This window comes from Ambystoma mexicanum, chromosome 10 (genome assembly GCF_040938575.1).
Source record: "Ambystoma mexicanum isolate Mex_15411 chromosome 10, UKY_AmexF1_1, whole genome shotgun sequence".
NCBI lineage: Eukaryota > Metazoa > Chordata > Amphibia > Caudata > Ambystomatidae > Ambystoma > Ambystoma mexicanum.
Window position 1 is genome coordinate 1664048234 of NC_090932.1, and position 144179 is coordinate 1664192412.

Sequence of the window (144179 nt, forward strand, 5' to 3'; positions counted from 1 at the left end):
GGGGAGGCAGCGAATATTTGGTATGCACCACAGCCAAAGTGGCTAAATGAGATAGAATATCCTGTGCTCAGCGTTTACTGCAATCTTTTAATTCAGAAATTGCGTTTGATTCATCAGCAGGTGCAGGAGGCTCTACCCATCAGGTACATTGGTCCGGGGCATTCACTGGAACCCAGAGAGTGGGTTCTAGTGAAGAATTACGAGAGGAAGTCATCACTTGCACCCAGATGGCTTGGACCCTACCAGATACTTTTAGCAACACAGACTGCAATCCGCGTGGATGGGAGAAAGGCGTGGATACATGCAACGCATGCAAAGAAGGTCCCATCACCGTCTGAAAAGCTGCCTGATCGAGACGATCAAAAAGAGACAGCGGCCCCAGAGACGAAAAAAATTGTTACCAGTTCTTTGCCACAAAATCTGTATGATCCTGAAAAAAAGCCTGAAACGAAGCCTGAAAAAAATTGCTATAAAGGAGAAAGGGCAAAGAGTGCCCCAGCGATGTCCAGCAGAACCTGCATCACTGCTGGCTGACACAAAACGTGTACCACTTTCGCCCGCCATCTGCCCGCCATCTGCCCGCCATCTGCCATTGAGCCGCAAGCTGACTCGGAGCCTGAGTCTGGAAGTGCACCTGCACTATTCATTGATCACACGATACCAGGAGCAAGGTGGTATAATTTACGGCCTCGGAAGAAGGAGTGATCAAATCTTCATTTCTTTCTAACTTTTGTTGCCTCTGTTTTCTATCACGGATGAAGTAGGAACCGGATGCCTAGGGGAGAGTGGCGTAAGGGTTGTGCAAATCGGACAGCCCAAAAGCGCGGCTCCTCGGTGCTAAAAAATCCATGTGCAGATCACCCCTTACCGACAAGAAGGGCTCACATGGTAGGAAGGCAATAGATGAATAGTCTGGAGTTCTTTGAGCAATGTGCAGATGCACAGAAATCTTGCCCAATGTATAGCAATCCAGGCTGCTGAGAACTGGCAGAACAAACTGTTGACATTTTCCGAACCTATTGATATTTGAACGAGTGCAACGAGAAGAGATATTCACGACGAACATTGAATTGGAGAAGAAGGACAGCGAGAGAAGAATGCCGGGACCAGCTTTTGCCTCCTCCTGCACAACTGCTGATAATGAGTTAACTATAGAGACTGGAAGGTTACAAAAAAGGAATTGCCGAAAAAATTGTATGCTGATTGAAAGCAAGCGTCCCCAAACAGCACGATCCTCCCCGCAATGAGAGACAATGAAGGACTCTCCCAAAATGGGAATAAGGCCAAGACAGAGTGCGGGTGAGCGTAAATGGGAGTTTATCAATCAGAATAGGGCATGCAAAGAACTCTGCAAACTCCGAGAGCGCTCTGTCTGACAATAGCAAAGACAGGCGTATATATTTACAAAAGACGTCATAAAAACCTACACACTATAGGGGGCACAAGTTCAATGGGATTGGGTGGCGACGACTAACTATAGGTGCTGCTGCGATGTGGTTGGCTTTGGCTGGAAGGCGTCACTGGTCAGCCTCGTGGGTTGGGCTGGGCCTGGCAGGGTGGCGGAGTTCATCCAGGCGGTGTTGTGGGGCCATCGCGGCCTGTGGCAGAGACGAATGTCTTTTCCTGACTTATTAGCCCTAGGCCATGCACACCGCAGTCACTCAGGCATTTTGATATTATCTTCTTTAGTAAATCTTTCAATAGGTTATACAACAGGTTAATGCAACACAGGAGGAATGCACCTTGTGAGGGGACTGGAGGTAATACGTCAGGGCACGGTTACCAGTGTCCTGTTGACCGGGGCCATAGGTTGAGGGGCTAAGCTTCAGGGCCTGGGACGGGCGGTGCATGTCTTTCTGCCTTGTTAGAAGTTGTTATGGATGTTCCGCTGTGTGTTGTCAAAGTGTTGGGTGTCTGGATTGCACAGGGCCATAAGTCTGAGATGGTCCGGTGGGTTGTGAGGTTTACGAGGGGGCGCGTGTGTTCAGGCAGAGGTTTACTGCTGTGCTGTAAATAATGCATGTGGCAGGTGGTGGCCTTGGGTGCTACAGAGGGGGTTACAAATCTTTGAAGCGACTCCAGTCTGGTTGGGGGAGGTAACGCAGCGCGGCGCGGTCTCTGTTCTCATGCCTTGGCAGCCTTCGTAGGGTGGGAGGGGGAATGGCCTTGCACGTATTTCACAAAGGTATTTCCCTCGTGTGTTGCCGATTTAGGTAAAGACATCACGAACATTTGAATACTCTATAATACTTATTCAAAACATTACAAAACATGCGTTTAAACTTTGCTGGATGTGTCTTGATTATACCCAGTCTGAGCACCTTCTTCATACATTATGTTTTAATAAGTACAGTATTTAGTTATATGCATATATATTTGCAGTAAGTGAGGTAGAGTTTAGGATTGGTGGAGAACATAGAAAGTAACCCGCCCCTTGTTCGTGGCGGTGGTGGCGCATGTGGGGCCTAGACCTGCACACATGACATGCGCCTTCTCGTGCATTCTTCACATGGGCCCTTTGTATGGTTACATTCGTTTTCTTGTGTCCTCTAGCAGCATTAGTTCAGTTATGGCGCGAGCCCATGGGGTGTACGTTTTCCAGTCATACATGTAACAAACAGATTCCTGGTGCGTTCCTTTATTATTAGCACCCAACTGCAATGGTATAGGCTCACCATCGCTTATATCATGGGAGCATGATCTCTTGTAATTATACGTCTTACAGGCTTTTGTAATATAAGGGATTTTATGGAAGAAAAGCATCCTTTGCAAGTAGTCTCAACATTAATATACAAAAATTGTCTGTCATCTAACGACCTTTTCATTTGCCTAGGCCTGCTGGCCGGGTCATGCTGGGAGCGATGATCCACTGCGGGAGGTGAACTGTTACAATGTTAGTGTATCACACTAGCTCATGTCCGTCTTGTTCGTGGGAACGTGCTCGCAGCGGATCTGCCAGGGTGCTGCGGCAACAAGGATGACTGAAACCCTCCAAGGGTGGGGGCCGCGCTACAGTGCGCTGAGCTCACACCATCTTTACCAGACAAAATGGTTTCTAGGCCTAGCTAAATTTTAATACATGTGGGCAATTAATACGTGCCGGCAATGTCTCCAGTGGGTGAACCCTCCACCACCTGGGCCCGGGTGGCATGAGGGGACGCCCAAGAGAGCCATAGTCCTCACTTGGGGAGAAAGCGTAGGCGAGGGGGGGGTCTTCTTGGACCAGTCCTCCCCTACATTTCCCCCCTTTCGTTACTAAGGTAACGAATTCTTTAAATCTTCTATCCTCCTACATTCTGCCTCGTTCATCACCGCCTCATCCCATGCAGGAGTTCCTTTGATGGGCATCCATGCTCTGCACACCCCCCTTAAGCTCTCGCCTCTCCGGGCGTATTCATCTGGGGTACACATTAGATATATGCACCCACCATCTCCTTCTAAATCTACCCAAACTTCCTCATACCATTCTAGTATACGGGGCTCTTTGATGGTGGTGTGCCACAACTTATCTACAATATCTTTATCGTGGTATATAGGCACCAGTTGGTACCTGGGCGAGTTATCTATCCCTGTTTGTACTTGTGCTTCTTGCATCGTTTTTATTGTACCGTGTGAGTTGCCCATTGTCACCATCATCATTGCACCATTTGGTACTGCGTTAGCACAAACTCGAAGACCCACCTGGCACAGGCAAAAAAGTAGAAGGAGGAGCGCAACAGCTGGTATTAAAAATTTCACAGTTGTTCCAAGCCATGAGGGAACCCAGGAGAAGATGTTGTCGAACCATGTACTCGCTTCTGCTCCACCTTCCATTTTCATTTTTTCTCCTAGGTTGTGGACTGCTTCGATCACATGGGACAGGGAGCCATTCTCTGCGTCTTCAGAAGGTACGAAAGTGCAGCAGGCACTTCCTATTTTTCGGCAAACACCACCGTCCATCGCCGTCAACAGGTCCAGGACATACCTGTTTTGCATGGTCATTAGTCGTAAAGCTCTTAGTTCCACTTTGATTATATTGAATCCTTCTTCAGTGTCGTTTGCCAGCTGAATTAATTCCCAGCGTGTTATCTGGAGCCATTTTGCGTTTGCCCTTGCTTGGACACTTGAGACGAGTGAGGCAAAAAATGTTTCTGCTGAGCTGAATAATCGATACTTGTCTGGGATCTGAGCCAATAGTTCTGATGATGCCTTTGATATGTAATTTGATGCTCGTCTGTTACGGGTCAGCACTTCTCCCTTACTTCCAGAAGACAGGACATATATTTGTGTCTCTGCAGTTGGTTGAGCCGCACTCTGCATGCGTTCCTGTGTCCCATCGATGTGGCTTTCTGGTATCACCATTAGGGCTGAGTGCAGAGTGGCCATTGAGCAGCTGCCACTCCATGACTGGGGGAGGTGTAGGTATGCCTGTTTGCCGCACACCCAGTACATGTCCATCAGGGCCGCTGTTCCTTTCCTTAGGTCTGGGATGGTGAGGGTTTTGTTGCAGTTCTTGTTTGTTCCCATGGGGGTTCTCCCTTCTCCTTTAAAGCACAGTTTATAGTCCATTTCGCTCTGCAGTTTGAACGGCTTTTCAATGGCAGTTACCCAAGTTAGTTTTGAAATGTGTTCTCTCCATACTGGTGTACATGTTTCCTCTATCCACTGCAATTTATCCGGTGCCACACCTCTTAGTGCTTCCGCTTTGCACAGTACTTCTTCATCCTTCCGCTTGTTGTCAGAAAAAAGTGTCCCTTCTATCACAAAAAATGGTTCTTTCAAACATACCACTCCTGTCGTTTTTGGGTAACACGTTTTCTCGTTCTGCAGCATTTGAAAAGTCACTTCGTGTGCCTGGAAGGTGTTCTTAATCTTGCACAGCGTGAGATGAAGGAGACATTGGGCATCCACAATAGGCAACTCTTTGGGTAACAACACTTTGGGTGTACCTGATGCATGGGGGATGAGGGAACAGACATAACAGCTCTCGTTTGTTGTCTGCTTAGCTGTGGCACTCATGTCTGCATACCACTTATTTGTTTGATGGGGGTGTCGTGGGTCTTCCATTTTATCAAGACCTAGCCCATAGTACTCATCATACTTCCTTCTCCCTGCTTCTCTCTTTCGTCTGTTGTTCTTGTTACTCATGTACTTCCCAACCCCCTGGGCAGTGGACAAACTAGACCCCCCTTTCTCATTCCCGCCCCCCTTGGCCCATTCATCATATAATATTTCATGCATTGCTAGTAGCTTTTCGTCTTCTTTCCTGACGTTATCTGGCAGATTGTTTTTTGGGATGGGGGCAAGCTGGCTGGTGGGGGTGTTATACAACCATGATATGGCAGACGGGTTTCGGTCATTGAGACTATGGGCATTGTAATTGGGTACCCCTGGTGGAGACACTGTGTTGCTCTGCATTCCACCTTGTGGCTTTTCTCTTTGTGAGGTCACAACACTGGATGGTGTGGTATGATACCCCCACACAAGTTTAGTTCCGTCCCATATCAAAAAATCACCTTCCCTGGTATTGACATCTGCAGTTGCATTGGGCCCGGTGGTACTGTTAATTGGTCCAGTAGTGTTGTTACTCCCTCCCCCCTCGTACATCTCGATAGAGATGAACGCTATAAACCAATATGTAACCAAGCCAAACATTATCATAAAAAACAATGTGATACATACTGATAATCCACACTCATACGAATATCTACATCTCTCATATACTAATTCTCTCATTCTACTAATTCTATCCGTTGCAGGCTGCCCGTTAGATGCCATGGAAGCTCCTGTTTGAGATATAAAAGTGCATTAAGTGCATGCATGTAAACGTTTTGCTGGCACCATCTGTGCCAATACATTTGACGGGGAATGGAAGCGGGTGGGGATGCGGGGGAGGGGTATTCACAGACAAGGGTATAAACAAGCTATAATATTATTATTTCATTAATTACATACCACTCAACAAGATAAAAAAAGAAAGCATACACAACATTTTTTTTTTTTGGAATATCCTTGTCAGTCATTATTCCATTCTAGTCCAGTGCTGATACACACACACACACACGCAAGTTGATATTTAGACATCCTACTCATTTGCATCGTTTGCTGTTGTCTGTGCCTCCTCATCTATCTCCTCTTGTACATTGCTGTATGCTTTTCGTACGTCGGTCAAGTGCACCCAGTACCGCAAGCCCTTTACCTTCACTGCTGTGGGCGTGCAAAATATTACCTCGTATGGACCATGGAATCGTGGTGCATTCCACCGACGTACAAAGCTTCTGACATAAATTGAGTCCCCTGGCATCAGCTGTAGCTGTTGCTCTGGCTCCGTGACAGGTCCTGTTATGTTTCCCTCTTCTCTAGTGAAGGGTGGGGAGAGTTGCTTTGATATTGCGCGCGCTGCCCTTGTTAATTTTCTTAGATAGTCTGTGCACTCATTTCCCAATATTGCGGCGCTTCTGTGAGCATCTGAGTGTTCGCGCAGTGGAGAGTGTGCTGTGTTCATTCGTCTCCCAGTCACGATCTCGTGCGGGGACAAATGGTGGTCTTTGCTTGGCTGATTTCTTAATTCAAATAGCGCTAGGGGTAGACAGTAAATCCAACTTTTCTTCAATGAGAAGCATAGTTTTGATAACCTGCCCTTCAACAGTCCGTTCATCTTTTCCACTACGCCATTACTTTGGGGATGATAAATCGAACACAATTTATGTTTTATACCCAATAACGTGGTAACTTCCTTGAAAAGTTCATTCACAAAATGAGTGCCGTTGTCTGAGCGAATTACGTCACAAATTCCCCAGCGCGGGAACACTTCCCTTACTAGGAACTTGGCGGCGCTTTTGGCATCAGGTCGCGCACAGGGTCCTGCTTCCACCCACCTTGAAAACGGGCACACAACCACGATCATGTACCGTGCGCCATTACACCTTTCCCCCATGTCTGCATAATCTATATGCAGTTCTCTGAAGGGGCCAATGGGTTTAGGAATTGTTCCCCGGAGTGTGCGTAATGTCATTCCTGAGTTGTATATTTGGCATGTTGTACATTCCATTGCCAATCGAGACACATGCTCCTGGAGACAGGGCACAAACCATTCTTCCTGTATTTCTGCTGCAATGTGCTGTTTAGTGTTATGTGCGGGGAAGTGTAGCTGTTGAAATGCAACTTCTAGTAACTGCAGTGGCATTACCACTTTCCCTGAGTTATTTTGCCGCCATAGTAGGTCTGTTCCTGATTGGCTGCATCCCCGTTTTGTCCACGTCAATTTTTCTTCTGCACTCGCTCCTTGCTGTAATTCTAGTATTTGTGATAAGGACATCATGTTGTACCCTTCTGACAGTTCTTCGGTTGTTGTGGTCTTGATCATAAACTCACCTGTGTCGTATTTCTGAAAATAGGAAGCCTCCTTGGCGGCAGCGTCCGCTGCCGCGTTTCCTAAAGATACAACATCTGTATTGGATGTATGGGCTTGGCATTTCACTATTGCTACTACAGTAGGGTTTTGAAGGGCTTCAATTAACTCTTTTAACAATTCTGCATGTTGTACTGGTGTTCCGTCTGCCCTTCTGAATCCCCTACGCCCCCATCTTGCTAGACCTCCATGTACTGTCGTCGTCATGTAAGCTGAGTCTGTATATATCGTTACTGCACAACCCTTTGCGGCGTGTAGTGCTTCTATGAGCGCAATCAGTTCTGCTGCCTGTGCAGAGTAATGTGACGGGAGGCGGTACTGTACTAGTGTTTCAAACTCACCTTCTTCCAATCTCACTACCGCCATGCCAACGTGTTTTTCTCCCGTGTCCATATCAATTGATGCGGATCCATCCACAAAGTACACTTCCCCCTCGTTGAGAGGGTTTTCACACACCACTGTGTCCTCCCCTCCTTCTCCTGTGTGGGTTGCGCAGTCGTGATTTTGCATATCCTCTAATGTGCACGCTTCTGTAATGAATGTGGCGGGGTTTACTGTTTTACATCTCACTATATGGATGTTGGCACTGGACAATATAATCTCGTATGCTGTTGCCCGCTGTGTGGTCAGTGTGCTTTTTGATCTTTCAAGTATTGCAAATAATGAGTGTTCCACAAACAATGTCACAGGGCACCCCATTACTATTGTGGCACTTTTCTCAATCGCGAATGCGGCTGCTGCGAGCGATTGTTCGCACGCGAAATGACCCTGCATCACGGCATCCAAAGTACCACTATAGTAAGCCAGGGGCTTGTGTCCTAAGGATGTTTTTTGTGTCAGTACTGCTGTCATAAGTGTTCCTTTGCAATGTGAAAATAGGTAAAATTCGCATCCATAATCAGGGTTTGCTAGTACTGGAGCGCTTGAAATTAGCTCTTTCAGTGATTGGAACGATATGCTCATTTCTTCTGACCATTTTATTTTTACATTCTCCTGTTGTGCTTCCCTGAGTGCTTGTAGGAGGGGCCTGGTGTATGCTGCATAATCTAGTATCCATGCTCGGCAATAATTGCACATCCCCAAAAATTTCTGCATATCTTTCACTGTCGCGGGCTCTCCTACTGACCTTATTGCCTCCACCCTGTCAGGGATTATTCTCTTTCCGTCTTTTGATATGAGCTGTCCCAGGTATAGGACCTCAGTCAGGCAATACTGTAGCTTCTCCTTGTCTACCTTGTATCCTTTGTTGGCTAGTAAAGTCAGGAGCGTTGTTGAATCTTTTCTACATGTTGCTTCGTCTTGTGCACACACCAATAAATCATCCACGTACTGAATAATCGTACTCTCTATTGATAGGTTTCCCAAGTCTTCATGCAATATGCGGTTGAATATGCTCGGGCTCTCACAGTATCCCTGTGGCAGTCTGCAGTGTTCATATCTTTTTCCCCCCAGTGTGAACGCTGTAAGGTATCTACTCTCTTCAGCCAGGGGTATTGAGAAAAATGCGTTTTTCAAGTCCACTACTGTAAAATGTGATGCTGCTTTTGGGATACTGCATAGTATTGATGCCGGGTTCGGGACTAGAGGGAACTCTTTCTGGATTACATCATTGAGGGGGCGTAAGTCCTGTATCATCCTCCAAGATCCCCCTTTCGCTTTTTTGATTGGATAAATACATGTGTTACATGGGGAGTTTGAGGGCACTATTATCCCTTGTACTAGTAGTGCATTTATCGTTTCTTTTATCCCTTCTTCAGCCTCACGGGACAATGGGTACTGTTTGACTCGGGGTAAGATAGCTCCTTGTTTTAGTTTTATTATCACAGGTTGTACTCCGTGCAACAGCCCTACATCATGGGGGCCTGTTGTCCATAAATTGTCTGGTACTAGCCTCATGTCGTCATCAAAAAATGACGGTGGTGTTCCTACCACTGCCATCAATTGGACGGGGATCTCTCTGGCTTGGATCAAGATATAACAGGGCATCGCTATTTCCATTACTATCTCACCATCTGCTTCTGTGTCTGAAAAGAGATCCTCATCTGTTACCTCGCGTAAGGCGAGGTTGGCGTTTGTACACAGCACTGTGCGCCACTCACATCCTTCTCTGTCCATTCCAATCACAGCGATCCGTTTCGTTGATACCTGCACAGCGTGCAAATCCAACAACACCACTGATCCTGGTGCTGCGTTTGGACACACTATGGGGCGGAAGAGGAACTCTGCTGGAATCCTCCAATCCATGCTTTTTAGCTCTGGAACTATAAGGGCCAAAGTCTTTAGCCCTTCAATAAACATGTCTTCATTCTGTGGCAGCCCTCGTATTTCCTGTGTGGTTGTGTAGGCTTGCACTACCAACATTGCACGCAAGGGGCATATCCCGGGTGTAGAACACACTATTCTTCCTTCGGTAAATGACATGGTCATGTTAAGTTTACTCATAAGGTCCCTCCCCAGCAAATTTATCGGGGACTGTTCATAATACAGTAAGGGTGCCTTTACAGTCTTGCCCCCTACTGTTACATCCAATACTTCTGTGTAAGGAACTTCAATTACAGCCCCAGAGAACCCCTGCGTCTCTAACTTCCTGTTAGATAACGGGAACCGGCCCTCCCTGACACATGATTTCTCAGCTCCCGAATCAACCATGAATACAAATTGCCTGTCTCCTATCTGCGCCCCTACCAATGGTTCCTCTGCTGCACTGTGGGTGGTAGATAGAACTGGACACGCAAGTGTTCTCTGTGGGCTGTCCTATGCGGGGTGTCTCATCGCCCCCCCTTCATTGAATACGTTACCTGAGACCACTGACATGCCGTTGTAAGGTGCTGGTGCGGGGGCCCCGTTTGCTGCTGTCGCGAAAGGGTTGCCTGGTTATATTGCATACTGTCGTTGTTTTGCATGTTTTGTGGGTGGTTCTGTGTTCTATACTGGGGTCCCTGTTGCTGGCCGGCAATACCTTGGCTTGGGTTTCTTAGTTGTTGTTGTCGCATTGGGAGGCCATATGGGCTTCCCGGGTGGGGATGGCCATATTGTTCTACCTCTTGGAACCCGTTATTGGGTCTACTTCTGCACTCTCTAGAATAGTGCCCCCATCGCCCGCAGTTCCAGCAACTTCCTTGTGCACCTCTAGGGCCCTGCCATCCATTTCCTCCCATTCCCCCATACCCCGTTCCACCTCCTCTTCGGCCCCTGTACCCACCTCGTCCCCCTCGAGGGGTCCACTCTTGCCACTGCGGACCTCCACCTTGCTCTTGCTCATTCCACTGCCGCTGTCCTGTTCCCGCCCAATTAGCTGCCATCCTTTCTTGTATTGCTATCAGCCCCTCCTCCTCATCGTCTCCCTCCCTGCTGTGTGGGAGCGCAGCTACTGCTGCTGCGACCTTCACCAATTTTGTCTGTACTAACTTTGCTTCGTCTGCCAATCTTTTCTGAGCTACCTCCCTCTCCCTTTCCTTTATTCGTTTACAATGGTGTACTATTATGCTCTGAATTTCTGGCCATCCCTTTGCTTCAATACCTGCTATTTTGTCGAGCGCTTTCTGCACTTCCTTTGGGAGCCCTCTTTTTATAATGAAGTAAAATAAAGAGGTCGATTGATACCAAGGCGTGCCCGTCTCCGCTCTCCACATCTCTTGGACCCGAAAAATGTAATCCATAGCCTCCTCCCCGTCATTCATTGTGCACTGCATCACTGACTGTAAGTCAGGTGTGTCTGGAAATGTTTCGCGTAAGGCGTCCCATACCCTAGCCCGCACTGTATTAAAGGAGGCCCCATCATGGCGGTCACAATCTAACGTTACTCCTGGGAAACCGGCTTTAACCCACACTCTTTCGGCCTGATCGCCCACTGCTGATACGAGCAAACTTTTCACATCTCCTACAGCTAGGGGTACCCCAGCAGTATGTTTTTCAAAGGCGTATATCCACTTACTTGCCCCTCCTGATAACGGGGGCAATAGCTTTAATAAGTTGGCTTTGTCCATTTGTGCCCATGGGATATAGTTAGGTCTCCCTCCTCCTCTGTGTATCAACGGGAGCTGTAGCTTTCCTTTCGTTATGGCACCCGGACCCGATGTGGTTGCTGATGTCTCTAGTGATGCCATTTTCCCCACTCTGTTCCTTAGTCGTCCCGACCACTCATCGTCCAGTGTTCTCACTGAACATGTGCCATCCCCCCCTTCGCTTCCCCCTCCCATAGCCACGCCTGTCACTTTCTTCTAACTCGTCCCTTATATCGCATAGTAATTCCTCTCTATCCCCCATAGGCCTTTCATCATTGTCAGGATCTCCCTCACGTGTCTCTATTTCAATTATTCGGGTTGGTTCTTCCTCAATTCTGAACAGTATCTCACCTTTCTTCCACCCCTCTTCAGGTCTTCTTGTCTCGCCTGGCGCTCTAGACGTGCGCCCTGATCTAGTCGCATTAAGTGCTGTTTGTCCGCACATGTCTTTTATCCTTGAGAGCTCATCTTTTGCTATTGAGAGTCTTGACTGTAAGTCATCTGTGAGTTTCTCTATGTCCACCCTTTGTGTACTCGCCTGGCCTCGCTCCCTTGTACTTTCATATGGTGGGGGTGCAGTGGGCCGGTGGGGTGTAGTAGTTGTCGGGGGAGGTACATACGTTGGATCACTGTATCCTTCTGCGGGTACGGGCTTTTTTAATATCGGGTACAAACTTATTACCTCTACTGGTGGCGCTACACTTGACAATTCTTTGATATCTTTCTGTATCATCAGTGGATTGTCTGTAGTGGATGGGAGATCAGGATTTAATGCTGGTGCTTTAGGCGGTGGTATCTCTTCAAACAACCTCCAGAGATCTATTATTTCCCTCCTATTTTGCAACTGTTTTCCTTTATACTTCAAGAAAATGCATGTGACCACCATATCCAGAACGCTTTTATCAAATGACCCTCCCTCTGGCCATATCTGGGGTAGCCCCTCTCCCTTCAACTCAGTTACCCATTGGTCGTGATATTTCGTAATCCGCTCCGCGTACCCTGGAAGACTTTTACAAATATGTGATAGGGGTGTTTCGGCCCCCATCTCTGTGCCCTCCTAGTGCTTGTGTGTCTCTGTGTGTCTGCTATTACACTGTGAATGTAGTGTCAATATTATTTTTCTTATGCTACTCCACGTTCACGATTGGGCTCGTTTGTACTCTCCCCCCGTCCCCTTATTGCACAATACAAAACTGGCTATAGACAGTGTCTATTCTGTTCTCTTGGGGGGGCACATACAAGAGCAACCCATCCTTTATTTTGACAATATTAATCCGGAAATCGAAAATGGTATACACTCACTTCACCGTATCAACTTTGCCTTCGAAAAAGTTTTATCCGGTCACACTTACCATGACCATTCAACTATTATACATTTATAATCGTTATGCACATTCACAACATCAAATTGTACCCTGACACATACGAGGTGCACACACCTCTTGGTAACACTCAATTCACCATTCAAGCTTCCCTCCCTTTCCTCCCTAGCCGGCTGTCCCTGTCCGTCTCACTTAGATAGATGGATGCGCATATGCATATATTTATATATTTAACCTGCTCTCCCCCCCTTCTCGTAGGACCTGTTTCTCTTTTACTTTCTTCCCAGGTTCGTGTTTTTTTTTTATTTTTTTTATTCTCCCCCTACCCCTAAAGAAAAAGAAAAGAAAGAAATAATAGCGAGCACTAATATATTCTCAGTGTCCCCTTTTGCTGAACACTTGTATCTTGTATTTCACTTCGTCATATATTCCCAGTACTAGTCAATATAGCACTATGCGGCGCCGCCTTCCACCCCCTTTCGAAGCTAGGTTCCCGTCACTTTTATCTCTTATTCACCTCTTGATCCTAATGGCCATATGCAGAGAAAAAGAAAGGAAATTTTAGAATAATCTTTAATATATCTTCGTACCCCCTTCTCGTTCCCTGTCCTACACTTCTCTCCCCGCTCCCTTTACAATCGCTCACACTCAGTACTCACGTGCCCGTCTTGAACCGATAGTCTCCGAAACTGGGTCCGTCCAGGCAGTGTCGCCGTCAGCTCAACAGTCAGCCCCGACTCCGGCGAGCGGTACTCAAAGGGGATTTTTCAACCGGGATCCCGTACCCTTTCTCTATTTGAGTGCGCACTTCTTAGTGTACCGTTCGCCATTGGCGGGCAGCCTCCCGGAGCCGGCTCACCGTGCGTATCCCTTTTCGACCGGAGATTCTCGTGCCAAAAGGGGACGGTGATAATGAGTTAGGAAGAGAAATAAATCACGCTATCGGGGTCACCACTGAAAGCAAGCGTCCCCAAACAGCACGATCCTCCCCGCAATGAGAGACAATGAAGGACTCTCCCAAAATGGGAATAAGGCCAAGACAGAGTGCGGGTGAGCGTAAATGGGAGTTTATCAATCAGAATAGGGCATGCAAAGAACTCTGCAAACTCCGAGAGCGCTCTGTCTGACAATAGCAAAGACAGGCGTATATATTTACAAAAGACGTCATAAAAACCTACACACTATAGGGGGCACAAGTTCAATGGGATTGGGTGGCGACGACTAACTATAGGTGCTGCTGCGATGTGGTTGGCTTTGGCTGGAAGGCGTCACTGGTCAGCCTCGTGGGTTGGGCTGGGCCTGGCAGGGTGGCGGAGTTAATCCAGGCGGTGTTGTGGGGCCATCGCGGCCTGTGGCAGAGACGAATGTCTTTTCCTGACTTATTAGCCCTAGGCCATGCACACCGCAGTCACTCAGGCATTTTGATATTATCTTCTTTAGTAAATCTTTCAATAGGTTATACAACAGGTTAACACAGGAGGAATGCACCTTGTGAGGGGACTGGAGGTAATACGTCAGGGCACGGTTACCAGTGTCCTGTTGACCGGGGCCATAGGTTGAGGGGCTAAGCTTCAGGGCCTGGGACGGGCGGTGCATGTCTTTCTGCCTTGTTAGAAGTTGTTATGGATGTTCCGCTGTGTGTTGTCAAAGTGTTGGGTGTCTGGATTGCACGGGGCCATAAGTCTGAGATGGTCCGGTGGGTTGTGAGGTTTACGAGGGGGCGCGTGTGTTCAGGCAGAGGTTTACTGCTGTGCTGTAAATAATGCATGTGGCAGGTGGTGGCCTTGGGTGCTACAGAGGGGGTTACAAATCTTTGAAGCGACTCCAGTCTGGTTGGGGGAGGTAACGCAGCGCGGCGCGGTCTCTGTTCTCATGCCTTGGCAGCCTTCGTAGGGTGGGAGGGGGAATGGCCTTGCACGTATTTCACAAAGGTATTTCCCTCGTGTGTTGCCGATTTAGGTAAAGACATCACGAACATTTGAATACTCTATAATACTTATTCAAAACATTACAAAACATGCGTTTAAACTTTGCTGGATGTGTCTTGATTATACCCAGTCTGAGCACCTTCTTCATACATTATGTTTTAATAAGTACAGTATTTAGTTATATGCATATATATTTGCAGTAAGTGAGGTAGAGTTAGGATTGGTGGAGAACATAGAAAGTAACCCGCCCCTTGTTCGTGGCGGTGGTGGCGCATGTGGGGCCTAGACCTGCACACATGACATGCGCCTTCTCGTGCATTCTTCACATGGGCCCTTTGTATGGTTACATTCGTTTTCTTGTGTCCTCTAGCAGCATTAGTTCAGTTATGGCGCGAGCCCATGGGGTGTACGTTTTCCAGTCATACATGTAACAAACAGATTCCTGGTGCGTTCCTTTATTATTAGCACCCAACTGCAATGGTATAGGCTCACCATCGCTTATATCATGGGAGCATGATCTCTTGTAATTATACGTCTTACAGGCTTTTGTAATATAAGGGATTTTATGGAAGAAAAGCATCCTTTGCAAGTAGTCTCAACATTAATATACAAAAATTGTCTGTCATCTAACGACCTTTTCATTTGCCTAGGCCTGCTGGCCGGGTCATGCTGGGAGCGATGATCCACTGCGGGAGGTGAACTGTTACAATGTTAGTGTATTACACTAGCTCATGTCCGTCGTGTTCGTGGGAACGGGCTCGCAGCGGATCTACCACGGTGCTGCGGCAACAAGGATGACTGAAACCCTCCAAGGGTGGGGGCCGCGCTACAGTGCGCTGAGCTCACACCATCTTTACCAGACAAAATGGTTTCTAGGCCTAGCTAAATTTTAATACATGTGGGCAATTAATACGTGCCGGCAATGTCTCCAGTGGGTGAACCCTCCACCACCTGGGCCCGGGTGGCATGAGGGGACGCCCAAGAGAGCCATAGTCCTCACTTGGGGAGAAAGCGTAGGCGAGGGGGGGGTCTTCTTGGACCAGTCCTCCCCTACATGATCTTAACAATAGTCATGTGTGTGATAAGTATATTAGCCCGAATAATAACAGTACTGGTATTATGGTACTTAGAAGAAATACACCCAGTAGAAGTGCTCTTGCCAGTTAGAAACATCTCCACTACTGAAAGCCCGGTCCATGTGATTACTTACACTTTGTCCCTAATGGACGAAAGACACAGGGAAGATTATGGAAACAACACATTATTGTTGATAATGAATATGACTCACTCAATATTAAGAAAAAATAATTGTTGGGTATGTGCCCACTTGCCACATCATGGTGGTAAGGGAATTGGTTGGTATGTGCAGCTACTGCCATTGAGTTCTGCATGCTACGCGTCCTTGAGTGCATTGTATTATGGGAAATGGAACAAAAGTGAATCTGGTCAATTAGATAGAACAAATATGAATGAATTCGAGAAGATTGTTATGAAACCTGTAAGTTGTTCTATATTTCACAAAGCACGACTGATCACACCAGTAGTGATGCCACAAGACAGATTATTTGTGACCTATAAATCATCTGTAATCACGTTTCATATGAACCCAGAAGGAAATAAAGCACAGTGCCCCCCTCCTATACAGTAAATTACAGTCCACGCTCTGTCCCCTTTTCCCTAAGAAAAAAAGGCTCCTATTCAGTGGGGACATTCACTAGATGTATGAATATAGCTTTCCTTGATAAAGAGGTAGAACCAGTTTATGTAGCTGACCCTGTTTATTTCATATGTGGAGAAAATGCGTATCCTTGGTTGCCTAGAAATTGGGGAGGTACTTGTTACCTGGGACTTTTGTTCCCAGGGGTATTCCTTTCAAGAACAGCAGATATAGCCAAATTGTCCAGGTGAAGACAACGGCGAAATGAGGAAGGAGGTTTGATCGCGAAAGACATAGCAAAATCATTCATATAATTATGGGGCCAAGCAATAAACTCCTTTAATATAAGATAACTGTCTAGAATATTAGAAAAAACAATAAATGGGACAACGGATATATTATACATTAGTACCCCGGCGAGAGACAATCAGAATGCAACAAGCATTCTGATTGGCTCTCGCCAGGTCCCTACCCGGCCGGGAATCCCTCCGTCGGGATTCCACGGCCTTTGTCCCCGGCGGGGGGCATGGCAGCCCCTCAGCCAATGAGGAGGCTCGAAGCAGGGCCATCCCCGCTCCGAGCCTCCCCGCGGCTGAGAGGCTGCCTTCGCCCCCCGCCTGGGACTCGGGTACATCTTTTATTTATTTATTTTGTTTTCCCTTCCCTTCCCTCCCCTCCCTCCCACCCGCCTCCCCCCAACTTACCTTCTTGATCCTGCGTCCCCGGCGGGGGACGAGGGAAGCCTCCAGCCATGTGGAGACTCGGAGCGGGGCCATCCCTGCTCTGCGCCTCCACACGGCTGGGGGCTGCACTCGTCCCCTATGATTTTCGAAGCAATAAGAAAGTTGCACGTTTTGAGCTCTGACCTGCACAAATTGAACATAAGCTCCTGGTTCTGGGAAGTATTACGCTCATGGGGATGGAAATTAGTTGCAATCCTAGTAGCAGTACTAGGAATATTTATGACATGTTGTTGTTGTATACACTGCTTACCTATAATTTGTACTGAAATAAGTGAGGAGTGTATACAGATAGTAACAAAAAAGAGCACCACTAAAACAGATACTCAAATAAATGATGAAATAAAGACAGTGAAACAATTCATATCAATTAATATTGATGACAATGATAATGAGGAGGAAACTAGCAGTATGCAAAGTTCAGAATCAGATACTTGGTCAGAAGAGAATGCAATGTATGGATGAGGCGATTGGCATACGGCCAAAAGGAGGGTTTGTCAGTCTAGAAAAAGTAGGTACCCCCCAATTATGGAGGCAATGTATTTTGTTGGCCGAAGACCAACCACCTAATGTGTCGGTATTAGAAACACGCATCTATCAGCTTGACTAAAGTGCGGCCATTTTGAAGTGATTGAAATCTCCATTTTGTTTTTAACTTTCGCCTCTTGCTTTTCTGTCAAAACTGCTTTGCTGAAAGCTTATTCTGCTCCACTATTATTTTATTGTTCATGCATAGAGAAAGGCCGCGAGATACTTGCTGAAACATAACGCAGGTGACCCAGACAGAAATGCCCGGTCTCTTCCCTCACAAGTTCTTGAAAGTAAGCAGCAGGCATTTAATCATTACACAGGTGCCAGCCAGTATCGCTCATGTGGTAGGAACAGTAGAAACAATTAATGGCTTGAATTATGCTCTTCTTTGCGGCCCCCCTTTCTGAGCCCTGTAGAGCCCTGTAGAGCCCTGGAGAGCCAGTTGACCCCTAGCACACGAATAGAAACTAGGAGATAGCGAGGCCTAGAATGTGTCTCCCCCTTGCACGCATCTTACTTGCAAAAACAGAAGCAATATGTTCTCTTAAACATTTTTCTGCAGGCTCACAAAATTGCAAACTGTTGCTAAAATGAATGTCTGAAGGTGTCATACTCGTCACAATTGTCAGTCATTGAACACAGTTCAAAGTAAATGCATTATGGGCGGTATTGAATGTGTCATCACTGATTGTAAGATGCTCATTTTGTATATTTGTTTGTTTTATTCGTATTTAAATAGCGCACAACAGCCCAAGGACATCGTGGCACTTGTTACAGTACAAAGCTTAGTTACTTAGTTACATGGTCATTAGCAATATATATATACAGGTTGCAATATAGTTACATAGTCATTAGCAGTATATATACAGGTTACAATACAGTTATATTACATTTGTGTTATATTACAATATACATGGCAGACGTAGAGGAGGCAGTCCTCCACTTGCTTGTTGAGGAGAGTGGCCTTGAGGTTGTTGCGGAAGACAGAGATGGAAGTTTCAGCTCTAAGGGTGGCAGGGAGTTAGTTCCAGAGTTTCGGTGCAATATAGGAGAAGCCTAGACCTCCCGCTGTGGCTCTCTTTATGCATGGTATGTGTAGCTGGTTGGTTTACTGAGCTCTGGTGGGGCGAGTGGATGTGGTCCTTGATATTGTTTCAGATAGGTATGCTGGAGCGGTTTTGTTGATGCACCTGTGAGTGATGGTGAGGATTTTCAGAGTAATACTGTCTTTGACCTGGAGCCACCGTGCTTCACGTCTGGCGTTGGATATATGGTCTCTTCTAGGGATGCTCATGGTGGCTCTGAGGGCATTGTTTTGTCTGGTTTGCAGTCTGTGAATGTTTTTGGCGGAGGTGCCACTTAGAAGGGCATTGCAATAATCGAGTTTGGCTCCTATAGTTGCTCTAGCTATGGCCAAGCGTTTGGGGGTCGATAAGTAGGGTTTAATGACATTGATGAGTTTGGTGCTTCACGCTGATGCAGAGGCTATGGCTCTGACTTGTGTGTTCATCAATAGATTTGCATCAATGTGAACACCTAGAGTTTTGACAGAGTATGATACAGAGATGGCTGAGTTGTCTATGTTGATGCTGTTGTATTGGGGGCTTAGTTTCGATAATGTGTTTGTCTGGCCCAGGATGAGAATTTCAGTCTTCTCCCCGTTAAGACAGAGGCCATTGATTGCCATCCAAGCTTGGATAGTGGCATAGATGTTGTGAAGGGCCGTGGCGTCTTGGTGATAGTGTCCAGGTATTTGTAACTGTTGTAGAATGATTCACTCTCTTGCGTCCCTCAGGGTCTGGAACACACGTCGCGGGGCGTGACACCCATTTTTGCTTTGCAATAAACCCTAGCCTTTGGGAATACAACCTCGTGTCTGGCGTATCAGTTTGTGTGTGGTGATTGTGCCTTGTTTCCATACGCGAGGGTCCCCTCGGGGCCCCTTCAATAGGGGTGGACCCCAAGCCTTTTGAAACCCTAAATGTCACGCCTCAAGGTCAGGCAGGAGACTTTCCCACAATCTATACATAGACTCTGTTATGATCTCCCAGACAATTGTGACAGGTGTTCATCCGCCATCCCATATCCTGACTGACTGAAATAGTGAAGGCAAGGTTGCCCTAGCATAACACATCATCATACTAGTATCAACATTTCCTCAGAAATTGTGATGCCAGTATCAGCAATGGCATGCAAATACTCTTCGAGTATAATACCTAATGAAACTGACATCTACAATGGCCCGCAGGAATTCTAATACCAGTCTCCACAAAGGGATTCACCCGATTTGCATTCTTGCACCCAAAACCTACTAGGCATTCCCCACTTGCAAATGATTTGACAGTGTGCACTTGAATTTCTCCGAGATTTCCCTCATGACACATGACATACCCAGCGGATTTGCCCCATGGCACTGAGGATTTCCACAGCACTGTCACATTCCACATCTCTTTTCTACATGATTTGACCCATGACACTCAGATCGTTGTCAGAACTATCCCAGGCCATGTCACTTTACCTCAAATTGCATTTGCATTGCCTGACAGTGGGTCCCAGAACACATGTCCCATTTGTGACAAAATGGCTATTGCTCTGCAGGAGTACAGGGATGACTAGTTGCTAAAGTGACAACACATTCTCACACCACTGCTAAACCAGCAATGATCCCAGTCATAAAGGTAAAACAGACACAGGCTGACGGGTATAACTCCTTCAGCTTTTGTGTCTAAAATAAAACAATGTCCAATTAGGTTCTGTAAACACGTTTATTTAAGCAAGAAAGATGCAAAAAAAAAATAACTAACTAAAAATACAAGCAAAACCCCCACACCAGTAAAGAAACACAGATAATGCAAGCAGTTGGAGATTAGCACTCTGGAGAGATGGGTTGGGGTGTACAGGCATTTAATTAATTCAATGTCAGTGTTCAAGGAAATATCTTATGATAAAAAGACAGACAAAGGGGCTTAAAAGACACTATGGTCTGTGAAAAAACAGAGGGTGTTTCACAACCTAGTCCCGGGGGCTCTCGTACTTAGGTGACCATGGATAGGCCATCAATTTTGGATCCTGACCCTGGGAGTGGACAAGCGAGGGAGGATCCCATGGGTAGGGGTCCTCAGGGAGTGGTGGAGAAGCAGCTAATGGTGATATATGGGGCCTCATTATGAGTCCAGCGGTAACCCTGCAGGTGCTACCGGTGGGTTGCCGCCAGACTTGTAACATTTTACCGGCACCTGACTTCCCAGTGTCACCGGGACATTACAAGTCCGGCGGCCTGGTAAGTCAGGCACTGGTAAAATGTTTGTCCCCTTCCCATAGAGTCACAGGACTCTATGGGAGTGGGGACCCGGAAGCGCTGGCACCGTTGCTAATGGTGCCAACGCATCCGTGAAGACTCTACCTACCGTGCCCGCTGCACCTGGCTGGGTCAGACCTGTCGGGCTCAGCGTCCCCCGGCAGGAAAACTCGTAGCTTAATGGCGCCCTTGTTTCCAGACCGGCAAACCTGTAATGGGGCCCATGGTATCCCCCCTTTTCCTCAACCCATCTAACCCCAATCCCTGACTATTGTATGTGAAACTACAGCTCCCATAATTACTCCCCACTTCACATTGACAACACTACTGGGCTGAGGAAGATGTGAAATGAAGCCAGGAAGATTACCCCTACTGACTTGCAATGGCCCTGTCCCTTTAATGAGAACAGACAGAGTCAGGCACGTAATCCTAACTATACACATCTGCCACTTGTTAACACTGTCTGTCAGGATAAAAGGTGTAGCGCACAGGCACACTCTGAGCGAGTCTGGGTACGATAAGGAGCAGCTCTTTCTGGGCTGATGAGAACCTATGGAAGTTGGAAGGCCAAGGGGCTGATCAGCAGTTGCAGAGAATGAGAGAGAGCCAGGTAAGAATTCCACACTTTCAGGAAGCCGTAAGCGTTGCAAGACTGAAACCGAGTGAGTGGAAAGGAGAAAGCTTCAACATGCTTCAAAGTGGCCTGCTACCCTCCCTTGTGAACGACAGAGTTTAGAAGGAGCAGGGGAGGCATTGGTATGACTGCTAGATTAAAGGCATTGAAGAAAGAAGCCCAATTAACACGGCCAGTGAGTTATCAAAGGCAACAACAGCCTGGTTTGTCTTAAAGGCAAAAGTAACAGTAACCAAAAGTTGAAGGTTGTGCATGTGCCGATAAAACACGTAATGGAAAGGACACTTGCTGTATGTTGATGAAAGTATACAAAGTAGCAGAGTGGTTCTGCAAGGCAGAATCAAACATTTGAAAATATCTGTGAAATGTTCTGAGTTGAAGTGTTTTGAAAGGAGAACCAAAGGCAAGAAAGTAACGCGATCCTGAAAAGAAGTTGAATAAGTGAAACGCAAAGCATATGAATTTTGAAAGATGTCAAGAGGTAAAGGTTTTGAGAATAAGAATCCACAAGTACCAAGAAGCATTGGTGTTGCAAGATGAGGAAGATTGTTGGTTATTGAATGGTTTAAATATACCAAGAAGTATTGGTGTTACTTTTGAACTTTGAAAGAGGCCAAAGTGAAGAGAATAAGAAACTACAAGTAACAAGAAGCATTGAGAGATTGTTGGTTGGGGAATTGTTTAAAGAAAGGTCGAAGTGATCATGCAGAGGTCTACGTAAAATCCTTGCATTGTGAAGGAACATAGGCAAGGAAATACCCCACAAAGAGAAAGACAGGCTCGTGCCCGCTAGAGGGAAGCCTGTGCTGAACTGTGGCAGAGTGAAAGTTAAGTGTGAAGGAACATGGGGAAGGGAACCCCTCACAGAGAAAGACAGGCTTGTGCCCTGCAGAGGGAAGTCTGTACTCAACTGTGCTAAGGAGAAAAGGTGAATGTGAAAAGAGAGGCATGCTCGAGACAGGTGAAGGGACGTCTGTGTTGAATTGTGGCAAAGTAAAAATCAATAGTAAGAGCTGTATATTTATGAGAAGGCAGACGAAACCTATCAAAGTGATTGAACTTCCAAGAGCTTGAAGCCCAAGTCTGAACTGTTGAATTGTACCAGTAAGCGAAAGTGTGCAAGACTAATAGAACTGTGCCATCTACCTATCCTTTTTAAGAAACTCTCCAGGCCACGTGCTGCTAATCATGCGGAAGGGAGTTGTTACCTAAGCCATTCTGGGATTTCTTTCAAGACACTTTTTTTTTCCTTTTGTATTCCCTTAAGACAGGTGTCTTTTGAGGCAGAGGGCAAGGTTTTTTTTTTTTTTTCTTTAGTATAGGCCTTTTTATTTTGACTAGACTGACTTGAACTTGTTTATTGTTTGTTTAATGGTCAAGACAACTCCCATTCTAGAGTTGGGGCCAGTTCGGAATTCTACCAACCCAATCAAAACATCAAAATAAAGGTTTTTGGAACTTGCATGTATTGCGTCTCTGTCTACTATTGATACAATGCCTTCCTTGCAGGTCCCAAAAGTGGACTAGGAGGACAGGACCTTCACAATACCTTATTTCTTTGTCTGAGGTGCTTGACAGCATTGAGCCATGCTTCTAGGCTTAGGCACTTTCCTGTGGTCAATCTGGTGTCAAGGCGAGGTTGATGCGAGCTCAGGCTCAGTCAGGTATGTAGGATCGTGAGGCACTGACAGCAAACGGGCATCGAGCAGGGTCAAATGCAGTGGCTCTGTCTGGTCAAATGCAGCGGTTCAAGTACTGCAGGTCAGGTGTTCCCAAGAATGCTTCAACATTGGCCAGGCCGAGTCAGGCTTCAGCCCCTGGCAGAGTTCGGTGAGTGACGCTACAGCGGGTTAAGTCGGCGGGCTGCAGTCGTGAAAGGGTGATCACTGGGGCATCGAGGTGCAAGCAATGAGGCAGCAGTTCTCAGGGTAGCTGGGCTAAGCCATGTGGTAACCTCCGGGTAGGATTGACCAGTAACCGAACACAGATTAGTTTCAGTTTATGGAGTTGAGCAGATGCTTCAGGCCTGGCAGTTGATGGTCTCTGCTAGGACATGATTCTGTGTCAAGCTTAGGGAGATGCAGTGCAATCAATCAGCGGGTTTGAAGAGCGCAGATACCAGCACGAGCGCCTTCCTTCTGGTGTGGGATGCGGGGAACACAGAGTGACTCGTTCGGTGCAGGGCTCCAGGTTGCTGTGAGGCATTCGCAAGGGCTCCAGGACAGGATATTCCACTTCAGGGTGTGCTCTTCTGGCACGAAAGAACGTTGCAGATTGGTTGGTCCCGGTCCACAGAATTGGTCACTCCCGAGAGTCCCTGGGAGTAATTAGGAGACAGCTCTTCCTTCTGTCTTGGACACCTCCTTCTTCAATTCCAGCTCTTCGGAGAGTGCAACTGTGCCAAAGGAAGTCCAGGTGAGAGTCTCCAGCAAGTCTCTTTGGCCTTAGAGGCTCCTCGAGGAACTGAAGGTATTCGGTTGAAGGGATGCATGACTCCTTCTTTTAAGGGCATAAGTCCTCAAGTGATTGGTCTAAAGCTAGCCTGCTATAGTGGACCAATCCCTGCTCCTTGCTGGATTGGGCTTTACCCTCTTCATCTGTAACGCAAAGTGGTTTGTTCCAGGGGAAGCGGAGGAGACCAGAAAGTAAAAGAGAGATAGCAAGACACAAGATGGTGGAAGGCATCTTCCATTGTCCAGGGCACTCTTGTCTATCCTGCTCCTGCTCCTGTTACCTCTTACTGACAACATAAAACCTTGAGACATGAACCACCCTGTTTTGAGGCTACTCCTTCTGAATGGGTGTGCTCCTTTGATACCTGTGGTCAGGGATGCTGCCTGCTTTGCGGTGGCCTCTGGGAAAGGGGGTTAATGGCCCTCACAAATAGAATCAAGGAAAGGCTGGATCCTCTCGGTCTTCTGGGTTTCTGTCCTGCCGGGTGACAGTATCGACCTATCTGACCCTAATACACATTCCTTTCCACAGCAGAGTTGATTCACAAGAGCTGACACAAGTGCAATGTCAATTGGTTTGTGGTGGCCACAATCATGAATATCGCCATGCACTATGCCTAACCTCAGGCATAGCTTATTCTTAGAGATAACCCTGCCACCAGCTAATTAGTTTGGATATGGGGGGCATATCTTATATGTTGCCCTTGTACTGCAGTGACTTTGCTGTCCGTGTGGCGGTTGAGTGGACATCTTGTGGCTTTTTAACCTGCTCTGTGCCACGAACAACACAGGTACTGTGGATCAGACTACTGATGCAGCCAGGCACAAGTGCGCTGTACTTTTAGCATGGATCTGTAATTAAGTGGGGACCTGGTTAGCAGATTACCTCTTTGGAGAAGGAATGACCTGCATAATTGTATATACTAAAAATCAAAAGGCCAGGGTTCTTCACCCTCAAGCTGATGTGCTGTCAATCCCAGGTGCTTTGGGTGGCACCTACAGATGTTCACTCACCTCCAGTGACATGGTCCTCGTTCCAGTGCAGCCACAGTGAGGCCTTGGACCAACAACATTTCACCCCCAATGTGCTCTAGGGATGGTTGGGGAGCAGAGATTTCCTCTGCCTTGTATGCCTTCTTTCTTCTCCTCCCTGACAGATGTATTTGCAATGGCTGCACACCCAACAGAAGTCCAAAGGTGTATTCTTATTGTTCTTCTTAGAGTTCAGGAATGAATCAAAGAATGTGGCGGTTACCCTCTCCATTTATAGGCAACATTGAAAAGGGGATTGGTCCAAAGCAGGCCTGCTCTCAGAGTCCCAATCACTGTTGTTTAAACACGTGCCCTTTGCCTTATGACATCACACCCAGGGTGCTTTGCTTGATGGAAATGGGGATGACTGAAAAGCCAGGAGAACCCTAACAGAAAGATGGTGGGACCCTTTGCCATGTCAATCTTCCCTCTCAGGATACTCTACCCCCACCCCAGTCAAATGCCTGCTGGCTTCAGTGAATAGGACCCAAGTGTGAGGTTGATTTGTCATGTCAGTTCTGCCTTTGAAGCACTATTCCCGGGAGATCTCGTAGGGCATGTTCCTTTGCTCTGGGGAAGCTGCACACTCCATACTGGAGAATCAAAGGTCCAGCATCCTGGCTATTGTTTCACACGGCAGCTGCCTAGGCATTCAGCCTAGATGCCAATGAAGCTATGTCGTGATATGTAAGCCCTTATAAGAGATTTTGCAATGATGTGCTATCAAATGGATGTGGCTTCATCATTGTCTACTCTTTATCAGCCATCATGCCACAACCTAGCATTTCCTATTTGTAGAGATGTACCTCCCGCAAGATTGATTAAGGCAAACAAATATTATAATTTTGATTAGAGTTACAGAAGTTAAATACCCATGTCTACCTGGAGTGACTTTGTGTCCACACAGCTGTCAGGGATGCACAGGTGAACCTGAGCCTGCCCAGTGTCATAGCAGAGCTGGTGCTGTCATGTCAGTAGGCTAGTTACAGGAAGGTACCTGTGTGCATTATAAATTTGGGATGGAGCATTTTCAAAGTGGAGTTTGAATAACATACCTCCCTTTCAGATACCGAATTACCTGCATTTTTTTAAATTAATGATACAAAACACTAGGGCTTTCAAACCCACAGCAGATGGCATTCTGTCACATAATTTCCCCAGGAATTACCCATGTCATTAACACTGTTCCCTAATTTCTCCCTCTCCCTCACATAGCTATCAGATTTGCCCTATTCTACATAGACTGTCCCTCTTAGTTGCTGAATGACACCAGCATAGCCCCCAAAACTGCCCATGCCCTTCCCATTGTCTCCTCTGACCTTCTGCGGCAAAGACCTCGCAGGACAAGGCTGAGGTGTTGAGCGGCGCAGGTGCGCAGGAGATGCTACCAGACAATATGTAGCATGCAACGCAACTTCCAAGCTCCCGAGCCTTTAAGAAGCGAGGATCGGACACTCTGAGGCAAAGCCCGCACAGGACAGACCACAGTTTTGTCCGACGCAGGTGTGCAGGAGACGCTGCCCGATGACACGTAGCATACACCGCTACTTCCAAGTTCCCAAGCCATTAAGAACCGAGGAATGTACCCTCTGCAGCAAAGCCCTCGCAGGACCAGACAACGGTGTTGTGTGATGCACATTTTAGGAAGCAAAGGGTTAAGAAGGGTAGATTGCTTGCGCAACGCTATCTCTGTCCATCAGCATCCATAAGGAAAGAAGGCGCAGGGAGGGAGAGTAGCACTTCTGCACTCCACACAACTCCCCAACCTTGTGCGTCTGTCCCCATCTGACCATCTCCATGTGCGCTTTTATGTGCTACAAGATCCTCTCCAAACCCAAAACCAACCGGTCAGGAGGTGGAGTAGCCCAAATCTTCCCGGAGTGGATCCCGGCTTCTGTCATTCCTATGCAGGCATACTCCTCCCTTGAATTTCCTGGGCTGCAGGCTTTCTGTCTCTCCTGGACTCTCCCTTATTGTGGCCACCATCTAACATGCCTCCTGCCCAGGTCTCCTTCTGCCTCTCTGAGTTTGCCGACCTCTCCTCCTCCCTCCTTGGCTCTACCTCTTGACTTCTCCTCCTCAGAGAACTCAACATCCAATTGGATGCTCTAGACCCTCCTCTGGGATATTTTGCAATGTCTGTGACTCTTTCTCTCTCTCTATTCTTCCCTCTGATCCGACACACTCTGCCGGGCACACTCTGGATGTTCTCATCTCATCAGACATCCCCCTCTCCTCTCACCACTCCTCTCTCCTGGACTGACCACTTTCTTTTCTCCTCTCACCTGTCGCTCTCTGTCCCCAAGGTAAAGACAACCCCAGCACTGCCACGCACCTTATTGGTCATCCGGCCAATGAAGCGTGTGTCAGTGGAGGCTTGTGCTGCTACTTTATTTCCTCCTCCGACTGCTGAGGATGACTCACACTCTGACACAGCCCTCTCCCACCTCGATCTCTCAATCACTAACACTCTTGATGTCCTTTCTCCCGTCATGAGGATATGTCTGAAGGCCACATCCAATTGCAACTCTTGGTATGAGTCTGACCTTGCCACTCTAAACGCAAGTGGAGGGTGGCTGAGAGGAAGTGGGGGCATCAGGCTAATCCTATGAACAACCTGGCCTGCCTCTAGCTAAAAAGCGATTATGACTCATTGTCCTGTCCAAGGAGAGAGCTTACATCCAAGCCCGCGTCTCTGCTGCCTCTAACAATTCAGCTGAACCTTTCAAAATCTGCAAAGAGCTGGCCAATCCTGCTTAAGTCTCCACTACTCCCGTTCCCTCCAAGGCTCTTTGCACGCCACTGGCTTCTCACATCACAATAAATCTCAAGACATCCTGTCCACTCTCTCCTCTTCCTCTACCTCAACCACTCCCGGCACCTCTCTGTCCGTCTCTCCTACTCCTTTCTCCTCCTTTCCGTGTTCCCTCCCAACGATGTTTCTACACAAGTCCGATCTATGAAAGTCTTGTCAAAGCAGGTGCTCAACCGGCTCCTTCATAACATTCAAGGACCACTTCAACACACTTGCTACAGCCTTGGCCAATTTCTGCAATCACTTTTCCGCCACTGGAACCTTCCCTTCCCCCAAACTATTCCCTTGATCACCCCCTCCTTATGAAGCCTGAAGCCAATCCTTCCTCTCCGGCAAACAAACGCCCGATCTCTATTACTCCTTCCATGGGCAAACTCCTGGAAAATCTGGCCATCTCTCAGCTTACTCTCCATACTGAATCTGTTGTTTGTCTCCATGATCACCTGTCTGGCATTAGAGCAGCCAGAAGCATAGAAACTGCTCTCCTTGATACCAGTGAAGACTTACTCTAATCTCAACGCTAACCTTTATTGTGTCATCATTCTCTTTAATCTATCCTCTGCTTTCGGTACAGCCAATCCTGATCAATCGTCTCTGTGACAGCCTGGGCATCATGGGACAGGCCCTAGACTGGTTGAACCCCTTTCTCCCCGATCAACCCGCCCAGGTCCAACTTGGGTCCTTTCTCTCTACCACCTCTCTCTCTACATGTGGTGTTCCCCAGGGTTCTAACCTCTCACCCTGGATCTTCAACCATTACTTGGCCCCTCTGGCCCACCTCATCTCTACCTTCTGTTCTAACTTTCAGTGTTATGCAGATGGCATTCAGCTCTCCTTCAGGCTCCCCTCAGCCTCCTCTGCTCTCTGTCTCATACCTGACTGTCATTCCGCGATACAGGAATTGTGTGCCTCCAACAATCTCTGCCTTAATGCCAGTAAGACTGAGATCCTTCTCATTGGAACCCCCGCTCCCGCTTTTCCTCTTTCACTCAGGCCGCCCATCCTGGGCCCTCTCCCTGCACATTCCTGTGAGGAGAAAAACCTTGGGGTCATCTTCAACTCCGCCCTCTTCTTCTCTCTTCACATCTCTGACATCTCTAAAAAGTCACACTGTTAGCTATAAATCCTCATAGGTATTCTTCCTTTTCTCACTTTCCCCCAGAAGCTCACTGTCTCCAGAGCTATGGTTCACTCTAAGCTGGACTACTGCAACAGCCTTGTTCTAAATTTGCCTGCCTCTACTCTTCCAACTAATCAAGAACAGGACTGCAAGACTTGTCCATGGCTTCTAGCCCAGGGATCGTATCTCTCCAGCCCTGAAATCTCTCCACTGCCTCCTGGTGGCTGCAAGGATCAAGTTCAAGACCCTCTGCATCGTCCACAAGGTTTTCTGGTGGACCACATCACATCTAACTCTCTCTTCCTAAGAATCTTCCTTCTTGAGCCCTCCGTTTGACCACCTCCAACTCTCTGAGGGTCATGCGCTTCTCCAGGCAGAGAGTGGGGGTTAGATCTCTGTCCTCTACTGGGGCCTCCCTCTGGAACAGCTTCCCTGCTTGTCTCAAACTTGAGCAGGGCTACCTAAGGTTCCGGAAGCAACTCAAGAGCTTCTTCTTTGCTTGCTCTCTCTCTCTCTCTCTCTCTCTCTCTCTCTCTCTCTCTCTGTCTCTCTGTCTCTCTCTCTCTCTCTCTCTCTCTCACTCTCTCTCTCTCTCTCTTTCTGTCTCCCCTGCTGATGCTCCTGAATGCTGTGCTAACTGGTTACCTGGCCACCAACTGAACTTCACGGGCGCCAGGCCCCTGCATGACCAGTAGCCCCTTGCTTTGCCTCCGGGCCTCCCAACCACTTAGGGACTGTATTTGCAACCCTACAGTCCCCTGCCTCCCTGCACTTACTTGAGCCATCACCCTGGCAGCAGTTACCACGTTTTTGCCACTGCACTCTCCCCCCATCCTCCCAACGGTCACTTCTCCTCTTCCCTCCCCCTCGCACTCGCATGATCTGAATGACACTAGGTGTAATAAAATAGTGGTTTTGTCTTCCCTCTGTCTACTCTTCCTTATCTTGTCACACCTAGAAACACGTGTGTACAGGCGCATTGTAAATGAGTTATCATACCATATCATATCCTGATTAGACCTTGCTACTCTCCTTGCCAGGAGCTGCCCCATGCATTGGCCAACAACCCCTGATTAGACCCCCAGATCTGTTACATGCCACGCCCCATTGCCCACTGATCTGCCACATGGCATTCAGATTGATCCTGATCTGCCCAATTTCATGTGATATAGTACCCTGATATGCCCATGACACGCTCTTACCTGACTGTCTATCCATGATTGAGGAATGGTGTGCCTCCAATAATCTCTGCCTTAATGCCAGTAAGACTGAGATCCTTCTCATTGGGACCCCCGCTCCTGCTTTCCCTATTTCACTCTGGCTGCCCACCTTGAGGGCTCTACCCACACCTTCCTTTGAGGCGAAAAACCTTGGGGTCATCTTCTACTCCACCCTTTCCTTCTCTCTTCACATCTCTGACTTCTCTAATATGTCACACTGCCAGCTGCACCTCCTCTGAGGTATTCTTCCTTTTCTCACTTTCCCTAGAAGTTCAATGTCTCCAGAACCCTGGTTTTCTCTAAGCTGGACTACTGCAACAGCCTCTTTCTAAATGTGCCTGCCTCTACTCTTAACGCCTTAGCAACTAATCCAGAAAAGGACTGCAATACTTGTCCTTGGCCTCTAGCCCAGCGATCATATCTCACCAGCCCTGAAATCCCTCCACAGCCTCCTGGTGGCTGCAAGGATCGAGTTCAAGGCCCTCTGCATCGTCCACAAGGCTATCTGGGCCCTGGGATCACAATACATCCACTCTCTCTTCCTAAGCATCTTCTTTCTCGAGCCCTCCGCTCGTCCACCTTCAACTCGCTGAGGGTCAGATACTTCTCCAGGCAGAGAGTGGGGGCTAGATCTCTGTCCTCCGCTGGGGCTTCCCTCTGGAACAGACTCCCTGCCTCTCTCAAACTTGAGCAGGGCCACCTAAGGTTCCGGTAGCAACTCAAGACCTTCCTCTTCATTTTCTCTCTATCTCTCTACCCTGCTGATGCTCCTGTCTTCTGCACTGCCAGGATACCCGGCCACACACTGAACCTCATGGACACTAGGCTCCTGCATGACCAGTAGCCCCTTGCACTGCCTTTGAACCTCCCATCCACTTAAGGACGGTATTTGCAACTCAACAGTCCCCTGCCTCCCTGCACTTACTTGAGCCACCACCCTGGCAGCACTTAACACGTTTTTGCCACTGCACTCTCCCCCCATCCGTCCCTCCTGGCACTTCTCCTCTTCCCTTCCCATCGCACTTGCATTATCTGAATGACACAAGGTGTAGTAAGATAGTTGTTTTGTCCTCTCTCTGTCTACCCTTCCTTGTCTTGTCGCGCCTAGAAACACTTGTGTACAGGCGCGTTATAAATGAGTTATATCATATCATATCCTTATTAGCTCTTGCTGCCCTCATTGCAAGGAACTGCCCCATGCCTTGGCCAACAACCCCTGATTATTGCCATGTCACACACATTGCCCCTGAACTAATCTGTGGCACTCATATCGCCCCCAGTTCTGTTCCATGCCATGCCCCATTGCCCACCGATCTGCCACATGGCATTCAGATTGACCCTGATCTACCCAATGTCATCTAATCTAGTGCCCTGAAATGCCCATGACACACATTTTGTACCAGACACTGGACCATAATATGTCCTATTATTCCATGCATTGTCACATGTACTTCACATTGCCCCAAAATTGGCCCATGCCACTACCATTGCCTTTTGAGGTGTCCCATGTCATTAAATGTCCCCATAACTGCCTAAAGGTACATACCCTCAAACTCTGATTTGGCCTAGGTCACTCACTTTGCTGCCAAACTACCCTCTGACACAAACCATTTCCCCATGATTAGTCCCATTTCACTCACACTGCCAGCTAATTTGCACCATAATACTCACATATCCATCAGACATCCCCAGCGATTGTGCCTGTTACCTCTGTTTTTCTGTATGACACTTGCATTGCTCCCATAACTGCATTGTTGCCTGGTTTTCCCTATGCCACTCGCATTGCAATCCGAGCAGCCCATGCCATATCCCATGGTATGCACATTGCCACTGCAGCTTCCCCATGCTATGTCCCACTATCCCCTGAATTTCCACAAGGCACCATATTGCCATCAGAACTGTTTTGTGTTATATCCCATTGCCCACTGATTTACCTCAAGGCGTTCTGATTGCACCTTGACGTGCCCCAGCCCACTTATCATGGATTCCAATGGGTTTCCCTTCTCCCCATAACTGGACCCAGATAGATCCCATTTTCCCTGAATTGCCCCACGCCATTCACATTGCCCCCAGAGCTGTCAACATACTTTAGCAATGATTGCTGCCCCGGGCTCTGCACAGAGAACACTTTAATGAGACGGACAGCTGCTAAATTCAGGCTGAAAATCCTGGCCTTCACCCGGGCCTTCACCCTGGCCTTCATCATGGCCTTCACCCTGGCCTTCATCCTGGCCTTCACCCTGGCCTTCATCCTGGCCTTCACTCTGGCCTTCATCCTGCCTTCATCCTGGCCTTCACCCTGGCCTTCACCCTGGCCTACATCCTGGCCTTCACCCTGGCCTTCATCATGGCCTTCACCCTGGCCTTCATCCTGGCCTTCACCCTGGCCTTCATCATGGCCTCCACTTTGGCCTACATCTTAGCCTTCACCTTGGCCTTCACCCTGGCCTTCACCTTGGCCTTCATCCTGGCCTTCACCCTGGCCTTAATCCTTGCCTTCATCCTGGCCTTCATCCTACCTTCATCCTGGCCTTCACCCTGGCCTTCATCCTGGCATTAACCATGGCCTTCATCATGGCCTTCACCCTGGCCTTCATCCTGGCATTCACCCTGGCCTTCATCATGGCCTTCACCCTGGCCTTCATCCTGGCCTTCACCCTGGCCTTCATCATGGCCTTCACCCTGGCCTTCATCCTGGCCTTCACCCTGGTCTTCATCATGGCCTTCACTTTGGCCTACATCTTAGCCTTCACCTTGGCCTTCACCCTGGCCTTCACCCTGGCCTTCACCTTGGCCTTCATCCTGGCCTTCACCCTGGCCTTAATCCTTGCCTTCACCCTGGCCTTCATCCTGGCCTTCACTCTGGCCTACATCCTGGCCCTCATTCTGGCCTTCATCCTGGCCTTCAGCTTGGCCTGTACCCTTGCCTTTACCCTGGCCTTCACCCTGGCCTTCATCCTGGCCTTCATCCTGGCCTTCACGTTGGCCTTCACCTGGCCTTTACACAGGCCTTTACCTTGGCCTTAATTCTGGCCTTCACCCTGGCCTTCATCATGGCCTTCACCCTGGCCTTCATCCTGGCCTTCACCCTGGCCTTCATCCTGGCCTTCATCCTGGCCTTCACTCTGGCCTTCAACCTGCCTTCATCCTGGCCTTCACCCTGGCCTTCACCCTGGCCTACATCCTGGCCTTCACCCTGGCCTTCATCCTGGCCTTCACCCTGGCCTTCATCATGGCCTTCACTTTGGCCTACATCTTAGCCTTCACCTTGGCCTTCACCCTGGCCTTCATCCTGGCCTTCACCCTGGCCTTCACCTTGGCCTTCATTCTGGCCTTCACCCTGGCCTTAATCCTTGCCTTCATCCTGGCCTTCATCCTGGCCTTCACTCTGGCCTTCATCCTGCCTTCATCCTGGCCTTCACCCTGGCCTTCACCCTGGCCTACATCCTGGCCTTCACCCTGGCCTTCATCATGGCCTTCACCCTGGCCTTCATCCTGGCATTCACCCTGGCCTTCATCATGGCCTTCACCCTGGCCTTCATCCTGGCATTCACCCTGGCCTTCATCATGGCCTTCACCCTGGCCTTCATCCTGGCCTTCACCCTGGCCTTCATCATGGCCTTCTCCCTGGCCTTCATCCTGGCATTCACCCTGGCCTTCATCATGGCCTTCACCCTGGCCTTCATCCTGGCATTCACCCTGGCCTTCATCATGGCCTTCACCCTGGCCTTCATCCTGGCCTTCACCCTGGCCTTCATCATGGCCTTCACCCTGGCCTTCATCCTGGCCTTCACCCTGGCCTTCATCATGGCCTTCACTTTGGCGTACATCTTAGCCTTCACCTTGGCCTTCACCCTGGCCTTCACCCTGGCCTTCACCTTGGCCTTCATCCTGGCCTTCACCCTGGCCTTAATCCTTGCCTTAACCCTGGCCTTTATCCTGGCCTTCACCCTGGCCTACATCCTGGCCCTCATTCTGGCCTTCATCCTGTCCTTCGGCTTGGCCTGTACCCTTGCCTTTACCCTGGCCTTCACCCTGGCCTTCATCCTGGCATTCGCCCTGGCCTTCATCCTGGCCTTCACCCTGGCCTTCACGTTGGCCTTCACCTGGCCTTTACACAGGCCTTTACCCTGGCCTTAATTCTGGCCTTCACCCTGGCCTACATCATGGCCTTCACCCTGGCCTTTACCCTGGCCTTCACCCTGGCCTTCACGTTGGCCTTCACCTGGCCTTCACACAGGCCTTTACCCTGGCCTTCACATTGGCCTTCACCTGGCCTTTACACAGGCCTTTACCCTGGCCTTAATTCAGGCCTTCACCCTGGCCTTCATGCCTTGCCTCACTTCTTGGCTCCTCCATGAAGAACTATGGGATAATGCCTCGCCATCCATTATGGATGGGGAACCACTTGCGAGATTAGACTGTGTACCACCACTCATTATTGAAGGGACACCACGTTTATGGTTAGCCATAAAAAGCTTTTTTTAAATGTGTGGTACACTTGAGTCCAAGATTATGAATCCAGTTTAGAGGAGGGGTTGCAGGCTCATGTGAAGAGTTAATGATTAAACAGCAGTCACAAGCTTGACATCAGGCACTGGCATGGATGTTGCTTTTGCTGTAATTTGAACATAAACCTGCCAAGACAAGCTCTGTATTCTGAACAGAGCATATGGCTGGGGCCGAGGTAAGGCCATTTAGCTAGTAACTAATTATAATAACATGAAACTAATTACATGCAAGATTACTAACACAAAGATACGCTAATTTGTACCTCATTTGCTTTGATTGGGGAGTACAAAGTGTTGTAAACAAATATATATACAAACACACTTATATGCAAACATGTCTGAAGTATTTGTATTCCAAGCACTTTCAACAAAATGAAAGATCAGTGATTAGCACCTGGGGCCGGTGGGCACAGCCAATCAGGTTCCATGGATCCCTGGCTAAAACCTCTGATCTCAGCAAGTGTTCCAGGAACCCGCGGCTGCCTCCCCCGCCCCACAGTGCCATCTTCCCCCCACCCTCCTGTTTCTTTTTATTATACATTTTTTCCTACCTCCCTCCCCTGCCTCATTTAACTGATTGTTGCTGCAGGAGCGCCCGCCAAAACAGCTTCACTCCTTTTCTCTTTGCGCACCACCATGGAAATGGAAGAGAGGTTCATTGGGCGACATCCCGTTCAATGAATGAAAATACTTTTTTTAACATCCCAGTTTACCGCTTTGGCACCCCTCCCCCCCCGTCCCACGTGCTACACCAGGGGAGGTAACAGCCCAGAACACGTGTTAACCACCCTCACTTCACTGGGCCTTTAACTCAGGCTGCCGGGCCGTTACCACCCCCTCCACCCTCTACCCCCTCCTGGTGTAGTCCCTGGAATGGGTTACTAACGCCACATTATAATAAGATGTGGGGAGCCTTTAATGAATTATATGGATACAGGTTCTAATTATATCTAGATAAGGCTTAGCTTTTTCCTTACCCTCCCTCACTCTTCTTTTCTTTTTCCTTTTCTCTCAAATGTATATAGATACATTATAGTACAATGCATGTCTATGTTTTGTGATGGCTACTTGTATGTGCGTTAACTCTTATCACATTTTTTGTTATAGAAAATTATAGAACATACATACATTTTTTAAATGACAGTCTTATGACTTTACTCTGTTCAACATTCATCCAGGCCTTAATAAGGCAAAGGCAGAAGTCTGAAGGATAAAGTGCATCGATGCCTACATTGAAAATGTCGGGGTTGCAAGGGGTACAGATCGCTAGAAAGAGTGGTTTCATTTTCAGACCAGTGGCAAACGTCCAAAACCTTTTGTTCGGCTTTCATCGCCCTGCTTCTGGAGAGGAGTAAATTCATAATGTGTGAGAAGAGCCATTGATCTGGGCATTGTGTCCAATCTGGAGACCTGGGTTCAAATGCCAGCTTCCTTCACTTGACCAAATATGTATTCCAAGATACATTTCTTCATTCTCCTGGGCATAGGTTCTTTATCTTGTGACATATTAACGAATGCTGTGCTCAAGGTTCCTTCATGTAGACCGACGCCCCAACACCCCTTTGCATTACAGACATACTTGGAATGACCACAGCTTATGGGGAACGTGTGCCATGAGTCAGCATACTAAACAGCTTCGCTCTAATGGCCACATTGCAAAAATACCACTTGCAAGGACGTGGGCCACCACTGACTTTTTTTCCAGGTGTTGTGTGATTGTGGGACGTGATGGTGTGTCATGTCGTGGGCATATGCAGCCCGAGCCACGGGGTCCTGTCTGGTCCTATCAGAGATAGAGTAGGACATCAACTCGCGTGACCATCTGTCCAACACAAATAGTGTTGTGTTTTGTAATCTTGCATGGATTTTAGTGCTGAATTATTATTTCGTACCAGTCTTTTTGGTGCGTAGGGCCCCATTGTTGAGTGGTTGCCTTCTGGACTACATTTTCCCCATGTCTGGCAAAAAAACAATGATCATAGGAGTAGATTTACACACTGCATGAAATTCAGAGTCACTCATTTTGGAAAATGCATGTAAACTAATGCAAATTATATGTTTGCAATAGTTTACACGCATCAAAAACTATTTTGTAAAACATTGGTTTACATGTTAGTTTACAAATGCACAAACCATATACCTCTGCAAGTCCATTTGAATTCCAAGTTCCAAACTTTTAAAAACATTACGTTTACCTGGTTAACAAAACAGAAGAACTTTGCGAATGTCAGGTATTTTCATCAACATATTGTGTAAACACAAACTACACATCAAGTTTGCAACACTATTGTAAACATATGTAAACCTTTCTTTTATGGTTTACAAAACCGTAGCACATTTTTAAAACCATGTGTTTATTATGGTTTACAAATATGCAAAATATAGTACATGCAAACTTTACTAAGGGTTTACATCCTTGTAAACACTTTGCAAACAGAATGGGCGCTCATCATCATGTTGTGTAAACACAAAATAAACATCAGGTTTACAAATGATTGGCAAGATTGTTGTCAACTGTTGCAAATCTGTGGTTTTACAATGATTTAAACAACCTGCAAAAGGTGCAGACCATTGTTGTTGTGCAGTGATACTTTGCAGAATTCAGCAGGTGGCATGTTACCCAGGATTCAGGTATTGTCTGTAGTGTAGGTTTGCTGGATTTATTATTTGATGTGGTTGGTACTGTTGTGTTTCTAGTACCAGAGGAGCATTGTTGTACTGAGTTGGGTTTATCAGGAGGTGAAGGGTAAGAGTGAGAACATCTATTAGGGGCAGGCACTGGATGACTAATAAGATCGGTGCCATTGACTTACCTGAGTTCCTCTACCTTAATAAAGCCTATTTATTGTCCAATATCTTTTGAGGTTCACAAGCCGGAAACCAACATCATGTAACATCATGCACACCATGCAGCAACTGAGACATCATAGACCCAGCGGAATAGCCCCCATGCGAGTAAGCAAAGCTAGAATCCTGATCATACACTGTTTACCTTTTTCCTCCAGCTTTTTCGACAACAGTAATTTAAAAAAAATCAGGGTTTTGCAAATAATTAAGAGAATATAACTAAGGCCACTGAAGGCCTACACTCAAGGCCTCTTTCTTCAGTCTCTGCCCGTCTCAGCCACGTTGGCCGCAAAGTTAGACATGCCGCACAACAGGTACTGCCTGCTAAGACTATTGGACCTTCCGCCAGTGCAAGACCTGTTTTATTTGAGTATTGTGAAGCATGATGTGCCTGCTACAGGTTACTCTGGTACAGAATCAGTGGTACTTACCATGCACCAGGAAATATTGATACTTCCAAACAAAGAAGACGGTTTAGCAACTATAATGGCATGCCTTATAGACGCTACTTGTGTAATTCTGCACCACTTATCAGTATTACGAAAAAGGAAAAAGACATGTCTATGCAAATACTCTAGGTGATAGCCACTACAGTAGTAGAGAAACGTATGCTAGGGTTGGTAATAATTGTGTGAAACGTAGCTCTAGGAACTCGCATTTAAAAAATTGCAATGTCCATGTGCGTGTATCTTGCTACCCGAATGCTCCGATGCCACCCCCCAGTCCATTCCTAAAACATGCTGCCAGTCGAACACAGCGTTCGAATTCTTACATCCTCTCCCTGCAATGTCCTCACCTCCTCTCTGCCCGCCCCAAAGTCTTGGAGGGCGCACGGTTGACGAGCGCGAGCAGACACGCAAATTCCGACAGTACACTACACGGCTCCTGAGCTCGCTCATCACAGGCCCGTCCCCCGAGCTTCAACACTATTTATTTATTTATTTATTTGCTTATTTATTTATTCGTATTTGTGCAGTCACTACCAGTAAATCACATCCCCCAGAAGGCCGGGCCAGCGTGCATGCAGAATTGCAAAACAAATGTTCCTCAGCCAAAAGACTGAATGCATTTCCAAAAATTAACCTGCGCTCTACTTTGCCATACACCCTGAACAATCGTGCGGCACGCATCCCAATCCATGCTATGCTCACTCATGTCCCTCACACACAATGAGACCATGACTACTGTAGCCCACATGAAGCACAGAGACAGCACCCAATGGTCCTACCTATGCGCCTATATGCGCTAGCAGAACCCATGCCCAACAACATCCTGCCTCCTCCCCACAAACACTTCCTGCCCCAAGTCATGAGCTCAGGCCTCAGTCATACAGGCTGCAGGGATGCGCCGAACATCGCAGTCCCCCTCACACGCAACCCATAGCCACGTGAGCGCCTAAATTATCTAGGCAAAAGAACTTGCAATGCACAAAACCCTCACCCACTGCTGCTCCAGTGGTTCAATGCTCAGCATGTTCGCAAACACTCATGCCACAAGTCCCCAGTTCCCAGCAACAAGGGACCATGCTAACCTGCTCCACTGGCATTAACCTCTCTCCGCACGCATCTACCTTCTCTAGGCGTGCCCTCCTGCCATGCACGGTATCTACTACCCCACCTGCCACCATGTCGTCCACTTTTGTCACCCCACTTATCTTTCAAGGTACCTCTGCATGTCCACAATCCATGACCACCAACATCAGCAGGGCCTCTATTGTCGAACCACACAACAATGACACTCTAACTGTTGGCTACCATAACAGTCTTATACCCATTGCCAGCCCGTGCCCCAGCCTTGCACCCCCTGTTGCAACTTGTCTCGCACCTGCTGTCAACTCATGCCCTAGCCCGACTCACTCTCATACACATACCACAGCACCTCCATCTCCTTCTACCCCCAACCTTGAAGGGAACAACATCCACAAAAGCACCATCAACTTGGCACTGATTAATGCACGCTCACTCACTGCTCACGCTCCGGATATCCACGACCTCCTTACAGCCAATAACCGAGATGATATAGCCATCCCAGAAACTTGGCTCCATGCAGCCTCAAGCCCTGCTCCAGCACTGGCCATTCCCCCCAAATGCACTATTTTTAGAAGTGAAAGACTCCTCGCCAGAGGTGGAGGGACCGCCTTTACAGCTAAATACACCTGCTCATCAGGCAGCTGAACAACGTAATCAACGAAGCATGCAACATCCTATCATTAAAAGCAACAACATCCCCGACCAACACTATTACGATCCATATCATCTATCGACCGTCGGGTGCCACCGACACCTTCGAAGAAGATCTCCTCCAGACACTCAGTCATAACCTCAAGCTCTCCTTGCAAGTAACACTCCTAGGGGACTTTAATCTTGGGTTCAACGACCCCCCACCAACCCATCACCATCCTCAACCACCAATTGACTGCTCTTCCTATGCTTCTCTCAACGAATCAACAACCCCACGCTCATTAAAGGACAAAAACGTGATTGGATAGTCAACATCAACTGCAATATCACCATACAAAAAACACCCCATGCCCATGGACTGACTGCCACATAATCACTTTCGCCATCCTGATGACGAAACCTACAAAACCTCTCGCCAAGAGATTACCACCCACCATGGACTGTAACCCAAGAAAGTTCACCAAAGAAAACATCATACCTTTCCTGGAACCACTCAAATCGCAACCCACTTGCACCTCTGACCCTCCAGTCTTAGCTGAAGTCTACACCATCACACTAACTGATGCTGTTAATGCCATCACCCCATTAACCCAAAAGAGAGCCAATCCCTCCATGCACATCAATGCATGGTACTCCCAAGAGCTAGCTGGCCTCAGACCCAGAAAAAGAACAGCAGAAACATGTTGGACCACTCCCCTACAGATATGCTCAAGCAGAAATTCAACACCTTGTCCGAACAGTACAAACAGGCCATCACCACTGCCAAAGACTTCATGTATAACTACAAAATAACAAATGCCAACTCGAACGCACATGAGCTATTCTCCATCCTCATAGAATTGGAATCCCCTATCCCACAAACTACATTTGAGAGCGAAGAGCAAGCCTGGTGCACCAGTATACAAAATGTCATGCTGTGGAAAACTGACATGCTACAGAATAAAATAGCGGTCAAACAAGCCATTACAAAACCTACACCTCAAAACACCCCTAACAATCCAAGCATCAATATTCAAACATCTCCCAAATTTAACAACAAAGCCACTGTAGACAAACTACAAATCCTGAAAAGCCTTAAGCCGTCGAGATGCTAAGGAGACGCTTGTCCAGTCTCACTCATCAAAGACTTCACCGTAGAACTGGCCCCTTTCATCACACCATTTATCAATGCTTCCTTCACAACAGGAATAGTCCCATCCCTGCTGAAAGAAGCCTGTGTCCTACCCTTATTTAAAAAGAACTCTATGGACCCTGCCATCCCAAACAAATATAGACCCATCACCACAGTCCTGTTCCTTCTCAAAATCTTGGACAGAGCGGCCTACATCCAGATTCAACCTCATCTAGAATCTAACAAAATCTTAGGTGTCCAACAATCACGATTTCGCTCTGGCCATGGTACTGAGTCAGCACTTCTTGATCTGAAAAAACAAATGGACGACATTAGAGACAAGGGAAAACCGGCCCTGCTACTCCTCTTAGACCTAAATGCAGCCTTCGACCTGGTAGATCACAGGATCCTATGTCACCATCTCACCTCTGCAGCCGCCTTCTCTCACGAAGCAGCAGCCTGGATCACATCCTTCCTAGAAGGTCGAGTTATGAAGGTATTCTCTGACCAAGCTAGTGCAGCACCCACTCCTATCACCTGTGCAGTACCCCAAGGCTCTTGTGTCTCGCCCACACTGTATAATATCTTTACTAAGCATTTCTTCGACCTCCTAGATGCTCACAGTATTATTTACACAAATTACGCAGATGACACACAAATCCTCCTCCCGCTATCAGGCAACTACACCCAAGACTCTGCCCTGTTTAACGCCACATAGACCACCATTCAGGCTTGAATGGCAACACACAGCCTTTGCCTCAATGACGAACTACTCCCAGTCAGTCCACACTCAATCCTAAACAAACTGGATGGAGATGACACTGCCTTCAACATAGATGGGACGATGATCTCAGTATCACCGGCAGTGAAGAGCCTTGGGGTTTACTTAGATGCTACTCTCTGCCTCTCCCAGTCCTCACTGCAAAATGTCAGGATGCCCTCCCGCAGCCCCTAAGAGCAGAAAACTAGTACTATGCGTTTCGATAAGCCATAAAAACCTGCCTATGTGCCTAACCCGACAGCCGCCTGATTTTCCTCCCTCAACCCCTCCTGCTCCCTGCTTCCTGATCTCCCCCTTCCCACCTCCCGACCTGCCCACCGTGCCCTGATTGGCCAGTAGGGCATGTGTTTGGGAAACTAGTAGCCTGTTCCAGCGCAAAGTCCCCATTTGCCTCGAGTATTTCCTGTGGTTAGTGTTTCTTACTGCTGCTGTTTCCTTGCTGCTCCCTGCCATCTTGCCCAACCTGCCCCCCCACCTTCCCTTAACCCGACAGCCACCTGATTTTCCTCCCACAACACCTCCTGCTCCCCACTTCCTGATCTCCCACTTCCCGCCTCCCGACCCTCCCACCGTGCCCTGATTGGCCATTAGGCCGTGTGTTTGGGAAACTAGTAGCCCATTCCAGCGCGAAGGCCCCATTTGCCTCGAGTGTTTCCTGTGGTGAGTGTTTCTTACTGCTGCTGTTTCCTTGCTGCTCCCTGCCATCTTGCCCAACCTGCCCCCACCCACCTTCCCTTAACCCGGCAGCCGCCTGATTTTGCTCCCGCAACCCCTCCTGATCCCCGCTTCCTGATCTCCCCCTTCCCGCCTCCCGACCCACCTACCGTGCCCTGATTGGCCAGTAGGCTGTCTCACCCAGGCCTTCACCGACCTTCCCAGGGCAGGCCCCTGCCCGTGCAGCCCCCTCGGCTAAGGACACCAAGGCAAAGGACGACTTCAACGAGGCAGCCACAGACCGTATCTGCAGGTATCCGCAGGAGAAACAAGAAGCCAGCAACAACCGAAAAGTAAGTGTAAGTGTGGCAAGGGGGGAACTGAAGCAGTTACTTCATGCCAAACAACCCTACCACTTCAAACCTACAAACCCTACTACTGTAATTCCTGCATCTAGAATATACCCCCAGCCATTTTGAATGTACCTAAATTGATAGACAATCAGAAAGTGTGCCTAATAGCATAACTGTGGTATAGTTGAATTTAGAAAGTGTGCCTAATAGCATAACTGTGGTATCGTGGAATTTAGAAAGTGTGCCCAATAGCATAACTGTGGTATAGTTGAACTTAGAAAGTGTACCTAATAGCATAACTGTGGTATCATGGAATTTAGAAAGTGTGCCTAATAGCATAACTGTGGTATAGTTGAATTTAGAAAGTGTGCCTATTAGCATAACTGTGGTATAGTTGAACTTAGAAAGTGTACCTTATAGCATAACTGTGGTATCGTGGAATTTAGAAAGTGTGCCTAATAGCATAACTGTGGTATCGTTGAATTTAGAAAGTGTGCCTAATAGCATAACTGTGGTATAGTTGAATTTAGAAAGTGTGCCTAATAGCATAACTGTGGTATTGTTGAATTTAGAAAGTGTGCCTAATAGCATAACTGTGGTATCGTTGAATTTAGAAAGTGTGCCTAATAGTATAACTGTGGTATAGTTGAATTTAGAAAGTGTGCCTAATAGCATAACTGTGGTATAGTTGAATTTAGAATGTGTGCCTAATAGCATAACTGTGGTATCGTTGAATTTAGAAAGTGTGCCTAATAGCATAACTGTGGTATAGTTGAATTTAGAAAGTGTGCCTAATAGCATAACTGTGGTATTGTTGAATTTAGAAAGTGTGCCTAATAGTATAACTGTGGTATAGTTGAATTTAGAAAGTGTGCCTAATAGCATAACTGTGGCATCGTTGAATTTAGAAAGTGTATCTAATAGCATAACTGTGGCATAATTGCATTTAGAAATTGTTTCCTGTAGCATATCTGTTGCATAATTGCATCTAGAAACTCTGTCCCATAGCATATCAGAGGCATAATTGCAATTAGAAAGTCTGAAGTGTGCCTAATATCCTCTCTAAGCAAAATCGAATTTTGAAGTGTGCCTACTACCCTCGGTGCAAAGTTGCATCTAATAACGTACCCTGGTTCAGCTTAGAAGTGTGCCTACTACCGTCTCTAAGCAAAGTTGCATTTTGAAGTCTGCCTAATAGCGTGCCTTGCTGGCTTCAAGAAGTACTCTCTCTGTGCAAAGTTACATTTAGAAGGGTGCCTAATAAGCGTGCCCTGGTTGAATTTGGAAGTATACATAACACTAGGCCAGAGGGGCAGAGGGGCACGATGCCGAGCCAACCACCTTAAGACCACTGCTCCCCTGATCCTCTCTACCGAACAGCCTGCTATGAACATACCCGCTCGCCTCACTAACCTCACTGGCACCCCCTGCCCAGCAATCATGCACCCCACACTTTTCCCATCAACCCCCACCATCATCCCACACCGGTCACACTCCTTCCCCTCCTTTAAAACTGCTCACAGAACCCTAGCAAGAACCGAAGCCTCATCCCTCTCCCCCTCTGACCCTCCTACCCTCTAACACACACCAGTCGCAACAAAGACACTTAAGAGGAAACGTAGCTGGTCCCCCTCAATCTCTCAGCACTCATCGCCTCCCCTGTCTCGACCCACCACCTCATCCCCCCTCTCACCACCCTCCCCCCACGCCTCACCATACCTAAAACCCCTCACCCTCGACTTCTCACTAACCACAACTGAAACTCCTACCCAGGCACAACCACCTCCAATTCCCATGTGCCAAACCCAATCATCCCAACACACGCGTCCAACCACTCCCACCCGAAACCCACCAACTCTACTGCCTGCCCACTCTTCCCATCTGGCATCACCCAACCCTCCCCTCTCGCTCTCCAGTCTCCACCCTCTCCCACCCCACCCCCATCGCTGCAGCTCTGACATCAACATCTTCTACCAAAGTGAATTGCATCCTATTTAATGCTCGATCCGTAGCAAAAAATAGACACAGCATCTTTGACCTCCTCGCCTCTGACAAACCAGACCTGGTCTTCACCACCGAAACCTGGTTCTCTGACGACTTCGCCCCTATCGCCAATGAAGCCTTCCCCCCCGGCTACTTCTTCTTCCCATTAAACCGTTCCTCTAGAGGAGGAGGAATAGCTTTCGCATTCAAGTCTCACTTCCACGCATCGACAACCAACCTTCCATTCCTTCCTGCGAGTCACTCCTCGTTAAACTATCCCTTTCCCCTTCATCCTCACACAGCTTCCTAATAATCTACAGAACCCCTGGCTACGATAGAAAATTCTCAAACAACCTCTGCGACTCTGTTGCCACCCTCCAACTAAACCATCCCAACCTCACCCTTCTAGGTGATTTTTCAACATATGGCTGGACATTTCCACCAACCCTATGACTCACTCGCTGGTTGACGGCCGAGACGCAATCAACCTCCAACTGCACACAAATGGCCCGACTAACTATAAAGGACACACTCTTGATGCCGTCTTCAGCTCCCACAACCTGATACAGCTAAACCCCCCAATCCCTATCATCTGGTACGATCATTTCATTGTTTCTTTTGCCATTCGCTCACCCAACCCGCTTCCCGTACCCGAACCTGAACCTGTGAATCTGCGCAAATGCTGGAAGAAACTAATAATCGTTCCGGACTTAGCTGAGGCACTCCTCCAGTCTCCCCCGCCTACCTGCCTACTAAATACTCAATTAACCCCCAACGCCTCTGACTCATGGCTCAACACGGCACTAATGCGGCTCACACCCTCTTTTAAACTAACTGCCCGCCGTTGCATCTTTCCTAGATGAGTGCGTAGAGCGGGTGAGTACATAGAGCTGATGAGTAAATAGAGCGCGTGAGTAAGTAGAGCGGGTCAGTGCGTAAAGCAGGTGAATGTGTAGAGCGGAGGAGTGCGTAGAGTGAAGGAGTGCGTAGAGCAGAGGAGTGCATAGAGCGGATGAGTGCGTAGAGCGGACGAGTTGGTAGAGCGGACGAGTATATAGAGCCGATGAGTTTGTAGTCCGGATGAGCGTGTAGTGCTGATGGCTGATACGAATGGCTTTGAGCGCCTGAAATGGTCGTAAACGCGCAGAACAGTCTCAGTATATGGAACGGATGGCACACATGGAACCATTGGAATGAGTGTGACCGCAAGCACCTAAGATAAACCACCTTATCACATCTCCACGCTTACTCTCTTCCTCACACCACCACTCATCTAGAACACAGCGATACTATGACACCATTCGGTATAGCTGTTCTCCTACCATCATTCTGCCTCATACTTCCCATCACCCTATCTAAACACTGCTGGTTAAACACATTCCAGCCTAGGCGTTCTCCTCAGGCCTAATGCAGCCAGTATCGGTCTGGATAACAACCTGCCAGAACGAACACATACTATTGATCCCTCAACCACCACACCTACCGATAAGAAGCAGCTATCACACGAATACTTCACCAGCTACACACATAACTGCTGCTCACAAGTGCCTTTTGACTCCCTCTGCCTCTCTCTACTGACTTCAACTTCGGTTCCCGAGGGCGTTCAACCTACCAGCACCTTGAGACCATACCAATGGTAGCTAAGGCACTATATAAATGCAAAATAACATAAAATAACATAACATAAACTAGTCAACTATTGCCTGCGATCATCGCTCAAATCAGTAGTCAAGGTGCTGAAACTGTACTTGTCTCTGCTTGTCATGTTCATACCTGTACGTTTACCTACTCCCATGTACCCTTCCTATCCATATGTACCAATGCCCAATCTCCATCTAAGACTTCGCCTGCTCATGGGCACCATGTAACTGCATTGTAGTGCCCTGATGCCTGAGGGCTTGTGTGCATGGTATAAATGCAATGAATAGATAAATGAATATCATTAAAATTAACTCTGAATTTGAAACTACATAGAAACCATGTCCTAAAGATGCCATTAGCCTAGTCAGACATCGTGGGCCTCCCAAATAGACCAGAATGTAACAAACCCACTGCAGACCTTTGAAGAGGGTCCCCTCTCTGAACCATTTCTTCACTTTCAATACCGATAACGGAACATAAGCAATGCCTCTGTCCACTGTCGTGTGATACACATTTTATTTTTCTAGCAAGGAGATTAAATGCATTCAAGAAACTCCCAGAAGGGCTGGGGGAACATACAATCTAAGCAGAGGTGGTCCCAGCAGAGGTGGTGGGTATAGACTCCCAGCAGAGGTGGTGGGCATAGACTCCCAGCAGAGTAGGTGGGCATAGACTCCCAGCAGAGGTGGTGGTTATAGACTCCCAGCAGAGGTGGTGGGCATAGACTCCCAGCAGAGGTGGTGGGCATAGACTCGCAGCACAGGTGGTGGGCATAGACTCCCAGCAGAGGTGGTGGGCATAGACTCCCAGCAGAGGTGGTGGGCATAGACTCCCAGCAGAGGAAGTGGCATACATTGCGAGCAGAGGTGGTGGGTATAAACTCCCAGCAGAGGTGGTGGGCATAGACTCCCAGCAGAGGTGGTGGGCATAGACTCCCAGCAGAGGTGGTGGGCATAGACTCCCAGCAGAGGTGATGGGCATACACTCCCAGCAGAGGTGGAGGCATACATTGCGAGCAGAGGTGGTGGGAGTATACAATCCAAGCAGAGGTGGTGGGTATAAACTCCCAGCAGAGGTGGTGGGCATAGACTCCCAGCAGAGGGGGTGGGCATAGACTCGCAGCAGAGGAAGTGGGCATAGACTCCCAACACAGGTGGTGGGCATAGACTCCCAGCAGAGGTGGTGGGCATAGACTCGCAGCAGAGGAAGTGGGCATAGACTCCCAGCACAGGTGTTGGGCATAGACTCCCAGCAGAGGTGGTGGGCATAGACTCGCAGCAGAGGAAGTGGGCATAGACTCCCAGCACAGGTGGTGGGCATAGACTCCCAGCAGAGGTGGTGGGCATACACTCCCAGCAGAGGTGGAGGCATACATTGCAAGCAGAGGTGGTGGGAATATACAATCCAAGCAGAGGTGGTGGGTATAAACTCCCAGCAGAGGTGGTGGGCAATGGTGGGCATAGACTCCCAGCAGAGGTGGTGGGCATAGACTCGCAGCAGAGGAAGTGGGCATACACTCCCAGCACAGGTGGTGGGCATAGTCTCCCAGCAGAGGTGGTGGGCATAGACTCGCAGCAGAGGAAGTGGGCATAGACTCCCAGCACAGGTGGTGGGCATAGACTCCCAGCAGAGGTGGTGGGCATAGACTCCCAGCAGAGGAAGTGGGCATAGACTCCCAGCACAGGTGGTGGGCATAGACTCCCATCAGAGGTGGTGGGCATAGACTCGCAGCAGAGGAAGTGGGCATAGACTCCCAGCACAGGTGGTGGGCATAGACTCCCAGCAGAGGTGGTGGGCATAGACTCCCAGCAGAGGAAGTGGGCATAGACTCCCAGAACAGGTGGTGGGCATAGACTCCCAGCAGAGGTGGTGGGCATAGACTCGCAGCAGAGGAAGTGGGCATAGACTCCCAGCACAGGTGGTGGGCATAGACTCCCAGCAGAGGTGGTGGGCATAGACTCCCAGCAGAGGAAGTGGCATACACTCCCAGCAGAGGTGGAGGCATACATTGCGAGCAGAGGTGGTGGGAATATACAATCCAAGCAGAGGTGGTGGGTATAAACTCCCAGCAGAGTTTGAGGGCATAAACTGCCAGCAAAGGTGGTGGGAATAAATTCCACACAGAGGTTGTGGGCATAAACCCCCACAAGAAATGGAAATGGTGTGCATAATGTCCCAGGTGAGCGGGTGGGCATAAACACTGCAAAGGGATGCCCCTAACAGTCTCAGAAGAGCAACTAAATCATAACTGGCAGTAATCCTGGTGGTCATAATCTGGAGCTAACGGGCATGGCAGGTGAGTGTGGCGATCATTATCTGAATGAAATGCGTATATTTGGAGGGTTGGACGGTCATTAGCTACAGGAATTGGGATAGTTGCATGGGACTGGTGGCTATTATCTGCAGCCACTGTGCAGTGCAGATGAGCCCGGTGGCCATTATCTGCAGGCGCTGTGCTGTGCAGATGAGCTCGGTTGCCATTATCTGCATGCGCTGTGATGTGCAGATGAGCCTGTTGACCATTATCTGCAGCCGTTGTGCAGTGGAGATGTGCCTGGTGGTCTTTATCTGCAGGCTCTGTGCAGTGCAGATGAGCCCGGTGGCCGTTATCTGCAGGCGTTGTGCAGTGCAGATGAGCCCATTGACCATTACCTGCAGCCGCGGTGCAGTGCAGATGAGACCGGTGGCCATTATCCGCAGGCTCTGTGCAGTGCAAATGAGCCCGGTGACCATTATCTGCAGCCGCTGTGTAGTGCAGATGTGTCTGGTTGTTGTTATCCACAGGCACTGTGCCGTATAGATGAGCCCGAAGACCATTATCTGCAGCTAATGTGCAGTGCATATGAGCCTGGTGACCATCATCCGCAGGCACTGTGCAGTGCAGGTGAGCCCATTTACCATTATCTGCAGCCGCTGTGCAGTGCAGATGATACTGGTGGCCATTATCCACAGACTCTGCGCAGTGCAGATGAGACCGGTGGCCATTATCCACAGACTCTGTGCAGTGCAGATGAGCCCGCGACCATTATCCACAGGCGCTGTGCAGTGCAGATGAGCCCAGTGACCATTATCTGCAGCCGCTGTGCAGTGCAGATGAGCCTGGTGGCCATTATCCGCAGACTCTGTGCAGTGCAGATGAGCCGGGTGGCCATTATCTGCAGGCGCTGTGCAGTGCAGATGAGCCCGGTGACCATTATCTGCAGCCGCTGTGCAGTGCAGATGAGCTTGGTGGCCTTTATCCGCAGGCTCTGTGCAGTGCAGATGAGCCGGTGACCACCATCTGCAGCCACTGTGCAGTGCAGATGAGCTCGTTGGCCTTTATCCACAGGCTCTGTGCAGTGCACATGAGCCCGGTGACCATCATCTGCAGATGCTGTGCAGTGCAGATAAGCCCAGTGGCCTTTATCCGCAGGCTCTGTGCAGTGCAGATGAGCCCGGTGGCCATTATCTGCAGTCGCTGTGCAGTGCAGATGAGCCCGGTGGCCATTATCTGCAGGCGCTGTGCAGTGCAGATGAGCCCGGTGGCCTTTATCTGCAGGCTCTGTGCATTGCAGATGAGCCTGGTGGCCATTATCTGCAGGCGCTGTGCAGTATGGATGAGCCCGGTGACCATTATATGCAGACGCTGTGCAGTGCAGATGAACCTGTGACCTTTATCCGTAGGCTCTGTGCAGTGCAGATGATCCTGGTGGCCTTTATCTGCAGGTGCTGTGCAGTGCAGATGAGCCCGGCGACCATTATCTGCAGACGCTGTGCAGTGCAGATGAACCTGGTGACCTTTATCCGTAGGCTCTGTGCAGTGCAGATGAGCCTGGTGGCCTTTATCTGCAGGCGCTGTGCAGTGCAGATGAGCCCGGCGACCATTATCTGCAGCCGTTGTGCAGTGCAGATGAGCCTGGTGACCATTATCTGCAGGTGCTTTGCAGTGCAGATGAGCCCGGTGACCATCATCTGCAGATGCTGTGCAGTGCAGATAAGCTCATTGGCCTTTATCCGCAGGCTCTGTGCATTGCAGATGAGCCCGGTGGCCATTATCTGCAGGCGCTGTGCAGTGCAGATGAGCCCGGTGGCCTTTATCCGCAGGCTCTGTGCATTGCAGATGAGCCTGGTGGCCATTATCTGCAGGCGCTGTGCAGTATGGATGAGCCCGGTGAGCATTATCTGCAGACGCTGTGCAGTGCAGATGAACCTGGTGACCTTTATCTGTAGGCTCTGTGCAGTGCCGATGAGCCTGGTGGCCTTTATCTGCAGGCGCTGTGCAGTGCAGATGAGCCTGGTGGCCATTATCTGTAGGCGCTGTGCAGTATGGATGAGCCCGGTGACCATTATCTGCAGACGCTGTGCAGTGCAGATGAACCTGGTGACCTTTATCCGTAGGCTCTGTGCAGTGCAGATGAGCCTGGTGTCCTTTATCTGCAGGCGCTGTGCAGTGCAGATGAGCCCGGTGACCATTATCTGCAGATGCTGTGCAGTGTAGATGAACCTGGTGACCTTTATCCGTAGGCTCTGTGCAGTGCAGATGAGCCTGGTGGCCTTTATCTGCAGACGCTGTGCAGTGCAGATGAGCCCGGCGACCATTATCTGCAGCCGTTGTGCAGTGCAGATGAGCCTGGTGACCATTATCTGCAGCCGTTGTGCAGTGCAGATGAGCTTGGTGACCACTATCTGCAGCTGCTGTGCAGTGCAGATGAGCTTGGTGACCATTATCTGCTGTTTGGAGAAGATTGTGTCTACCGCTCATTAGCCTTCGTTGTGGTCAGCAGTGCGTAGATATTTGCTTTACAACCACTGTGCCTTTCATAATGGTAGTGTAAGTGTGCAGAAGAAGGACTCTGACACAAAGGGGGAATGTTTGGATTTAAAGATTATCTATACTCATAAAAGTGAACAATTGTTGGTTTGTATCTGGGTTTGTGACGAAGCATTGTTCTTTATACAATTCCACAACGTTTCACCAATCTGTACCACATTTTGCACAGGTTCATGTTTGGACCCTCTGGACAATACTGGCTACATGACACTTGGACACATTACCCGATTCTATGGATTTCAGCCCAAGTCAAAATATGTTTGTGGGTTTGTGGCTTGGGGAAGCACTGTTCCTTATAAATTCCTCACTGTTTCACCAATCTGTACCAAATGTTTCATAGTTGCCTGTTAGAGCGCTCTGGACATTACTGGCTACATGACAGTTGGACACCTCACCACTTTCCACGGATTTCAGCAAACCTCAGAATTTGATTGTGTGTTTGTGGCATGCCAAAGCATTGTTCCTCATACAGTTCCACACAGTTTAATCAATCTGCACAATATTTTGCATCGTTACCTGTTAGGACCCTCCGGACATTACTGGCTACATAACATTTGGACACCCCACACCTTTCCCCGGATTCCAGCAAAACTCTGAACTCTAAATGTTTGTGGCTTGGCAAGCGTTGTTCCTTATACAATTCCACATTGATTTACCAATTTGCACCAAATTTTGCATAACTACCTGTTAGGACCCTCTGGGCATGACTGGCTACATAACTTTTGGACATCCCAACCTTTCCCGGGATTTCAGCACCTTCACACATGAGACGGTTGCCTGAAATCAGGGACACACCAATGTAATCATAGAATGGCCGGTCCTCAACCGTAAAATGCACGGTTTCTGGGACATTCGCAATGCACCACAACAAACTGCATCATGCCAAGGTGAGGCAACAGGTGGGGAGAGAGCACAGTAGGCCCCACTATGCAGCAGAACACAAACTCTCGCCTCTCCCCAAAGTCTTCTCCGGGATATGTCAGGCAGCGCCACACGCCCATTCTCATTGCAGTTTGCCTCAGAGTGCAAAGCACATCAAGCGTTAAGCGAATCAGAACAGTGACCTACAGGATCATTGATTTTCAACAATTGATGAGAGTGTTGTCATGTCTGTCCACAGAACCCGTTTGGAGAATGGCTACTTTTTTGCTAGTTAAATAATAAAGCAAGAGTGCACCTATCTTTCCCGATTCCTCGGAGGGGTTTTCCTGCCTCAACTAAAGATCTAAAGTGTCCAGCGTGCTGTGTCAGGAAAACATTGCATCTGTCCCTAACACTATGAACTAAAGAATAAAGCAGTGCTGCTCATGTCCCTGGAGAAATCCTCCGTTCTCCTGGGTTATAGTGAAAGTTCCACCCAATGCTTCCTTGGTGGACCAGGAGAATGCCTCCCTTATCCTGGTGTTCAGTCTCAGACAGCCTGGGGGAATGACTCTGTTGTGTCTTGTGTCTTCCTTGCCTTGGTCCTGCATGAACGCACACTTGCTGGAATGTTAGCTGGTGGGATGTTGTGGTGTGAGTGTCCCTTGAGGTTGGAGTGAGGCAGCCTGTGAGAGTGGAGGCCGGTGGATGTCTTCCTGTACCTTCCGGCTTAATTACCTATGAACCTACCTGTTATATCACCTTGCCACCTGGAACTTCCAGGTTGGTATCTTCTGGGGCACTGTGTTGCCATGTGTCCTCTAGCACCACAGGAGAAACAGATGGGAGGCAGTGTTATAGAACTTTTCTCCTCCTCAGGTTTTGTCAAGCCAATGTCTTTAAAGGGTGATTGTCTCTTTTAATCTGTCTTCTCTGATTCTCATATGACCTACTCTTAACGTGTTTGCAGACTTCTCTGAAATGGATTTTAAATCCTTAAGAGGTATCATTTTATGATTTACTCTGTGATCTCTCTGCATATCTTCACTTCCATGCGTAGGCCATTGTAGTTTGGTGGCCTCTGCATGAGCTTGGGCAGTCTCTATGGCACTATTTAACTTGGGTTTAATCAATTGCAGGTCAATCAAACTGCAGGTTGTACAGAGGAAGGTAAGCTGTCAGCCAATTGCTCCAAGGCAAGAGCTTCCATGACTTCGAATAAGTGTCATTTTACACAACCATTGGGACAAAGTTTTTTTCATTTGGACCCCCCCAATTCTAAAGGTGTTTCAGTGGGGCCTATTTTAATCTCTCCAAATGTTTGCAGATCAAATCTATCGATTTGACCCACTCTGTGTAACAGTCCTCATTTGATCTCATCAAAACAGATGTTCCCTAATGGGTTGAGGGTTTGGTGGTAGGCTTGTAATTCTCCTTTCAACACGTTTTAATGTCTTCACTCGAATGGAACTGTTGAGCCAATCTTTCAAAGTATAACAAGCAAAATCTAAAATCCTCCCCCTCTTGGTATGGCTGTAAAATACCATGTGGGAGAAGGGGCGTTTGCTGACTAGCCTTCAATCTCTCAAGACCCTCCTTATATCTAGGGTCTGCCTCTATCTAAGGGTTGATGCGGCATTCTGATACAGTCTCAGGGGATTCATCTTAAGGTTATGAAGAACACTTGAATCAGGGATTCTCTCGTCTTTTCCAGATTTCAATTCTTGGGAAGTCTCAGATGTTATTTCTTCCCAGTTCTCAGAATTCCCTTCGTCATCTTGGTCAAATTCAGACACGTCTGAGGACTCACTAGACCTTCCTGGGCAACAACACGGGTCCCTAATCTCCCCCTATAATAATTCTTCCTCAAACTTCTCTGAGGCATCGGACCTGTGGAGAGATGAGTTGATTCTCTCCTCTATGGGGTTTTCAGTATTTCCCTGGGTAGGGTTTTCAGTCTAGTCCCTGTTTTCTGAGTCTTCTGGTAAGGAAGAGGTTAAATGTGTTCTTACAGTATATGCATTGCGTGGTCTTTTCAGACTAGGTTTTATTCCTAGTAGTCCTATAGGTGGTAATTCTTTGCCTGCCTGGCCCATGCACTTCTTAGGGTCTCTCCAATGTTTATCAGTTGGAATATACACCCACTTCTGACACCATATGCAAGGGTGCAGAAGAAGGACTCTGACACAAAGGTGGCATGTTTGGGGATAAACAATTTCATTGTATAATAAAGCAAGAGAAAATCTATCTTTCCATATTACTAAGAGGGGTTTCCCTGCCTCAACTAAAGATCTAAGGTGACTGTCAGGATGCCTATTTTGTCTTGGGAGGATAGCACACGGGCAACGTGCTCGTCTTGGAAGCAAGACTACACGGAGCAACACACGTTCGATATACGGGTCCACGCTTAGTGACCTCTGGGTATTAAGCACATTATAAATAACCTATCATATCATATCGATTAAAGTAAAATGTCCACCGCCCTGTGTCAAGTCAACCTTACATCTGTCCTTTACACTTTATACTAAAGAATACAGCAGTACTGTTCTAGTCCCAAGAGAATGCCTCCCTTCTACTGGGTTAGGTATCAACATTCCACACAATGATTCGTTGGTGGGCCAGGAAAATGCCTCCCTTCTTCTGGTGTTCAGTCTTAGACAGCCTGGGCGAATGATTCCCTTCCCCAGATCACAAAGGTCAAAACAACATTTACTTAACAGGCCAGGAGAATGCCTCCCTTCTCATGGCGTTCAGTCTCAGACAGCCCGGGGGTATTACTCCCTGCACCAGGACACAACGTTCCACAAGTATTTAGTTCATTTGCCAGGTGAATGCCTCCCTTCTCCAGGTATTTGGTCTCAGTCTCAAATTAGCCCAGCGGAATGACTTGCTTCCTCAGGCCGGTTGGACCTTCCTCTCGGCCACGTTACCAGGAGAAGGACACCCTTCTTCTGTTAATCATAAAACAATCTCTTATAACCAGGGGGAATGACTCCCTTACCCGGTCTTCTCCTCATTAGGTTTCACACTTACAACACCCAACTCTGAGTCTTATGAGGGTCCACAACCTTGGTTTCTCTCTTCTTCTTTGGTTTGGGCCACTTGGTCCACTTCCCTACAAAGTAATGCCATGAGGAGGATGACTCGTATCACCTGCTTGGATTGGGTTCCGGACTCTTGTTTCTCTTCTTTGTCTTGACCCACTTTGTTCACTTCGCTGCCAGATACTGCCATGAGGAAGATGACTCATATCACTCTCTTAGTTTGGGTCCCCGACTCGTGTTTCTCTTCTTTTTTTGGTTTGACCCACTTGGTTTACTTCCCTGCCAAGTACTGCCACGAGGAAGACAACTTGTATCACTCTCTTGGTTTGGGTTCCTGACCATTGTTTCTCTCCCCTTCTCTTTATATCCCCTTGGCGGCTGCACTTTCCAAGTACTGACACAAGGGGGATAGTCCTGCTAATTATATCTCGGGAGGATAGCTTAAGGGCAACGTGCCCGCCTTGGAAGCAAGATGACACAGAGCACCACAGGTTCGATCCATGCTCAGAAACCTCTGGGTATTAAGCCTGTTATAAATAACATATCAGGGTTTTGCCTTCTGTATCTTCCAGCCCCTACCGGTGCCTGTGCCTCTCCTGTTATCTTGTCTGTTACCGGGTTGCGCAGACGGTTCTTCCTGGGGTCTCCTATTCTGGGTGCTGCGCGGGCATCTCTGTGTCTCAGCGTCTTCACCTCGCAGATCTCCTACCTGACCCTTGGACCGACGGTATGGACGCTACCTCTTGCATTTGCGTCACCGTCTGGAAGCCTTTGGGCAAAGGAGTCCCGTTGACTTCTTGACCCCTGGAATGGACCGCTCTTGGCTCCGTTCTGGACTTCACCATGACTCCTTGTTCTACCGGGGCTTTACGATCTCTTGTCCTGTTTGGCTGTGTCTCTCCGATAGGAAGTCCTTCTTTGATTTTTAGGGCATAAGAGAAACCATGCCACTTCAGAAGTCCACATTGCTGCCTTCTTGCTATTTCTCTTCATTGTTCCTGTGTCCGACCTCATCCCAGTATTTGTAGTACCTATGTTCCTAATGTTCTTCTTCGTCCCAGTACTTTCCAGGACATTGAGGGAGTCTACTTTACAACAGTACAAATTTCGACTGTCTACAAAGAGTTTAGCAGAGAAAGGAGAGGCTAGAGTGAGTGGGGCTGTGATGTTCTCATAAAGGCTATACTCTAGATGGTCATCCTTCTGCCTAGAGGGGAGCCCCTTCCACATCCATAGGGGGACTATGGGCTAGTGTTCTCACCTCCCTAGCCTCATGGAAAAGGGCTCCCGTCGAGGAGAAGTGATGACATGTAGTGAATCGTCACAGTAGATTTTGTGTGTGGTTCCTATTTTCAGATCTGGGTTTTCTGTCCCTAGAGAACAGTGTTTGTGTGTACAAGTAAACTTGATGACACACTATGGCAATGGTAATTGAGGGTGGAAAGCTGTATTATTGTGTTCTAACCCTCAAATCAATAAACCTATCTATCTGGGCAACTTCCAACAAACATAAATTCCCTAATACTGAAACAACAGAACACAGGTTCTTGAAGATGCAATGCTATGCTATGCTATGTATGCTATGATATGGTAGAGTAGACACATACCAACACCTTGAATAGGCATCTTGGCGCTAAGATGTTGTCAATAAAGAGAAGAAAACAGCCAACCCCTGATAATCAAATACACGATCAGAGACCACGTAGGACATCACGCTAAAAAAACAGATGAATTGAAGCAACAGCAGCGATAGCTACAGGAGAGCACAACACCTGGTGCATGCATAAGCAGACACAGGCAGACTGCAACTCCTGAAAGCCATAACAACTCCAGGCTTTTTAATCAGTGTGCAGAAAATCAATGCGCCCGGAGTTCTTACCACTTGGATCAAGGCCAGTCAACACTGCCCGCCAACTGCGCACTCTAATGAGGCGCAAAGGGCATGGATTGAAAAGTGTGCGCGGTGGGTGATAGAGGGCAAGGTGGACCTTCAGAGAGAGCAGCGACTTTCAAATCACATTGATAAGGACAGAGTGGAATTAAAGTACTGGAGCCTGCCCCTCCCCCCTCCAATCTAATTCTTTAGTGGCCGTAAAGCTCAGGAAAATTTGCGAGTCAGGGATCTTTCCCTGCACAGTATTTTTATTGAGGTTGTTTTAGATGTACTCTTAATCAGAATTCATAAACATGTGATCGCAACTGGACAGATTCAGCAAGGTTTTAATCCAAACAAGTCCAGCCTGTTTGGATGGGACATCCGATTCACGTTTGTTTACTTCCGGGGAAGAAGCCCTGCAGCACTTTGGGCCTTCTCCAACCTTTGAAAGTGCTATGAGGGGAGGAGGGATTACAGATCATTCTCCTACTCTACTGGTGAATTGTTCAAAGATCTCCCTCCGGCTGCAGGAAGATCCTCAGGAACCGCGTGCCCTAGGATCTCCTACACTAACACTCTTTCAAAAAGGGCCTCAATCTACAAAACTCACATATGAGTGCATGCTCAAATCCCTACCACAGATTCATCCTAAGTATTTGTTTCATTGGCAATGGAAGTGTTCAAGCCCACCATACAAGGATGGGATATTCCCAGAGTCTTTGGGAGTGAGTCACAAAGGTTTGCAATAGAATGTATCTTGGGGTGAACACACAAGCTTTATAACGCCATAGTCTTAACCACAGGATATGATGTAATTGTCATTCATGTAATCTGGTACTATGATTACCATGTGTTGGTGAGAGAACCAGTGGCAGTTTCACAGTGGGTCCTGGATAATCACTGAATTGTACTCACCACCAAAAACATATATTTCATTATTTACATTAAGTAGACTGCACAATATAGACAATTACAAGCATAAGTAAATGGAGACATAACACATTGAACCACCTTTTTGCATCATGTTTACAGACTAGTCCATATTCTCATCATCATCAACCATTTATTGTATAGCCTTAGCTTTGCCCCAACATGTTTCAGTCCTACAAGTAAGAACCTTCTTCAGGGGGTTCTAACAAGTTTTGTGGACACTGCCAGATATCCTGGGAAAACAACGTTTACAATCCTTGTGACAAATCAACTTCCAGGGCACCAGTGGTCCAGGGATGAATATCGGTTTCTAAACCATCAGTCAACCCCACACCCCTAGTACACCAGAAAGGATCCAAGCAGAATGGAAACACAAGCAGATTCTAAACCTCCTTGTCCAATTTTGGTACCATGGATGGAACGGCAGGCTTATCTCTGCAGGTAGTGGATCGTCGGTTTCTTGCAACAGAGCAAAAATACAATTATTACCCAATGATAAAAGGGACTGCCCAGTCAAGGTTGTGTACAAATATCTACTTTATTATTATTCAACAGAGAGTTCTAGCACACTACAAAATACAACCCACCCTGTAAAGAAATGCAGAGGACAGAAAGTTTCAAGAAGGAAAAGGGGTGCACTCTGTATACTGACAGGAGGGTAGTTGGTAAAGTAATTAATCGCAATAGTTCAAGGATGTTTGGTTTCAGCACAAAGGGAGCAATTGGTCGTAATATGTAACTGGGGGACTTCGGAGAAGGCCCAGGGGGACATAACCAGAATGTACCTTGTATTTGTTGAAGTTCTTGGTGCTCGACAGTGTTGAGTCAATTTCAGGACACTCTGCAGCTCCTGCAACAGAGTTCAAGACGGTAGACAGCTGCGGGTACCAGGAGGCAGACAGGGCAGCAAACAAGGCTGGATGGACGGCTGCAGGCTGCTCTACATGGCGGATCGGGTTCAGGAATTGTTGTCTCAGTGCTGGTTGGTGGGTCTGAAGCACTGGTTGAGGCATCTCGGATGACGTTAGCAACTGCAGCATGGCAACAGTCAGAGGTGAAGTCGATTGCAGCCCAATGGGTTCGACTGGCTTGAACATGTCCTTTATGGCACACGCTGGTTGATGCTTGTCGATGCACTGCTCTTAGCTTCTTCTCTGGGCTTGTGTCGTCCTTTAAGGCAGTCATCCTTTAATGGAGGAGAGTTTTGCAGGCAACAGCCTTCTCCTTGGTTTGGTTCAGAGACTCTCTGGCACTTTCCATCTAGGAAGCTTGCCTGCAGAGGCCAGCAGGGCATGCTGTGTGCTTGCTGGGTACCGGTTCTGGAGCTGATGGAGGGTCATCCAGATTCAGTATCTCCCTCTGTTCCTTGGGAGATGTATAGGGTGGGATTCTGCTTCCCTCTTTTGAAATCCTGGCCTTCCTTGACTGACAGAAGCTTTAAGGCAGACTGTACCTTCATCCAGGGTTCACATGAGTTATTTGTGTTACTCTTCAAATGATATGCCCAAAAGATGGGCTCAACCCTTTTTTAAAGCCAAATGGGCCACAGTGATTGATGTAGGCTAAGCCTAGATTAATGAACCAATCCCGAGTCCCCATCAACAATCTCCTGTAGGCATAAGGTCATAACCATTGTGTTTTGCAAAGGAAAAGGTAAAAGGGGTGAAAACAGGGAATACCAAGTCCCACCCATCTTTCTGTTTGTTGTGGATCAAAATGTCTCTCTGGTTAAGTGAGCTCTCTGTGGCTCCTGCTCAAAGTGCAGGTCTCCATTGAAGCAGTGGAGAGTCCAGACTTTTAGTCTGCTCCAACCACATACTTGTACCTTCTGAATAGTGTCCCCTTGCGGGGTGACTACTGTGAATACATATTTCCAGAAATTACAGGTCACGATACTGATAGGCGGGAGCTGGCTTCAGGTTGACACAGTGCATATGAAATGCTGTTGGGGGTTTCCTTTCCTTTGTTAGTCCTGCGACCAGGCCTCTCGTGGGCCTGTTTGAATTAACTCTGATTAGTATGCAAGGCTCCCACCAGCAGCTAACAAAGGAAAGGTCAGATCCATGGAGCCTTTGATAGTTAATTAGGCTGGCCATGGCAGGAGGAAGGTTTTGTCTTTTACCCTTCTGAGATGCCTTGATGTACTCTTGGCTGTCATATGCCAAATAACTATGACAGGGGGATGGCACCTGTAGGCTGTGTCCCCCCAGAGTACACAGTTCTATGTGTATGTCATGCGGTGAACATGTGTGCAGATTAGCCCCACACATTTTCCAGAGGTTGATCTACCAGTACTCAATTTCATTTAAAATGTTCAAAAAGCCCAGGCGAGCACACACCCATCGTGCAGATGGTCAAATACCTCAGAATCCTATTGCTTGCCATGAAGAACATTTTTCAACCACATCTGTGCGGAGAGCGTCACTTTTTCTGATTTAGCCTAACTGCAGAATACGCTTGTTTTCTGCACGCGTGCGTGGGTCATAACCAAGTTGATAAAGCATGTTTGTAGTAATGTTCACAGAGAGCTTCTTTGTCAGTGGCTGAGGCAATATTGATTAAATGTTATTTACTGAGCATCCAGGAATACATAGACTTCCTGAACGATTCTTTGACTCATCCTTTTCTTTCGACATTGCGGACAGACAAGTCTTCTGGAACTCTGACACCTCAATGCTTTTTATTATTAAAATTAAATTCAGTGGCAAAAAAACTGAAAACATATTCATTTCATCAAAAATGTACTCATTAACCTGTTCAAAAAACTCACGGCTATGAAGAAAATGGTTCGGTGAAAAAAGCTGCATTTTAAAATTAAAGTGAAATAATAACTTAAACAGTGAGATGTTTCAAGCATGAAGTAAAGAACAAAATGTTAACATGGACGAGGAAGAAGGGATGGGAAGCGTTTGTAGAGAGGAGAGAGGGCAGGGGTAGACAGGAGCTGTCCCTACATGTTGCATTTGCAAGTATAGCATATATGCCTTGAGCTTGCTCTTCGGAGAGATACATTTAGGGGAAAATGCACAGGGCATCATCGAGTAATAAGTGCTAATGTCATGGAAAGGGCCAGCAGCATTTTCACTTAAGTGCATTTCGGGGGATTAATCCAGTTGCCCCTATTTGCAAGATGTACCGATAGAAAAAGGTGTTAAAACCGGCAAAATCACCTCAACACTTTTTTTGCACTCCATTCTCCAGAAAGTGTGCGCTCCGGCTGCCATTTACGCGTGGCAGACAGCGTGTCCATCAGATTTCTTTGGAATCAGCATGCTTTCAACAGGTCCAAAATACAGGCGGATTCTATAGGAATCCATTGGTGTTACGACAACGTGAAAATGCCACGCACGCATAAAACAAGCCTGCTTTGGAGACAGAGTTGAAAATGCGGGTGGGAGCGACAGTCCTGTTCTCTTCCCCCACTCCGCGTTTGAAAATCCCCAGAGCATAAAAGCAAAGAGTAAACTGGGGTTACCCTTTACTGTTTGCCCCAGAGAGTGGGAAAATGATTCCCCATGTAGCGCTGAACTCCACATGATTTCCTCCTTTTTCATAATAGTCCATGTTCCAACCCACCCCAATCTCGGGGGTAGATCTCTGTTCTCGGCTGGGGCCTCCCTCTGGAACAGCCTCCCTCCATCTCTCAAACTTGACCAGGACAACCTAAGGACCTAAGGTTCCAGATGCAACTCAAGACCTTCCTCTCCTCTCTCTCTCTCTCTCTCTCTCTCTCTCTCTCTCTCTCCCCTGCTGATGCTCTTGTCTGCTGCACCAACTGGTTACCTGGCCATCCAATGAACCTCACAGGCACTAGGGTCCTGTACGACCAGTAGCTCGATGCACTGGCTCAGAGCCTCCCGCCCTCTTAGGGACTCTATCTGCACCCCTACAGTCCCCTGCCTGTTTGCACTTACTTGAGCCATCACCCTGGCAGCACTTACCGCATCTGGCAGCACTTACCGCGTCTTGCCACTGCACTCTCACCGCCCCTCCCCCCCCTTCTGGCACTTCTCCTCTCCCCTCCCCCTCGCACTTGCACGTTCTGAATGACAAAAGGCCTAGTAAGATCGTTATATTGTCCTCCCTCTACTCTTCCTTGTCTTGTTGTGCCTAAAACACTTGTGTGCAGGCACGTTATAAATGACTTATATCTTATCAATATCATGGTCATCTGTAGAGGGCACTCTGATCCCCTGTTATTTGTTCTAACTCAAACCCCTACATGGAGTTAGAGCAGGTATTTGATGGGAAACATAACGTGAAGGGCAGGTGCATTGGAGCCAGGGGGCAGTGTTTGTAGGCAGAGGAGCTCATGTTGGTTAGGGGCGTATCGTGAAGGAAAGGCATGAACGTAGAGTAAGGCTTTGACGCCTTTAATTCATGCCACGGCTCATTTTCATTTAACTTGCAGTTCCGCCGTTCCCTTCCGCTCTGCCATACAAATGCTCCAGCATCGGGTCAGCTCAAACGCTGGCGATCCCTAGTGGGACCGCCCTCTTTTTGCAGCAGCATAAAGCATGCAGACACCATAGGGATCCACTGTACATGCTGCCTGCCATGTGAGCAGAGAGAGTCTACAATTACAATTAAACCCTGCCTGACATGCTCACGTGTCAGAGAGGGTTTCATTTCAATTGGGAACACTGCTTACCATGCACTCACAATGAAAAGTAAACGCTGCCTGACATCCAGCATGCCGGACTGTGTTTACTCAATTTGCACTGTAGAGTCCAAATGTGAAGGGAAGAAGGCAGAGTTCATGTTTTGTACTTTACATTTGCACTCTACAGTGCAAATGCAAAACATTTCGCGGCATGGAGCCACCTATGTTAGAGTGTTAAAGTAACGGCTCTGACGACCTTTTCACCCACTTTCCCTAGACCCCAAAACGTGAACTACACCCGCTTTTTAACAATCTCTATAACTAAAACAATGAAGTTCTCTAGTGTGTCTGGTGTGTTGCTTAGCAAAGCCCCTCAAACCCTCCATCCTCTCTACAGACGGGGAGGATTTAGGACATGTTTGATACATTCATCGTCATGAACTGATTTTGGCAATCAGTTGTTAACCTATAGCATGGCGTGGCTCTTCCTTTTAACTGCACAGGCATTCATGAGTGGAATCATTGTCACCAATCATGAAACCACATTCCAGGTAACCTCAAGGAGCAACCCTATTGCCCTCAGTAACCCCAGTAAAATGTGCCCTGAAGCAGCACCATCTCTCATGCCAGCCAACTCTTCTGCCTTAATCCCATTAATGTCTCCAACCAGCAGACGGTTAGGATGTCAATTAAACTGCATATGCAAATTGCCAATAATGACCCCCCATGTAAATTATGCATCATATGTACTGTCCCCTCTCCATGTCCCAGCACTTCCCACTGCATCTGGATACATTGGGGATACCAGGTATGAGGGCCCTGTGGCTAGTGGGTCATAGATGTCTGAGAAAAGAGTATTGTATCATCTGCAGACTCAGGAACTCTAGGCTAACCACTGCAGACTGTGGAACTCTAGGCTAACAGCTGCAGACTGTGGAACTCTAGGCTAACAGCTGCAGACTGCGGAACTCTAGGCTAACCCCTGCCTAGTGTAAGGCACTGGTATCAGTATTGCTCCACGTAGATGCGACGATATAAAACAGTATTAATTAAAGAGAATATGTTGTGACAGTACAGATCAACAAAGATATGTTGAAATATTGGTGTTTATTCCACGGTCATTGGAAGACAATAACTGTGCCGACACGTGTTTCGACCTGATTGGTCTTTTTTAAGGCAACTTATTGATTCTATTATCAAAATATTCATCGTTATCACAAATGCATTTAAGTAACATGATATCAAAATCAAGTTAACAAAAACAAATGGAAGAGAACCATGTTGATCCAAAATGTATGTCCATATGAGAATGTAACCATGATCAATTCCACCAATCAACAATTGAGTAAAGAAAAACGGGAGAAGGAGGGGAGACACAAAAAGACATGAACATGTGTAAATATGACAGATATTACACTTCATCATATATATTTTTAAAACAAACATTAACATTGCCATTATCGTCTTGGACTAAACTAAGCTTTTGCTGACATGGTCCATGATACGCAGTGTTCGGCTGGAAACAGATACACATAATATTGGCGATTTATGTGCGCTCCATGAAAAATGTAGTGTTGCCAAATACCTATTGCTCATGAACTACAACGTTAATTGTTGCGGGTGGTGGCAGCGCCGTCCCAGGCTAAAGGACAACTGCTCGGTGGTGTGTCCTCAAAAGGAAACTCTGTATGTCCATAAGCAACTAGCTTCAAGCATTGATGCCACTAACACAAGAAAATGCCAAACGGAGCATAACAGGACATTCTGTAGCAGATGTTCATGGCACTAGGGCCCTGTCTTACCTCCGTTGCTTACCCACTTCTCGGATATGTCCTTCAAGGTAGCTGAAAATATGTCATATCTTGCTGTTGTTTAGGTAGAGGCATCTAGTGATGCGATTAAGCTACAAAAAAACAATGCTGATACCTGTTCCCCACTACATCTGGTTTGTGGTCATAATGCTTTTTGTATGCATCAGTAATATGCGCCCTGTCTGGGGTTGCCTTGTGTTCCGCATCAGTAATATGCGCCCTGTCTGGGGTTGCTTTGTGTTCCGCATCAGTAATATGCGCCCTGTCTGGGGTTGCTTTGTGTTCCGCATCAGTAATATGCGCCCTGTCTGGGGTTGCCTTGTGTTCCGCATCAGTAATATGCGCCCTGTCCGGGTTTGCCTTGTGTTCTGCATTATTAATATGCGCCCTGTCTGGGGTTGCCTTGTGTTCCGCATCAGTAATATGCGCCCTGTCTGGGGTTGCTTTGTGTTCCGCATCAGTAATATGCGCCCTGTCTGGGGTTGCCTTGTGTTCCGCATCAGTAATATGTGCCCTGTCCGAGTTTGCCTTGTGTTCTGCATTATTAATATGCGCCCTGTCTGGGGTTGCCTTGTGTTCCGCATCACTAATATGCGCCCTGTCCGGGTTTGCCTTGTGTTCTGCATTATTAATATGCGCCCTGTCTGGGGTTGCCTTGTGTTCCGCATCAGTAATATGCGCCCTGTCTGGGGTTGCCTTGTGTTCCGCATCAGTAATATGCGCCCTGTCCGGGGTTGCCTTGTGTTCTGCATTATTAATATGCGCCCTGTCCGGGGTTGCCTTGTGTTCTGCATTATTAATATGCGTCCTGTCTGGGGTTGCCTTGTATTCCGCATCAGTAATATGCGCCCTGTCTGAGGTTGCCTTGTGTTCCGCATCAGTAATATGCGCCCTGTCCGGGGTTGCCTTGTGTTCTGCATTATTAATATGCGCCCTGTCCGGGGTTGCCTTGTGTTCTGCATTATTAATATGCGCCCTGTCTGGGGTTGCCTTGTATTCCGCATCATTAATATGCGCCGTGGCCTGGGTTGCCTTGTGTTTCGCAAAATTAATACGTGCCCTGTCCGGGTTTGCCTTGTGTTCCGCATCATTAATATGCGCCGTGGCCTGGGTTGCCTTGTGTTTCGCAAAATTAATATGTGCCCTGTCCGGGTTTGCCTTGTGTTCCACATCATTAATATGCACCCTGATCGGGGTTGCCTTGTGTTTTGCACCATTGATACGCGCCCTGTCCGGGGTTGCCTTGTGTTTCGCATCATTAATACGTGCCCTGGCCGGTTTTGCCTTGTGTTTCGCACCATAATACGCACCCCGTCTGGGGTTGCCTTGTGTTCCACCTCATTAATACGTGCCCTGTCCGCGATTGCCTTGTGTTCTACATCATTAATACGTGCCCTGTCCGCGGTTGCCTTGTGTTCTACATCATTAATACGCGCCCTCTCCGCGGTTGCCCTGTGTTTCGCACCATTGATATGCGCCCTGTCCAAGGTTGAAGCTTGGGTCAAACCCCAGCACGGTTCGTAATGCTGAAGAGAATTGTCTTGTGTCTCACATACCGCTTCAGATAGGTGTATCTAAGAGTTTAAGACTTTGGCAGATTACAGGAGAAAGGTACAGGAAGATTACGTAATTTGCCAAGAATCACATGATTTTGAGTACATTGGGAAATCAGGAATGCTCGGGGTTCTGATTTCCAAAATGGTGAAAGAAGTGTACAAGAAATTAAAAACAACGTCTGTACAGTGTATCATCTAGTATTGTCCTAGTTAAATGCTCTCACCACATCACATCCTGGTTTTCAGAATCCTGCCTCAAGAGTCCCTTCCCACTACATCTCTCAGTTTAGACGATGCCCTTTATAAAGCATTCCACTCCTCCATGGAGCCAGATCCCAGTACCCAAAGAGACACACTCCCGGCCAATAGGATTCCAGCATCCGAATCATGAGTCTTGCAATCTATTATATATTCTCACACTTTGTCAGGGGGATGTTAGTCCATCCTGTGTATTTTACAAGTGGACGAGAGAACATTTACGAGAGCCTTTCCAATCAGTCAGAGTGCAGGAAATGTATATTGGTAGTTACCATTATAGCTGACCCAAAGGACCTTCCGCGGCTCATATTTCACTCTAAAATCTTCTGAGAACAATAACTGCTCCGCCAAAGTGCTTTGTGCGGCTCACTGCCCATCCAATACTGCCTCGGGTTAATTAAGGCTGTGGTGCAGGATTGCTTGCTCAGGTTGAGCATGAAAGACCTGCATCGACAAAAATGAATGGTCTCTGCCAGAGGATCCAGTCTGGTGGAGACTCAAAAATGGTTCTGCTAGATCATCCAGTCTGGTGGAGACTCAGCAATGGTCTGTGCCAGATGATCCAGCCCCGTGGAGACTCAGGAATGGTCTCTGCCAGATGATACAGTCCGATGGAGACTCAGGAAGGGTCTCTGCCGGATGATCCAGTCCAGTGGAGACTCAGGAATGGTCTCTGCCAGATGATCCAGCCCTGTGGAGACTCAGGAATGGCCTCTGCCAGATGATCCAGTCCGATGGAGACTCAGGAAGGGTCTCTGCTGGATGATCCAGTCCGGTGGAGACTCAGGAATGGTCTCTGCCAGATGATACAGTCCGAAGGAGACTAAGGAAGGGTCTCTGCCGGATGATCCAGACCAGTGGAGACTCAGGAATGGTTCTGCCAGATGATCCAATCTGGTGGAGACTCAGGAATGGTTCTGCAGATGATCAGTCCAGTGGAGACTCAGGAATGGTTCTGCAGATGATCAGTCCAGTGGAGACTAAGGAATGGTTCTGCCAGATGATCCAATCTGGTGGAGACTCAGGAATGGTTCTGCAGATGATCAGTCCAGTGGAGACTCAGGAATGGTCTCTGCCAGATGATCCAGTCCAGTGGAGACCCAGGAATGGTCTCTACCAGATGATCCAGACTGGTGGAGACTCAGAACCATTATCCGAAGAGAATGGCAGAGAACACTGCGGGTGCGATTCTGCGCAGTGTGCAGAATCAACACAGCTCAAGGTAAGAATGTTTCAGAGGATCAGGGAAGACCCATGTCACCAACAATGCCTTGGTAAGGGTCCTCCTTCAAGTAGACGTTTCCGAAGCTCCTGTAGAGGCGCTCGCCTTCTGCCCGGGAAGATCAACCTTTGGCTTGCTAGCACATGGGCAAATGGGCCAGGGATGGAGCCGTCTGCATGTGGAAACAAGTTCTGAAATTGCCCTTTCATGGGTCAGAGCAGAGCTGGTTCATGGTAATGGGGAGAAGGGAGATAGAAAAACAATAGAGGTGTTGGCTGGAAGGTTTAGAATTAATGTTAACCTCTGGTATCGGTCTGACAACCCTTCAGGCCATATTTCTTTACCTGCCAGGCCATTGCAGAAGAAGAAAGACTATATGCAAATCAGGCTCGCCCCATCACAACCATTGCAGTTCAGCCCATACGGCTTAGTCAGATCCCGCCTGCACAAGATCAACAGCAACCCCACACAAGTTCCATTGGTGTCATCAGTGCGGTTTAGATTGGGTCTCTAGGCCGAACATGTCTGGGGTTGCTTGTGGTCTCCTGCAGAAGGGATACGACTAAGCAGTTTGGGCTGGACTGCCTCTTTTCGGAAGGGAACCAAGCCTGATTTGCACATGGTCTGTCCCCTTTTGTAATGGCTCGGCAGGAGAAGAACGATGGTCTGGAGGGTTCCCAGAGCAATGTGAGAGGTTGAGATTAATTCCAAACCTTCCAGCGATCACCTCTATTGTGTTGTAGAAGGGAGATACTTCACTGCTTGGCTCCAAGAAATGGGAAGGCCATGACTCCTTTGGTGATCATAATGATGTGTGTAATGCGGAGAAGGTTGGCTTCACCTGAGTGGAGGCATCTGAAGGAATGTGGTGGGAGGATTTAAAAGTTAGGAAGCCCAGAAGGCTTTAGGGGGATCATAGTGTTCGATTTATTTTTTGTTTTATGTTGAATGGTGGCGATCATATGGCCAGAAATGAATGGTCTCACTGATCCATTTGCGTTTAAAGGTTTGCTCCAGGTGGGACTAGTCTATGAGGTGCGGCATTCGCGTGCAATGGACTACGTTGTCCCACTGTCCTGGGAAGACTCAGGACACATGTTCCAATTGCAATGGGTGTATGTTTATTTTGAACCCCCAGGTAAGTACATTTAAAGGTACTTCAGTTACAGGTAAGTTCTTAGATACAAAGGTGAGACTATCTGAGGCACATAAGTGAAACCTCTATAAGCAAATCCACTCCTCAGTAGCTCCAAAACAAACACCCAGGTTTCACCCTAACCTTTCTCTTGCATGACATCGCACAGCATCACACAGCCATTCCCACACACCACACGGATGGGAGAAGGGAGTACATCTTCCTTCTTTGCACCTGGAGCGATGTAGCATGGCAGCAATGTGGCAGGAGAACGCCAAACTGGGGGAGCGTCCACGCAATCTCACCCTGTCACTCACACCTGCTCAGACCCAACCTTCAGCCCACACGCTGAAGACCACTCATTCACGTCCACGGCATCTCATCCTGTCACTCACACCTGCTCAGACCCAACCTTCACCCCACACGCTGAAGACCACTCATGCACGTCCACGGCATCTCATCCTGTCACTCACACCTGCTCAGACCCAACCTTCAGCCCACACGCTGAAGACCACTCATGCACGTCCACGGAATCTCATCCTGTCACGCCCATCAGTTCAGACCCAACCTTCAGCCCACACGCTGAAGACCACTCATGCACGTCCACGGAATCTCATCCTGTCACTCACACCTGCTCAGACCCAACCTTCAGCCCACACGCTGAAGACCACTCATGCACGTCCACGGAATCTCATCCTGTCACTCACACCTGCTCAGTCAGACCCAACCTTCAGCCCACACGCTGAAGACCATTCATGCACGTCCACGGAATCTCATCTTGTCACTCAAACCTGCTCAGACCCAACCTTCAGCCCTCACGCTGAAGACCACTCATGCACGTCCACGGAATCTCATCCTGTCACTCACACCTGCTCAGACCCAACCTTCAGCCCACACGCTGAAGACCACTCATGCACGTCCACGGAATCTCATCCTGTCATCTCATCCTGTCACTCACACCTGCTTAGTCAGACTCAACCTTCAGACCACATGCTGAAGACCACTCATACACGTCCACGGAATCTCATCCTGTCACTCATCCTGTCACTGCTCAGACCCAACCTTCAGCCCACACGCTGAAGACCACTCATGCACGTCCACGGAATCTCATCCTGTCACTCACACCTGCTTAGTCAGACCCAACCTTCAGCCCACACGCCTAAGACCACTCATGCACGTCCACGGAATCTCATCCTGTCACTCACACCTGCTCAGTCAGACCCAACCTTCAGACCACACGCTGAAGACCACTCATGCACGTCCACGGAATCTCATCCTGTCACTCACACCTGCTCAGACCCAACCCTCAGCCCACACGCTGAAGACCACTCATGCACGTCCACGGAATCTCATCCTGTCACTCACACCTGCTCAGACCCAACCTTCAGCCCACACGCTGAAGACCACTCATGCACGTCCACGGAATCTCATCCTGTCACTCACACCTGCTCAGTCAGACCCAACCTTCAGCCCACACGCTGAAGACCACTCATGCACGTCCACGGAATCTCATCTTGTCACTCAAACCTGCTCAGACCCAACCTTCAGCCCTCACGCTGAAGACCACTCATGCACGTCCACGGAATCTCATCCTGTCACTCACACCTGCTCAGACCCAACCTTCACCCCACACGCTGAAGACCACTCATGCACGTCCACGGCATCTCATCCTGTCACTCACACCTGCTCAGACCCAACCTTCAGCCCACACGCTGAAGACCACTCATGCACGTCCACGGAATCTCATCCTGTCACGCCCATCAGTTCAGACCCAACCTTCAGCCCACACGCTGAAGACCACTCATGCACGTCCACGGAATCTCATCCTGTCACTCACACCTGCTCAGACCCAACCTTCAGCCCACACGCTGAAGACCACTCATGCACGTCCACGGAATCTCATCCTGTCACTCACACCTGCTCAGTCAGACCCAACCTTCAGCCCACACGCTGAAGACCATTCATGCACGTCCACGGAATCTCATCTTGTCACTCAAACCTGCTCAGACCCAACCTTCAGCCCTCACGCTGAAGACCACTCATGCACGTCCACGGAATCTCATCCTGTCACTCACACCTGCTCAGACCCAACCTTCAGCCCACACGCTGAAGACCACTCATGCACGTCCACGGAATCTCATCCTGTCATCTCATCCTGTCACTCACACCTGCTTAGTCAGACTCAACCTTCAGACCACATGCTGAAGACCACTCATACACGTCCACGGAATCTCATCCTGTCACTCATCCTGTCACTGCTCAGACCCAACCTTCAGCCCACACGCTGAAGACCACTCATGCACGTCCACGGAATCTCATCCTGTCACTCACACCTGCTTAGTCAGACCCAACCTTCAGCCCACACGCCTAAGACCACTCATGCACGTCCACGGAATCTCATCCTGTCACTCACACCTGCTCAGTCAGACCCAACCTTCAGACCACACGCTGAAGACCACTCATGCACGTCCACGGAATCTCATCCTGTCACTCACACCTGCTCAGACCCAACCCTCAGCCCACACGCTGAAGACCACTCATGCACGTCCACGGAATCTCATCCTGTCACTCACACCTGCTCAGACCCAACCTTCAGCCCACACGCTGAAGACCACTCATGCACGTCCACGGAATCTCATCCTGTCACTCACACCTGCTCAGTCAGACCCAACCTTCAGCCCACACGCTGAAGACCACTCATGCACGTCCACGGAATCTCATCTTGTCACTCAAACCTGCTCAGACCCAACCTTCAGCCCTCACGCTGAAGACCACTCATGCACGTCCACGGAATCTCATCCTGTCACTCACACCTGCTCAGTCAGACCCAACCTTCAGCCCACACGCTGAAGACCACTCATGCACGTCCACGGAATCTCATCCTGTCACTCACACCTGCTCAGTCAGACCCAACCTTCAGCCCACACGCTGAAGACCACTCATGCACGTCCACGGAATCTCATCTTGTCACTCAAACCTGCTCAGACCCAACCTTCAGCCCTCACGCTGAAGACCACTCATGCACGTCCACGGAATCTCATCCTGTCACTCACACCTGCTCAGTCAGACCCAACCTTCAGCCCACACGCTGAAGACCACTCGTGCACGTCCACGGAATCTCATCTTGTCACTCAAACCTGCTCAGACCCAACCTTCAGCCCTCACGCTGAAGACCACTCATGCACGTCCACGGAATCTCATCCTGTCACTCACACCTGCTCAGTCAGACCCAACCTTCAGCCCACACGCTGAAGACCACTCATGCACGTCCACGGAATCTCATCCTGTCACTCACACCTGCTCAGTCAGACCCAACCTTCAGCCCACACGCTGAAGACCACTCATGCACGTCCACGGAATCTCATCTTGTCACTCAAACCTGCTCAGACCCAACCTTCAGCCCTCACGCTGAAGACCACTCATGCACGTCCACGGAATCTCATCCTGTCACTCACACCTGCTCAGTCAGACCCAACCTTCAGCCCACACGCTGAAGACCACTCATGCACGTCCACGGAATCTCATCCTGTCACTCACACCTGCTCAGTCAGACCCAACCTTCAGCCCTCACGCTGAAGACCACTCATGCACGTCCACGGAATCTCATCTTGTCACTCAAACCTGCTCAGACCCAACCTTCAGCCCTCACGCTGAAGACCACTCATGCACGTCCACGGAATCTCATCCTGTCACTCACACCTGCTCAGACCCAACCTTCAGCCCACACGCTGAAGACCACTCATGCACGTCCACGGAATCTCATCCTGTCACTCACACCTGCTCAGTCAGACCCAACCTTCAGCCCACACGCTGAAGACCACTCATGCACGTCCACGGAATCTCATCCTGTCACTCACACCTGCTCAGACCTAGACCCAACCTTCAGCCCTCACGCTGAAGACCACTCATGCACGTCCACGGAATCTCATCCTGTCACTCACACCTGCTCAGACCTAGACCCAACCTTCAGCCCTCACGCTGAAGACCACTCACGCACATGCGCTCGGATTCAACTTTCTCCTCACACAGAGGGATAGTTGGCAGGAGAACTGAGATCCTAGTGGAAATACCTAATAACCAGTTAAAGAAAACAAGAAACAAACTCTCGTAAACCACCCTAGTGTCACTGAAACAGGTCCAGTGGCACAACACAAATGATGGGAATGGGAAAAGTCAAAAGATTTTTTAAATCTTTGAAAGCACGACAGTGGCCAGGACAGAGCAGTGGAGGAACATGAGCATAGCAGTAATAGGCTGGCAGGAATGTTATCGAAAATGATAGAAACCTATGGAACCAGGAAGAGAGCATTTAGAAATGAACATGCCAACACTAGGGCATGGTCTTCCGCAAGCCTAGAACTTTCCCAAATCATCCACGGTGGCCGCTGCTCATGGCCTATGGCTATGGCCTACTAGTCCACTAGGATGCCACTGGCCATGGCCTGCAGCCATCAGTTCTACTGTGGGTGGGGGTAACATTTAGCTACGCCCAGGACCCGCCATCTAGCATCCAATAGTAGCAATGGCCACGGGCATTTGTAAAGCAAGATTAACTCTGCCACCACCATCATCAGATAGACAGCACTCCGCCACCACCATCATCAGATACAGAGCACTCCGCCACCACCATCATCAGATACACAGCACTCCGCCACCACCATCATCAGATACACAGCACTCCGCCACCACCACCATCAGATACACAGCACTCCGCCACCACCACCATCAGATACACAGCATTCCACCACCACCATCATCAGATACACAGCACTCCGCCACCACCAGCATCAGATACACAGCACTCCGCCACCATCATCATCAGATACACAGCATTCCACCACCACCATCATCAGATACACAGCATTCCACCACCACCATCATCAGATACACAGCACTCCGCCACCACCACCATCAGATACACAGCACTCCGCCACCACCATCATCAGATACACAGCATTCCACTACCACCATCATCAGATACACAGCACTCCGCCACCACCACCATCAGATACACAGCACTCCACCACCACCACCATCAGATAGACAGCACTCCACCACCACCACCATCAGATAGACAGCACTCCGCCACCACCATCATCAGATACAGAGCACTCCGCCACCACCATCATCAGATACACAGCACTCCGCCACCACCACCATCAGATACACAGCACTCCACCGCCACCATCATCAGATACACAGCACTCCGCCACCACCATCATCAGATACACAGCATTCCACCACCACCATCATCAGATACACAGCACTCCGCCACCACCATCATCAGATACACAGCACTCCGCCACCACCATCATCAGATACACACCATTCCACCACCACCATCATCAGATACACAGCACTCCACCACCACCATCATCAGATACACAGCATTCCACCACCACCATCATCAGATAAAGAGCACTCCACCACCACCATCATCAGATACACAGCACTCCACCACCACCATCATCAGATACACAGCATTCCACCACCACCATCATCAGATACACAGCACTCCGCCACCACCATCATCAGATACAGAGCACTCCGTCACCACCATCATCAGATACACAGCACTCCACCACCACCATCATCAGATACACAGCATTCCACCACCACCATCATCAGATACAGAGCACTCCGCCACCACCATCATCAGATACACAGCACTCCACCACCACCATCATCAGATACACAGCACTCCACCACCACCATCATCAGATACACAGCACTCCGCCACCACCATCATCAGATACAGAGCACTCCGCCACCATCATCATCAGATACACAGCACTCCACCACCACCATCATCAGATACACAGCACTCCGCCACCACCATCATCAGATACAGAGCACTCCGCCACCACCATCATCAGATACACAGCACTCCACCACCACCATCATCAGATACACAGCATTCCACCACCACCATCATCAGATACACAGCACTCCACCACCACCATCATCAGATACACAGCACTCCGCCACCACCATCATCAGATACAGAGCACTCCGCCACCACCATCATCAGATACACAGCACTCCACCACCACCATCATCAGATACAGAGCACTCCGCCACCACCATCATCAGATACACAGCACTCCACCACCACCATCATCAGATACACAGCACTCCACCACCACCATCATCAGATACACAGCACTCCACCACCACCATCATCAGATACACAGCATTCCACCACCACCATCATCAGATACAGAGCACTCCGCCACCACCATCATCAGATACACAGCACTCCACCACCACCATCATCAGATACACAGCACTCCACCACCACCATCATCAGATACACAGCACTCCGCCACCACCATCATCAGATACAGAGCACTCCGCCACCACCATCATCAGATACACAGCACTCCACCACCACCATCATCAGATACATAGCACTCCGCCACCACCATCATCAGATACAAAGCACTCCGCCACCACCATCATCAGATACACAGCACTCCACCACCATCATCATCAGATACACAGCATTCCACCACCACCATCATCAGATACACAGCACTCCACCACCACCATCATCAGATACACAGCATTCCACCACCACCATCATCAGATACAGAGCACTCCGCCACCACCATCATCAGATACACAGCACTCCACCACCACCATCATCAGATACACAGCATTCCACCACCACCATCATCAGATACACAGCACTCCGCCACCACCATCATCAGATACAGAGCACTCCGCCACCACCATCATCAGATACACAGCACTCCACCACCACCATCATCAGATACAGAGCACTCCGCCACCACCATCATCAGATACACAGCACTCCGCCACCACCACCATCAGATACACAGCACTCCGCCACCACCATCATCAGATACACAGCATTCCACCACCACCATCATCATCAGATACACAGCACTCCGCCACCACCATCATCATATACAGAGCACTCCGCCACCACCATCATCAGATACACAGCACTCCACCACCACCACCATCAGATACACAGCATTCCACCACCACCATCATCATCAGATACACAGCACTCCGCCACCACCATCATCATATACAGAGCACTCCGCCACCACCATCATCAGATACACAGCACTCCACCACCACCACCATCAGATACACAGCACTCCGCCACCACCATGCTCTGACATGCACCTGAACGCTGATTTGCTTGGGAAACGGTGTTGTTTTATGACAGTGGCACAATGTTGATTGACTTAGAATCCATGAATCTCACTTTTCCATTATGCTTAAATGCAACCTTCCTTTAAACATGTTGTCAATAAATCTTAAAGGTTTTTATTAGCCCATCTGAACCATAGCATCCCTGTAACCAATGTGTTTAACATGACTTTCAATGTTATGTTTATGCTATTCGATACAATGAGTACAGGGCTCACTGGCCCTGCACCAAGCATCCCATACCAAGCAGGGGTCAGAGCAGAAGGGACCTGGGAGACACCCTGTGGTGGCCTCTAGCCTCTTAAACAGAGGCAGGCACATCTGCCCTGTAAAGTAACCCTCAACCACACCACCGGGCTCAATGAGTATGGCCTGCATCCATGGCCAGTGTTTACTGTGACTGGTGGGCCTTCGACTCTGCTCCAGGCAGCCCCGGCTTTGGCAGAAGCAGGGCCTTCTGCTCTGACTGTTAGCCCTGCGCCGGGATTCACCAAACCTAATTTGAATGTGGCAGATATTTTGGAGAAACCCCACTCCCCAGCAATCCACCCAATTTTCAGACTGCTCTGCCCTGAAAGTGCCAAATGGTGTTGATGTGAGGTTGTCTATATTCATGGTAATGGTCTGACTTGGAGTAATATAGCTGTGTATTAAATAAAGTTACTCTATAAGGCAAAGGAGGAAGTTGTAAGTTTGTGGTGAGGGAAAAGTGGTGGTCATTTTGTGACCGTCACTTTTCCCGCACTGCAAAACTACAAGTGTGCACGTACAGGTGACCTGATTAATTTACCTCCAGCCAAGAGCTCTGGGAAAAGACTATTTGTAGACAAATTTGTGCATGGATTGTTGCCTGACATCCAGTCACAAATTATGTCTTCTGAGAGCGCTTGGCAAGCAAAGTCTCAATCAGAAGTACTGCACATGGCTCAGTACTATGAGAATCGTGTCAATAATGAAAAAGAAAGAATCAAAAAGAGAAAAGGTGATTTGAAGACAAAAGTATTATTACAGCAAATTGTTAGAGGCCCTAGACGGGTTTAGAGGTTTAGAGGTCAGTATGTTCCACAAGGAAATGTGCCCTTGGGTCCGGTAAATATTAATCAGTGTGCCTATTGTAGGCAAGAGGGTCATTGGCGTGCACAATGTCCGGTTCTTCGACAGAGGTCAAATAATACATTTGGAAATATCACAAGATAATCAGGCACCAAGTGTGGATACTAGAAACATATTCAACCATCCTTCTGCTGCTTACCTCTCTGAAGAACTTCCTTTTGACGATATTCTCTTTCGTTAGGATTGCCTGAAGCAGGGTTTGGAACCTACGCCTATTCCCATCGATCAGAAAGGTCCCTACGTTGAAATGATAGTGGGAAGTAGGTAACATCTATTCTTGATAGATACAGGGGCACAAAAGTGTTCCATTGATCATTCTCGGGTTCCAAACATTCCACTGTCAGGGCAAACCAATGTTTCTGTAGGGTTTTCTGGTACACCATTTGTTTGTCCGGTTTCTTTGCCGGTGCCTATCTCTTTGGGTCCGTTTACAGACCACTGTCCATTCCTTTTGACTTCGAATTGTGGAGAGAATTTGCTGGGGTTGAATCTGTTGAAGGAATTAAATGCGGTAATTCATTGCTCTTCTGATGGAGTACGTTTGACGATTTCACCACAGCAACTTTCTGTCTCTCAATTCCTGACTAGACCTTTGCTGCCAGAATTTGGTACTGTTCCAGAGTGTTTGTGGGCAACTGACGACAATGATGTCAGTGTTTTGCAGATCGAGCCTGTTAAAATAGTTTTGAAACATGAAGTAAAGCTGCCACGTATTCCACAATATAAGATTTCAGTCGAGGGTGAGCAAGCTTTGAAATGCATCGTCTCCGATTTTGTGCATCGAGGGGTGATTGAGGAAGTTGCAGGTAGTTTGTGCAATAGTCCGATTTTGCCCGTGTACAAAAAAGGCGATAATGCAATACCTTTTCGTTTCATAATTGATTAACGTGCTATCAATAATATCGTTGCTCCACAATTTTCAATTGTGCCTGATGTAACGACAATATTAACTATGATCCTGGCTTCAACTACTTTCGTTAGTGTTGTGGATCTGAAGAATGCTATCTTTAGTATTCCTATACACAAGGACAGTAGATACCTGTTCTCGTTCACCTTAGGGGGACGCTCGTTCACCTTTACCCGTGCACCGCAAGGTTACACGGAATTTCCTAGCATTTATAGTAGGGCTTTGAAAGAACAGCTTGATACTCTTGAATTGCCCTCTACTTGTACACTGCTTCAATAGGTTGATGACCTGCTTCTAGCTGCTGACTCAGAGAGCGCTTGTAAGGAGGGCACTCTGTTGTTGCTTATTCAACTGGCTAAACATGGTCACAAAGCTTTGCTTAAAAAGTTTGAATATTGTTGTCAGGAAGTCGCCTATTTAGGCTATCTCCTATCAAAGGAGGGAAGAAGATTGACACCTGAACAGATAAAACTAATTTCTAGCATGTCTGTCGAAATACACAGAAGTAAGTCAGAACCTTGATAGGTATGGCTTCTTACTGTAGGCAGTGGATCCCCAATTTCTCACTAGTGATTAAGCCGATGTTGGCTCTGACGAAGAAGGGCATTTCTTCGCCATTGCCATGGAACATGGAGCACCAGCGTGCATTTGATTTGCTCAAGACTGCATTGTGCTTGGCATCGGTTTTGGGCACACCAAACTATGAAAAGGCCTTTGTGTTGTTTGTGCATGAATGTGATGGATGTGCTTTGGCTGTATTAATGCAGGAACATGGAGGGAAGAATAGGCCATGCGGTTACTTTTCTCCCGCCCTTGATGCTGTAGCATGCGCTTTGACAAGATGTTTGCGAGCTGTCGCTGCTGCTGCTGCTGCATCTGTAAAACAGAGTGAGGGAATGGTCCTAGGCCATGATTTAACCCTAATTGTGCCTCACTCTGTAGATGTTCTACTAAATAGAACTCCAACGCAACACCTCACTTCCGCACGGTTGCCGAGATATGAATTGATCGTGTTGACTCCACACATACAAATTAAGAGGTGTTGTGTTCTTAATCCAGCTGAACTCTTACCTTTCCCGCAAGGTACTGCTTGCAGTGACGAAGAGTCACATGACTGTCTTTACACTACCGAACAAGAGTCAAAGGGTAGAATTGATCTAAAAGATACTCCTTTGAACAATCCACAAGGGGAGCTGTTTTGCTATGGCTCCTGCTTCAAACTTCCGGATGGTACATCGATAGCCGCGTACGCAATCACTACGTTGAGCACGGTTGTGGAGACCAAGAGAATCACACATAACTCTGCGCAGGCCGCAGAGATTATAGCATTGACCCGAGCTTGCAAACTTTCTGAAGGGCATTCTGTGAATATATACACTGATAGTCAGTATACCTTTGGGGTGGTTCACAACTTTGGGAGACTTTGGTCAGAAAGAGGGTTCTTAACTGCACATGGTACAAAGATCCAGCATGGCTCCCTAATAATACGGCTACTCTCAGCACTTGCACTCCCTACTCAGTTAGCATTGTGAAATGCGCAGTGCATCAAAAGATTGTAGATGACATAGGAAAAGGGAATGCTTTCGCTGATCAGATAGCTAAACAGACTGCCACCGATCTCTCTGTAGACTTGTACACTTCAAGAGAGACATTAAATGCCTATGCAATGGATTAGGGTGTTGATTCTGTGAGGGATATCCAAGCCAATGCCACATTGGAAGAGTCTTAAAAGTGGGCTGAGGGCTTGGGTGGACAGAGTTGATGGAAAATAGTTACTTCCTGACGCGTACATCATGATGATGGTCGTCATGGCTCATGGCCCTACACACATATGTGCCCGGAAGCTTACAAAAATGTTAGAGAAAGTTTGGGCAAATGACAACATTTCTAAAATAGCTGAGCGATATGTTCAGCACTGTATGATCTGTTTACGGCACAATGTGAGAAAGGGAACATCAACTCCTAGGGGAAGTTTAGGTCCACCTTCTGTCCCCTTTGAGGTCATACACTTTGATTTTATCAAAATGGAGCGGTGCAATAACTTGAAATATGTGCTAGTTGTCATTTGTGCTTTTAGCAAATGGGTTGAGGCTTTTTTACCCGTTAAAGACGCTACAGCCATGACTACTGCAAAAACTATGTTAAAGGAATATTTTCCTATGTTTGGGCTACCAAGAGTCATCTGGTCGGACAATGGTCCACATTTTATCGCTGCTGTAATTCTGCAGATATGAGCGGGATTACTGATCGATAAACGGTTCCATTCTGCCAGACACGCTCAGAGTGCTGGACTAGTAGAAAGACACAACGGCATCATCAAAAACAAGCTTGCTAAGATGTGTGCTGGCACCAAATTAAAATGGCCGGACGCCTTACCGATCGTGTTGTTGTCTATGCGCACGACCCCTCAAACTAAGACTGGGCTCCCTCCCTTTGAGGTGGTAATGGGGAGACCTGCTAATATCTGGAACCTTCCAAAATGTCGCTCTTTGAGAAATGTTAAAAAAATGTACTCGTTTCAGATTACTATAGCCAGTTGACTAAAAACCTGTATTTGATTTATCACCAGGTGCAAGAAGCTTTACCTGTACGATACGAGGGCCCCGGTCACAGCATTCAGCCCGGTTACTGGGTGTTGACAAAGGCATTTGAGCGATCCTCTTGCCTTGCACCTCGGTGGCGCGGCCCGTTCCAGGTCCTGCTGGTCACACAGACTGCGGTGCGGGTTGCAGGCAGGACAAATTGGATCTACGCGACCCACGTCAAGAGGATTCCACACCCGGTGCCATACGATACAGAAGAAACAGAACCCCTCACCAGTACTGCAACCAACGATCCCGAAGCAGTAAAGAGTGTGTGGGAGACTCTCTCTGAGCCTGTGAGGCCCGGGGAAACAGCCATTTTTTCTCCACACTCTCCAAAAGTTTTGTTTCCGGAATCTGTTGTTCCGGATCTTGCATCTTCACTTGCTCTTGATACGTCGCTTCCAACGGGAAGTGACAACACATTGTTCTCGGATCAATCAGTACCAGGGACATCGAGGTATAATCTGCGTCCAAGAAAATAGACTTACGGCACGGTTCAGCCGTGCATTCGGAGAAGAAGAAAAATAAAATCATCAAGGGCTTGTTTTTGGCCCAAGTAATTGTTTGAAAAAGGGGATTCTGTTGGCTAGGGTTTGTGGAAGGACTAAGAAGTCGCTCGGCCAGGAGGTCGCCAGCTAAAAACACTGGGATATTTCCGTTTGAAGACTGCAATGCCTGCAACCGCCACCGCTCGTACAGGACTGATAAATGAACATGTGACCAGCAGTGAGATCGGACGAGCTGTTTGGGCCCCGAGAACGTACTGCTGTCTTTTTATAATTTTAATTGGTTTTATAATAGACATTGTTCTATGCTTTTGGTACCTAGAAGAAGCACATCCATTAGAAAATGTGTTACCGACTGAAAATGTACCTACTGTTTCTACTCCTTTTGTGCATTACGACCCGGGATCTTACCGCTCCGGCCGATTAGGACACAATAACCCGCTATTAGAGGCACCGTAATTAACGGTGCCATTAATAGAGCCCGGAGCGCAGGCACGCGACCCTCCATGCCACCAATACCAGTATGGCGCAAACAGGGAATCATCACAAGTCAGGCGGACATGCAAATAACGCCCTACTGAAGCCCGAAAAGTACCTTACCAGCATGGAGTTAATTCCAGCATCGTGGACCACCCGTAAACAGCCATGTGCAGTGTTTCCAACTGCCACAGGTGTACACAATCAGCACAGGTGGAGGCAATACAGACTGGACCAGCACAAATGGAGCACACCCCACCCCTTCCCACACCCAGTCACACTCCACAATGATTCCAATACTACTAGCAATGCTGGGGCTGGAGGACATGATTGCAGTGGAACTGCTGTAACAACAACAACAACAACAACAACAGGCAGCACAGAGGAGACGCAGGAGGAGAGGAGGGCGAGGCAGGGCCAGCATGCCCCACCAGTGCAGCCAGTGGCACCATGCAGGCAGCTCCCAATCCCTCGCATCAGAGCCAGTCCATTCAACCTAACCCCTGAGCAGATCCACACCCTGTATGGTCTGGACCGGGACACCATCGCCACCATTGTGGATATGATACGTGACGACATTGTCAGCCTGATTGAATCATGCAGCGCCACCCCACCCCTACTGAAGGTAGTCTCTGTGCTCCACTTCCTGGCCACAGGCACCTACCAGCACACAGTGGGGCACATGCATGGCATATCACAACCATTATTCTCACGTACGCTGAACCAAGTGCTTGATGCCCTCCTGAAGCACACATGCAATCACATTTCCTTACCACAGTCTGCCCAGGAGATCTCAAACACCAAAGTTGGTTAACATTCACTGGCCAGCATCCCTGGTTGCATTGGCGCCATCGACTGCACCCATGTGGAATTGGTGGTCCCACATGCCATGGAGGTAGCGTACCGCAACCGTAAGCTATACCACTCAATCAACGTGCAAATGGTATGTGACTCAAACAATATCATCACACATTGCTGTGCCCGATACCCCGGATCAACCCATGATTAAATGGTCCTGCAGAACTTCACCTGGCTGAGATGGGGGGGGGATGCATACTTCACCTGGCTGAGATGGGGGGGGAGAATACTTCACATGGCTGCGAGTGCCTGAGAGAATGGACCATGCTCATACCCCGAAGCAGCCCAGACTGGACCTGACACCTGACCACATAATGCAAGATGAAACCTGCCCTACCATGTAAATGATGCAGTGTCACAACCATTCCATAGCCATCTACATGTGCACTGTACCTAATCAGACCGTATCCCCCTCAACACAATGCAGCTACAAGCAATTACTATGGCCAATACACAGCACCAAATACCATCAACTGAAAGGACAGTCCCCCATTACTGCCTACAAACGAGTCACATGAGGGCCAAATACATTAATACACCACTACACTGACACGTACACGCAGATCATCCCAGAGTTTACGGCAGTCATTGGGAGTGCGGGGTGTGGTGCCAACGGCACTGACTTTCTGGGCGACATCCACCCATATTTGTTTTTTGCGCTGCACTATGCAGCACGGGTCATTTCTGTGGAAAACACCACATCTGCATGTTCCTGAAGCGTCTCTGCCAGCATGGTTAACTTTTCTCGGGAGAAGCGCTCCTTGCGCAGGCGATCAGTGAATTTCTTGACAGCTTTCGGCATGGCGAGATGCAGTAGGTGGTGTTGGAGGTGTGGCAGAGTTCTGGGGGTCAGATGGCACCTGGTTGTGGGGGATGGCAATAGATTGCGTTTTTAAAGATGGCCGCCGTGCTCTTTCCCGTTCCTGTGCGATGACGCTACTCCCGGTTCCGCTTATTTGCGGTCACCGCTAAAAGCAGTTATCGCTTTTTGAGGTGACCGCTATTAGCGGTTGCCGCTAATGCCGATGGCTTGGATGCCGGAGGAGATATTTGCACTACAGACAATGCCGGAAAGGGGGATTTTTCACCCTTTTACGGCATGGCGGTGGCGTCATTACCGGCATGGCACAAAGCTCGTGCCCACGTACTCGTAATAGGGTGCTTTTAGCGGTCTATTGCCAGCACGGACACAGTAATTCCACCATGCCGGTAATGACCGGTACTTACCGCCCGGGTGGCAATGAGGCCATCTATCTTCTAGGGATTCTCAGCATAGACAGAGATACCACAATAATACATTATTACTCATCATGAATGCTACACATGCTATTTTTAATAAATCTAACTGTTGGGTCTATTTGCATTTACCGCAACATGGGGACAAGGGGCTAGGTTGGTATATTCATCCTTTACCTTTGACAACTGCTTGTTATGCTTCTCTTAGAGCACTGTTCTTTGGCCGATGGAACAGTAGCATCTCAGGGAACTTTGATGGGACTAATTTGAATCAGTACGAGAAATGTGTTTTGGCTCCCTTAGGATGCTCGCTTTTCGCAAATAGGACTAAGATCAACGTTGCTTCTATTAGGCCTTCTGATACACTGTCTCGTCCCTACCAATCTTTGATTTCTTTTAAAAGGGCTCCTCTAGGCAATAAGGATGCCACACCTCCTTCTTACACTGTTAACCATAGCCCCGATTCAGTTTCTTTCTGCATACAGAGGAATCGTATTAAGTCAATGGGAGATTTTAAAGGTTGCGCCAACATTGCGACTGGGGAAGACAGACCTTGGTATGTAGGCGAACCTGTCTACTTTGCGGTAATATAGCATTTCCATTGTTACCCAGGGACTGGCAGGGAACTAGTTATTTAGGGATCCTGTTACCCGGGGTATTCATAGCCAGTACTACAGAGGTTTCAAAGGCTCATCCACGGCGGGACGAGGATGGTGACACTTCAGCACAAGTTCTGGGACACGTAGCAAAATCCTTTGTGCCATTTTTGGGACAAACAATGAACTCTGAAGATATCAGGAAACTAGCGAGAGTACTGGAGAGAACCATCACCCGGACCACGGACATACTCTATAATATGACATTAGAACAGAAAGCAATAAGATTAGTAGCACTTCAGAACCAGATGGCATTAGATGTCATTCTGGCTGAACGTGGTGGAGTGTGTAAATTAGTGGGGTCCACTTGCTGTGTTTTCGTGCCAGATTCCTCCCCAACTATTTTTAAGGCAATACAAAATCTGCATGTCCTTAGTTCAGAGGTGCATGTTCCTGAGGGAAACTGGGATTTTAGCGCTTGGTTGTGGGACTTCTTGCGATCTTGGGGTTGGAAGGTACCTTCGGTCTTACTGATCATTTTGGGAATTTTGTTGTTTCTTTGTTGCTGTGTACAGTGTCTTCCTAGTATATGTTCGATGTTAGGGGGATGTTGCACACAGATGGTGGGTACATTAGGACGCAAAGTACGCGCCCCAGACAAGAACTCCAATGAATATGTGTTGAAAGATATTTTGATAATTTATCTGATGACAATAGATATTTCCGATAGTGATTCAGGGTGTATGGACGTTGAGACGTGGAGTTGTTCGTAAAGTGATCAGAAGTAGTTTTAGCGCTTGGCATAGGCCAAAAGGAGGGTTTGTCGAACGGAAAATCATATTGTGCCTCCTATACTGTATGAATATATGTATATTGGCCTACGCAAAGCCGCTTCGCGAAGAAATCCATGTTACAAGGTCTTGACCTTAGATCAGTGTAAGCCTCCATCTTAGGTTCATCCGCCATTTAGATTCTATCTCTAAAGTCACCCTGTGTTCCAAAATGGTGGACAGTGTCATTCCGAATGTAACATGGCTGTCTTGACTTCTGTGTACAAACTAATATGTAACTTGCCTGCAGGCCACATGTTGGGGTCATGAACTGAAGCCTTGTCCGTCGTTGACCTGTATGTAGAGGATTACCTATGCCAATTAAGCTAATCCATGAGTACATGTTAAACACAATGTATTCAAATACCGAAATGTGAACACTTGTTTAACTACATTGTATAAAGATGTATGAAAAGGTTTAACGATAAATCCGAAGGCATACTGTTGCCATTGTAACTTGTTGGTGAATATATTAATGGTAAACCCTAAATGCATAGATGTATGAACTCGGCACGAACGCTAGATCCGTGATGTATTAACTTGTATTAACTTGTAGGTGGGCTGAACATCATGTTTTTGACTGAGCACACCGAAGAGGGCTGGAGTTTGCTGTGTTGTACTGAGGGCCGATAGCTATCTGTTGCTTTGTCCTTTGAAACTGTTCAGTATAAAATAAAGATCTCTGTATCTTTCTGTGTAACCCGCGTTTGGTGTATTTCCTTTTGGGGCACTCAGCCTCAATATTTTCTTTTTGATTTCACAGCATCACTGCTGATATCCATAACTCCCCGTTTTTTGTACTTGTCAATAAATGGACTCCCTTTGCCAAACCATTGAGTTGTCCTTATTGATTGGTGTTGGAGTAATACATCCACACTCCCATCCATCTCAAGGGAGCAGCTATCTTGTCTTAAAGTACTTCTGAGCAAACCTCAGCTCAATGGGCTGGCCAGGGGTCTCAGAGTACACTTGGTAGCAGAGATTGATGGTTATCGACTATCGATTGAAGACACCCATTGACCGTCGACATAAAGTAACTCTAGGTCCTCTGCAATATCACAAGTCCTTTGTCGTTCCGCTGAGTAGACCGTGAAACTCCCCATAGACAGTGGTAGATTAAAGATAAAAAATCTGCAGAACAAGGTCTGAAGGAACCTGTGCTTCCCCACATAACCCCTTCCCATTCCTACGGGCAGCTGAGCGGGAGAAAAGCCAAAGAAGGCGGTGATGAAGGCGGTGATCCCAAGGGTCCAGAGAGGAAACATGCGAACGGTGAGTGAAAAAGACTAAGTGCCTCATTACGAGAATGGAAGTAATGAAAAAAGGAAGGCGGAATGGTAATACCGGCATCGTTAACGGGTCCGGGGCATTTCGACCCGACAACCTGCCAATAGCGACACCGGCCTTACCGGGCCCCTTCATATCGACACGTGCGCTTACACTCGCCCCTTTGCAGAGTAAATACAGGGATGCCGGTAATAGGAGGACATCACAACTCACGCGGGCATGCAAATACCGGTATCCCGAAGGGCGGTAATTAGGGCCTGCACGATGGTGCCCATATAGGCATTGCAGACCACCCGTAAACAGCAATCTGCAATCAAGGCAACTGCCACAGGTGCACACAATCACCACAGATGGAGTCAATGGAGCCTGTCCCAGTATAAAAGGAGTACACCCACACACCACACCCCTTCCTACACCAAAATAATACCACTAGCTGTTGCAATCATGGGGCTGGAGGACATGCCTATACTGCTACAACTACAGCTACAACAGCAAATACAACAACTACAGCCACAGCAACAGGCAGCACAGAGGAGACGCAGGAGGAGAAGGAGGTTGAGACAGGCCCAGCATTTACCACCAGTGAAGCCAGTAGTACCTCGTAGGCAGCCACCAATCCTTCGCATCAGACCCAGTCCATTCAATCTAACCCCTGAGCAGATCCACACCCTGTACCAGTTGGACTGGGACACCATCACCACCATAGTGGACATGATACACAACAATATTGTCAGCCTCATAGAAATACGCACTGCCATCCCCCCGCTACTCAAGGTGGTGTCTGTGCTCCACTTCCTGGCCACAGGCACCTATCAGCACACAGTGGGCCAGCTGCATGGTATATCACAACCACTCTTTTCATGCATGCTGACCCAAGTGCTGGATGCCCTCCTGAAACACACTAGCACCCACATATCCCTACCACGGACTGCCCAGAAGATAGCAGACACCAAAGTAGGGTTCCATGCACTGGCAGGCATGCCCAATTGTGTTGGTTCCCTCGACTGCACCCATGTAGAATTGGTAGTCCCCCATGCCGTAGAGGCGGTGTACCGCAATCGCAAGCAATACCACTACATCAATGTGCAGATGGTATGTGACTCCAGCAAGATCATCACACATTGCTGCGCCCGATATCCCGGATCGACACATGATGTCATGGTGCTGAGTAATTCCATGCTACCCCGTCACATGGAGCGACATGCTGGATGACATCCCTGGCTGCTTGGTGAGTTGCCTGACTGGCCCATGGCAGTGCATCGGGGTTGTGAGGTGTTGGGATGCATACTCCACCTGTGTGGGAATGGGGGGGTGCATACCCCACCTGGGTGGGAATGGGGGGGTGCATACTCCACCTGGGTGGGAATGTGGGGGGATGCATACTCCACCTGGGTGGGAATGGGTGGTGAGTGGAGAATGCATGCATAGCTAAACACTCCTGACCTGAACCTCCCAACCCCAACATGACACTTCACTGCCACACATTGGACCAAAGAATATATCAATGACAACATGTAAGACGCACAACCTGGCCACCATGGGTATGTCAAGCAATGCATGACTAAACATGATTGCAACTGTGCCAATGTGGCTAGTGTTACCATGCACAGTGTAGTATACACAGCAAAAATGGGAGGCAAAACATCGTCCTGCAACCACAGTACATCTGCATCAGCATGCAAAAATTCACCCTGCATCATCTGTACAACGCCATCCAGACTACCACATCATATTGCAGTATAGAATTCATCTAAATAATATTTGTGCATACGTACAGGGACATGTGCATGTCGACAGCAAATAGCTGCGGCCATGACTGTGAATCCTGAAGGTGGCAGCTCAGAGGGACTCACATAGACCTATTTGTATTCGCTTGCAGGTGATGGAGGATATCCCTTGAAGCCGTGGCTACTTACCCCTGTGCGGAAACCGCAGAACAGCCATGAAGAGGAGTACAATCGGGTACATACCCGTACCCGTGTTGTGATTGAGCAGACCTTTGGCCTGTTGAAGGCGCGGTTCCACTGCCTAAGCAGGTCTGGTGGAGCACTCCTTTATAGGCCTGAGAAGGTGGCAAAGATCACCATGGCCTGTGTCATGCTGCACAACATTTGCGTCCAGAGAAATGTACCACGGCCACCTGACATTGACATGCATGCACCGGGTGAGGATGATGAGGATGAAGACGGAGGAGAAGCAGCACCCCTGCCAGTACGTGATGCACAGGATGGCCATGCAGTACGCCAATCACTGATTGACGAATACTTCTGACCCACAGAGACTTCGATAGATATGTGTCAGTGACACATTGTACACTGAGTCCATGTGGACATGCACACAGGGAATGTGGGGAGTTGGGCACTGTGCACTGTCATAAATTAAATGCAAACACACGAAATGAACAATGTCCAGGCATTGAATGATTTTTCACACAACGGATGTATTGATATCAACTACAGAAATGTGCAATCCCCTCCTCCTCCCCCAACACCAAAACTACCCATACCCCCCAGTGTACTCCCAAAACCCCCAACGAACTCCCATAACCCCCAGTGTACTCCCAAAACCCCCCAATGAACTCCCAAAACACCCCAATGAAATCCCCCTAATACACCCATACACCGCCGACACCATCGGACCCACTCCCATTGTTGTCCCACACTATTTCCTGGATTTCTTGTTGTCCGGGGGCAGCAGTGCTGCGAACGAGCCTGCATTGGCAGTGCTGTCCTCGGGGAGGCTGCTGAGTCCGAATTGTGCAGCAAGGGATCCGCACTGCTGCAGGTGGGTGAGGGCTGAGTGTGGGCTGGACACGGGGCTTGGGGTGTGTGGACATGCCACATGGGTCAGTCCATCCTCGTCCACATACTCCTCCACTGCAGTGTCTATGTTGCTCAGTAGGGCAACGCCTCACCTTCCACTGGTGTTGCCATCTCTGTGTCCACGGTATCAGGCGTTGATGTGGGGCCCTCATGTTCGGCCATGGCCTTGCCACTCGCCCTAGGTTTTGGTGTGGGCTGCGAGGCTGCCCTGGAGGTGGTTTTGTCGGTGGCCGTTGTCTTGGGCCGGGACGTGGATGCCCTTGTGGTTGGTTCCTCACTAGCATCTTCTCCATCAGTGCCTGGGGGGGGGGGTAGAAGAGATGCAGGGCATCAGTGATAGTGTTACATGCAAGATTCATTATATGGTTCTGTGGAGTATTTCATTTATCATGCATTCATATCTTGCAGGTGTGTCACACAGGGTAGTATGTAGGGGGCATTTTGGCATTTGCAATGACGTCTCAATGCAGGGATGCTGCATGGCAGGTGGCATGCCATTGTATTGGGGTTTGTATGATGTATTACATGGGCACGGTCTGTGCGTGTTGGTTGTGTGTTGGTAATAGGATTGGCACTCAGCATGCATTTCAGTGTGGCAGGGTTTGGGCCTCCATCTGGACAAGGATATGTTTATGTGTGTGTTGGGACATGCATTGCCTTGCCTAGACTCTCTTTGACATCACTTGTGCTACATCATGGTTTCCCCTACTGGGATCTGCAGGGTCACTCACCTCCATGTCCAGACAGAAGTTGTGGCACCCGTCTCCATCTCCCAGAAGCCCTCGATGGACTCCATCTGTATAAACGTGCTGCACGTCTCCTCCCAGAGTGACAGTTTGGCAGGTGAGTGGGGACCCCCGCCTGTTGCCATGGCCTCCCTCCTATTGCTTGCCAGTATGTTCCGGACTCTGAGGCAGAGGTCATCCCACCTCTTTTTACAGTCTTTCACTGTCCGTGGGTTGGTGCCGACTGCCGAGACCTTGCGGGCTACCTCCTCCCAGATCGCCTTTTTGCATTGCTGCACCTCCATTTTCGGGTTCTGCAGGTTGATCTCCTCTGCATGGGCGGCAAGGGTGTCCGCCAGCATGTTCAGCTCGTCGTCTGAAAAACGTTTTTTGCGCATGCGGGGCTTGTTTTCCTGGTAGCCTTAGACATGGTGAAGGGATTGGCACTGGTCTCTCCTGAACACAACTGGTGGTTTGGGAGGATTGCAATGGATTGTGTTTTTAAAGATGGCCGCCGGCGCATTTCCCGTTCCGACGTGATGACGTTACTTCTGGGTCCGGTATTACGAGCCCGGTATTAGCATGCTGTTATTACCGGTTTGGTATTAAGGGGTGCCTCCTAGGCGGAGGCGTTATCGGCGGGTCCCGTGATGGTGCAATCAGGGGGTTGGAGGGCCTTTAGCGCTATGGCGGCATGGTCATTACCAGCATGGGGATTTGCGCGTGCTCACGCACTCGTAATCACCCGCTATTAGCGGCGTCATATGAGCACAGACCCGATAGTTCCTCCATGCCGGTAATGACCCCCTTTTTACCGCTCTTCCCATAATGAGGCCCTAAGCGTTTTGGCAAAAGTGCATGCTGTAGAACAAGGAAAGGGAAAAGGTAACGGAGGGTGGTGGGAAAACAAAATATAGCCAGAAGTAGAGAAGAATGTATATATATAGGGGGAAGGGAATAATGACTCGAGAATAATTAAGTAAACAGGGGAAAGATCCCGGGGAGGACACCCGAGAAGAGAGAGGTTACCGGGGAGGACACCCAAGAAGTGAGAGGATTCGCCTTATTCCTACGCTTTAATATAGCAGCTAGAAGAAACTAGTATCCATAATCCCAAATAAAGGGGAACAAATAGACTACCTCAGCGATTAAAGGCGCTGTGAAAGGGATATGTTTAAACTCCATGTCGGGGTAATTCTAGAGGCAGAGATACATGTGACCAGCTGGTATTCGTCTAGTCTGTTAAACGTCTGTTTTACATGGTGTTTGTTGTGACGTCATAAGTTGAACATTTTCCCTAGAAGAACTGACTTTAACTTTACACGATTGAATAGCTGAGATAGTATAGTATACGAATTGATGTTTTTGAGTAAAATAGAAGATATAAAATTTTGTGAAAAAATCGGGATTGGAGCATGCAGTGATTGCTGCTCGCTCATACTGTTGGAATTGGTTAAGTCACGCAAAGCTTCAACAAGTGTCATATAAGGGGAAAGGGAGCAGATTTAAGCATGGTGGGCATAACTCCATTAGCACACCAATGCAAACAGTTGCCGAAACATGCACCTAAACTGAAAAAATACAGTATAGAGTGGGTTAAAGGAACCGCCCACAAAATGTTTATCCCATGGCCACAGGGCGGGTCCTTATCTAAAGCTGTCTTGCAACACATGACGACATATTTGCATGCCACGAACACGGGCAAAAAGTTAGACAAATGCCTAGCTGTTCTAGAGCATTGGAAGATCTATGAACAAGAGAAGGGAGACGAGCTGCCAATAGATTGGATACTTAATATATGCACAGAGGGGGATGAGACGCCTACCGCGCCACCCGCCCCATCCGAAACGAAGGTTGAAGAAAATATAGACGAGGGGTTATACCCACTGCGAGAACTTAAAGCTTCCACGGGGTATAGCAACCCGGCATATGAGTCACCTACACAAAGTAGTGATGAAAATCAAGGGAAAGATAAAGATAAGGAAATCAACTCCACAGTCCCAAGGGACAAGGAGAGACGCGATGACGAAAGAAGGGATCAGGCACAGACAAGTGCATCTCTCGACAAGGAGAGAGAAGGGAAAAGATGGAAGGGAAACGAAGAGAGAACTGATGAGATAGTATTCGCAAAAAACAAATGGATAGGAGAGCAGATTTTATTGAAACTCGATGGCAAAGGCATTGTTGATGCGAAATAAAAGGAGAGGCTAGAGGATGTACTGAGAAAGGAGAAAGAGAAAGAATTGAGAGATGAAAGAATAAGAAAGAAAGATAGACAAAGATGAGAACAGTTATATCGCGAAGAGCAAGAAAGACAGCTTGATCACAAACAGAGAGCAGCAAATGATCAAGACAGACAGAAGCAGCAAAGGTCGGGGGAAGAGCAAAGAATACGAGAAAAGAGAATAAAGAGACAAAGGGATGAGGAAATCCAAAGGGCAGATGAACATAGAAATGAAAAGAAAAAGGAAGAAGATAGAGTCAGAGAAGAGGCAAGGAAATGCGGAGAATTTGATGACGATGTAGAACGTAAGCAAAGACAGAGAGCACGCAATCTTGAATATCTGGAGAGAGAAGTTAAAAAACCCACTCCAGTAGTAGATTGGGAAGACATAGAATAATTTTTTCCTGAGTACGATTCAGTACCAGGCACGTCTAGGGCGAATATTGAAGATGACTTCGACACCAGAAGCATCAGAGAAACGATAAATAGAATATATGATGAAATGGTGTTAGAACAAACACCCCAAAGGGAGGGGGAAGACGAGCGCCTGGAGAGCACTCAGCTTTACGATACTGAGGATGTCTCCCGAAATAGTGGAAATAGGGAATTATCCCTGGATAGATTAGAAATAAGTAGGAACAAAGAATACACAAGAAGTTGCACAAGTTGGGGACAGGCAATGTCTGACACAGAAAGGGAGGAGCGTGAGGAAAAGGAGGAAGAGAGAAGGTGCGGAAGATTACTTCCAAGGGAAAAAGGGATAAGATGGTCAGACACTAGAAAGTCTGCACTGAGGGCATAAGAATTAGCCACACAGTCAGACCGACATGAAGAAGTATCTCACGGTCAGAGGGGGGTGTCTCCACCGCCCTATGTGAGCAGGCTTAGGTCATTGCCAGGCAGGCGGCGATGCAGGAACATTAACCAAGCAATAGATAGAAAAACCATGAGAGGAGAGAGAGCTACACATCCCTCTTTCCGTTACTCGAGAAAGGGGGAGCAATACCAAAATATATTCCATGGCCACACATGGATCGAGAACATTTGAAAAACAAGTTTCCAATGCTGACATCGGGAGCCGGAAAGTGGATACATGAGTTAGAAAAAATGAAAAATGACAGGAGGGAACACGTTAGCTATAGGGGATATTAAGGGTCTCCTAATCGCTATACTTGGTGAGAGAGCAGATGATGTGTGGACACGGGCAGGTTATCCGGGTGTGACCACAATTAATACTGCACATGATGGAGCTCCATTTAACAATTGCAGAGCCGCAGTATGGAAAGCGCTACAAGTGCTTTACTCAGACACTTCCGATAAGGGAGCTATAATGTCACAAAAAATGAAGGCGTCTGAGGATCCGTTGCTTTATATACAGAATTTTCAAGACGTGTGGGTGCCCGAGACTCATGAATCTTGGGGGAAATCTATACCTGTGTTCTACCATATATTGTGCCAAGGGCTGCCAGAGCTGGTACAGAAACAGCTCAAGAAATTGGTAGGAATCGAGGCCAAACCATGGTCAGAAATACAGCTGAACATCGTACACTATTGCAGGCTACTGCAAGAAAAGAATCGCAAAAAGGAAACTGCACGAAAGGGTGAGGAAGCGAAATGAGTGCAGAAGAAATTGTCAAAATATGCTCTTGAGGGAGCCAAGATAACTAGCACAGCTGAATCGAAGATGCAACAGGTGACTAACCCACAGCAGAATAATCAGGGCAGTACTGGGTTGTACCCCAGGGGAAGAGGATTTAGAGGAAGAGGGTGACAGAGCAATCAGGGAGGCTTCCAGACTAACCAAGGAGGCTTTCAAAATATGCAACATGGTAATCAAGATATGTCAAATGGGCAAATGATCCGACCACCACCAGTATGTTGGTTATGTGGAATGACAGGGCATTTAGCGCGCACATGCAGAAACCAAGGCATGGTGCAGAATGGCCAAGGGACAGGAGCAGGAACGGCGAGTTCACCTGCATTATTACAGCAGGGTGTTGCACAAAATCACACAGTGCAACAACAAGCGCCAGGAGTGCAACAAGGCTTGCAACCTCAGAATATGGGGAATTTTCCACAAGGACAATCCCAACAGGCACCGATGCAACTGTCACAGATAGACCGTGAACCCTGGAATGGGAAATAACAATGGGAATGGGGGAAATCCACCAGAACACGGTGGGCCAAAATTATATATGGACTAGGACAGCTTACGGGGAACCCTGATGTATTCTATCCTATTAGTGACAGCAGACCCTCACCGGGAACCTAGGGTGGATGTTGTTATAGGGGATAAAGAATATTCCTTCTTAGTTGACACGGGCGCAACACGTCCGTGCATACGTGAAGGAAAATTTTCCTTGTCCGGCGATGCCATAAATACTCAGAGTTTCACAGGAGCTACAAGTCGTGTTCCCTTCACAAACGCACTTCCAGTCTCTATAGGAGAATGCAAAATGAATGTGCCTTTATTATATTTACGACAGACCCCAATAAACATTTTGGGTTGAGATTTGATGACAAAGTTAAACATGACAATCTCGTTCGAGGAGGAAGGCACAGTATGTTCTACTCCAGTAATGCACTATTCAAACTTATGCAAAATGATCAGAGCATACGCAGAACACACCTATGAGGGCTGTACCATTAGAGCCAGTAATATTCGTGTATGGTATGTGCATACTAATGGCAGGGTTGCTTGGCCTTGCAGACAAAATCATGAGAACCCCAGATGAGTTTCTATTTAGACTAAGAGTACCGATGCACGAGGAAAAGGGGCAAGTATTTCCCTTGATGATACACACAGCTGCAGTACGAGGGAGAATGGCCTTGATTGATGGTTATGACGATGAAGGCCAACAATGGTGTCCAGTAATCACCATTGAAGAAGGATACCGGTTGACTGACATCACTGATGACGATCTGTTTGAAGAGCAAGCAGATATGGGAGAGACAATGGTGGAAGTGAGTCTCACCTTTTGGGTGAGAATGATCAAAAGAGAAGTGCCTCAGAGAATGATGTTGGCACGAAACCGCCCTGAATATTTTGATGACGACATGGCCCAGGTGCCTGTCTCAGTGTGGACCACAGGACCCTATGACGTAGGCCTATTGAAAGGGGTTGGAGAAGTGAAAATTAAACTGAAACCAGGAGCAATTCTACCAAATGCCTGACAATATGTCATGTCCAGAGCGGCAGATGAAGGGATTTTTAAGACAATTTCAGCTATGATGAAGCAAGGCATCTTAGTCCTGTCAGATTCGTCATGCAATACTGTGGTTTATCTGATCAAAAAATCAAAGAGAGGGTCTTGGAGGCTAATTCAGGATTTACACCCAATAAATGACATTGTTGAGGCCAAGTTCCCATAGTCCCTAACCCGGCTACAATCCTATGTAATATACCTGTTGAGGCAAAATATTGAACAATGATTGACTTGAAAAATGCATTTTTCTCAAACCCGTTGCACCGTGACTCTCAAGATCTGACGTCACTCACATTCAGACAGATGCGTCTGAAAAGCAAGTTTTCTACCCCAGGGGTACTGTGAGTCTCCGTCTATTTTTAACAGAAACCTGCAGAAGGACCTAAACAATATTGCATTGGAAAGCGTTGTCCTACAATATGTGGATTGAATCTTAATCTGCAGCACGACAGAGGAACAATGCAGGCACGATTCTGTTTAGCTATTGACTATACTGGCTGAGAAAGGATATAAGGTGGACAAGGAAAAGCTACAATATTGTCAACAAGAAGTGCTGTACATAGGCCAGCTGATCTCACATGAGGGAAAAAGAGTAACCCCAGAAAAGGCTGAAGCCATACTGAACACAGCTAAGCCACACACGATAAAACAGATGCAGAGCTTTTTAGGCCTGTGCAACTATGTCAGGGCATGGGTCTTCGACTATAGCTCTTACACTAAGCCTTTACTTCAGTCCCAAAAGAAGGCCCAAGCGACGAACGAAAAGATTGAATGGTCTGAGACCATGTAGGAAGGATTTGCTGAACTTAAAAGAGCTATTTGCACAGCACCAGTTTTAGGGATTCCCAATTATGCAGAGGAATTTTATCTGATTGCACACACAAATGGCAGCGTTATGACAGTAGTGCTCACACAGAGAACCGCATTGGGGTACAAGCCCCTGAAGTACTATATTGGAAATTTGGACCTGGTAATGAAAAGCCATTTCCCTTGTGAACAAAGTTTAGCTGCTGCAGCGTTCGCCATAGAGAAGGCTACAACCATTGTGATGGGTTGCTCAATGACGTTGTGCATCAAGCACTCACTATTTGCTATTCTAGAAAAACCGAAGGCACATTGACATCTCAGAGAGCTTCTGCTTATTAAGTGATCATATCAAATCCATTGATTAAAGTAGTTTGATGTAAAATAGTGAACCCAGCTATGTTTATAGCAGAGCCAGTCACTGAAGTAGAGCCAATACATGACTGTGCGAACTATGAAGAATTCTACGACGAAATTCCCATGGTGAAAGAAAATGCTTTGGCAGAAGGAGAAAGTGTCTTTATTGATGGTGGCATCCAAAAGTGAGGCGATCATGGAAGTGGAAGTCACTCATACCAATGAGAGAATGATGATTGCATGAACTTCACCTGAAAGCTATAACAATCTAGGGCAAACACAGTTGATGGAACTCCAAGGGGAGGCACCACAGGAAGAGAAAAACCTTTGGAAACGACAAGGGTGTTCTTTAAACCCCTCTGACAGTTTGTGGCGACAAGACAGCACTGGTAAACCAGTAATGCCTATAGACCAGTTAAAGATAGCGTTGGAGCAGTCACATTATCTGGCACACATGACAAAGGAAAATCTAGCAGCAACACTTGCAGAAGACTGGTTCATACCGAACTTAACCAAGCATGTTGCATTCTTTATAGTGACCTGTATAATCTGCCAACAATTCACAGCTGGGCACACATTAAAAGTAATGAGAGGAGTCATCCCAAGGCCAAATGGGCCTTTTCAGCACTTGCATGTCGATTACATCGACATGATTCAAGTATGTAACGGGTACAGATACTTAATTGTTGTGGTGTGTCCATTCTCTAGAAGGATAAAGGCAGGTCCATGTACACACCCAGACTCTACCTCTGCAGCCACATTCATAGTGAGAGAATTGTTCCCCAGGTGGGGGGTGTGTGAAGTCATGAGATCAGATAATGGAGCTCACTTTGTAAACAAGACATTCAAAAAGATTAGCTTGCTGCTTGGTATAAAGCACAAGTTCTCTTTGGCTTATCATCCGCAAGGTAATGGAATCTGTGAGAAGCTCAACGGCTTATTAAAGGAAAGGATAGCCAAGTTGAAGTCGACGCTAAGAAAGGGATGGTTGCACTGCCTTCCTTTAGCACTGTATGCACTCCTGAACCAATCCGGTTCTGACTCTCATTTTACGCACACGAGATAGCCACAGAAAGAAGAATGTGTACTCCCCTGACACCCCGAGATAGAGCAAGATGTGATGCCCAGTCCACAGGAGAAATCTTAGGGTCTGAAATGCATAATTACCCGAATAGCATGACATCTTGCCTTACTGTAATTTAAGGACAGCTGCAGCGACGAGGAAAGGGGTGCAGGGCAGCACGAACTGAGAAGGAGATACTACTACAGGCACAGCTCAAGGACTTTGTGTACCATCCGTTTTCCCTGGAGATACCGTCCTTGTAAGAAACCATACGAGGAAAAAGTGGGACGAGCCAAGATTTACCGGTCCCTTTACAGCAGAGGACTGCACTCCTTCTGCAGTGAAACTACAAGGCAGGAGAGCTTGGATTTTTCTGGGCGATATCAAACCCTACATCGGAGAAGGCCCCCTGCCTGCACCCCAGCGCAAGGAGACTACGAACAACGGGGAAGAACCACAGCATGTGCAGACGATATCCATGACGAGGAAGAAAGATGCATGAGCAACAACAAATTAAAGACAAAGGAATGTTTTGAGATAGTTGTGATTTCACTTTGGACTTTCCTCTGAGCACAAAAGAGGAAAAGGACAGATAACCTGGACACTCGGTGCATCCTAGTTGCAGGGTGAAGAAGACAATTGCACTTATAAACCACAGCATAGTTGGTGAACTTGAACCTTGGATTGAGACACATTAAAACTGTGACGAAAAAAGAACATGCCAAATTTTGATCGAGTACACATAAATTGGAAGAAAATATAATATCCAGACTCATTCCACACCGAGACCTTATTTCGGAATCACTTATGGTGTCCCACAGTAGTGACATCACCAAAAAAGTGGTGACATACTTCAATCTAGGGCTAAGATCGTAGCCGTGATTGGTTGGGAGGCTCACCACTGTCACTGACTTTCTTCAAGATACTGAAAACGAAAAGACAATAAGAAGATTGTTTACTGTAATTGCCGAACAATTTCTCTTACTTTCTGAGTACAGTGAAGAGAAACCAAATGTCCCAAGCAAAGAGAGAAGTAAATGAACTTGTCAACGTATTGTTCTTTCGCATAATCGAAGACTGTCCAAATCTTGTCGGAAGAACAACAGACACACTCACGTTTCTTTGAGATCCAGCGAATACAGAACATCTGAGCACACTCCTAAATATCATTGTGATCTTAGTTGCACTCCACGCAAACGGAACTTGCAGACATTGTTTACACTGAAGTGAAAGCATAGAGTCCTGAACCTCAGCAGAACTGGACAAATGTCCCTGACACCCGAAGACAGTAGGTTGCCCAGTAATGTGTTCTTCCAACTAATCACAGACTCTCCAGAGCTTGTTGGGAGACCCATCGATGTTGACGCCCTCACATTAATCAGAGATCCGGCTAATTCTACACAGATGGGCATGCTTTTGCATGGCATTGTGATGCAACTGGAACTTTCTAACCATCAGCAGAACTATTTAAGAAGATTTTAAACTTTCTGCCGAGGGACAGATCGAGAGAATATTGCCATAGATTTCCTTTCTTATTTTCTACTGACATTTCAATATGGCTTCAGGACTGAAGCAGATGAGAGGCATGGACTGGGAGCTGACATACTTTGAACATTCACAGTAAAAAGACTTGCTGAATTGTTGCTTGATTTGATTTGTCCATAATTTAGTAAAGGAACTGTATCCCGAGATAAGATACAATTCACAGTTCACAAGAGGGGGGATGATCGTGGAAACACCTGTGACTCTAACACAGAATCCGAAAGATGATATTGTTTAAAGGAGTATAATAAAAGTTAAAATTTTGGCGAATGATCGAGATGGGAGTCCGGAGCAGCAACCTCGTCATCCCGCAGGAGGAGATATGTCCATATTTCTCTGGAAGTAAATGCTGCTGCCTGACCTACAGGGGCATAATGTATTTGCGTATTATATTCAATATTGTTTTACTGTCATTAACGATCAGAACTGCATTTTTTATTGGTGCACAAAGCGTTCCAGTTCCAGTGCACCCACCTAATGATGTGCGCATGAAACCCACGAAAGTACCCAGACCTTACTTCATCATTCCAGTCCCTAGAAGGTCTGATGGTGGAATGAAAAAACTCAAAACGGATGTGATTAGCAATGACACACACACATTTGTGGTAAAAAGAAAAAAAGAAAAGCCGGAGACAGGTTCGGCAAAGAGTGAATGAAAAAAGGTTACTGACAACCACACGAATGCAAACACTGAATGCACATGCAACAAGCCTACTGTCAATGACTGCCGAACCACAATTCAAAGCATTAGAGATGAAGAGACTGCCTACTATGAGAAACTCCCCAACAGACGAAAGGAAAAGGCAGATGGAGGAAGCAGAATTCCTGATGAAACAAGAGGAATTGAAGTATAAAACCACAGAGATAGTAGTGAGAAACATATAGGTTCCAGTGAAAGAGACAAGTACAAGTTCTACACAGCAGCCATATACCAGACCAATGCCAGAATGGATACAGAGATTTCTAGCCAGAAAGGAAAAGATGTATGAGGACCAGGAAAGAACTGCCAGACTTGTGTCTACTCAAATGGCACAGATGAGGAGGCCTGCACCATGGACCAGGATACCTGAGAATACTCCAGCAAGAAAGAGCCATACAGATGCATTCAGGGATGTAGTCATAGCAAACTACATGACAACCTTAAGAATCAAGAGAAGCATGCACGGAGACGACAACGAACTAAACAATTACTTGGACAGCACAGAACATTTGGGAAGCAACATTTGGTACCAGCACATGAAAGAAGTTGGGAGATGAAGTTCAGAAGGGGAATGTTTTGTTTGTGCACTCCTATCATACAGCATGGGGAAGTCCAAGATCTTTGTAGCTGTAGAAATTGATGTCCAGACAGCACACTGTCTTTTGCATGTAGCAATGTGCAAGACCAGAGGCCAGTTCATGGGTAGTGATGCTTCCCTAATATGGGCAACTGAAACAGCCTATCATGATAAAGATTATTAAGTCTAAGACATTTAGACAAGAAATAGAGCTCAAACTAGAAATCACGTAATCAGGTACGAGAAGCCTGGAGTTAAAGGAGCAGAAATCAGATGGGAAGTGACCCCGAAACTAAATGTCCAAGGAAAAACTCCAGAAGAGGCTTGAAGTTGGAAGAACAGAGGCCAAATGCAGATTTGGGGAACAGTACTTTCACCAGAGGAATGGGAGAAAGGAGTAGTGATCTGCAGAGCATGGGTGGTCACTGGAGCCTGCAAAGAAGCAATTGAAAATTCACAGAAGATATGCAAGCCATTATGGCCAAAACTAGCAAAACTATTGACATGGGTCGCTGACAGAGGAAGACCCCTACAGAAAGTGCCATTGGAAAATGCCAAACTGTGCTTCAGAAACAATGGTACAAGAAAAATGGGAGAGAATCAGAACTGTGGACGGGTTTTGACGCTCCAGGAATGGTTCATGGGACTGCCGTAATTATGGATCATTATTGGGCATGTGGATCCAAAGCATACATGAGACTGCCAAGAAACTGGGGAGGTATATGCACAATAGTGAACGTCCATGTTCCAGCATTGGTGATCCCGAAAAGTGACCAGAATATTGACAGTTTCCCAAAAGCAGATGCTCACCTGAGGAAAAAGAGATCTGTGGAACTGCTAACTGGGATGAAGAGAGAGAATTACTTCTTTGCTAAATCAGAAGAAGCCTTTCATGCAATCCCATATGAACACAGGCTTTTCAGCCTCACCTCATCAGTGTTCACAACAATTTTCATGCCAAGATTCCAAGTTGAAGCCAACACTAAATGGTTGCAGATAACCAGATGGGAGTTACTGCAGACCATCAAAACAACCATAAAATGATTCAACACAATCAAAGAAGAGTTAAGAGCCATCCGACTGATGACTCTCCAGAACAGATATGTCCTTGACATGATCACAGCTATGGATGGAGGAGTTTGTGCATAAATTGGGGAATCATGTTGTACATTTATACCTTCTCACGATGAGGAGAATGGAACCCTAACATAAGCCATAGGTATGCTGATGAAGCTGCAGAATCAGATTATCGATGGGACAGACGAAGTAGATGATGACAGCTGGTTTGGATCACTATACTCATGGGTCCCACAATGGATGGCAGATGCATTCAAGTTCTTGGGAGCCCTGCTAGTGATGATATTTCTAGGATTTTGTGTTATCAAGATAATAATCTCTCAGTGTCAGAAGACTGCAAAAAAAACAATAGGGATGAAAATAATGATTGATGTCAAGCCAGGATGGAAGCTCAAAGACATGACTGATGAAGAAATAAGATACTTTGTAAAGGCCAGCATTCACGCACCAGAAGATGCAATGTTTCTCTATCCCAGTAAGCATAGAAATCATGTGGGAAAATGGGTTTACTGCAGCCCAAATGGACAATGTCAACTAATGACATGGAATAAAAACGAACATGTAAGGACAGCAGGAAGCCTGAAATACAAATATGAACTCCAAAGAGACACTTCTTCAGACCATCATGTATAGATCCAGAAGATGAAGAAAGAATGAACCCAGGTGATGAAGTGAAGATGAATACAGAAGAACCGAGTAAGATGAATTCGAAGATGGAAGTGAAAGTGGTTGATGAATTGCCCAGAAGGGGGAGTGTAGAGGAGGTCCCAAATATAACCTGCACTCCAGTCACCTATTTTGAAGTATCAGGAACATTCACACCAAAATATGTGACGTATGATGAGCAAATAAACCAGCAGAGAGCCGCAGTAGGTCTCTGCCCAGTGTCTATCAGAAGAACAGCACCTATTGAAGTACTGATAACTAGAAAACAATGGACAGTTAAGTATCCATTAAGAATACCCTACCAACAAATGAAACGAAATGAAGATTGCTTAAGCACATTCCTGGAAGAAACCACAAAGGTCTTAATGGAAGACGAATGGTGACGTCACGAGGACCCGGACAGACTCACAGATAGAAGAAATGACGACCCGAGAATGGCACACAGAAACAAAACACCATGAGAAAGGATATTGTGAATTTAAAGTAAAAGAACAATGTCAAAATGTAAGACAATTAACCTGTAAGCAAAATGAAGATAGTCAACCAGTTTACACTTGTAAATATGCTTGGAACCGCAAGAAAGCTAAGACAGCAGTGCGGCTTGCTATGCTTTGTAGAAGAATAGGGCGGCACGCGCCATTATACATAATCTACCTCAAATGAAGCACATTATTATAAGTATATTTCTACGTTGCACAAGAAGCAGAATCAACCCAGGTTGGTAAAGGCGAAATGAGAAAAGATTCACATTTAGCAAAACGAGAAGAGACAGCTGAAACGAAACTTAGCAGAGGCAACTCATGCCAGGAAAGCCAAGGTCAGACCAATAGAAGAGGCGAACAGTAGCTACATCTAATTGAAACTAAGAACAGAATATCCTGCTTCTGAAAGGTTGAGATAAGAAGACGAAGGCAGGTGGCGGGTGAAATGAGAATCAAATACACAAATTGAGAAAAAAGAGACAAATTCACAGTGTAGGAATCACGTGACCAGCCGAGCAAGAAGAAGCGAGGGCTCACACCTACGCTTGGCATCCGACCAGGCGGGGATATCAGAACTTTTCCAGACAGAATATGCAGTCTCGAGGCCAACCACAGTGAAATAATTGACACATGAACACTAAAGTGATGATTGATTGTAACCATAATCTGAGGAAGGCCGGGTAACTAAGGGGCACCCCACTCCTGGCTGACCATTCTGCGTGCTGCTATGCAAAGTGGAAAAGTATGCATGGGGTTGGTGCCAACCCAATCACAATGGACCAAATAATCTAGGGTCCTATAGTTAGTAGAACCAATGAGACATCGTACTTTTATTGACGTCTACAGTAGTCATTTTGAAAGAAGGGCTTAGACGCCCAATACACTCACTCCGTTACCATATACAGATATAGTACCTATAGTAAGGTTACCTTTTCCTAACCAATAGAATTGCATGTTAACTTTTGAGTGTTACACGTCAATGATGACATGTTTTGAGTATAAATGTTACAACTTGCATGAAATTTGTTGGAGTTGAAGCGAGAAGGACGATCTTATCACTGCTGATATCCATAACTCCCCGTGTTTTGTACTTGTCATTAAACTGACTCCGTTTGCAAAACCATTGAGTTGTCCTTATTGATTGGTGTTGGAGTCTTAAATCTGCACCCCCATCCATCTCAAGGGTGCAGCTATCTTGTCTTAAAGTACTTCTGAGCAAACCTCGGCTATATGGGCCGGCCGTGGGTCTTGGAGTACAGCATTACCTGGCAAATGCCTTTCTAAAACCTCACCCCAAAACTGTTGGCTTTGTTAATGCTTGTTTTTAAAAGGAGTTCTGTGCATGGAACAGATCTAGATCAAGCGGCTGAAGGCACACTTAGTTGATGCTCTTTTATTACAACAGAAGCCATTTACAATTGTAATTAAGCCATAAACTCTCAGCAGACTACTTAGAATTAACCTTGAAAGGCTAATGGCTGATGTTAATGCTTGATAAAACCAGATCAAAGAGATCCCACAAGGATGTGTTTTGGGAGGGGCAGGTAGTGGGTGGGATTGGCCATAGGAATTAGCAAACCATGCGCAGTCAGTGGGCTGGTAAATAACAAAACACCCTCAAGCTGTACGTCCCTCTTCACAAGTCATCTCTCTCCTAATTGTACCCCAGTTCAATAGTTTCGATTTACAGCCAAAATTCAAAATTGAATGAAGAAAAACTAGGGTAAAAGTGAACCGCTCTGGTCATTTTCTCCTATGTTCCTTGGCTGCTCTGGTGAACTCTCCTCTCATCCTTGGATCCCTTGCGAGTTGGACCTTTGGTCCATCCCTCCTTTGGTCTTTGGCTCTCTTATGAGTCAGTGGCAAAAACAAGAAGCAAAATGCTCCAATGTTCTGTCAATCACACAAACAAGTAACTTCATAAAACACACATAACCACTGCGCCACAAAGCTGACAAAATATGTAAAATATTCACCGCACAGAGCCATATCTTTTAAGACCTGCACACATCAATGTTGTAACAAATAAATCTTGGCCTGATCCCCATGCTACTGCATTAGCCCCCTATCCTATTTCTTGCAGATCCTGAAGCTCCTAGAAATTGTGAAAAGGGAAGATGGTGTGCAATGAAAGACTCAATATCATAGCATAACAGGACATAGCAGAATGTGGGGCAGTACTCTGGACGGCCCAAGCAACTTCAGTGGCTGAGAGCAACAGGGGACATAATGTAATATTGGTTTAACCACGGTTAGTCCGTTATACTAGAATTTCTGGTGCACTGGCTGGCAGGCGAGACTATGGGCCTCATTACATGGTAGGCGGTAAGTAACGGTCCTTAACGGCATGGCACTAATAACGTGTCCGTGTTGAAGCAGCCCGCTAATTGCGTGGCATTACGAGTACGCAGGCACAAGCTTTGCACCATGCCGGTAAGGACATTACCGCTGTGCCTTAAAAGGCCCCAAAATGTCCCTTAGCGGCACCAAGGAAAGCACTGATAGCACTTCCGCCGACCATGAATCCAGCATTAGCGGTCACTGCTAAAAGCAGTGACCGCTAATAGCGGTGATCGTAAATAAGTGGAACCGGAAGTAGCGTTATTGCACAGGAACGGGAAAGAGCACGGCGGCCATCTTCAAAAACACAATCCATTGCCATCCTCTGTCCCCAGGAGCTGCAGCTACACCACAGCTCGCCAAAATCATCCCTACAACCCCTTAGAATGCTCAAGGCCTTAAAAAAGGAGCAGCGCGCAGCGCAAGGAACGCTTCTCCAATGAAGAACTGATAATGCTATCAGACACACTTGCTGCCAACGCTGAGGTCGTGTTTGCAAACGACATGCAGCGTTCTGCACTGATTAAGAAAAAGGAGATCTGGCAGAGGTGGCCCGTAAAGTCAGTGCAGTGGGCTCCACCCCCTGCACTGTGAAGGATGTATGCAAGCGGTGGGACGATCTGCACCTCTGTGTACGGAGTATTCTAGCAGCCAACAGGAGCCTGGTCATGGGCACAGGAGGCGGAGGAGGATCCCCAATCAAGCTGCAAGAGTGGGAGGAGACATGTGCCAGCACTATTGGCGTCGAATCCATTGAGGGAGTTGGTGAAATGGAGCGTGGTGTGCCGTCATCGTCAGATTGCTTTCTGTTTTGGTACACTGCCTCAATGGCATGTGGGACCACCAATTCCACATGGGTACAGTCGAGGGCCCCGATGCAACTTGGGATGCCTGCCAGTGAATGGAAGCCAACTTTGGTGTTGGAGATCTCCTGGGCAGTCCGTGGCAGGGATATTTGTTCACTTGTGTGCTTCAGGAGGGAATCAAGCACCTGGTTCAGCGTGCGTGAGAATACGGGTTGTGATATGCCATGCATCTGCCCTACTGTGTGCTGGTAGGTGCCTGTGGCCAGGAAGTGGAGCACAGAGACCACCTTCAATAGAGTGGGGATGGCAGTACGGATGTCTATGAGGCTGACAATGTCATTGCGTATCATGTCCACGATGGTGGTGATGGTATCCCGGTCCCGCCATGCCAGTATGGGCTTTTGGGCCTGATTCATGCCGCTATTTGCATGTCCGCATGACTTGTGATGTACTCCTATTTCCGCCATGCCGCTATTGCCGCCATGAGGGGATGCGCGCCCGCGACCGTGCCGCTATTAGAGGCACCATTCTTAGCGGTGATGCTAATAGCGGGTAAGCGGGTCGTAATAGACAGGAGCAGTTAGCGATGCCGGTAATCCTTTACCGGCATTGTTTTTCCCTTACTGCCTACCGTGTAATGAGGCCCAATGTCTCCCTGTCAAATCAAGTGATACGAGACCAGGGTAGTAATGCAATTCTATGTGACAGCATTGGAGCCAATAGCAGAGGAGCACCAGGGTACACCAATGTGTCCCTAAAACGACTCCTTTGTCTTGACCATGAACCAAAACCAAAGGCAAATCTGCTAAATCTTGGACTATTGAACCCCTCCAGTGCCCACAATCATCCACAGGTTTGTCATTCCATATAAACATTCTACAATAATACTGTCCGATATAGTTTACTTGCTAAATACACGTGGGCCTCATTATGAGTTTGCCAGTCCGAATACAACGGTACCGCTAAGCTTGCCGGTACTGGTGTATCCTGACCGGCAAAGTCCGAGTTGTGCTCCTGGGTGCCTTTCATTCCACCAGGTCTGACCTGGCGGAATGAAAGGCACCCGCGAGCAGTGGTCGAAGTGGGTGGGAGCGGTTGGGAGCGGTGCTCCTCTACTTTTTCAAATTACATTTTACTGTTCCTATACTTTTCTTTGAAAAATAACCTGTTCCGTTATTGTTTCATTTTAAAATAAAAATGTAAAGACGAAGTTGAAATTTGCACTTTCAGTGCAATGCACTGAAAGTTCCCTTAAACAGCGGGCGCATGTGTCTGGGGGTTTGTATTGTTCATGGGTGGGGGCGTGGTGATGGGGTTTGTGCAGAGCGGGGGCAGGCCAATAGGGAACATACTTCCACTACTTCTTTTAATACACTTCGACCACTGCCCCCGAGCACAGCTTGCCTGTAGCACAGCCACCGTAATGATTGGTGCCGGTGCTACAGGCATCCCCATTCCCATTAAGCCCTACGTTGTAAAGCACCATGGGCCTCATTACGAGGTATGTTGGTAAGGCAAAAACAATGCCGGAATGTTAATACCGGCATCGTTTACCGTCCCGTTGCATTCCGACCCGCAAACCCGGTATTATCGGCACACTAAACAACGGTGCCGCTAATAGCGGCATAGGCACGTACACGCGCCCCTTCAGGGAGCAAATACCGGCATGCCGGTAATAGGGGGTAATTCCAACCCACGCATACATGCAAATACCGGCATCGCGAAGCCGGTAATCACGGCCTGCACGATGCTGGCCATACAGGCATCTCAGACCACCCGCAAACAGCAAGAAGGATAAAAGGCAGCTGCCACAGGTGCACACAATCCCCACAGGTGGGGTCAATGGAGTCTGTGCCAGTATAAACTGAGCACACCCACACACCACAACCCCCCCCCACAGGTGTAGGCAATGTAGAGTGGACCAGTACAAAAGGAGCACACCTACACACCACGCCCCTTCCTACACCAACATGCTAACACTAGCAGTTGCAATCATGGCTCTGGAGGACATGCCTATACTGCTGCAACTACAGCAACAACAGCAACAACAAAAACAACTACAGCAGCAACAACAACAACTACAGAAGCAACAACAACAACTACAGAAGCAACAACAGGCAGCACCGAGGAGACGCAGGAGGAGAAGGAGGGTGAGACAGGCCCAGCAATTACCACCAGCGCAGCCACCAATCCCTCGCACCAGACCCAGCCCATTCAACCTAACCCATGAGCAGATCCACACCCTGTACCGGTTGGACCGTGACATCATCATCACCACCATAGTGGACATGATACAGAATGACATTGCCAGCCACATAGGAAAACGCACTGCCATCCCCCCACTACTAAAGGTGGTGTCTGTGCTACACTTCCTGGCCACAGGCACCTACCAACGCACAGTGGGCCAACTGCATGGCATTTCACAACCACTATTTTCACGCATGCTGAACCAAGTGCTGGATGCCCTCCTGAAGCACGCATGCACCCACTTTTCCTTCCCACGGACTGCCCAGGAGATAGCCGAAACCAAAGTAGGCTTCCATGCACTGGCAGGCATGCCCAATTGTATCAGTGCCATCGACTGCACCCATGTGGAATTGGTAGTCCCCCATACCATAGAGGCGGTGTACCGCAATCGCAAGAAATACCACTCCAACAATGTGCAAATGGTATGTGACTCCAGGAAGATCATCACCCATTGCTGCGCCCGATTTCCTGGATCAACACATGATGCCATGTTACTGGGTAATTCAACGCTACCCCATCACATGGAGTGACATGCCGGACCACGTGTCTGGCTGCTTGGTGAGTTGCACAGCCGTCCCATGGCAGTGCTTTGGGGTACTGATGTGTGGGGATGCATAAGGGGGGGGAATACTGCACCTGGGTGGGAATAGCCGGTGTTTGGAGAATGCATGCAGAGCCAAACACTGCTGACCTGAACCAGTCAAACGGTACATAACACTTCACTGGGCCACATATCACAAATAATGCATATCGATGAGAACAAGTAAGAGGCACAACCAGGCCACCATGGTGATGGCAAGCAATGCATGAATGAACAGGATGGCAAGTGTGGCAATGTGGGCAGTGTGACCATGCATAGTAAATAATTAACAGCATGAATTGGAGTCAAAACATTGTTGCACTACCACAGCATATCTGCCTCAGCATGCATGTTACACCCTGCATCATCTATTGAACGCCATCCAGACTACCACACCTAATGACAGTATAGACTGCACCAAGATAACATTTGCAGAGGGACATGTGCATGGCCACACCAAATAGCTGCCACCATGACTGTGCTCCCTGAATGTGGCAGTTCAGAGTGACACACACCTATTTGAATCTGCTTGCAGGTGATGGAGGATGTCCCTTGAGACCGTGGCTACTCACCCTGTGCGTAACCCACAGAACAGCCATGAGGAGGAGTACAATCGTGTGCACACCCGTACCTGTGTTGTGATTGAACAGACCTTTGGCCTGTTGAAGGGGCGGTTCCGCTGCCTCAGCAGGTCTGGTGGGGCACTCCTGTATAGGCCTGAGAAGGTGGCAAAGATCACCATGGCCTGTGTCATGCTGCACAACATGTGCGTCCGGAGAAATGTACCACTGCCACCTGACATTGACATGCATGGGCCGGGTGAGGATGATGAGGATGGAGACGGAGGTGAAGTAGCCCCCCTGCCAGTACGTGATTCACGGGATGGCCATGATGTACGCCAAGCACTAATTCACAAATACTTCTGAAACACTGGGACTATGAAAGACTTGTGTCAGTCAGACACTGGGCCAATGTGGACATGCACACAGGGAATGTTGGGAGTTGGGCACTGAACACCGTACCACATTAAATGGATGCACACAAAAATAAGAATGTCCAGCCATGGATTTTTCTTATCACAACGTGTGTATTATTTACAACAGCAAAAATGTGCCCACTCCCCCCTCCCAGACTCCCCCAACAAACTCCCTGACCCCCCCAACAAACCTTCTGACCCCCCCAACAAACTCCCAGTCCCCCCCAACAAACTCCCTGACCCCCCCAACAAACACCAACACCCCCAATAGACTCCACAAGATGCACCCCTTCACCCCCAACCTTGTGTCCCACTACCATTGTCCCCCCACACTACTTCCGGGACTTCTTCCTGTCCAGATGAGGCATTTCCATGTGCCTTGCACTCCTACGTGTGTGGCGCACTGGGCTGGTGGGGACAGATGAAGCTGGTGTGGAGGTAGTAGGTGATTCGCTGGCAGGTTCCACACCTCCTGCAAGCCGTGGCCGCTGCATATGAAGCAGCATTGAGGTCAGCACCTGTACCACCGCCCCCAGGCAGTCCCTCATTAGCCAAGCCGATGCATTGACAGCGGCTGTGTTTGCTTCGATGGCCTCTGTGGTCCCTGCAATTGCTGTGGCAATACCGCGCCTGGTTTCCTCCCCCTCCGCTGTGTACTGGCAGAGTAGGTCTAACATGGCCTCCTGTTGGGCCTCCACCATCGACAATCGTGTCTCCAGGGTTCTGGAGGGGGCTAGAGTGGTGGGTTGTGCAGTCACGTGGATGGCATTTTCGGGACTGGACTCCTCAAAGGTGGGTAGGTCACAGTCACGGCGGCAGGGATCAACTTCACTGCAGGTGGGTGACTGCAGGTGTTGGGGCGAGGGGGTGGACACGGGGCTCGGGGTGGCCGGTCATGTCACCTCGGTGTCTCCCTCAGGCTCCACACTGGCATCAAGTTCTTCCCCAGTGGAGGCGGGTGCTTCCAGGGACTACCCTTGGACAGGTGTGGGTGTGGCCTGCTTGTCTCCAGTGGAGGTGGTGGTGGTGGTTGCCCTCTTCTTACGGTGTGAGGTGGATGCCCTCGCAGTTGTCTCCTGGGTTGCTTCTTCCTCATCAGTACCTGGGGGGTTGAAGAGTGCACGGCATCAGTGATGGTGTGTCATGGCAGTGGCGGTGCTGTTCATTATTCATTTGATCATGCTTTCATGTCTTACAGGTGTGTCACGCAGGGTATTCAGAGGGGGCATGTAAGCATTCACTGCATGGCAGGTGGCATGCCGTTGATTTTGGGTTTGTGTGAAGTATCACATGGTCAAGCTCCAGGTGTGTTGGTTAAGGGATGGGATGGGCACTCAGCATGCATTTCAGTGTGGCAGCGTTTGGTCCACCATCTGTATTTGGGTATGGTCATGTGGGTGTTGGGACATGCATGCCTTGCCTAGACTCTCTACCACTTCACTTGTGCTACTTCATGGTCTCCCCTACAGGGATCTGCAGGGTCACTCACTTCCTTCCGCGGTTGATGCCGCACCCGTCTCCATCTCGCATAATCCCTCGATGGACTCAGGAATGATGAATCTGCTGGTCGTCTCCTTCCAGGGCATCAATTTGGCATGGGGGTGGGCATCCCCGCCTGTGGCCATGGCCTCCCTCCGATTGGTGGCCATGATATTGCGTACCCTCAACCGGAGGTCATCCCACCGCTTCCTGCAGTCCCTCACACTGCGCGGGGTGGGACCTACGGATGATACCCTGCGGGCTACCTCCTGCCAGATTTGCCTCTTTTGTTGCTGCACCTCCCGCTTCTTGTCGTGGGATTGTATTGTGTCTGCATGTGCGGCTAGAGTGTCCGCTAATATGGTGAGCGCTGCGTCTGAGTAACACTGTTTGCGCAGCCGGGGGGTGGTCTACCTGGTAGCCTTTGACATCCTCTATGGATTTCCACTGTGCTCTCCGAGTATCGGCTGGTGGTTATGGAGGATGGCAATGGATTGTGTTTTTAAAGATGGCCGCCGGCCAATTTCCCGTTCCTGCGCGATTACGTAATTTCCTGGTCCGTTTTTTGACGAACACGGTATTACCATGCCGGTATTACCATGCCGGTATTTAGGGGTTGGTATGAGGCGGTACCGCTATGGGCGGGTCCCGCGATGCCGGTATAGGTCCTTTAGCGGCATGGCGGTATTGCCACTTCCGGCATGGGGGGACACGCGTGCTCGCGCACTCGTAATCACCCGCTATTAGCGGGTTCATACGAGCACGGACCCGCTCATTCCGGCATGCCGGTAATGAACCCGGTTTACCGGGCAACTCGTAATGAGGCCCCATGACAACATGTAAATCCTTATAACATCATGTTGAGTCAAAATAATATCCGTGTACCTTTATTTTCCACATCCTGAATGGAAAACAATAAGATGCAAAACGCAAACTATCTATTTACCCACTTTATTGTCTGTGCTTTAAGACACACAATAAAATAAGTTGTGTAACAACTCACTTTGGTTTGTCACAAGCCTCCAGCGTGTTGTTATGTATGGTTTTAAGAACATTCAACTAAGGACATCAAAGCAAACTTTACTTTTTAGCATATGAAGCTATTAGACATTATGGGTATGAACACATATTTCAAAGAGTGCTTTATTGTGGTCTTTCAGATGGAAATTCCCTATCATGCACAAGAAAGGCTCTGCTGCTGATGACGATCTCATTGGGGCACTGGCTACAGAGGCGGGAACGCTGCCTACGTGTCTTAGGGGGACTCTGACTTGGGGAGGTAGTGTTTGAAGAGCCGACCAGATAGTAGATTTGCCTCAGAAGAAACAAAATGCACCCAGGACCGTGTTACTGATCCTTTGAACTGTTAAAGGCTCAGCACGGAAGCCCCGCCCCTCAGTTCACATATGGGTGGGGGGTTTGGAGCCTGATTGGCTCCATGATGTTGCACTCCTGGTGACAGCCCTCACAGATGGTGACCCCACGGTGCCGTGTACGCTTCACCAACCCCTCCCAACCCGATGAAGCCACTGTATACGCTGCAACGTTGAGCAACACAAACGTGTCATAATGCGTTTCTATTGCTGAAAGGTGCAGCCCGAATTCACTGGCACTTCAGAGTTATAACAGGCCACAGCTGAAGGACACAGCTAGTGGCCCTTTTGCCTAGAAAATGGCCCACATAACCACATGGGGATTACATGGCTGCATCAGTGAAAAACCTTTATCAAAAGGACAGTAGATATTATGGCTGCAGCACAAGGAAACAAAACCCCCAAAATTGACCAGGAACCAGACTGCCCATGATACCACCCATGACTGGTGACATCAGTGATGTAATGGAGTACATCATTTGTGATGTCATGCCATAAGTGGCATCATGAACAGTGCAGCAGGGTGGCCGAGTTATTAGTTTAGTTTACTTGTATGATGTTTTAGGCAAGGGTAATATAAAAAGTGGTGATCCAAAAAAAGACAACTATACAATACCTTATTTAGGCAAACTATTTCTGTTTACAATGTTCAGGTCATTTCCTCTGTTTGTGATTCCTTCACAAAAAGCCCTATGCTTCAGAGGGTACCCCACACATTCCAGTCTGAAAGATTGAAATGGACCACTGGAAAATACATGGCAGCTGGCATATATATTGATGTACACATGTATGTTATCTATGATGTCATGTATGTGGCGTCATGTGCCGTGCCTGGCGGGGACCGAGTCGTTGCTGGAGGTTTAAAACAAAAGTTGCACGCATGAGTCCAAATTTAAAATACAATGAAATGGAAATAGAGATTTAAAGAAATGACACAATGATTTTGCACTGGGATTAATTATGTTGGGCACTTGGTCTACTCGGAGAGATGTTTCCTTGGCTATGCATGCGAGATGATGCAGCCATGGGCTATGGGCCAATCGGATCATGAGCATCTCTTCTCAGTACGTATTTTCAGAAGTAAGCCAAATGAGCAATTATGCACAACACAGAACACCCAGGGCAAGGTGTCAGTGTTTTAATTCCCGCTGTGCAGGGAAATGTGCCTGCATTTTACTTTCCAGCTTCTGTCTGTGTCTGATCAGACCAAGCTTTTATTCAAATGTGAGGTGATCTGAGCAAGTATCACCAGAAGATGTGTCGGCTCATTCCGAGTTTGGTGGTAACTGAAAAAAGGTGGTAATTAGGGTGTCCTGAAGTTCAGCAAGGTGCCCCTTGGGTCCCAAGGCTGCCCCTAAGCATATGCTATAACTGGCAGTGGAAGGACTGTACCCTGAATCAAACACATCCTGAGTACATCAAGGCTTGGAGTGTGCTGAGGTCTGGGAAAGCGGGGTGAGGAGGGGGGGGGGTTGGAATCTGCTGAATTAATTGGAGAGAGACCCATGACGAAATAGATGGGAGAAGAATCGGAAGAAATTGCAAAGTCAAGACTTCCAGTTCTTAATGAGAGGAGGGGTTGCAGCCTGTCAGACATATCATGCGGCTAGGGGGTGCCACCGAGTAGGTACAACAGAGTCTTCTGCAGTCACATCATTCAGAAAGACAACACCAGTCCCAGCTGGCCATCTCCTTTGCCTACGGAATGCTGGATCTGCCAAAAGAAACACATTGCGTTCCAATTGCTTCCGCTTCAGGTCACGTTCCTTCCTCCCATTGGGAGACTCGCACGCCCTGCTATTGCTGTCTCACCACTGTGCATTACAGATTTGGACTGGATTCAAAACCTGAGTTGAAGGCAGCACAGACCACTGAACACACGTGTTTAAGACACAAGGTGAGTAACATGTCAAGTGTGGTATTAATGGAGCATGGACTTCCTGCACTGCCAGGTGCTTCCACCAATGGAATGGAAGCTGTTCATAGATAGTGCCCCTCTACAAGAGGCACTCCAGCAAAGGCCTGATGAAGGGATATTCGGTCTCCCCTTGTGGGAAGGAAGTGGGGGGGGCATTCCTTATGATAACTAGCATAAATCAGTCACATCTGCTTCTGGGTAAAATCAGCCCCTGCATGTTGAGGGTGTGGGGTCCCTGTGGGAAGAGGAGTCATCCCTTATGATATCTGGAATAACACAGGGTTCTCAGATTGCCTGCCTTCAATCGCATGAGCACCCAATGTATTGTGCTATACAGTGTTTATATCGAATCGTTTATATAGACTGAACTTATATTGAATATTTTATATTGAAACATGTTATAGTGAATGCATTTAGGGGTGGAGGAAACGGTTAACGTATTGCAAGTCTGTCTCCCCAACCATGCTATATTTGCATTCTTGGGTAGTCCCAACATTCGATGCCCCCTTGTCATTTCTCTGATGGCGGCCAAGATTTAAGGCGGTCCACCTTCTGCTGGTTTGCTGCAGTCTACTAAGACTTTAGGTGAGACATAACATCTCCTCTGATCCTAGGATAGAGGCTACTTGTCTGTCACTCTGGAGAACTGGTGATTCGTTGAAGCAACTACTATGTATAAAGCAACGGAGGCCACCAGCCGCGGTGTATGTCCAGTTTCTTTGGACTTTTTCATATATTCGGATGTGGAGACTGATATCCTGACAAAGCCCTGCCTCTTCCGCACAAAGAGTTTAAAAAAATGTGGCATTGTGGCTGAATCCCTTGAACGCCAAGCAGGTCGCCTGTGTACATCACTGCTTCGTCTCAATATCTAAGAAATACAAACTCCCCCTAAAGGTAAACCATAAACAAATGCACTCGCTTAGAAAATAAAACAATTAAATTAAGCCCAATCCCACACAAAGACAACAAAATGATTACAAAGCCAAATTAACATATTAACAATGTCGAGAATAATTACTAAACGAACAATTATATGTACTACTCCTATTTATCTTCAAATGAAACCACAAAATGCTGCATAACATAAAGTAAGGACAATGGGCCTCATTATAAATTTGCCGGTCCGGGAACTACGGTACCGGTAAGCTTGCCGGTACCATAGTTCCCGGACCGGCAAACTACGAGTTGTGCTCGCGGGTGTCTTTCTGCCTGCCAGGTCTGACCTGGGGGGGCAGAGCGGCACACGCGAGCACAGCATGTCGGATGCACCGGCACCATTCTCAATGGTGCCGGTGCATCCAACCTCCCCATTCCCATTGAGCCCTATGAGCCCTACGGGGCTCAAATGTGAAAGGGGAGCATTTTTTCTGGGGCCCGCAAATTGACAAATACCAGGTCCGGTGGGGCTGGAATGCATGTCCAGACTTAGATAGAACTGTGAATACTTGAATGTCCACACTTAAATAGAATTGTGAATATTGGCATGTCCATACTTGGATAGAATTGTGAATACTAGCATGTCCACACTTAGATAGAATTGTGAATATTGGCATGTCCAGAATTGGATAGAATTGTGAATATTGGCATGTCCAGACTTGTATAGAATTGTGAATGTTAGTCTGCGTCACATCTAGATAGGACTTTGAATGTTAGCATGTCCAGACTTGGATAGAATTGTGAATATTAGCATGTCCAGACTTAGATGGAATTGTGAATATTAGCATGTCCACACTTAGATAGAATTGTGAATATTGGCATGTCCAGACTTGGACAGGACTTTGAATATTAGCATGTCCACACTTGTGAACATTGACCTGCGTTACAGCTAGATAGGACTTTAAATGTTAGCATGCCCGCACGTAGGTGAAACATGAATGTTAGCATATCCACACTTACATAGAATTATGAATATTAGCCGGCGTCACATCTAGACAGGACTTTGAAATGTTAGCACGCCCACACTTAGGTGAAAACTGAATGTTAGCATGCCCGCACTCAGATAGAATTGTGAACATTGGCATGTCCACACTTTGTTAATGTTAGCCTGAACAGCATCTGGATGGGACTGTGAATGTTGGCATTCCCACACCTAGATGGAATCCTAAACATTGGCCTGTGCCGCATCCAGATAGAGTTGTGAGGGTCAACAGGTGCCACACTTGGACAGAACTGTGAATGTTAGCATGCTAAAGGTCAGGTAACCCACTAACCAATATAAGCTCAAACTCAGCATACTTTTCTCACTCAAAAACTCACACAACCATCTCTCGCACAACAAGCCACACGCACTTCACAACACTGCAACAACACATAAACCGGAGCAACAGCACCGATCCAATGCCCGCACCAAAGCTCAGCATCTGGTGTATACCGAGTTGAAGCTGCCAACAGAACACCACTCCTCTCACTATCCTACTGCCTCTTCACCTTACTAACCCATCCCACTTATCATTTACAGATCTGCCAGAGCGCCTGGGGACCAATTCCATTGGTGACGGTGCGTGGTACAAATACCTTTAACATTTAACATTTAACATTTAACATTTTTAACCAGTTTAAATAAATGGGTTAAGGAAAAACAGCTTCCAACCTTCCAAAAGACAGGGTTTTGCAAAAATATGTGCACGCTCCACAATCTTTGGACCATCCAATAACTCATAAGCAGCACCATTGCCAAGAAACTTCAAATGCTTTATATAGCCTTTGTGGATTTTACTAAAGCCTTCGATTGTGTTAATCGCAATTTACTTTGGGCAACATTGACTACGGACTGCTTCACTTAATCATGCAACATTATATCAAAATTCGAGAATCAATTAGATTAAATCAAGATATACACACTTCAAAATATATTAGGAAGACAAATGGCCTTAAACACCATCATTGCTTAACCTTTATATTGCAGAAATGGCCGAGGAATTAAATCAATGTAAGAATTTTCCTCCAAGGATTGTACCAATGACTTATTGTGGATGTCGTATGCAGACGATATAGTCTTGATGGACAGGAAGCCAATTGGGCTCCAGAGATCCTTATTGGTATTGTATGAGTAGTCTAAAAGAAATGGGTTAGAAATGGACAGATCAAACATTTAAGTAAGGATTATAAGAAGTAAACATAGGCCGAGAGATTATAAGTGGAAAATCGATAGGGGAATTGATTGACGTGGTGCAATCATTTATTTACGTGGGAACTTTGCTGATTGTGGCTCCTTCCTCTGCCTTTATAAAATAATATTTAACCCACAAGGCCATGAGTACATTTGGCCTTGACAGAAAGTTTGCACACTTGAGTGTTTTTTTCTTCTGTTGAGGGTATGGTTGAGGTTTATAAAACAAGTGTAGTCACTGGAATCGCATATGGGCTTGAAATGTATCCTGAGAGTGAATTGAGGTGGGTGGAAACTATGGAAGGAAGATTATGGAGGTGCATTCTGGGATTACCACAGTCACTTTCAGTCAAAGCGATCAGGATGGAACTGGGTTTGGTCTCGATAATTACGACCATAATGTTTAATAGAAGTGTTTCATGATTAAGATCATGAAATAAAGAGCTGAAACCCAATTTTCCCGGTATGAAGAGATGGTATGCTGCAGTATGGACCCTATATCAAAATCACTCTTTACGTCCTGCAATCAATTTCACTCACAAATACGATGGCCCACGGACATCTCTGATAAGAACTCTATACTAAAAAAGTCCTTAACAAAACGTGCTTATGAAGGGAATCGCATACAAAACATTGCCTATTCGTCTTGTAAGAAGTTTTCAAATCAACATGCAAAACAGCAGTTTTTGGATTTTACACCGTTTAAATTCTTAGTTTTAATGAGTGATCAGAGATTAAGATATTTCCTCGTAAAGTTAAGATTTCATTTATAGCCATATATGATGGTGATTGGAGCTAGAGAATAAATCCCAGTTGAAAAGGTGTAGATTATGCAAAGAAGAGATTGAATCGACCAGGCATCTTCTGACTCAATGCAGAGAATTAGAGGCTTTGTATGGAAAGCAATATGGAAGATTTGAATCAACTACTGAAAAATGTATATGAAGAACAATTTTGATCATTTTATCTATAGTGCTTCTTCCAGCACTCTCTCATTCGCTGCTTATTAGGTATGGTAATATGTGGAAAGTGAATACATAAAATAGACACGTATTAAGACGATTTGTTGCTAGGAGGGTGTGGCATTGCTTGCATTATTACTGCTAATTGCATGAAAATTAATTTGGTAAATTAGATTTGTGCGATGTTTTTCTCTTTTTATTGTAATAGGAGGATCTGATATATGTTTATTTTAAATAATAATGTATAGGTTTTAAGATATCAGTCTGTATGGTATGTATTTTATGTAAGTGTTTTTATATATTTAAGTGTTAAGGTTTAAATAACTGAACCCAAACACTTCAATAAAAAAAAGAAAAGTCTAATCAGAAGGTTACAACACAAAATATGAGTTATACCAGACAATTAGTGGCCTCAAACTATCTAAAGAAGTATGGAGGGACTGTGAGATGTACAGCTCACATCATGCTTCCTGTGAGGGTTCCTGTGGGAGTTTGTGTGGTGACACAACTTGTTCCTCATGGGGAGGTTGTTTTAGGAGAGTTCTGGTGGGCTGAAGGACTATGCTAGTGCCTTTAATTCTTTATGGTGGCTCTGGGTGAATGTCTAAACTGTTTTCTCTGTCTATATGCTTTTTTACATCCCCTCTCTAATCTTCTCCTTTTAACCTTACTCTGACACATTGTTTTAAAACATCCTTAATGTTCCCCTTGTACTTTCCTCAGCACCTTTTTCCCTTTGTGTCACCCAAAATACACAAAACACAATTACTCCTGTCCTCCCGCACTTCCTTTTTTCACCTTTGGTCACTTAAAACATACCAGAATACGAGAATAATCCTAACACATTTCCTTTTTACCAAAGGTTTCAAATATTATAAACCTTTCAGTGAGAAGGAGAACTCTTCCTGTGTGTTAGTCGCTTACCTTCTCTAGTGTTGTGTGTGCCAAGAACCCTTTCCAGTTGTCTATGAGGCTTGCATGAATACATTTGTTTGTCTTAGTTACTTATCTTCCAGTGTTTTGCAACATGTTGTGGTTGTTTTATCTGCGGGGGGGTTGTGGGGGCACAGAGCAGGGCGATGAACTGCACTACTTCTGGTCAGAAGAAGAGGTAGTCAGTCAGGTCTGTTGCTGATGGATGAGACTGGGTGGTTCACAGGGTCTGGACTACCTTGAGTGCAGGACCACAAGGGCCTCAATTAGGCATTGCTGCTTCTCTTTGTTGGATACCTGCCAGTCCTTCAACATCAATTGGACAAGATCAATCCACGCTTGGCAGTCACTCTCATTTATGGTGGGGCACCTGCCCAGAGAATATATGTACGGGTCTATGTCAGCGGGTCTCAGATGCGGTGCCTAGCAACGGTCAATGATTGGCACAGAGGAAAGTGCTAGGGTGGCCTGAGGAGCCTGCTTGTTGGCACCGGGTCCTGTTCCAGTATTTATGCCGCTGTCAAGGTGGCAGGTGGTCTGGCCTGCAGGTATAGGAGTTTTGCGTGCCTCTGCTCAGAATGCACATCAAAACAGCCAGTTTTCAATGTTAGTATGATGAATTTCCTTTGTTTGATGGCTGCTATTGCAAAACAATAAAGTACCCCCCCCACACACACACACATTTTTCCCTCTGGTCACACAGCTGTCAACACCGCTTGGGTAGCTTTAGGAAACACTCACTTGACAAGGCAACTCTCACCCACATTGAAAGAGATAAAGAGAGAGCGAGAAAGGGAGATTCAGACAGAGAGAAAGAGAGTACAGGGGAAGATTGAGAGAGGAAGCGGGGAGTGAGAGCCTGAGATTGGTGAATGGTTTGCCGGTTACAGCTATTACCTTATATTAGACATTAGACTTGAGTAAAATACGTGGAGTGGTCCTCAATTGAGACAGCCCTAGAACGAGAGCTCTCTGCCTGGTTCAAAGGTCAAAGTCAGAAACGACAGACCACCTGAGACTAGACTGCGGAAGTTCAACCAGAACAAAGGTCAAGATAGAAAGGTTAAGAAGCACAAACTATGGAAATACAACACAAAAAAAAGACTAGTGTAAGGGATTAGACTGTGTAAGATAAACAGATAGAAAAGTAGAGACGGTTTAAAAAGATACATGTCAGCAAAGATAGAAATGACGGGGAAAGAAAAGTTAGTAATTGGAGAAGTTAATAGATTGCACTTTGGCCAAATGAGGAGTTGGCAAGACTCCTCTCGCAGAACATCAGGAGTCCGCGAATAATGAGCTCCAGAGGTTCTTTCTCGATCGTTCATAGTTGACATCAGATGGATCATTGCAAGACCCGCTGGGGTCTGCCCACTGCTCTGATGTGGAGTCACAGAGTCATTAGGTTGCCTCTCCTCCTCACCAGAGGCGAAGGTTGGGGCTCCAAGTCTCGGAAGCTCTCTTCAGGGGCTCAGTCGAGGGTGAAGGACCTACGCGTGCTCTGCGCCCTTCACTCGTAGGGAGCATGTTGTGGAGGACGGATTTACGGTGTGACTAGAGCATGTCAGCCCTGATGCAGGCAGAGCGCGAGGAGGTGCCAGTCACAGTAAAGCGTGCCATGTAGGTCCTCAACCGGGAACATGGAGATGTCTGATTCGCATAGGAGCTTCCATGCCATGCCCCACAAACCTAGGAATGTAGAGGTGAACGAGAAGGGGGGTTAGGAACCCAGATAGTAAGGAGAGAGGGAATCTCCTTTCAGGCTGTTAGTCAAAAAGAAATTGAGTCAGGCCAGGGCCAGGCCGCACCCAGCAAAGGTTCTCAAGTGGTCGATGGGGACGATGGGCCTGATGGCATTGAGGGTGTCAACCTGCCAACACCATCCTGCTGAATGGGATTGACAGTAGCCACCAGCACTGACTCTGTACCCTGGGAATGGTCCAACATCTTCTCACAAAGGATGAGGGAGGGAGCTCTACTCCAAATAGTTACAACACAAGCCTCTGTACACTGGGCACAGTCCAAACCATTCTCACAAAGGGTGAGGGAGAGAATTCTCCTCCACAGAGTTGCAACGCAGGCTTCAAGCGACTTGTCCGGTGGGGAAGAAGGGTTGTAAGGAAAACCAGATGAATTCATTACAAGAATGTGATGGTGATGTTGTGACTCAATGAGCAATAATGATGGGTTTCAAGGCGCTTCAACCTTATCTTTATGAAGTTATGAAGTCTGTATTTTCTTTTTAGTTTGGGCTACTAGGTGGCGCTTGAACCTCCTCTAAACCGATACTATTGCATTAAAGCACAGATAGGGATAAAGGGCATACGAGGACATAGAACACTTGTAGGTTTTGTTTGGTTATTTACCCACCAATTGAGACCCCACTGACATGCTAAATCGTATGGCCATTCCCACCCACTTCCTGCCCCTCCCCACGCAAAACACCTGCTGATGGGATATCGTTAAGCTCACTTTAAGCAAGCTTTATCATCAAACTTTGCACTCAAAGGGCCTCCTTACGAGTTTGGTGGTATCTATGTGGTAAATCTGCCAGATACCACCAAACTATATTACCTTTACTGCCACTTGGTCCAGTGGTATTACTGTTTGATTGCATGTGGTGGTAGGAGGATTAGTCTCCATTAATAGGAGTTCATAGGACTCCACGAGGGATTTCAGCAGTATTACTGCCAGCAGTAATTCTACCATCAGTAATACCCCACATTGGCTTACCTTACTCCAAAACTTCTAGTTGGGCGGTGCAGTAATGAAGCGGTAAACAGTATTACGATTGCATTTTACCACACCCCCCAACTTTTAATGAGGCCCAAAATGCCTGGCATTGCTTTATGAAAGCAGTCTTTAGAGAGTAAATGACTTAATTGGAGTTGTAAACCTGTTACTGGTACAATACACATGTCTTAACCAGGTCTGCCTTCAGCCACTTGATTTATAAGCACTGCTTCACGCCACTAGTGTTGTCTTGTGTATAAGTATTAGGCATTTGTCAGACATATAATATGCCCAGGCGCTCACACGATTTTGCACCTGCTACCAACAATAGCCAGTTAATACCAAAACAGTAGTGCCTGTCAGGTGCATTTCCCATTCCTACACAAAAGCCAGAACTGTTGGCATTTGTAATGCTTGTTTTTCTTGTCAAAGAATGAGGATGAATTGATTGTATTGCGATGATAGATGTGACATAAAATACCAGGTTTAAAAAGCTCTAAGTATTCGCTCACCCTTCCCACGCATTACGCTCGGTGTCGTTTGTGCTACTTATTGAGTTGGGTTGCACAATAGTATCATTTGGTATTCACAAAACAGTGTTACATCCCATTGTCGACTTTTTCTCTTATTGCAATGATGTCGACACCATACACAAATTCCTTCACAAATTAGATAGTTCTCTGAAGAAGGTGTCAGGTATTGGGCTGTCGAGAACTTGGAGGTTCAGCCGTGTTCTATTTTTTGATGGAATGGGGAAGGAGGACTGTTGAGGGTCGGCAGGACAGGGGGGTCTTGACGTGGCAACTGGTACAGGAGGGAAGATCACCCTGAAGAACAGAGAAAGCACATAGAAGAGGGCGTGAGGCAAGGCCACAGCTGAGAGAAGTAGCTGGCCACCCAGCCATGGGAAGCTGCTGACCACTCAGCCGAAGGATGCTGCTGACCACCCAGCTGCAGGAAGCAGCTGGCCACCCAGTGGACGGAAGCAGCCAACCCCCAGCTGAAGGAAGCAGCTTGGTCTAGCTGAGGGAAGCAGATGACCACTCAACCAGGGGATGCAGCTGTCCACCATGCCACAGGAAGCAGCAGACTGCCCAGCCAAAGGATGCTGCTGACCTCGCAGCTGAGGAAAGCAGCTGACCACCCAGTCATGGGAATTAACTGACCACCCAGCCATGGGAAGCTGCTGACCACTCAACCAAGGGATGCAGCTGTCCACAGTGCTGCAGGATGCAGCTGACCGTCCAGCCAAATGTTGCTGCTGACCACCCAGCTGCAGGAATGTTAGGCCCAAGGCTTGACACGTTGTGAAGCAATTGAGTCTTTCTAACAATATACCCCTCAAGAGTACAAAAGGACAGATTGAGGTGAGTATTGCCCGAAAATATTTGGTACACCCTGGTACCCACACAGCTGGCTGCAAAAAAAAAAAAAAAAAAGGATTAATTTATTGTTCAGAGTACCAAGAAAACTAAACAGTCATTGATATTGTTACTCACAATCAAGGAATGAATGGTTTGACTACTCTATTCCAAGCTAGTATGATAAGTAACCCTGAGAAAATAGAAGCAGCAATTACTGAAGGAAAACAAAGCAAGAAAGAACTAACACTGATGCAGTAGTCTGCTTACCAATAAAAGAATGTTATGCATCTTGGGGTGTTCTTGTAGGAATATTGCAGAAGTATGAATGTTAGTTCCGGAAATAATGTTGATCTATTCCCGCCGGCACAAGGACGCCTAAACACAAGTATTTCATCATTTCATCCTTGTGCCGTTGTGCCAATGTCCCCAGAGTTCTTTGAAGGATCTATTCCTGCCAGCACAAGGACGCATAAACACAAATACTTGATCCTTGCACCGTTGCGCCAATGTCCCCAGAGTTCTTTGAAGGTCCCAAGCGGAAAACAATCAGTCTCTTAGATGTGTGGAACGATTAAATATTCCAAATCCGTGACAATCCAATAAGCGTTCCAAGTTGGCAACAGGTAGGAGGAGCGTGGCAGGGGTAAGCGTTCACAGTCCAGTAAGCGTTCCGAGTCGGCAACAGGTAAGGGCAGAGCAACAGGGAGAACCGTGACAATCCAGTAGGTGTTCCGAGTCAGCAACAGGTATAGAAAGTGCAAGAGGGAGTACCATGACAATCCAGTAAGCATTCCGTGTCAACCAGGTAAACAATGCAGAGCAAAATCAGGAGACGAAGCAAGGGTAGCCGAAATACAGACCAAGATTTCAAGACCAGGAATCAAGGTAATAAAAGATGTAACAAAGCTTTCAGCACAAATTCAGAAGCAGCGCCGTGCAGGGTATGCAGAGTTTATATTAGGAACAGCTGACTGCACGCACAACGCACCGCCGTAATCCAGGAAGCAAACATCGATGCAGTGGAAGCCAGCGTTTCCACAGCAACCCATAGTGTTCTCTGAAGGAACGCACACTTCTAGATGAACATGTTTTCTGAGGGTTTAGGAATGGATGTTTGAGTCCTCAATGATCAGGAATAGAGGCATATGTATTGGAGGCATGGGGACGTTTCTTGTTGTGTGTGCCTAGTCCGAGATGCGATGAGGAAGAGTGGAATGGAACCCTGAAAAGAAAGCAGCTCACCCCCAGCTGAGGGAATCAGCTGACCACCCAGCCATGGGAATCAGCTGACCACCCAGCCGATGAAACAACTGACCACCTAGCTGAGCAAACAGCTGACCACCCAGCCGATGGGTACATCTGTCAGGGAAGCAGCTGACCCCCAGCCCAAGGGAAGCTGCCAGGGGTGGACTGGGATCCAAAAGAGACCCATGAAATAATGTTCAAAGTGGTCCCATAAATAATAATAAAATATTAATAATTAGGCATTTATATAGCACTACGAACCCTCAGGTATCTGAGCGCTGCTTATTATTACCCAGGGTGTGTGGTGCTCATTTATCGACCTCGGAAGGAACCTGCGGATGTCAAAGCGAGCGCTCTACTCGCTGTGCCACTTGACCGGCCTATTACACATTTTCAGCAAACCCAACCCCTTTCCTATGACAACATTTGGAAATGAAATAGGTTACAACACAAAAGAGGACCAGGGTGCAGAGGCCTACCGGGAAATCTCCAGACATCTCTATTTGCCAGTCCACCCCTGGAAACAGCTAACCACCCAGACGAGGGATGCAGCTGACCACCCAGACGAGTGGTGCAGCTGACCACCCAGTAGAGGCATGCAGCTGACCACCCAGCCGATGCATGAAGCTGACCACCCAGCCCTGGGAAGCATCTGACCATCCAGCCAAGGCATGCCAATGACCACCCAGCCCTACGAAGCAGCTGACCAACCACCCAACCGAGGCATGCAGGTAACCACCCAGCCCTAGGAGGCAGCTGACCGCCCAGCCGAAGGATGCCGCTGACCACCCAGCCGTGTCATGCAGCTGACCATCCAGCCGAGGCATGAAGCTGACCATTCAGCCCTGGGAAGCAGCTGACCACCTAGTCGAGGCATGCAGATGACCACCCAGCCCTGGAAAAAAGCTGAACATCGAATTGAGGCATGCAGCTGACCACCCAGCCCTGGGAAGCAGCTGACCACCCAGCCGAGGCATGCAGCTGACCACCCAGCCTTGGGAAGCAGCTAATCACCCAGCAGAGGCATGCAGATGACGACCCAGCCATGGAAAGTAGCTGATCACCCAGCGGAGGCATGCAGATGACCACCCAGCCCTGGGAAGCAGCTGACCACCCAGTCTAGGCATGTACATGACCATCCAGCCCTAGGAGGCAGCTGACCACCCAGCTGAAGGATGCCACTGACCACACAGCCGGTGCATGTAGCTGACCATCCAGCTGAGGCATGAAGCTGACCACCCAGCACTGGGAAGCAGCTGACTACTCAGCTGAGACATGCAGCTGACCACTGAGCCCTGGGAAGCAGCTGACCACCCAGTCGAGGCATGCAGTTGACCACCCAGCCCTGGGAAGCAGCTGGCCACCTAGCCGAGGCATGCAGCTGACCACCCAGCCCTGGGAAGCAGCTGATCACCCAGCAGAGGAATGCATATGACCACCCAGCACTGAGAAGCAGCTGACTGACCAGCTGAGGCATGCAGCTGACCACCCAGTCCTGGGAAGCAGATGACCACCCAGCTGAGGGAACAGCTGACCACCCAGACGAGGGATTCTGCTGACCACCCAGACGAGTGGTGCAGCTGACCACCCAGCAGAGGCATGCAGCTGACCACCCAACCGAGGCATGCAGCTGATCATGCAGGTGAGTGATGCAGCTGACCACCCAGATGAAGGATGCAGCTGACCACCCAGCCGATGCATGAAGCTGACCAGCAAGCCCTTGTAAGCAACTGACCATCCAGCCAAGGCATGCCGATGACCACCCAGCCCTACGAAGCAGCTGACCAACCACCCAGCCGAGGCATGCAGATGACCACCCAGCCCTAGGAGGCAGCTGACCACCCAGCCAAAGGATGCTGCTGACCACCCAGCCGGGTCATGCAGCTGACCATCTAGCCGAGGCATGAAGCTGACCACCCAGCCCTGGGAAGCAGCTGACCACCCAGTCGAGGCATGCAGATGACCACCCAGCTCTGGGAAGCAGCTGACCACCCAGCCGAGGCATGCAGATGACCATCCAGGCCTAGGAGGCAGCTGACCACCCAGCTGAAGGATGCTGCTGACCACCCAGCCAGTGCATGCAGCTGACCATCCAGCTGAGGCATGAAGCTGACCAGCCAGCCCTGGGAAGCAGCTGACCACCCAGTCGAGGCATGCAGCTGACCACCCAGCCCTGGGAAGCGGCTGATCACCCAGCAGAGGCATGCAGATGACGACCCAGCCCTGGGAAGCAGCTGACCACCCAGCGGAGGCATGCAGATGACCACCCAGACCTGGGAAGCAACTGATCATCCAGCCGAGGCATGCAACTGACCACCCAGCCCTGGGAAGCAGCTGATCACCCAGCAGAGGCATGCAGATGACCACCCAGCCCTGGGAAGCAGCTGACCACCCAGTCAAGTGATGCAGCTGACCACCCAGCCCTGGGAAGCAGCTGACCACCCAGCCGAGGAATGCAGATGGCCACCCGGCCGTGGGAAGCAGCTGATCACCCAGCAGAGGCATGCAGATGACCACCCAGCGGAGGCATGCAGATGACCACCCAACCCTGGGACACAGCTGACCACCCAGCCGAAGGATGCCACTGACCACCCAGCCGAGGCATGCAGATGACCACCCAACCCTGGGACACAGCTGACCACCCAGCCGAAGGATGCCACTGACCACCCAGCCGAGGCATGCAGATGACCACCCAGCCCTGGGAAGCAGCTGACTACCCAGCTGAGGCATGCAGCTGACCACCCAGAACCTAGGAAGCAGCTGACCACCCAGTCGAGGCATGCAGCTGACCAACCAGCCCTGGGAAGCAGCTGACCACCCAGTCGAGGCATGCAGCTAACCACCCAGTGCTGGGAAGCAGCTGATTAACCAGCGGAGGCATGTAGATGACCATCCAGCCCTGGGAAGCAGCTGATCACCCAGCAGAGGCATGCAGATGACCACCCAGCCATGGGAAGCAGCTAACCACCCAGCTGAGGCATGCAGCTGACCACCCAGCGCTGGGAAGCAACTGATCACCCAGCGGAGGCATGCAGCTGACCACCCAGCCCTGGGAAGCAGCTGACCACCCAGCGGGGGCATGCAGCTGACCATCCAGCCCGAGGAGGCAGCTGACCACCCAGCTGAAGGGGCAGCTGACCACCCAGCCGAGGCATGCAGTTGACCACCCAGCTCTGGGAAGCAGCTGATCACCCAGCTGTGGGAAGCAGCTGTCCGACCAGGCTATCAACAGATTATGAAGTATGGAGTGCTGATTGACGCAGCAGAATAAACAAGCAAAGTCGGGAGTGTGGCAGAGGGTAGGAAAGGGGTGACCTCGGGAGAATGGGGAGGCAGGAGTCTGTTGAGTAGCAAGGTGGGTGAGAGGCACGATCTAGTGTTTTGACATGGTGGGCAGGCGGAAAGTAAGAGGGCAGGAAGAAGGGATAGCACTGTATGGTTAGGTAATATCATAAGACGAGGAAACAGTACAATTCGTTAACTTTGACGTCACAAAAAACGATGTTGCCAACAATCACCTATGAATGTTGGCACACATGCAATGACAACATATATTATTTCACAATGTATGCTTATATAAACATTTCTGAGCATGTTCCTACCTCTTCCTTGTGTAATATCGTCACAATATCTTAATGATATCAGATGGCTGTATAACTCACACTTAACCACTGGTTCAGATGTATACGCTACCTTCCACCCCTCACGTTGTAGGTTAGAGTTTGTCCCCCTATGCAAGAGAGGATATGCCCAGACATGGGTCCCTTGCTCATTGGACCATAGTGAATTATTCAGCACCTGGCTGGGAGGCCCAACAAGGCTGAAGCATGTCTGGGGATGCTTGTGTTTCTGTGCAGAGGGGACATGGCCTAGTAGTTATGCCCTATGCAAGAGAGGATATGCCCAGACATGGGTCCCTTGCTCATTGGACCATAGTGAATTATTCAGCACCTGGCTGGGAGGCCCAACAAGGCTGAAGCATGTCTGGGGATGCTTGTGTTTCTGTGCAGAGGGGACATGGCCTAGTAGTTATGCCCTATGCAAGAGAGGATATGCCCAGACATGGGTCCCTTGCTCATTGGACCATAGTGAATTATTCAGCACCTGACTGGGAGGCCCAACAAGGCTGAAGCATGTCTGTGGATGCTTGTGTTTCTGTGCAGAGGGGACATGGCCTAGTAGTTAGGGCCGGGCTTCTCCCATTGGTTCCAGTACCTGACTTATTTGCATAAGGCTGTGCTCTTTCAGCAATAGTGCAGAAGCGCTAGAAACTGTGGTGTGTAAAGGCGCTAGGAGCAGGGTCAGTGCTTCACTTTTTTTAAATTAAAGTTGAGATTGGAGAGGAAGGCTAGCTCAGGGGCAACGCGTTTGTCTTGGAAGCAAAACAATGCAGAGCAACACAGGTTTGAATCAGGATCGCTTGCTTACTCAAAGAACAATTATAATAATGCAGAATAAATGGAGAAAAGAAGTTTGCGTCACTGGTGTTGTTGACCCCTCGAAGTACCACTTTGTGCAGGTGACATCTTGAAAAGCTCCCGTCACCAGCCATAATGGCAGATGCACTGGAAACGAATACGCATTTATGCCCAGTCACGTGCTTCATCTATTTTCGTTACCGGAATTAATGATTTTTAATATCCGGCTCCCAGCTATTGTGAGTAAATATACACCACGTTCCTGAGGGTGGAAACATAATTGAGAGCAATTGCAGGCCTAAGTGATGGCACTTCACCCTTAATGTCGCAGACAGAATTAGTCTGATGGATTAACCACGTTCTCTGCTCCCCCGTCAGGACGATCGAAACAAGCAGGTGCACATTTCTTTAAACCGCGGCCACATTGATCCAAAACAGGTTACCGCACATTTCTTTTTTTTTTTTTTAAAGTCTGTAAATAGTTTTTTTTTTTTTTTTTAATGTTCCCGTCAGAGATTGCCAGAAAGCGCGCAGCCGTTTGCAATGCAGCGCGAGAATGCGCGGTGTCAAGAGCTCGTGGCAAGTCATTTTGAAAGTGCACTGGGTCAATATTCCCACACAAACCCGCATGGCCTGTGGAACGCTTCGGTAATCGCATTCGCGCCAATAAAGCAGCACCCCGAGGGCCCTTTCTCGTAGCACAAAGGCTAAATCATAGCCACTGCGAGCTATAAGGATAGGAGGAGTGTATTCCGCAGCGCTCTGCTGGGGCAGCCCTGCGCGCTGGTCTGATCCGCTCCTGGGAGCCAAGACCGACAGGCCTCGGGGATTCCACGTCCTCACGCATTGGGTATGTTTCAGGCACGTATATGATATGATATGTTATTTATAGCACACTTTGGGCCTCATTACACGGAAGGCGGTAAGGGTTAACCGCCAGCGGTAATGGTACCGGTGACCGTTGACCCTTACCGCCTTACTACGAGGTCCCTTTGCGGGTTGGTACTTTAACGCCTGCTTTTTAGCAGGTGTTAAAAACCAACCCGCAAAGGGACCAGGGTGCTAATTACGGTACCGCAATTTGCGGTACTTCAATTAGCACCTTCCCCATTCCCATTATGCCCTATGGGGCAAAAATGGGAATGGGGAAGGGGGATTTACTGCCCCGCCAACCTTGGAATAGGTCGGTAATTCCCCTTTCCTCCAAGGTGGTGCCGGTATTTTACTGGCATGGACCAAGGTGCTATTAGCACCTTGGTCCACCGCCTACCGTGTAATGAGGCTGTTAATACCCAGAGGTTTCTAAGCGCGGACTCGGGGATCGAACCTGGTTGCTTAGTCTTAGGGCCTCATTACACGGTAGGCGGAGGACCAAGCTTCTATTAGCACCTTGGTCCATGCCGGTAAAATACCGGCACCGCCTTGGAGATAAGGGGAATTAGTCAACTGGAAGAAGTTTTGACGCAGGTGTCAGTGATAGTTAGGCCTCGGTTGAGGACCAGAAGATCTTTTTTGAACTTTTTCCTTCCAGGATTTGAAAGAAAGGTAGAAAAGGAGATGGAGTAATAGTTAGAGTAAATAGGAGCGATGGAGAGCACCATGGAAGAAAAGGGAGCTGGAGAGAAAGAGACAGAGAAACTGCTCAACGCACGATGAACTCACCACTGCCTAGCAGAAAGTCAGGTGCAGACAAATCGGGTGCACGACATCACACAGGTCGCTGAAAGGAGTATTTTACTTCACCAGCAGCAAAGGAAGAAGGAAGGTGACCTAGGTGGGATGAATACTTCCTCAGAATACAAGTAAATGCCTTAAATCACTAGTCAGAAGGCACTTCGTGTGATTCAGTGTTATTCAAGATCTACATAGGAAGCGACCAGCCAGTACGTGTCATCTTTCCGCAGTAATCGCAGGGCAAGAAATTCCAGAAACACAGTGCTCTAAGTTCTAGGCTGTAACCCACAGCAGGCAATTCAGCCCAAGCACTATCCCAGGAATGCTAACCTGAACCCTGGGGTAATGGCAGTCTGGCGGCAGCTCCAGCATGTGCCTTCGACCAGGGTCCACATCAACGCCACCGGGCCTCGTAGTGCGCTCTCTCCACGGGCCATCCCCTCGGCATAACACCCGGCTGGGTCTATTGGGGCCCCCGCGCTTCCCATATCACTTGGGTACCTTACCCCAATCCTGCAGTCCACTGATGTCTCACGAGTGGAGCAGCCTGCGTTCTCCCCAGATCAGCAACACCACAGTTTACAATATCTCCATTGGTCATTCTGAAGGGTTAGAGCGTGCAATTCATTATGAGCCCTGAAGTGACCTCTGAACGCGCTGGAAATTTCTGCATAGAACAACATTCTGAGGGTGCCTTCTCAAGGTGGGCACAGTTCCTGCCCATATAGACTGCATCTGTTGACAGACTATGCCTCTGCTGGCCTTACCACCTCACTACAGTAACTTTAATATGCATTGTAATTTATAATACAGTCGTCATGATTCCATAGTACTAATGCCACGGAGAGAAGTGCCCCACCAGTGTTAAATCCGGTGCTCATCCATCGGCGCTCCATTCGCGTCAAGACACAGCGGGAACTCACCAGGCTGTGCGACCACACTCCACCGTCAGGTCCTCCCAGGCGATCTCTGCCCTGCTCTCCGTCAGCCCAGTTTGCTAAGCCCCATGAGACCACCACCGCACATTGGCTAGTGCGATCCCCGGCCAGGCTACGCTGGCACATTGCTTCTCCGCCACCCGTGGTCTCTAAGTTCCCCTAGGCAAGTTGACGTTGGCCACACCGTGGGAATGAAGAGGCCATCTCAACTCAGGTTGGTGCTCACAGCCCAGAGTCTCCTACATCAGGAGCTGCCAGCTGCTGACATTCCAACCCTAGATGACATGGGTCCGCCAGGACCGGGGCAATGGAGGAATTTAGCTTTGTGAGGCAGCGGTTCTTCGGAGCCTCACGCAGGTCGAAGATGGCTCCAGAGTCTCCAGGATCAGAACTGCATCCACCATCAAAAGGTGGCCCACAAAGACATCCAGATCCTGACTGACTTGCACAGTAAATGTGTGAGTAGTGGGGATATTGTTTTTTTAATTTTATTATAGAAGACATGGTACTGACGCATCTTCATGAATACCTGCACGGGTGTGTTATTCCTTCTATCCCTTTGCAAGTCTGATATCTCTCTCCTGACATTCTCAGCATCTGACCCTTTCAAGTGTTGCAAGGGGAGCTCTCAGGTATGGGAGGACATAGTTTAGGTATCTATTTTCCTGATAATTACACTGACCGCCATCTGGGGCTACTGTCTGATCCAAAAGGTGGTACTGTCTTCCAGGTCACTAAGGTATGTGGAACCATGTACAGCTCCGTTTACTATTCACTTACCTTCTCCGTCTTCATACCCGACTACTCCCCAACTTGATGCTGTCTACTTTGTGACCCTCCTGATCTCTGATTATGAGTTTGGCAGTAATGGTAAAAACGGGGGTTCCTGGGATACCGCCTACGTTTACTGACCTCTCGATTAGAAGTTGGGCATTACCTGCTGGATTTAACTAAGGGGGATGGCGAATGGTGAATGTGGAAAATACTGCCTGTAGAGTTTCCAGGAACCACATCAGGCATTGACCAAATCCATATGAATTTGAAAACAGCCTGAGGTCCTGCAAAAATAGGTCCAACAAAGAAGCACAGTGGATTGAACAATATCTTGCCCTGAATTAATGTTGCACACAAAAGCAGTGGTCAGTTACACATGGGGGAGAACTTGGTACCCCCACATATTATACCTAAAGAAATAAAGCAAGGATAGACAGTGCAATACAGACGAATGCTGCAGTCATCAGTTGGCAATGGCCGTCAAGTGACACCGACCAATGGTTCGGGGCAGGAAATCACCTGAAAAACGGCTATAGAAGGCCAGAGCCAAGGAAGCACATTGTGGAGCAATGGAGCAACACACACGGGGCAGGTGCGCTGGACTGGCGGGTAGCAGATATCGAGCTAGATGTGGGGAGCAGTAGCAGACCAGAGAGAGGGGGGAGGATTTTTAGTTTTTAATTTGATTGTTTAAAGCACAGACGTAGGTTGAGAGCAGCGGAGCACTGTACAGAGTGAGGGTAGCCAGCCTTTGGGCTGGCATCTTTTAACAGTAACGCAGTATTGTGAGGTCTGTGCATCGTTAAGTGCATCCATTGGAATTAGTCCTTCCTCAGGTGTTGTTGATCTTCTGTTTCCCGCCCTCGCCTCCGTGCAGCACTTAATATTCCAAATTCCCAATTCTATTTTCACCGACATGACGCGATCATGGTCGGGGTGACCTGCCTCGATGCAGCGGAAATAATTACTGCGACTGTTGTCCCTCTTGTGATGTTTTCATTTGTCGGTTCAGGGTTGTGTCCTGTCGAGACACACTCCTTGCCATTATCTTCTTTTCTAATAGCTAGTAATTTAGACCGCATTACATTAGACGTCTGCCTTTTTTCTGGAGCATGGCTTTGAATTAATTACATCTGACTATTTGTTCCATTATTTTTGTACTTCAATTTCTCATATTCCCTCGTATATTTAGTAATTTTGTCAGCACTTAAGGCTCAATTATATGTGTGTGTTCCTTTTTAGTGCTCCTTCAATTTTAGACACTAGGTTTGCGTCGCTGACCTAGTTGTGTAGTGCTTGCGGAGGAGGACTTTTTGGGTCCTTTTCCTCTTTATATGAGAAGAGAGTTGGGTTAAGTGGTGGGGCAGTGTTTTATTTATTCCATCACTGTGCTGACATGATGCAGGGACCTTCATATGACATGACCTTTCAAGAGGTCAAAGGATGGGGAGATTCCTTACTTAATCTTGGTCTTCAAAGTAAACATTTCTTTGATGGTTAAAATTCACACCTCCTTCATTTTTGTTTCAAAGATACACTTTCTGTGGTCTAGGGGGGGCCTGTTCCAAATGTCTTTTGTGTTTCCCTGCAGATATCCTTACCAATGAGTGCCCTGATGACATTAATGAGACTTGGCATTGAAACTTGTCAACTCTCAGTTTTTAAAAAAAATTGTACATATATATTTTTTGTCTTTAGTGATTGTTATCATATATTGAGTTTGATAACAATGTGTTGTTTTTTTTTGTGTCCATTTAGATGTTTATCTTGGAATACACTTGTTTCCGTTATTTATTTAGTGTTATGAATGTTGCCTTCTTTCTTTGATTATGTATGAAGTTTAAAATCCATCAATTTTTGATATTGTCTTTGTATTTCTGTTATATTGTTTTTCCAAAACTGTATGTGGGGAAATCGCAGACACAATTATATGTGATTTAAGTCATCATTCATTGTTGTGTTCTTAAATCTTTCTCTAAGATACACAGCTATCATACACATTAGACCTATACAGATGATGCGGGATTCGAACTCCTGTCATGACTTCTTAACCCCATTAGGAGAGATCTAGAATTCGGACCTGCGTCGCCCTAGAGGGGCCATTTTGACTTCTGAAGTCCCTTTCCCAGTGCCTGCATTATACAGACAGTGGTCCTCATCACGACCCAGGCGGTAAGTTACCGTTTACGCCATGGTGGTTGGCGGACTTACCGCCCCATTCCGACCTTGGCGGGGCGGTAAGTCCCCAATCCCCATTTACCCTTCCCCATTCCCATTTTTGCCCCATAGGGCATAATGGGAGTGGGGAAGGCGTTAATTACGCCACCGTAAATTACGGTGGCGTAATTAACTCCATGGTCCCTTAGCGCCATGGATTTTAACACCTGCTAAAAGCAGGTGTTAAATTCGCCATGGCGCTAAGGGACCTCGTACTCAGGCGGTAAGGGTCGGCGCTGTTTACGGCGCCGTAAACCCCTTACCGCCTGGGTCGTAATGAGGCCCAGTGTGCTACAGTACATCCCAGGAAAAGTGATCAAGATTGTCATCCTGTGCTGCATGTTCCCCAATATAGTGATCCGGGACCCGTGGCCGATGTCGCACCTGGACCATCAGAATCTGGAGTGCAACCAGGAGGAGGAGAAAGAGAGGGGCTGAGTCCACCTGGCCCGGTTGATGCACTACATGGGGACATCTGGAGCAATCAAAAGCAGCAATTGTGCACATTTTGAGAAAGCAGACGACTTGTTCTTATAATACTCCCCTATTATATTATAACAGGTATTACATGTGTTTCATATGTAATCAAACAATGATACTAACAAATCCCTATTGTATGTGCTTCACATTTATTCAAACAACAATGACTAAAACAATGTTCCCCATCTGCAATCTTGAGCACGGTCCTCGCCATCCGAAATCCATGTAAAAACACCACCCATAGGCCAACCAGTAGCCAATCCTTCTACTATGACCAAAACCACCCTCTATCCCCAAATACCAAAAACACAAGCAGCCATCACGCCGTCCACTCTCCGCTGTAACCCAACAAGACCCCATCACACATTCCAATCTAATTTTCTTCATGGCTGATTTTCTTGCCCAGTGTAGGGGGGGGTGGGCAAGTTGGTCCTGCTGTTTACGTGGAGAACTACCTGCTACAGAGGGCAATACGGGGAAGATGTGGTATGGGTGGGAAGTTGAGGTTGCATCAGAGTCGTCAGGGTGATTACTGCGACCTCAGCTGTCGCCCATACTGAAATGTTGGGCATTGAATGGAATGCCTGCACACCGTGTTGAATGGCCTCACACATTCTGCAGCTCAGGTCACTGGTGTAGTTGGGCCCCTGCATGTTCATGTGGGGGGGCGTTGAACTTCAAAAATAAATAATCTTTTTTTTAAGTCAATCTGCCTTCATAAAGACATTATTTATGTTAAAGTGGTAAACATTTCTTTATGAAGACAGAGTGACTTCAAAATTAAACTTTTACTTTTTGAAGTCAGAGGGCTACTCCAAACCCCATTACAAGGAATCCTCCAGGCTGGAATGGCCTATGCCTAATCCCTTTGTGAGGGCAGTTAACATACTCCCCCTGACACAGCCACACAGCAGGCAGATGTCCTGGGCCCAGGCATCAAGGGAACACACCCATTCAGAAGGAGTAGCCTGGTTGCTTCATGTCTAAAGGCTATTGTTCTCAGTGAGAAGGAACGTGGGTTTGGATCATGACAGGCAGGAGGGCTCTGGCCAAGGGAAGGAGGCTTCCACCATTTTGATTCTCACTGTTTCTTGATCCCTTTTCTGTCCCCTCCACTTCCTCTGGAGCAAAGTGCTTTGTATGTGTGACATCCGAAGGGAAAAGTCCACTCCATTCAAGAACAGGGATGGGCAGCTAAGGCAGTCTTGTTTTGGTCCATTCACCTGAGGACTTCTATCTTTAAAAAAAGGGACCTTCTACCCCTTAAACAGATTTGCTCAGTTCCTCTTGGATCCTTTTAGGCCACTGAGTCTTTCTGAAGATATCACTGGACCTCCTATGGGAGAAACCAGCTAAGCACCCCCCTTCTCTTCTCAACAACCTAACACCTCTCACGTAATACACCCACCCAGAGCGCTAGTGAAACAACCAGCCCAAAACATGTAAACTGCACACCACTCTATAATCATACTACATACCCAGTACTTGAACCAGCATACAACTCAGGCACTGGACACCACCATTACAGACACAAGTCCAGTACACATAACACAGCAGACATAGGAAGTTCAAACACACAGACACTGCCACTTCCTCCTCGTTCTGCAAACGGCATCAGGTAATATTTTCGCCAACAAAAATATCACTGAACATATGGTCGCCGGGAACGGCCATAGGCGATATTTTTGGTGGTGAAAATATTAGGTGCAGGGGTTGCGGGGGTGTCCCCCACACATATAAAAATGATGCAGGGGTTGCAGCGGTGTCCCCCGCAGGGTCCATATGTTATTTTCGCCACAAAAATATGGCGATATTTTTGCATCGCGATATTTTTGCGGCGAAAATATCACACGGAACCCTGCAAACATCAACAGATTGTAAAGGTTCTCCCAATCATCGACATCAAACCAAAATAGACGTCATATCATCGGACCACGCTCTGATTGGTTAGCACCATGACCTGCGGAGACCATTAAAATACTGGTACCTGTCACTGAAGTAGCCTTGGATGTTACATGTATCCACAACAGTCCAATGTCCTTCTAGTGGGAAAGGAAAGATCGAAACATTGCCTTGAACTATCAAACTCACTCCCGTCTCATATTTTCATGCAGGCCCCAACCTCCCAAACCTTGGACAGCTTGTCCTGTAGTTCTTTATGCTACTGCTTGCAGGTGTCTGATCTAGTTAGGTCATAACCTGCATAGCCTATTATGCCTAGGCTGAGTCCAGTGCAGGACACCTTTTGCCTTCAGTTGTTCAACCTTTTAATGTGTTCTTCGTGCGTGCATTGAACTGCTTTCACCATTGGAGGCGCTGTGCGTACATCTTGCTAGTGTATCATTGGCAATGTTACTGCATGCACCTGGCAACTAGAACTTTATATATTTCTGCCTGCTAGCAACAAATCTAAATTAATTGTTGCTTATCGAAACTAGAGCCCTGGGAAAGGCCTATTTGTGCAGTTTCAGCTATCCTCCCCCTTCTATCGGCTGTGGCACTTCCAACTGTCTGGACACTTCGATAAACCAACAAAAAATCCCTATTGAGCTATGTAAGCCAAAATGCTGGGCTTTCTTAAGCATGTGTTGTGCAGGGCCTTGTAAAGGGAAATATGTTTCTCTGGTTCAATTATAATGCTGCTTTACATATATACTCTACCTGACTGTGCATAACACCATCGACTACATTCCCTCTCGGAGTATTTAGCAACGTAACCCTTACTCACATGTGTCAAACTAGCTCCCTAGAATCCATCCGGCGAGCGGGCAGGAGCCCCCACCTCTACTCCCTCGGAGCGGGCAGGAGCCCCCACCTCTACTCCCTCGGAGCAGGCAGGAGCCCCCACCTCTACTCCCTCGGAGCGGGTAGGAGTTCATACCCCTCATGGGTCCTTCCTGCCACCATTGCAGGGCCCCATTTTGCAGGCCCACCACCTTCTTTGTCTCACAACCCGCTCGCGCCGACATTACGAAGAACAAAATGTCGGGCGCGATGCGGGATGAAAGCGAGGCTCGGCCTCGTCCTCGTTGCTAGGCAACGCATCCCTGCTCCACAGTACCAGGAACTTCCGCCGGCAGGCGGAATAGCCGGCGGCCACCCCAAGGCCACTATAAGGCCAAGCTGCCCTGTTAGCCCACATTAGAATCCATCCGGCGAGCGGGCAGGAGCCCCCACCTCTACTCCCTCGGAGCGGGCAGGAGCCCCCACCTCTACTCCCTCGGAGCGGGTAGGAGTTCATACCCCTCCTGGGTCCTTCCTGCCACCATTGCAGGGCCCCATTTTGCAGGCCCACCACCTTCTTTGTCTCACAACCCGCTCGCGCCGACATTACGAAGAACAAAATGTCGGGCGCGATGCGGGATGAAAGCGAGGCTCGGCCTAGTCCTCGTTGCTAGGCAACGTGTCCCTGCTCCACAGTACCAGGAACTTCCGCCGGCAGGCGGAATAGCCGGCGGCCACCCCAAGGCCACTATAAGGCCGAGCTGCCCTGTTAGCCCACATTAGAATCCATCCGGCGAGCGGGCAGGAGCGCCCACCTCTACTCCCTCGGAGCGGGCAGGAGCCCCCACCTCTACTCCCTCGGAGCGGGTAGGAGTTCATACCCCTCCTGGGTCCTTCCTGCCACCATTGCAGGGCCCCATTTTGCAGGCCCACCACCTTCTTTGTCTCACAACCCGCTCGCGCCGACATTACGACGAACAAAATGTCGGGCGCGATGCGGGATGAAAGCGAGGCTCGGCCTCGTCCTCGTTGCTAGGCAACGCGTCCCTGCTCCACAGTACCAGGAACTTCCGCCGGCAGGCGGAATAGCCGGCGGCCACCCCAAGGCCACTATAAGGCCAAGCTGCCCTGTTAGCCCCTGTTCGCCGCTGGCAGGCGCAAGGCGCTCGCCCCTACCGAACCCTGCCACTGAACTTGCTTCCATCATAGACATCCAACTGCTGCACCTGTTGCCACCCTTCTCCACAAAAGTACCATTGGTCCAGGTCTCATAAAGTGCTGAGTGCCAGGTCCCATGCTCCTCCTGAAACCTACCTACAACATCCTGATTATGCCGGCACCTATTCAGGGTAAGAAGCTCACTACCAACATACATCCCCAACCATCATTGCAACCGTGTTGCACTATTAGTGTATGGCTGTGTGGCCTGAGTATACTCTCCATTTCTAAACTGTGTTGTGCCTTATGGTCGCTCTCTGACCACTCTTAAATTGTGCCTTATGGTCGCTTTCAGACCACTTTTAAATTGTGTTGTGCCCTATGGTCGCTTTCAGATCACTCTTAAATTGTGCTGTGCCCTATGGTCGCTTTCAGACCACTCTTAAACTGTGTTGTGCCCTATGGTCGCTTTCAGATCACTCTTAAATTGTGCCTTATGGTCGCTTTCAGACCACTTTTAAATTGTGTTGTGCCCTATGGTCGCTTTCAGACCACTCTTAAACTGTGTTGTGCCCTATGGTCGCTTTCAGATCACTCTTAAATTGTGCCTTATGGTCGCTCTCAGATCACTCTTAAATTGTGCTGTGCCCTATGGTCGCTTTCAGACCACTCTTAAACTGTGTTGTGCCCTATGGTCGCTTTCAGATCACTCTTAAATTGTGCCTTATGGTCGCTTTCAGACCACTTTTAAATTGTGTTGTGCCCTATGGTCGCTTTCAGACCACTCTTAAACTGTGTTGTGCCCTATGGTCGCTTTCAGATCACTCTTAAATTGTGCCTTATGGTCGCTTTCAGACCACTTTTAAATTGTGTTGTGCCCTATGGTCGCTTTCAGACCACTCTTAAATTGTGTTGTACCTTAGGGTCGCTTTCAGATCACTCTTAAATTGTGCCTTATGGTCGCTTTCAGACCACTTTTAAATTGTGTTGTGCCCTATGGTCGCTTTCAGACCACTTTTAAATTGTGTTGTGCCCTATGGTCGCTTTCAGACCACTCTTAAACTGTGTTGTGCCCTATGGTCGCTTTCAGATCACTCTTAAATTGTGCCTTATGGTCGCTTTCAGACCACTTTTAAATTGTGTTGTGCCCTATGGTCGCTTTCAGACCACTCTTAAACTGTGTTGTGGCCTATGGTCGCTTTCAGATCACTCTTAAATTGTGTTGTGCCTTATGGTCGCTTTCAGACCACTTTTAAATTGTGTTGTGCCCTATGGTCGCTTTCAGACCACTCTTAAATTGTGTTGTACCTTAGGGTCGCTTTCAGATCACTCTTAAATTGTGCCCTATGGTCGCTTTCAGACCACTTTAAACTGTGTTGTGCCCTATGGTCGCTTTCAGACCACCCTTAAATTGTGCTGTGTCACATGGTCAATTTTAGCCCACTTTAAACTGTGTTGTGCCTCATGCCTTTGTCAATTTCTAAGTGCCATGCCCCACTATACTGGCATTACTAGCCACGATTAGGACTTCCCAAGCCTGAACCCTTGCTGTAGCATATCCGCCTTACAGATACTAACAGGATCTTCCAACCTAGACTGATAGTACATTTGCACCCCTATCCCCTCCGAACTCACCAAATACAAGCATTATCTTGTCGCTCTCACAATATGTACACTACTACCTGCCTCTCACACTCACGTGGGACCATAGCCTGGACTCTCCTAACCATCACCATCATAATGGCCCTTACCAACTCTACACCTTGCAACTTGCAAGAGAGAAACCTGCGACTTAGAGCTAGGCTCCCACGACTTTATGACATCAAAAATAAGAGAACCAACCCACCAGTACCCACGCGCACCTCCACCACCATCAATCTTAACCTCCTAGACCCTGCGACGATAAATCGTCCTCAACCACTTGATTACCCATACTACAAACAGAGGAGACCCAACCACCCCAATCCCAGAACTACCAAAGATAACAAGATAAATCCAACACTATCAGGAGCCCTCATCAATGCTAGGTCCATTATAGCACACAACACTGAAATAGCAGATATACTGTCTTCGGACAATTTAGATATCCTTGCTGTCACTGAAACCTGGCTCCATGATGCAGCTGGCCCTCCCCTCTCGACGGCCATACCAGATAACTTCAATATCCTTAGAGTCGACCGACCCAACACTAGAGGAGGTGGCCTAGCCATCATAACCAAAACACATCTAGCTGCCAGACTCACCTCACACCCAGCTCTCACATCGTGCGAACTTCTCTCAGCCAAAATACCTATCTCAAACAACAGCACACTAACAATACTTCTTGTGTACAGACCACCAGGCCCACTAGGCAATTTTGAGGAAGACCTATCTAGCCTCCTCATTGACAGCATTAAAGACTCCACTCAGCTCCTTCTACTAGGCGACTTTAACCTAGGCTTTAATGACGCTGAAGACAAACAAGCACAAGCAATCCAATCTATTCTAGCCAATCACGACATTACCCAAAATGTCCTAGCTCCTACACATACAAAAGGCCGCACGCTAGACTGGATAGCCAACCACAACTGCAACATCACCATCTCCAGTATCCTACCTCAAATATGGACTGACCATCATCTTATATACTTCACAGCCAACATCGAACCTCCCAAACCCAATAAGAATAAAATAGCATCCCCCATGCCATCAAGAAGTAAAAAAGAAATCACAGCTGAAAAACTACTCCCACTTCTCCTACCAACTCTCATAGCTAGTCCTAACGATTCCAACCCTAGTGAGTTAGTTGAATCCTTTAACAACGCCATGACCAAAGCGTTAGACTTGATTGCCCCTACCAAACTTCACAAAAGTAAACGTGAAACTCACCTTAACTCTTGGTTCACCCCCCATCTCAAAGAAATGCGTATCCAAAAACGTAAACTCCAAGCTATTTGGAGGCATACTCCCTCTGCCGACAATAAAACCACACTTGCTAACTTTGCCAAAAAATACAAAAAGGAAATTATTCAAACAAAAAAAGACTCATTCAATCATAGAATTAGTAAAGCCAATTCTAATTCCAAAGAGCTCTTCACTATTCTTTGTGAATTGGAAAACCCTATTGCCCCCACAGACAATGTCCCTAAGGACAAATCCTGGTGCACTAGCATCCAAAATGCTCTTGCAAATAAAATCACAACCCTTCAATCTAAAAATTGCTGAGAAAAAAGCCTCCTTGCACCCTCACGGTACTCACACCACCCCATTGAAGGAGTTACCCAGCACATCCCCACAAAACAACGATAAACCCTTCAGGTTCACCAATATCTCTATATTGGAAACTGAAAAGGTCTTTCTGTCCCTTAAACCATCAAACTGCCAAGGCGACAGTTGCCCTGCGCAAATCATCAAGGATGCAGCCAGAGATCTAGCACTTTTCATCTCGAAACGTATCAATGCCTCCTTTAACACGAGCACTGTACCTACCAACCTTAAAGGATCCTGGGTTCTCCCCCTTCTCAAAAAACAGACACTTGACCCAGCTATCCCCACTAACTACAGGCCTATTACTACGGTCCCATTCCTCCTTAAAATCATTGATAGAGTAGCCTACCTCCAAATCCAAAACCATTTGGAGACGCACCAACTGTTAGGTACACGGCAATCTGGCTTCAGACCACTGCACGGTACCGAAACAACCCTCATTGACCTCAAGACACAAATTGACGAGCTGAAGGACAAAGGTAATACAGCTATGCTCCTCCTCCTTGACCTGTCAGCGGCCTTTGACCTTGTGGATCACGCAGTATTATGCAACCATGTAGCGTCTGCCGCTCACTTCTCAAGTGAAGCTATAGCATGGGTACAATCCTTCCTAGCCAACCGTTCGATGAGAGTGTTCTCCCCTGTAGCAGCAGCGGACCCAATCCAGATCACTTGTGGTGTCCCACAAGGCTCATGTGTCTCCCCGACTATGTACAATATCTTTACTAAGCCTCTCTTCGACAAACTTGACAAATTAGGGGTAACCTACACGAATTATGCGGACGATACGCAGATTCTCATACCTCTATCAGGCAACTTTGTCGAAGATACAGCTCTAGTAAACAAAATCTACCTCCTCATTCAGGCATGGATGGCCTCCCACGGCCTCTGCCTAAATGACGTCAAAACTGAGATACTAATACTGGGTTCCGACTCCAACCTAAAAAAACTGAGCCCCAACTATCGTAATTTTAACATAGATGGCAACACAATCAAGGTGGCTACCCAAGTAAAAACCCTGGGCTTTTACCTCGATTCCACTCTATCCCTCAAAAAACAAGTCAACACCCTGGCATTGGCATCCTCTACAGCGTACACCTGCAAACTAATCAGGACCTGTAGACCTTACCTCTCTAAAACCAACTGCATCATGCTAGCCAATGCGTTAGTCATGTCCAAACTGGACTATTGCAATGCCCTCTATGCAGGTGCCAGCAAATCCATCATAAATAAAATGCAAATCCTTCAAAACAACGCTCTTAGAGCAGCCCTGGACATACCCCGCAAAGCACATATCTCAAACGTTAGGAAAGACCACCACTGGCTCAAAATCAGCGACAGAGTCCTGCTCAAGACACTATCGCTTACCCATAAAGGGCTCAACAACACTGCTCCCCCCTACATCTCAGCCAGACTGACTAGAAAATCATCCAGGCACCACACTAGGGCTACTAACCACTACCTGCTCGAAACGCCTAGATTCAGACGCTCCAAAGCGGGCGGAGCAAGCTTCCCTGTCAGAGATGACCAGGCCTGGAACGCACTGCCCACTGCACTGAGAGCCAACTTACCCTACTCCAATTTCAGATGCAAGGAAAAAAAACTGGCTCTGGACTAACGACAATTAATTCTCGTGGCACCCAACGACCACGATACTCTTGTCTAAAATGATTCTGCTCTCACACCTTTACCTGTACACTCCCTCAAATCTACAATATGCTAGTTTTTTTTCTTCTGCCACACGGCGTGTATTGATATGTCTTACTGCACTGTTATGTTGTTTCTCGCCTATACTCTGTATGTAACCCAAGCTTAAGTAACCTTGTACCTGCTGCGCCCGGCTACCCCTGGGTTTTGTGCGCATTATCAAATAAACAATACAATACAGTGTGTCCTACAGTGTGTCAAAACTAACTTCATCCTACGTGTGTTACATTCTACATGGCAATGGCATACACAAAAGAACACCTTATTCTAATTTTCTCATGCTATATGTTTTGGAACAGGTGGAGGCGGGGCCAAGCGCTTCACTGGTCTTATCTTCGATCATCACAAGATGAACACACATTCTATCCTATCCCTCTCTCCCTCACTAAGCAACCCTATCCATTTTTCTTATAGAGCCACGTAAGCACCTGGGGATTATGCAAATTGCAGTGATGCGTGTTATAAATCAACATAACATAACATTGTACTAAACCTACCACCCATGGAACTATGCTCAGAGTGCTTTTTAAATCAAAGCTCAGAAAAGAAGAGAGAACATTATGAAATCATTCATAATAAAAAAAATAAAAAAAACGATGGTCTTTATTGTGATAGCAGTGATGTGCATACAATTAT

The 144179-nt window shown here is 47.8% G+C and overlaps 1 protein-coding gene across 1 annotated transcript; it reads left to right on the forward strand.

Annotated features, from left to right (window-relative positions):
* Positions 1–33615: 33615 nt before the first annotated feature.
* Positions 33616–34284, forward strand: LOC138493098 (ATP synthase subunit a-like). Its single transcript, XM_069620312.1, has one exon. It carries the CDS (start codon positions 33616–33618, stop codon positions 34282–34284), a length of 669 nt encoding a protein of 222 aa, XP_069476413.1.
* The last annotated feature ends 109895 nt before the right edge of the window (positions 34285–144179 follow it).

What these genes read in the sequence shown, in the direction of transcription:
- LOC138493098 (XM_069620312.1), top strand. Translation starts at nt 33,616, where the DNA reads ATGGCCTTCACCCTGGCCTTCATCCTGGCATTCACCCTGGCCTTCATC.